Source organism: Rattus norvegicus, chromosome 1, assembly GCF_021556685.1.
Source record: "Rattus norvegicus strain SHRSP/BbbUtx chromosome 1, alternate assembly SHRSP_T2T, whole genome shotgun sequence".
NCBI classification, from domain to species: domain Eukaryota; kingdom Metazoa; phylum Chordata; class Mammalia; order Rodentia; family Muridae; genus Rattus; species Rattus norvegicus.
Window position 1 is genome coordinate 64951239 of NC_141534.1, and position 123244 is coordinate 65074482.

The window sequence follows — 123244 nt, forward strand, 5'->3', positions numbered from 1 at the left end:
TTTCTCAGGAAAGGTATGACTAATTGGTCACTTAAACGTGTCAACTAATTGGTTAGTTTTAGTGTACTGAAGTGATAGTTTGCATTTAATTTTGAAATTTGAATTCAAAAAGAAGTGATGTAAAAGCTCTTTGTGTTTACTCACCTTCACTATAACCCTAGTTCTTAGAGCACATGAATCTCATTTTGGGTTCACTCATAAGAATGTATATTAGTATAGAACATTTCATTAAATAATTATATAAATATGTACACATATACTTAGAGCTTGTAAAATCTTTAAATATCTTAATGTTTATGTTCTAGAATAGAATATATTTACCTGTTTTATAATTAATTCTCATAAGTGATGTGGACAGGACATAATCTTCTGAAAGTCTGGTTTATTTCCCCAAACAGCAACCAGGCTGAGGAACCTAAGCACAAGTATTCTGAACATAGACTCCTCTATGACAGTGAGCACTGTTTCTTTATATTTTCTTCCTAGGGCAGCAGAACTCATGACTACAACCAGTTCCATGGTTACACTGGAAGTTGCAAATCAAGGCATCCTCTCTCACTGCCTGTCCACCTGTCTTACCCAGCCATTGTCCTCCATGGTGCAGAGAGGTAAGAGCTAGTGACTCAAGCCAGGTTAGCCAACATATAGTAATCCTGTATTGAGATATGGCTCCTCCTAAAAGTTATCAAAATCTGGGGCTGGAAAGATGGTTCAGTATTTTACAACACCAGTGTTAGCTCACAACTGCCTAAAACTCTAATTTCAGGGGATTTGAAACCTTCTTTTAAGTTCTTTGGACACCAGTCAAGCATTCATGTGCACACATGCTGGGCAAACACTCATACACATAAATTATTTTTATAAAGTGAGACCCTAAAAGTCCCATGTAGTAGCTCCTACCACAGCTCTTGCTCAGCTTTTCAAGGAAGAAGTTAGTTGAGACTGAGTTCATGATGCTGAGAAATACTTCTGGATCATGATACAGATCAGATCTGATGGTACGGTTTACTAGATATATTCACAGTCTGTTAGGTGCAGTATTGTGAATCCTCTTCTGACCCTGACTCAGCTTTTATTTTTACTTTTTATTTTTTCAGTTTTATTTTTATTACGCTACTCAAGTAAATTAATACTAAATTAATGAATCTGGGAAAATGAGAATTAGTTTAAATGAGTAAATAAAATGTGAAATGTTTTTTATTGAAAGCATAGTGTCAAAATTATAGTTTTTAGCAGGGCATTTAAAATACATGCTTTTTAGAAAACCATTTATTTATTTCCTTTACAATCCTGTCTTCCCAGTAACCCACCATACAAATCTTCCCTCCATCACACTTTTCCTGAAATGGCAAAGCTTGTTTCGGGGTGTCAACGCCCATGAATGCTTTTTAAAAGATTGTAAAACAGATACCTGAGGAAAAAGTACGACTTTTGTGCAGTTTTAAGCATCTGATGGTATACTTCTTTACATTTCACAAGAACAGACCCCTCTACCTAGACCTGAAGTTAGGAGCTAAATTTCAGGAGTGACAATGCCACAAACAGCATGCATCAGTGTATAGAAAAATCTTTTTATTCCTTTGTAGACACAGGAACAGCTGGCTACTTGGCGAGTGAGCCATAAAGCAGTGTCAGGTCTGGTTATATAACCATTCCCCAGTTTTTGTTACCTCCTCTGTGAGGAAGAAACATGCATGAAATTTTGCTAATATCTCTGGTGAGTCCCTGAAGTAGTATAGCTTCCTCTTTTCTTTGCTCAGCCTCTTACCCCTTCCAAGGAAGAGCTTCAGGAAGTTTTACCTACTTGAGCTCCACTGAGTAGAGGCTGGCAAGGGTCTCTAATGTGACAGTGATATGTGGATCCATAGGTCCTCAGTGGAATCTAGCACATGCAGCCAGGAGCACCTGAACCCTTCCTCCAAGTCAGTTGCCCCTGCTTCCACTCTGACCAAGAGTGATCCTGGCCATTGGGAAACCCCAGCAGAGGTGCTGCCCACCCCTGTGACTGTCTCCCAGCCCATATGAACAGACCTCCCTCCACCACCTCCTCTACCACATGTCCACTACACCAGATATTAGTGGCATTTCAGTGGATTTGCCACTCCCCCCTCCTTCTGCAAACAAGGCAGCATCCCAGTCTGCACAGGTGGCTGGGAAAAAAGAGTGAGGAGCAGCAGTGGTGGTCTGAGATATAGAAGGCCTGTCTGGACAGGGAAGCAGAGAGGAAGCACAGGGAGCAGGAGAGGAAAGGGCGACAGATGCACTCTCATTCCCTGAACTTGCTTCCTTCTCATCTTTGACCACACCGACCAAACCAGGAAAACCTTCCACACTGCAGAGGCCCCAAGAAACAGTCATTCTGGTGTTGTAGTCCCTGCAGCAGCCCCCCACTATTGAGCACAGGGATCTGCAGTTCATAACTATCAGAAAAGAGGTGCTGTCCTCTGGGGAGTCTGTCTCCAGACCCATAAAAATAAGATGTCAGGAAGAAGCTGGAGAAGCAACAGCAAATGCACCTTGTGGATATGCTAAGCAAGGAGATCCATGAGTTGCAAAACAAGGGGGACGGTAGTGCAGAGGAGACTGACTGCCTGTGGAAGAATATGCTGGAGTGGCAGTTCCAGAAGAGACTTCAGGCCATATTTCTTGCGTTTCTCCCAGGTTCATTTCATAAAACTGTTCAAGAAGCACAACATTTGATGTTTCCATAGTAGAAATTTATAACAACAATGTTTTTGCCCTTCTGGCCTTAGACAGTTCTACAGTGGTGTCTATGGTTAAGTGCCAGGCAGTGAGAACCCAGGAGTGACATTCAGAGGTACACAGGATGACCAGCAGGTGAGGTGCTCCTGGAGCCCAGTGTCCTGAGTGCAGGTCCTCAACCTTACAGCTGCCCACTCCAGCTGTGCCTGGGATGGAGCCAGTGCTACCAACTTAGGAGGCATCTCAGGGAGTGTGCTTAGTATGTGTCCCATTGCTTCAGTGCATGACAAGGTTAATCTGCAGGAGTAGCAAGGATTTTAGCCAGCTCGCGTTCTGTATCTGAGGAAGAACATGTCTTTAAGAACATCAAGATGCTCACCTCTAGCACATATCAGCTTTATATATCAAAGATATCATAATAAAGCTGTTTAAAACATAAAAAGTTATAAGGTAGCTCAAGGGTAGTATTACTGACCCTGAGTATTATATCTCATTAAACACACACACACACATACACACACACACACATACACACACACACACACACACAGAAAGAGCTACAAAAGTTGGAAAAATAAACGAATCTTAAAAATATATAAATAAATGTATAATTATTAAAATCTATATGAGAGTCAATGTTTATCACCCAGCATTGAGGAAGGGGCTTAGAGAAATGAATTATCCCCCTCCAACCTCAAAAAACATACGCACACACACAATCAATGACATGTGTAATTATACCAGGAAATACCCGTATTTTATAGAATGCCATAATCGAAAGTAAGAACCATCTTTTTTGTTAAGGGTTGCCAATACATTCTTTTTCCAAGGTGTGTGCAGCTGTGCCAGTCTTGTTCACTATGGGATGGAAGAGGTCCCTGACCTGTGAGCCTAGAGGTGAGCAGGGGATCTTTGCTCCATTCTGAGACTGAGAAAGGCAGGATGCCCACTCAAGGGTCCATAGCAGGGAAGGTTTTCAAGCTATGACAGTGCTGGAAAAGCCTATACAAGGCACACAGTTAGCAGTGATGTGTTTGCAGGGAGTCCAAGGAACCAGCTTTGTACTGATGCAGGTGGGCAAGCATTTATCATCCACCTCCCACTATGACAGCAATGAGAGTATTGCTTAAGTTTTATTTCATAGATTTGATCCCTGACCAAAATACCAAAAACTGCACCCTTAATGATGTAGCAAATAGAATAGTGGATGCTAGGCCAGGAACCTATGATGCTTCTAATACCATTGTGTATTTCCGAGCAAGGAAGGAGAGGTATCAATGGACAGCAGTCTGTTTCCCCACGAGTACTCTACCACTGAGTTAGTAGCCTTAGCCCTCCTCACCTCTAGAAAAAGGGTGTCACTAAGTTGTCCAAGCTGATCTTAAACTCATGATGTGGACCAGGCTAGCCTTGAAGTTCTGATCCCCCTACCTACTGTGTGTCTTGAGTGTCTGGTATTACAGGCCCGTTTATCTATGGATTAGTAGCCCATGGAAGAGTCCATGATCCCATGACCCTCTAGTTCTCACCCTGTGGAGATATTGGCCTAAGGGGGAGATGGAGTCCATCTGAAGGGATGGGTCAACAAGACAACTCTGTAGAGTGGGGAACTCATCATTCATATTGGGTCCCTGCTGGGAAGAGGAGAAATCAAGAGGAGGGAGGAGATTGGTGTTGGGGAATCCTCCTCTTCCTCATCTTTCTCCTCCTCCTCCTCCTTCTGCTGCTAATGCTGCTGGTGCTATTGCTGTTTCTCCTGTTGGTGCTGTAGCTTCTGCTGGTGTCTTTTCCTTGGCCATGTGTCTGAAATCACCTCCTGTTTATACTCAGGACATGACAGAATTTCAAGATGGCACTGTGAGAGAAAAAAAGTCAATTTATTCTAAGCAAAAATCTTATGCGGTAGAATACTTAGATTACCATTTGGAGCTTTGATTGCCTTATTATTTTATCAAATCTTCTCTTCTACTTCTCAGTTAAGATTTTTGAAAGAAATCATTTAGAAATGTTACATATATATATATATATATATATATATATATATCAATTGCTAGGTCTTAGGAATGAAAAAATCAGTATGCAAAACAATATGCATGCATGCAGGATTCTGAGCATCAACAATAACCAACAAACTAGGTTGTTGATACTTATTCAGTGACAAACCTTGTTATTAATTTTAAGGCTTAAAGGAGTGGGATGTTACATTTGAAAACATAAGACTCTGTTCTGCAGCACTTGTGATTGATGACCACATGTGCTAGAACCAGTAGCCCATGGATGAGTCCATGAGCCCATGAATCTCTAGTCCTCACCCTGTGGGAGCTATTGGCCTAAGGGGGAGCTGGAGTCCATCTGAAGGGATGGGTCAACAAGAAAACTCTGTAGAGTGGGGAATTCATATTGAGTCCCTGCTGGGAAGAGGAGAAATCAAGAAGAGGGAGAAGGCTTGGTGTTGGGGAAACCTCATAAAAGAACTTAGAGAAGATACAAGGTAAGAATTGTGGGGAAAATGGAAACCAGAGACAGAGGAAGGACCAGCATAGAACAAACTAGAAAGGACAAAGCACGAAGGTACCTGGGCTGTGCCTGCTGCTTGTTATCTGGACTCTCCCTGTGGCTCATTTCTGGGGTGAGATTCTGTTCTGCCCCAGGCGAGGTTTCTTTCTCCTTGGCAAGCAGCAACAAAGCTTTATCAGGGCATTTGCTATATTCCTGGTCCACCCCTTAAAACCTCTGTGCCGGACCCTGCTGGAGATGGGCTTATCCTCTAATGGGGCTCTGTGGGAGAGTAGATTATCTTCTTTTATTTCCTTGTTGCTACTCTTCTCACTGAAGATGCTTGTTGTTTGAATGTATGGGACACTCATGGCACATTTGTGATAGTGGTCCTGTGTAGGTGTCATCGGTAGTGGCCTGAGACGACCAGCCACAGTGGACCTTCTTCCTCCTTTTGTATGAACCTTCTGGCCATAATGAGATACGTGACCTTGGGAGAATGACACCTGCAAGGTGTCAAGGACTGGCAGGCTTCCACTCCTCTTTCTTTGTAATCTAAAAGCAGCAGCAGGATCAAGGCTAGGAAATGGGGCTGCAATGGGACTCACTTGCTGTGCCTGGGCTGTGCAGCCATACCCCGGGAGAGCCTGCTGTTGTAGGAAGCAATAAGTTGCCATTTCCTCATTATATTTTCTTTTTATTAGGGAGTATTTTATTACAGAGGCTTGAAATCCCATGCATTTCATCGCACCCAAAATTTCAGGGTCTGGCCTGAGGGGAAGCAGTTCTTCACAGCGAACTGTGAACCTCTTCCCGTGTTCTTTGAACCAGGCGTGTTTCATCACCTCGCTGGCTGTTGGTCTATACATTGGATTTACTGTTAGTAATTGACTAAGGAGGTTCTCCAGTTCTTCTGAAACCCCACAGGGGGCAGGATACCCCCCTGCAACAACTTGTTTTTGTAATTCTTGGATGATCACAGAATCAAATGGGAGCTTTCCCACTACCATATAATACAAGACCACTCCTATTGTCCACATATCATTCTTTATCCCGTCATACAGAAGTCCAAGGAAGCGTTCCGGGAAACCAAAAGAATACGCACCGCAGTGCTGGTTTAGCATTTGTCCAGGTTGTGTTTCGGTGCTAAGCCCAAAGTCGATGACTTTGACCTTTTTGTTTTTATCAATCATTATATTGTCCACTTTCAGGTCTCGGTGAACAATCCCCTTTCCATGGCAGTAGCTCACTGCTGATAATATCTGTTCAAATATTTGCCGGGCCTCATCCTCCTCTATGTGCCCTGACTCTCTGATGTACTGGTAGAGTTGTTGGCCTTCCACCAGCTCCATTATGAGGTATATTCTAGTTTTGTTTTCAATGACTTGTAAGAGAGAAACAATGTTGGGGTGGTTGATCTTTCTCATTATGTTTGCTTCTGTCATGGCTGGCCGGAACCACTGCTTGTTCTTTCGGAGAACTTTGACCGCCACTGGGGTTCCTGTGAGCCGGCGGTGGGCCAGGAGGACCTTGGCATGGCTTCCTTTTCCAATAGTCTTCAGTACTTTATATTGGGAATGAAAGGTTCCCTCCTGAGAGATACTGGGATCGGGACTAGAAGGTGGTAACTCTTCCTCAGTCTCTGTAGGCATTTTATCAGTACTAATGCTACCTAAAAATAACAAACAAATGGAATCAAATAATGAAAAAGATGGAGCAATTCAGGAACTAAAATTACACATGTGGAACCTAAAAGAAACAAATGAAACAAAAAGAAAAAAATAATAACAAAGAAAAGACTAGACTAGAAAAATAGAGTAAAATTATGAACAGGGGGAAGTATGAAGAATCATAAGTAAAAGCCACCCAAATAACCATCCCCAAAAGAGAAAGCCAAGAGCACACAAATACTAAATGTAATGATGAAAATAAAAATCGTTATACTACAATAGGATTGGGCGGCCAAAGCTGATCAATACTGTGAATGGATGTAGTTTGAAGAAAAAGGTCAGATGAAAGAAACGAGAGGAGAAAGAATTAGTATAAGACAAAACAAACAAATGTAAAAAGCCAACACTTAAGGGAAAACTCCATTGAATTTCAGGACCTAGTGATCCACAAAAATCCACAACTCTCCAGAGCAAAATACTGAAAATTAAAATTAACCAACCACAAGGAATGAGGCAGTTAAATATCAGTGAATAGTTAACCTTAAACAAAGGCCGAAGAGTCAAAGTGTCACAAAGGGCAAATTTGTATCAAGTCTAAGCCAATGATTGCTTGTACTCAATAAATGGAGAAACAGGAATAATGTAAAAGGATGAAACCGCAGGGCATTGAAAATGGAGATAGAGTTAATCATCCGACTGCAGAACCGTAAATAATCAAAGCAGTAATATAGCATGTGAGAACATAAAAACCACCACCAAAATGAATCCAGCAATCCATAATAAATAAATAAATAAATAAATAAATAAATAAATAAATAAATAAATAAATAAAATAAAACCACAATAAGGAAGTAGCCAGTGGTCTTGAGAATATATGGCCTAATTCTATCTCTTAAACACATAGAAAAAAAAATCAATCCATAAATAAGCAGCCAGCAGTCTACGTAGGCCTTTAATCTGATATTATTGGGTTGGCATATCAAATTCCTGGGAGCCACTGGAGAGCCAAGACAGGTACTTGGGCAGCTGCAGGCCAGTGAGAGAGCCTGTCTTGAAAATGAGGTTGAGGACCTGCCTCAGGAACAGGAGCCAGGGTGACTTCTAGCCTCTACACTCTTTTGCACTGAGGTGCAGGTAATATAGATACAAGGGGCAAAAGGGGATGGGCACGTGCGTGCACACACAAACACACACACACACACACACACACACACACACAGGCACACACACAGACAAACACCCAGATTCATACAAAACACACTCACGTAGGAACAGGCACACACATACTTACACACAAGTAAACCTGGAAAAATGCACATCACAGACACACACACACACACACACAGGGACACACACACACACAAAAGAAGTGGTACACACATACAAACATACACACAAACAAACCTGTAAACTCACACACTCCTACATATACTGACAAACACACAAGCGAAAGTGTACACACACTCACACACAGGCAAATCTGTCAGCACACACTCTCTTACACACACTGATACATACACATATACACAGTACAGTAAAATCCAATACAACCACACACAGCTCACAAGATACAACCAAGTCGCAGAGGGCTCCACTCCACACCTCCTCTCAAAGCACTCAAAGAAATCCAGGCCTGGCAACAGCTTAACATCTGTTGGCTGGGACGCCTCACAGTCGCTCCTCATGAGGTCACAATAGGACCTGTCATGACATGGTTGGGAAGGGCTTCAAGGCTCTGGCTTCTGTGGGCTATGGAGAGATTTAAGGCTTTTAGAAATCAAAGCCTGTAAGATGTTTACCTCTCCTCGGTTCTCTGTTTTGAATGTTTTCTATGCCTCCTGCTTCAAAGTCATCATGTCTACACTCAGGGTGTCACTTTTTCATTGAATTCTGAATGATTAGCCTCAAAATGATGGTACACTGTTAAAAAAAATTAAAAAAAACAAAGCTGTGTTTCTAAACTGACCCATCAAGATGACACTGATTTCATAAATCCTCAGAAAGGCTCTAGGTTATCATCAAACACCTGAGACAAAGCTGCAGGGATAGGCAGAGCACTTGCCTCCCAAGGGTAAGGAATTGAGTTTCAATCCCCAAAACCCCCATCAATGTTGGATGCATCAGCAAAGCCCACAAGCTCAGCATCTGTGGAGTGGGGAGGGGTTGGGGCTTGAAGACAGGTGGTCTGACATGCAGGCGTGAGGACCTGTCAGAGGATGGCCTCTGACAGGACATGGGGTAGTGGTATGCATGGACACCTAGGCACATAAGGGGGTATGCATACACAGGCAGACACTTCCTATCACACAGAGGTTGGCATGATGTATAGAAAACCAAGTCCATCCTGAGTGTAGGGCTCACTTTAAATATTAAGGTCCAGTGATGGAAGAGGCATGTATGAGGACAAGGAGCCCTGTGCAACCTGGGGCCAGAAGGAACAGAGTGGCTATGCTGACACAGTTGAAATGAATTCTCAATCACAGTCTGTGACAGCCAGGTCACAGGACCCAGTCTGCTGTGTTATTTGTGAGCAGCCAGTGCAGCCAGAAGCTAACTATTGAGCACTGACTGGCCCAAGCCCAGAAAGGGTCTCTGTTTCTCAGATTGCTGGGGGCAGTGCAGTGTGTAGCGCTTTCCTTCTGAAGACTCTTCTGGGGTTTGGAATCCCCTGTAGAGGACTCTCATGGCTGCAGACACTAAGCCTGGGAGGAAAGATCCTCATCTGTAGAGTTCACTGAAAGGCCTGAGAGCAGAAAAGGAAAGAAACAGCAAAATGTGCCACCTCTGCTCACTGTGGTTCAGCTTCTGCCTTTGCAGCTGAGCTCAGGTGCCCTGGAGTCCTCCCTAGCCTGAGTCAGTGATCTCAAGTTTAAGTCCCTACACCCTGGTTTGTAGTATCAAACAAAGCACAGTTTCAGGCAAGAAAAGCTGTGAACACCATCTAGACATTGTTGTCTACATTTGAGGGGGACTGTTGAGCCCCAAAGGGAGCAAGGGTTACAAGGTCAGGTATTATAGGAATGGCCAGGGTTGGAATCCAAGTTCCAATCTCCCTTTGCTCTGGGCAGAGGGTAGGCCTGGCAATTGGTTCCTGCTGTGTACATGGGGAGAATCAAAGGGTCTTATGGGATCGCTGGCACAGACCTGCCCAAGCATGGCTTAGGGAGCCTCACACCAACTCAATATTTGATGTGTTCCCAGTTTTGTCTACCACCCTCAGCTGTGTGCCATTTTCCCTGCCTCCTGCAAGGGACCCTAAATATCTTCCTATAAAAGGCGATCAAGGAGGAGTTGCACAAGGACAGGTGGGGCTCTGTGGGGAGGTTCACATGGGCTAACACATTAGAGGGCCACAGTCCCTGGATTGATGCTGGATGGACACCCTCCTCTGACATCCAACAGAGAGATCTTCACAGAGATCAAGAGAAGGCTTCTCTGAATAGCTGTGCAGAGCACCTCCGATTCATGGACTTAGGACTGACACCCATAGGATGCTTTTGAGGAGCCGATTGTGATTCAAGGGCTCATCTGCCTGGGTCCATGTGCCTCTAGAGATGAGCCCAGGACTTGGCTGTGGCTGGTTATGGGGTCAGATCAGAGGATTGGAGGGGGCTTGTCCTTGGCTCCTGGGAGTAGAGCAATTTTTCTTTCCCTGCCCCTACTTTTTTTGCTTTTCTTTCCTTGGCATAAGGAGGGACTGGAAGAAGTCTGTCTATGGGGAGTGAGGCTGGCTGGGAAACTGCTCGCTGTTCTACATTGTCATGCAGCTGGGGGCTTGGGGTTGTTGGCAGGATAACCTCTGCACCATTCCAGTCTGCTTCTCTCCACTTTATCCATGCATCCCTGTCCCAGGGCTGGGAGACCTGGATACAAAAGTCCCACCTGTGGCTTCCAGTCCAGGGATGGAGTCCCTCAGTGAATGGATTCCAGATGGTTCTGTGTAAAGCTGCATCGAACAGGGTAGTTACTGAACATGTGGGTACATGGAGGAGGATACTGCACTGCACCCACCCACATTTCATATAAAACCAATCCTCATGCTCTGGTACTAATTGGTTCTTTTTATACCTTTCACCATTTTTGCTATTCACTGTACTGTTAAGGGTGGATTTTCATTGTTTCACTTCTGCAAAAAGACAGAGTTTAGCATTGGAGACTCCCTACAGCCTGGCTGGAAGGGAGGCCTACACCCATGTTTCCTTCTAGGAAAAAGCTCTTTCATAGGATGCCTCCCTGAGTCCCAGGATGTGTGGAGGGCTCTGTGCCCTACCCAGGGTTGACCTCAGTATATTAACGGAAGCAGAGGCTTCTCTCTGATAGAACAGTACCACCCTCCTGCAAGATGTCTATGATGGTTTGTATATGCTTAGCTCAGGGAGTGGCAATATTAGGAGGCGTGGTCTTGTTAAAGTAGGTGTGTCACTGTGGGCATGGGCTTTAAAACCCTTTTCCTATCCACATGCAAGCCAATCTTCCCCAAGAAGCCTTCAGATGAATATGTAGACCTCTCACTTACTCTGGCACCATGACTGCCTGGATGCTGCCATGCTCCCAGCTTGATGATACTGGACTGAGTCTCTGAACCTGCAATCCTGTGTCCATTAATGTTGTCCTCATAAGAGCTGCATTGGTCATGGTGTGTCTGTTCTCAGCAGTAAACCCCTAACTGAGACAATGTCAATGTTCCCTGCTCCAGCTTCCTGGCTATAGAAGCTTCACACATGAGCGGCATTCTCTTGGGATATGGGCTTAATAGGCTCTAGGCTGTCTGCTTGATCTGAGAGTGTTAGGACATCCTGCTCCTAAGGGCATTGTTACTGTTCCCATGCAATACTGTGAAAACATCAGCAGGCTCATGCTTTCTTACCCCCCTGAACACAATGCTGCCTTTTCCAGGAGTGGATCCAACAGCTCTCAGAACCTCCTCAGGAACTATGTGTTACCCAAGGATTACCTGCACTTGCTTACACACCCCTATTCTGTGTCCTGAAAACTTTTCAAAGCCCATTCATCTGAGACTGGTGAGTTCAGGACAGTAGTCCGAAGTGTCTTGTCCTACGCTGACAGTTCATTCTCATGAGGCATCACTTACCCTTGACAGAGGATTTTTCCAAGGGGCATTGGATGTGCAGGAGAATTGTGTGTGCTGACTCCTGTCAGATCAGCACAGGATACCATCAAGGCCCCATTTGCTCTTGATTTTGGAACTCATGGTCTTGGCACTGTCTTGTTGTTATTTAGGTCCCTGTCAGTCCCTAATTGAATTTTAGCATGGGAACCCAGGGCAGTTGTCTTCAAAGATATTCCTAGTATGGGCCACATCTTCACCTTGCCAGACATAAAGCACAACAAAACACCAGGCAGGCAGAGAACCCTCAGGGGCTGGAACTGGCATGTGCAAACACTCTGGCTTGACCTTGGCCAGCACAGATTCAGAGAACATCTTCTATGTAGGAAGATCTCCTTCCTCCTCTCAGAGTTTAGGACATCTAGAGGTAGGCTAAGGTGCTGGCACAATGTGAGCAGAGGCAGCACTTTGGGCTTGTTCAGTGTCAAAGCCTCCCTGCCACCCCTGTATCACAGTCACAGCAGCCCATCTCATGAGAATTCTAGGGCTGCTGATATCCTGGATGAATAATCCATGTTCTGCTGCTAGTTTCTTTGCTTCCACATGGACAACTGAGAGAAGGGATTGATTAAGTGTAGGTGAGGAAGCCCTGCAAATATCTACTTGGTGTTAATAAAGACAATGGGTTCTGACTGGCAAGATCTTTGAATTAGATTTTGAAAAATGCCACCTAGGAACAGTTAGTAGGTACTCTCAGGAAGGTGCAGCATGGTGGGCACAATGGGACAGGATCCCTGAGGCTGGTGCAGTGGGACAGGGTCGTTGGGGCAGGTAAAACTGAGTAGGAAACGTGAGCCAGGAACAACCGGGCAGGGACCCTGGTTCAGTTACAACAGAGCAGGAATCCTGGGGGAGATGCAAGGGGGCATGATTCCTGGGGAAGGGATCTTGTAGTTGTGGCCCTGTGGCATGTGCAACTGGCAGGGACCCTGGGGCAGGTGCACTGTGACGTGCACCCAAGCTGGAATGTTCAGACAGGTGTGTGTTTGCTTCATGCAGCTGCTGTCTGAAGTAGAGAACACTGGCAACTGCCCCAGAGGGGATTTTGGGAACTCCTTCCAAGAATCCCTTAGCTCCTAACTGAGAAGCTATACATTCCACAGATGGACCTTTATTGAGATGAGCAGATTCTAAGGGAGCTGCCTTGAATGAACAGCCAAAGAAAGCAGAAATGAAGAACAAGCAATTGCAGCAGACATGTTCAGTGTGTTTTCGACCAGAAAAGTAGGACTGGAAGAAACTGATTAAGTCAAATCACTTCACTGTCTATCCATCCATCCATCCATCCATCCATCCATCCATCCAACCACCCACCCATCCATCCATCCATCCATCCATCCATCCATCCATCCATCCATCCATCCATCCATTTCCCTGAGGGAAGTCAGCTTTTCTTTCTGAGAAGGTCAAAGCGGCGCTCCCTTGTGGTGACAATGAGGATTGCAGGCAGTGAGATAAGTGGGTATGTATGTATTTATTTATTTATTTATTTATTTATTTATTTATTTATTTATTTATTTATTTATTTCATGATCTGCGATAGACTGCCACTTGTGGCCAGTCCCCATCTGCATCAGCTGTACCATAAACCCAGTCTCAGTGTGACACAGAAAAGGCCTAATTGGAAAGTATGTCCTCTCTCTAAGCGACACTGTATAATAACATACTCTGGACTGCAGGTCAGTCAAGGCCTGTGTTTAGGAGACTTGTGGACAGATGAATGTCTGTGAGTCTGGACTTAGACTCTGTGGAGGGCTCAGGTCACCTGACTGTCCTGAAGCTTCCCACTGTGATTTATTTCCCTCCTACAGAGCCAGCCACCTCAGCAACTGCATTTCCTGGTTATCCCCTAATCCACTTACACTGTGTAGAGTGTTCAATCTCAGGGAGGGCCTGGGAATCTGAGAGACACCACTGAGCCCCCTGGGCCTGGCTGACTCAACCTGAGGCTACTCTGTGTGTCTTCATTTTGCTCACCCTCCAGAGACCTCAAAAGTCAGCAGTGAGCTTGCTGAGAGGTCAGGAACCTCCATATTGGCCCAAGAGCAACTGTCCTCTTTTACAGGTTCATCCACAGAGCTTGTAATTCTGATTGGTGCAACAGTCAGGAAGAGTGAAAGATGTCATCTCCCAAGGACAAGTGCTGTGCTAGTGGACACTGAGGAACTTCAGGGATCAAACCCTTCCCCATTCTTCTCCAGCCTCTCTTGTTCTTCGTTGAGATGTTTCCTGCAGATCTAAAAGATATAGGCAATCCATGACATGGGTTTGAACATAATCTCGACATTTTATTCATTGCCTGATAACTAAGACTAGGTAAAATTTATTTATTTATTCATTCATTCATTCATTTGTTAAACATACGTACAGGGTAGCTGTATTTAGAAAGACCAGAGAGGGCATCAGATGACATTAGAGACATTTCTGAGCCTCCATGTGTTTGCTGGGATTTGAACTCAGGACCTCTGGAAGAGCATTCACTGCTCTTAGTCACTTACCAATCTTTCCATTTTCCAGGCTAAATTTTTACTTCCAATAATGTCCTCTTTATTCAGGTTACATCCTGATCCCAGTCACTCTCCCTCTTCTCTTCCCAGTCCCACCTTACAAATCCTTTCTACCATAATGCTCTCCCTTCTCTTTGGACAAGGGGAGAGTCCCTGGGTACCACACCACCCTGGGACATCTAGTCCCAGGTGGCCCGAGCACATTCTGCCCCACAGATTTACAATCAGGCAGTCCGGGTATGGGGAACAGATCCAATGGCAGGCAACACAGACTGAGACAGCCCTGGATCTACTTGTCAGATGACCCACATGGAGACCAACTGCAGATAGCTAACCCGGCTCTGGGGTTGGTTGCACAGGCTCTAGCATACTCCATGGTCCAAGGTATCTGACTGTCGGGGACTTCTTGTAGTGTTTTAACCCAACCAGTTTGCTTGGCACTCTCCCCCACTCTTCCACAAGACTTCCCGAGCTCTATCTGAGGATTGGCTGTGGCTTTCAGCTGCTGAGTGAAGCCTCTGGAGACATGTGTGCTACTTTTCTGTCTGCAAGTAAATCAGAAAGAATATCATAAATAGTGTCAGAGGTTGTGTCTGTCACATGAGACAGATCTCACTTTGTGTCAGTCATTGACTGGTTGGTCCCTCAATATCTGCTTTACCTTTATCCCTGCACACTTATTGGCAAGACAGACTTCGAGTTGAAGGTTTTGTGAATGTATTGATGTCTCCTTCCTCTTCTAGAAGTGTTTCTTGTTACAGGAGGTGGCCATTTCGTTTTCATGCTCTGGTAAGCCTGCAAGGGAGGCTTTGTGTTGGGTCCAGTAGTTAAAAGCAAGACCTGGGAAGAGGAACGGCAGAGTTGTGATCTAGGACTTCCTGCAGCAGCCAGCTCTGGGTCCTGGGAGCCTAGGCAGGCTTTGCAGTCATAGAGCTCCATCCACTGCCCAAGTCCCATCCTGACACTTTCTCCATCTCTATTACAGACCATTGTAATTCTGGCATAGTCGCTCTGTCCTGGGCCCGATAGGCCATCCTACCCTGGAAGAACAGAGAGTTCAAGGACGGCCAAATTTCACTTAAGCAAACTTGTTCTCAGACTGTGTGGTTGCTCTGTCTTAGCTCTCATAACACACTTTCCTCTACGTTGCCTTAGGCTGTATCCTCCAAGCATCCCACCATGCATCAGCTCCATATCCTGACGAACCTACCCTAGGGTCCCTGATAATTCCAGATACTTTAATGTTCTCCCAGGATAGACTGGGGCCTCCGGTGTGGCTCACATTGATCCTAGAAGTTCTTGGGAGCCTCCATGCCATGGCATAGGATGTCTCTGAATCCGCACTGGCCTGAGGGATTCCATCTGGCACAGGATTCTCTCCCTATTGTTGAATTTTGGCTCTTACGTTTTTCAGGAATGGCTCTGCATGTGGTCAACACACACTACCCTGGAAGACCAGAGAGTTCAAGGACGGCCAACTTTCACTTAAGCAAACTTTTTCACAGAGTGTGTGGGTCCCATCAGCAGAGAGTAGCCTCCACATTGCAATGATGTGCAAACTTCTGCCTTTCAGCCATGATGGAGGGTAGCCTGAGGACCCTCCACAAGCCACAGGTGGGTGATTGTGTAAAATGTGTGATGTTATTGGGTCAGGTCTTCAGTGCAGTGCCTTAAGCTGACAGCCTTTTGGGAGGGCATATGCTTCTCTATTAAATGAACTGGTTCCACTGTTGGCCTGGACTCTGCTGTGTCTGCCGCTCATGCTCTCCTCCAAGTCTCTAACTGTCCCTAACTCTCCTTGACTGGCTGGTCAATCAGTCTTCATACCAGTCTAGAGCCGTTCTATAAACACAGAGCCCAGACTGTCCTCTGCCGACGTTTAACAGGGCTGCTGGTTTAGTGTCCTGGGTTCCCTATGGGGGTTCAAACTCAAGTTTCTTAGGTCCCTATGTGTCTGACAAAAAGCCTTTAGAACAAGGTAGATGTGAAGAAATCAGGAAATAAACTCCTGCAGTACTTCATGTCTACCACTGGAGGGCTCTACACTTTTCTGGTCCTGGTGTGCTACTCAGCAAACCCTCTCACTGGAAGGCCCTGTGCCTGAAGCAGAGAACCTCTGCTAAACACAATGTTACCAAGAAACTGGCTGTATCTTCATGGCAGCCTGTAGAAGATTCTCCACGACCCTGAGGACCCAATTGGGAAACCTTAGGTAGGCAGGGTGTGGGAGCCACCAGGGCTGTATGGAGACCTTACCCAGAATTTAATCTCCAGCTGTGCATTCCGATTAACATGACCCACACTCCTATGAAGGTCTCTGGGTGGCTCCTGATATGAGTTGGGGGAAGGGGGAGGACAAGGAAGCTGGGTCAAGACAGAAGCACTGTCCTTACTCACTGCGTCTGGGCTTGTTCCTGCCCTAACTGGGAAGCAGGAACCAAACACCCCCTCCTCATGGGACTGTCCGTGATGAGGCCAGCTGAGGATCTGAACTGTCAGCAAGAAAGACAGGAGCTGTATGTGCCACAGACCAGAGCACAGTGTCCCGCATAAGCCCATCTCTCAAATGATGCCATCTCCTCCCCAGAGTGGCTCCAGTCTGGGTTAGGAGTGGGTCATGTATTCCGAGCTCTCTGCTACTCCTGCAAACACAGCAATGGTGCCTTCTCATGCTCATCTATACTGAGCCTAGGGAGCAGCCAGAGGTCATACTCATGGGAATTCAGACTCAGTTCAATCTGCTATCCTGTAGCCCATGAGTCTGGACTCAACTTTACTGGTCAAGGCCAGTGGTTTATTTCCTGGACAAGACTTTGAGAATGTTAGTGACACATTGTATGCCCTTGGCTGGCCTTCACTCTAATAGCCCTGAGTGACCATTCCAGCCTTCCCTCAGGGATTCAGATCATCATTGGCCAGATCAGGCTCTTTGCTACCTGGTCCTATAGCTCACCTCCACTGTAGTTCATGTGTCCTGACTGCTGCAGCTGCTCCAGAAGCTACCAGATGTCTTCCCACAGAATCCTGTAGTCCCTGTGGGCTCATCCACAGACATCTCACACTCTCCCTGCTGGGAGTTAGGTTGGATGCCTGCTGTGTGGGAGCTGCCTTGGCTTGTGGAGCAGAGTCAGAAGCAGTGGAGGAGATGTTGTCTGCTGCTCTTAATGTCCTCAGTGCCCAGGGCTTGCCTGTGGTGTGGTTGTGGTCCAGCTCCAGTTAATCACTGATATAAATTCAGCCCGTAGAAGCTGCGTACCCCATGAGGCACAGGGAGGACCATGACTGAGAGGGAACCATGCAATCCAGGACCCTGTTGGGATCAGGGAATATTCCAGGTCCCCTCTCACGCAGGATGCAAGGCTAGGAGCTCTGTGTGCCCTGACACAGGGGCATGGGACCGTGACTCCCATGAAATGCTCCTTCATACCTATTACATCATCAGCTTTGAGAAGGTCTTCCTCAGTAAGTACATTCCACACTGCTTGCCTCTGCCATCTGGCTCTCTTTTCCAGGGCTGCATGCCATCAGGAACATTGACATGTCTTCTATGAAAATTAATATTCTGTTAAATCATTTTGATAAACAGTTCTCAGCATGATATCTGTGCCCAGAAGTAGTCATCAGCAATTCTCACGGGGACAGGGAATCAAAATCTTCCCCCTGCTCTTCATCCTCCTCTTTCTCCTCCTCTTCCTTCTCTTCCTCCTCCTCCTCTTCTTTCTCCTCTCTTCATCTTCCTCCTCCTCCTCCTCCTCCTCCTCCTACACTCCTCCTTCTCCTCCTCCTGCTGCTGCTGTGCCTAATGCTGCTTCTGCTATTGTTGCTACTCCTGTTGCTGCTGTAGTTTCTGCTGGTGTCTTTTCCATTGCCATGTGTCTGAAATCACCTACTGTTTATACTGAGGACATGAAAGAATTTCCAGATGACACTGTGAAATAGACAAGACAATTTATTCCAAGCAAAAAAGACAGTGAGGTAGAATTCTTAGCTTACCATTTGGGGCTTTGATTTGCCTTACTATATTATAACATCCTTTTTCTACTTCTCAGTTGAGGTCTTTGAAAGAAACCATTTAGACCTATTACCTATAAAATTCAATAGATCACTAGGTCTTAGGAACAAAAAAAAACAGTATGTAAAACAATATGCATGCATGCAGGATTCTGACCATCAACTATAACCCACAAACTAGGTTGTTGATACTTATTCAATGACAAACCTTGTTAATTAGTTTTGAGGCTTAATGGAATGGGATGTTACATTTGAAAACATAAGACTCTGTTCTGCAGCACTTGTGATTGATGACCACATGTGAAAAGATCAGTAGCCCCTGGAGGAGTCCATGAGCCCATGAACCTCTTGTCCACACCCTGTGGGAGCTATTGGCCTAAGGGGGAGCTGGAGTCCATCTGAAGGGATGTGCCAACTAGAAAACTCTGTAGAGTGTGGAACTCATCAATCCTATTGGGTCCCTGCTGGGAAGAGGAGAAATCAAGAAGAGGGAGAAGGCTTGGTGTTGGGGAAACCTCATAAAGAACTTAGAGCAGATACAAGGTAAGAATTGTGGGGAAAATGGAAACCAGAGACAGAGGAAGGACCAGCATAGAGCAAACTGAAAAGGACAAAGCACAAAGGTACCTGGGCTATGCCTGCTGCTTGTTCTCTGGACTCTCCCTGTGGCTCATTTCTGGGGGGAGATTCTGTTCTGCCCCAGGCGAGGTTTCTTTCTCCTTGGCATGCAGCAACACAGCTTTATCAGGGCATTTGCTATATTCCTGGTCCACCCCTTAAAACCTCTGTGCCGGACCCTGCTGGGGATGGGCTTATCCTCTAATGGGGCTCTGTGGGAGAGTGGGTTGTCTTCTTTGATTTCCTTATTGCTACTCTTCTCAGTGAAGATGCTTGTTGTTTGAATGCATGGGACACTCACGGCACATTTGTGATAGTGGTCCTGTGTAGGTGTCATCGGTAGAGGCCTGAGACGACCAGCCACAGTGGATCTTTTGCCTCCTTTTGGATGAGCATTCTGGCCATAGTGAGATACGTGACCATGGGAGGATGACACCCGCAAGGTGCCAAGGACTGGCAGGCTTCCACTCCTCTTTGGTTCTAATCTAAAAGCAGCAGCAGGATCAAGGCTAGGGAATGGTGCTGCAACGGGACTCATTTGCTGTGCCTGGGCTGTGCAGCCATCCCCCTGGAGAGCCTGCTTTTGTAGAAAGAAATAAGTTGCCATTTCCTCATTATATTTTCTTTGTTTTAAAGAGTGTTTTACTACAGAGGCTTGGAATCCAATGCTTTTCATGGCATCCAAAATGGCCGGGTCTGGTGTGAGGGGAAGCATTTCTTCATAGGGACCTATCAATCCGTTCCAGTGTTCTTTGAACCAAGGGTGTTTCATCGCCTTTCTTGCTGTTGGTCTAAAGTTGGGATTTACCCTCAGTAATTTACTAAGGAGGTCCTCCAGTTCTTTTGAAACCCCACAGGGAGCAGGATATACCCCTGCCACTACTTGTCTTTGCAGTTCTTGGATGATCACTGAATCAAATGGGAGCTTTCCCACTACCATACAGTACAAGACCACTACTATAATCCACATATCATTCTTCGGCCCGTTATACTGATGGCCAAGGAGGAGTTCAGGGGAACCAAAAGAGTACGTGCCACAGTGGTGGTTTAGCAGTTTTCCAGGTTGAAATTGGGTGCTAAGCCCAAAGTCGATGACTTTGACCTTTTTGTTTTTATCAATCATTATATTGTCCAGTTTGAGGTCTCGGTGAACAATCCCCTTTCCATGGCAGTAGCTCACTGCTGACAATATCTGTTCAAATATTTGCCGGGCCTCATCCTCCTCTATGTGCCCTGACTCTCTGATGTACTGGTAGAGTTCTTGGCCTTCCACCAGCTCCATTATGAGGTATATTCTCGTTTCCTTTTCAATAACTTGTATGAGAGACACTATGTTGGGGTGGTTGATCTTTCTCATTATGTTTGCTTCCATCATGGCTGGCTGGAACCACTGCTTGTCCTTTCGCAGAACTTTGACAGCCACCGGGGTTCCTGTGAGCCGGTGGTGGGCCAGGAGGACTTTGGCGTTGCCCCCTTGCCCAATTGTCCCCAATACTTGGTATTGGGAATGGAAGTTGCCCTCCTCAGAGATACTGGGCTCGGGTGTAGGGGTTGGTAACTCCTCCTCAGTCTCTGTAGGCATTTTATCAGTACTAATGCTACCTAAAAATAACAAAAATGGAATCAAATAATGAAAAAGATGGAGCAATATAGGAGCTAAAATTACACTTGTGGTACCTAAAAGAAACAAACAAAAGAAAAAAAAAAAAACAAACAAAGACAAAGTAAAAACTAGACTAGAAAAATAGAGCAAAATTATGAAAAAGTTAAGGGGAAAATATGAAGAGTCATAAGTAAAAGCCACCCAAATAACCAACCCCAAAAGAGAAAGCCAAGAGCACACACATACTAAATGCAATGATGAAAATAAAAATCGTCATACTACAATAGGATTGGGCGGCCAAAGATGGTCAATACTATGAATAGATGTTCATTGAAGAAAAAAAAAACAGATGAAAGAAACGAGAGGAGAAAGAATTAGTATAAGACAAAACAAACAAATATAAAAAGCCAACACTTAAGGGAAAACTCCATTGAATTTCAGGACCTAGTGATCCACAAAAATCCACAACTCTCCAGAGAAAAATACTGAAAATTAAAATTAACCAACCACAAGGAATAAGGCAGTTAATTATCAGTGAACAGTAAACCTTAAACAAAGGCCGAAGAGTCAAAGTGTCACAAAGGGCAAATTTGTATCAAGTCTAAGCCAATGATTGCTTGTACTCAATAAATAGAGAAACAGGAATAATGTAAAAGGATGAAACCGCAGGACATTGAAAATGGAGATAGAGTTAATCATCCGACTGCAGAACCGTAAATAATCAAAGCAGTAATATAGCATGTGAGAACATAAAAACCACTAAAAAATGAAACCAGCAATCCATAAAAAATAAATAAATAAATAAAACAAAAAACAAAACCCCAATAAGGAAATAGCCAGTGGCGTGGCAATATGTGACCTAATTCTTTCTCTTGAAGTCATCCAAAAATCAATCAATCAAGAAATAGGCAGCCAGCCATCTACATAGGCCTTTAAACTGATATTATGGGGTTGGCATACCAAATGCCTGGGAGCGACTGGTCAGCCAACCCAGATACTTGGGCAGCTGCAGGCCAGTGAGAGAGCCTGTCTTGAAAATAAGGTTGAGAACCTACCTCAGGAACAGCAGCCGGGGTGACTTCTGGCCTCTACACTCTCTTGCACTGAGGTGCAGGTAATATAGATACAAGGGGCAAAAGGGGATGGGCACGTGCACACACAGACACACACAGACACACACACACACACACACGCACACACACACACACAGGCACTCACACAGGCACAGGCACACACACAGGAACACACACAGAAATACACAGAAGTGAACTTATACTCACACAAACTCTTACAAACACCCAGATTCACACAAAGCACGCATACTTACACACAAGCAAAGCTGAAAAAACACACGTCAGACACATACACACATACACACAGGGATACACATACGCACAAGAAGACATACACACATACAAACACATACACACATAAAAACCTGTAAACTCACACACTCCTACATATACTGACAAACACACAGGCAAAAGTGTACACGCACTCACACACAGGCCAATCTGTCAACACACACTCTCTTACACACACTGATACATACACATATACACAGTACAGTAAAATTCGATACAACCACACACAGCTCACTAGATACAACCAAGTCGCAGAGGGCTCCACTCCACACCTCCTCTCAAAGCACTCAAAGAATTCCAGGCCTGGCAACAGCTTAATATGTGTTTGCTGGGCCACCTCACAATCACTCCTCATGAGGTCACAATAGGACCTGTCATGACATGGTTGGGAAGGACTCTGAGACCGTGGCTTCTATGGGCTATGGAAAGACTTTAGGCTGTTAGAAATAAAACCCTGTAAGATGTTTAGCTGTCCATAGTTCTCTGTTTTGAATGCTTACTCTGCATCCTGCTAAAAAGTCCTCATGTTTACACTCAGGGTGTCACGTTATCTTTGAATTCTGAAGGATTAGCCTCAAACTGATGGTATAGTTTTCTTTTTTTAAAGACAAAGCTGTTTCTAAACTGACCCATCAAGAGGACACTGTTCTCATAAGTCCTCAGAAAGGCTCTAGGTTATCATCAAACACCTGAGACAAAGCTGCAGGACTAGTCAGAGACTTGAGTTTGAATCCCCCAAACGCCTAATGGATGCATCAGCAAAGCTCATAAGCTTTCTCTGTGGAGAAGTTAACATGGACCAACAGATTAGAGGGCCAGAGCCCCAACCCATGCTGGGTGGACACTCTCCTCTGACATCCAACACAGAGATCTTTGTACAGAGATCAGGAGAAGGCTTCTCTGAATAGCTGTGCAGAGCACCTCAGGCTCAGGGACTCAGGACTGACACCCATAGAATGCTGTAGTGGAACCCTTTGTGATTCAAGGGCTCATCTGCCTGGGTCCCTGAGCCTCTAGAGATGATCCCAGGACTGGGCTGTGGCTGCTTATGGGCTCAGACAGGGAGGTGCCAGGGGGTTTGCCCTTGGCTCCTGGGAGTAGAGCAGTTTTTCTTTCCCTGTCCCTGCTTTTTGAACTTTTCTTTCCTTGGGAAAATGGAAGGACTGGAAGAAGTCTGGCTATGGAGAGTGAGGCTGGCTGGGAAACTGCTCGCTGTTCTCCATTGTCATCCTGCTGGGGGTTTGGAGTTGTTGGCAGGTTAGCCTCTCCACCATTCCAATCTGCTTCTCTCCATTTAATCCATGCATCTCTGTCTCTTCGCTTCGTGACATGGTTGCACAAGTCCTACCTGTAGCTGCCACTCCAGGGCATAAGTCCCTCAGTGAGTGAATTCCAGATGGTTCTGTCTAGAGAGAAATTGTACAGGGTCGTTGCTCAGTATGTAGGTACATGGAAGAGGATACTGCACGGCATCCAAACACATTTCATATAACATCAATCCACATACTCTGGTACTCATCAGTTCTATTTACACCTTTCGCGATTACTGCTATTCACTGTACTGTGAAGTGTGAATTTTTATTATGTTTCACTTCTTCAAAGGAAGAGACAGTGTTTAGCACTGGAGATTCCAAAGGCCTAGCTGGAAGGGAGGCCTTGACACACATGTGTGCTCCTGGGAAAGAGCTCTTTCATAAAACACCCCGTTGAATCCCATCATGTATGGATTGCTCTATGCCCTATCTAGGGTTGACCTCAGTGTATATATATATATATATATATATATATATATATATATATATGTATGTATATATATGTATATATATATATATATGTATATTGACTTGAGTAATTTTTATATACATTTCCAGTATTCCCTTTCCCAGTTTCCGTGCAAACATCCCCTTCCCTCCTCCCCATCCTGCCCCCCTTGTCGCCCTCCTCCCAACAATCTAGTTCACTGGGGGTTCAGTCTTAGCAGGACCCAGGGCTTCCCCTTCCAATGGTGATCTTACTAGGATATTAATTCTCCATGTTCCCTTCCCCAGCTTCCAGACTTTAGATGACTGGATGCCCTGACTGATTTTTACACAGGATAAAAGTTGGCTACATTTGTGTTTGATTATTAACAGTGCCTCTGGAACTAAACTCAGATCATCAGCTATTCCTTTCACCTCTGAACCATCTCAAAAGCTCACACTATATATTCTGTTCTGTCCTCAGTGTACCATGTATTGCTATAATCACCAGCATTGTTAAAGCAAGCCAAAGGAGATTTATAAAATCTTCAGATTTTGAAATTTACATTCACACATAGCTTGTGCTACACATCATTAATCCCCCTTTCATGAGAGAGAAGGTCTCTATACTGTCCAAACCACCCTTGTGTACAGGGTGAGTTTTAGGACAGCTTCAGTTTGTGGTAACACTCTGTCTCAAATTAAGCACACAACAGCAACAACCCAACCACACTCACACAGAAACACATGCATGGAACATACACACACACACACACACACGCACGCACACGCACACACACACACACACACACACACACACAGAGCACTTTCCAGTTTCTACCCTTCTGATTCGTCAAGTGAGCAATTAGTGTAACTGTACTTTAATCTCACCTACCTCAGTCCTTCCAGTCTGTAGGCTTCTCTTAAACCCTCAGGAATTGGCAACTGACATCAGGCCGGTTTCTGCTTGCTGGTGGGGAAATTGGGTTGTGTTGCTTTGTTAATCTGCACTCCCTCAGCCAACCTCCACAGGCCCTGAGAAGATTCCATTAACCTCCTTCAGAGTACTTTAGTGTTTTAAAGTCATACTCAACAATGTAAGAAACCATTTGGTTTGATTGCAGCATTTAGGATTGTGTTGAGTAGGCACCAGCAGAATGTACACTGTTTATGAAGTAGGTCTGTGAGTAAGGGCTAGGTGTAATTTTATCTGCTGAGTGAGTGAGCGTTTGCTCCATATCGTTACCCATTTTGGCTTCTGTGGTATTTTTATTCCTATAGACTAAACGGTTTGAGTTTGTGTTGGCTTCTTCTGTGATTTCAGTATCCAGCACCTCTGGACTTATCCTATAAGTATGACCAGATTAACAGGGCTGTTGATTTTCCATGGAGATGCTTGTTTACATTTTTACTTAATCCACATCTTATGTTCAAGAGGAGGGAGAGCAGCTTGCTGGCTTTGCAGCAACACACATTGACCCAGAGTGAAGGTTCTCTCTGTTACTGATTCGAATTCCTGAATCATCATGACATTTTGCATGAGCTATCCTCCACTGTCTCGGGCATTTGAGTACTCCTTTCCCAGTTGCTGACTCTGTTTGGGAAGACTCAGGAGGTGTGCCCTTGCTGGAGAAAGAATGCCAGTGGGGCTGGGCTTTGAGGTTTTAGTGCTCTGCACCACTCCCTGTGCACTCTCTGCTTTGTACTTGTGATTCCAGATGTGAGTCCTCTGCTTCCTGCTCCTTCCACCGTTTAGGTGTAACAGGTGGTCTGTGAAATAGGATCACTAATCGCCTACATGTTTTATAGTTTGCTGTGCTCATGGCATTTCTGTCACAGAAATACAAATGTAACTAATGCAGAAGGGGATGTGATAGAGCGGACTCTTGCTCCGTGATACCTGACCATGCCAGTTTGTGCTTGTTACTTGTTTTGGAAAATATGCAAGAATTCAGAACTTTGAACTAGAAGTGGCCCAGTGCCACTTCTAGTTTAATGGGGTATACTGGCAGGAGCTTGGGAGTCAGGAGTGCCAAGACCTATCCAGAATGTGGAAGCACAGGACAAGGAGATTCAGAAGGCAATAATATTTGTAACTGGCCTGGGATAATTTGTATGATGCTTTTACAAAAATGTGGCTTCCTTCAGCCCACATCGTAAAAACCTACCTGAGGCTAAATTAAAAAGTAATAAACAAATTTCTTCGATGAAAATTTGAAGAGAGCCCAGTATGGCCTCTGTTATACTGAGGTTATAGGACTTCAATGAAAAAGAGCAAATGGGGCAAATAGAAATGCAAAATGTATAGTTTACAGAGAAAAGGACACTGGGAAGATTAATATTTTAGCCAATGCCTAGGCCAGAAGAGAGCCTGCAATTACTTAGGAGATTAGAACCTTAATAAGAGGCCATGTCTCCTCAGGTGAAGACATCACTCAATTAACCTCGTAATCTGTGGTAGAAAGTGACTTACTTAGGGTTTACCTGCTATTAACAGACACCATGACCAATGCAAATCTTATAAGAAGAACACTGCTTTGGGTTTGGTTTACAAGTTCAGCAGTTTGGTTCATTATCATCAAGGTGGGAGCATGGCAGCATCTAGGCAGATATGGTACAGGAGGAGCTGAGTGTTCTACATCATCATCTGAACGCTGCTACTAGAAAACTGATTTTCATGCAGCTAGGACAAGGAACATAAGGGTCACATCTACAGTGACACACTTCCTCAATCAAGGCTACACCTATCCAATGAGGGCTCATCTGCAAATAGTCCCACTCCCTGGGCTGAGCATATTCAAATCAACACAGGAACATTAGGCATTTTCAGTTCCTGAAATCACCTGTGATCAGAAGCTGCTGCTACTGTGGGTCATGGGGCCCAGGGCTTTCCAGAACTCAGGCATCTTCTCATGTACTCTCATCAGTCACTGGGAGTAAGGAAGCTCAGCAAAGGACTGCTGTGTGGGCTGAGAAAACTGAGAAAGTCTGCTTGGGAAGGTGTGTCAATCTTCATCTCCACATGGAGATAGCATGGGGGTTAACTGACCTTACCTGACCAGTTTCCATGTTTGGTACCCCTGGACCATATTCATTGTCAGGTAGGAAAGTGTTATTTGGCACCCAATGTCATGTTGTGCTTATCATGTACCCAAAGTTGATAGATGACTTAAGAATGTAGGCTTGAAAGGTATCCAGTTTCTATTCTGGGAAGGAGACCAGCAGGCCTGAGAGGAACAGGCCTCATGTGCAGAGGGATGTACCATCTGTACATGGTTGGGAGAAGCTCAGAGAAGGTTAGTCAAAGCTGTCTATCCAGTAGAGGTTAGTTAACTGTGAAACTATCACTAACAGTAAAGGTAACTTGAACTCTGAGGAAGAGAAGGTTTGTTGCCATTGTTTGTGGACCATGCTTCAGAGGTGATGAGACACAGAGAAACTGTGCCTTGGGTTCATGCCACGAAGCTTGCTAGCTGAGCACTTCACATCTTAAGTTGTGTATGTCGTCAGGGCCCTTACACAAAGGTGATCTAGTGACAGTGTCTTGCTTTATTTGTAGCAATCACATGAATTTAAATTTCCTACTTGTTCTTGTTCTTAAAAACTCACTGATTAGTTTTAGCTGAGACTCCTGGGACACTTTTCTCTCACATGCTGTAAGTTTCAAAGATTTGGTGATTAACATAAATAACTATTCATAGGTGAACACAGGGCCCACACTGACCTCACCTTGCTATCTGGAACTGTTATTCCTGAGCCAAGGGTCTCAAGGGTCTCTGCCTCAGAAAGAAATGTGGAAAAGTGATCTCATAATCTATTCACATTCCTTGTGTCATCCAGAATATCTGCTAGAATGAGAGGATCCTTCCCTTCTCAGGACAATGTAGAAAATGATTCCCCAGGAGGAAAGAAAGGGCCACTACCCGCCTCTGTGGCGCAGTCCCTGGTGTTCACTGTAATGTCACCCAACAGTCCCACCTTGAATCTCCTGTTCCACTTAAGCATGGAGCCTCCCTTTTATTCTGGGAGATAAACAGGAATCTCCAGCTAGGAACAGTGGTCCAAACATGAGGTTAGGTGAAGGCAGTGAGAATGGGGTATATACATTAAGGGTCTCTGATTGAATGATTCTGAACTTAATGTACTTCCTACTAGAGTCATCTGTAAGTGATATGTAAGCTTTGTATTAAAATGTACCTTTACGTCCAAGATTTCATGGTAGGTCAATGCCCTACACTCTCTTAAAGATCATTTAAGAACTGCATGAAGAAGAGAAAATACTGATCAGAAAATATTCCTCGGTGTACAAGACTGGTTTACATGTGCAAGTCTCTGTGCTCAACTCAAAGAGCACACAATATGCATTAGAAAGTAGATGATAAGAACTCTCTTTCTCTCTCTCTCTCTCTCTCTCTCTCTCTCTCTCTCTACCTCACTTTCGATCTATCACTCTCTCATGGGTGTGTGTGTCTCTGTGTGTGTGTGCATGTGTTTGTGAATCTTTGTCTGTGTGTCTGTCTGTCTGTCTGTCTGTCACTCTCTCTCTCCTGTGTGTGTGTGTGTGTGTGTGTGTGTGTGTGTGTGTGTGTGTGTGTGAGAGAGAGAGAGAGAGAGAAGGTGAGCTGAGGGTCTGCATGCCGAGTTGGAACAAGGATCCCATGTTGATTGACTCCCACCTTGACAAGTATCATGTTGTTGGGATGACCAGCATGTGACTATTGGGACAAGATAGAAGTGTTTACAAAGCCAACAGTTTTGACCGATTTATGCAAATTAGGGCAGATTTGAGAGTACACTTAGGAGTTTTAAACTTTGTTTGAAAAAACAAAAAACAGTGATCTTGGAATAGTTTCTTTGGAGTATGCCGCCAAAGGCCAAATTTTATCTGATTGTTGGTGAGCACCTGTAGGTTTTTGTGTTCCTCATGTAGTATCCCTTAGGTTTGGGTCAGACAATGTAAACCTTATCATTTCCACTGTTTTTAACATCTCAAATGATGTCCCACGTTCTAGGTGCCAATCCACAAATGCCCACTCCTACATCTCCTCCCTCCTCCCTCCATTGTGCCACTATGATGCTGCTCCTCAACTCACCCAACTTTTCGAAACCCACCACCCCAGCCTCCTCCTACGTTCGAGCATCACATCTCCACAGGACCAAGGGCCTTCCACCCCTTTGGTTTCAAATAATGCCATCCTCTGATATATATTGGTTGGTGGTCTATTTTCTGGAAGCTCTGGGTCATCAGCCAGCATATATTGTTCTTCCTCTATTGCAGGACCTCCTCTGTCACAGGACATCCACTGTTTAAGCACCACCACTACCTCAGGAAGTCCACTGTCTGTGTGTCAACTCCACTGTTACAGGACCACAAGTGTCTCAACACTTCAACTATCACAGCACTTCTACTGTTCAGGAGCTCAAGAGTCTCAGCATCTCAAGTGTCACAGGACCTCCTTTGTCCAAGAACTGGACTGTCCAAGCAACACTACTATTGCGGGACCTCCACTGTCACAGGACTTCCACTGTAGGAGCACTACAACTGTCTCAGGACACCCACTGTCCTATCACCTCCACTATCCCAGGAATTCCACTGTCGTAGCACCACCCATAGCAACTACAGTGTTTCAGGACATCAACTGAAGCAAGATCTCCCATGATGCTGCAACTTCACTGCCACAGGATCTCTACAGTGACAGGAATACCCCTGTATCAGCAATTCCAATTTTGCAGGACCTCCACTGTAGCAGAACCTTCAATTGTGCAGCAGCTCCCCTGTAGGTAGATTGACCTCCACGATCTCAGTGCCTCCACTTTCAAAGGACCTTCACTGTCACAGAACCGGCGCCATTTCAGTGTCTCCACTGTTGCAGGACCTACCTCTTCACAGGATCTGCACTGTTGCAGCAACTGTAATTTCAATTTTTCAAAGTCATTGCTGGTTATTATATTTGAGGCTGAATGAAATGTGATGCTACTTTTGAAAGCATAAGAATTTGTTCTATAGCTCTTGTGATAAATGCCGTGTGTGCTAGGACCACTAACCTATGGAAGATTTCATGAGCTCATACCACTCTCCACCTCACTTTGTGGAAGCTGGTGTTTTTAGAGTGTGATAAACTTCAGGTGAATGGATGCATTCAGCTGCACCACGCTCTAGAGTGGGCTACACAGCAGTCATATTGAGTCCTTGCTGGGAAGAGAAGAAATCCAGAAGAGGGAGAAGGCTTGGGTTGGGGGAAGAATCATAAAATACTTAGAGGATATAAGAAGGTAAGAATTATGGGGAACAGGAAAACAGAGCCAGAGGAAGAATGAGCACAGAGCAAACTGGGAAGGACAAAGTACAAAGGCACGTGGGTTTTGCCATCTGCGTGTTCTCTGGACAATCTCCCTTGGCCTCATTTCTGGGAGAAAACTCTTCCTCCACCCCCTTGTAAGGTTTTATTCTTGAAGGAAAGCAGCCACACAACTTCATCAGTGAATTTCCCCATTGTAATTGGTTCATCCTTTAATGCCTCTGGGAAATCCCCAGCTGGGGAATGTCCTGCTCTCTGCTGAGAGACAGCAGGAAAGTAGGTTGTCTTCTGTTTTCTCGTTGCTACAGCTCTTCTAAGTGTGGCTAATGGTTGAGTGAAGACACAGGACACTTCTGGTGTGTATGTATGCTTTGTTCACTGTGGGTGTTGTCGGGAGTGTCCTGAAAAGAAGAAGGGCATGCCCAATGGCTCTTTGCTTCCTCTTTGACTAGCCTTATGATCATAGGGAGACACTAGGCCATTGGAAGATGAGGAGAACAATGTGTCTATGTTGTGTTCACTTCTGTTCCTATTTAGTCCTAGAGGGAAATCAGCAAGGGTAGAGAATGGGACCGTAACTGGACAAAGCTGCTGAGCCTGTGTTGTGAAGCAATTCCTGTGTATAACTTGCTGTTACATTAAGCAATAGGATGCCATATTCTGGTTATACCTTTTTTGATGCAATGAATCTATAAAATTTTACCTCAAACCTCAATATATTACGTTTCTTCCTCTTTTGGAGTATCTGGCATGAGAGGGATCACTTCTTCATAAGGATTTGTGAACCTCTTCCAGTTTTCATTGACCAGGGGTACATCATCACCTCTGTGACTGTCAGCCCATAGTTCGGATTGACTTTTATTAAGAGGCTAAGCTGCCTCTTCTGACACCCCACAGTGAACAGGGTACACACCTGCTACAACCTGTCTTCTGAACTGTTGTATGACAACAGAGTCAAATACAACAGTGAAATATAAGCCTACTCCTAAGATCCATACGTTGTTTTTTTTTTTTTTTTGCACCATCATAAAGTTGTCCTAGGAAGAGATCAGGTGCATCAATAGGGTAAGCAACATGCTGCCAGTTCAGCATTTGCCCAGGTTTGTCTTGAGTTGAAGGCCAAAGTCGATGCTTTTGACTTTTCTGTTCTTCTCTAACAAAATATAATCTGGTTTAAGGTCACTGTGAACTTATACAGTGCCCATAGCCATAGATAAAGCCTGCTAATATTTGCCTAAATATTTCCTTGGCTCCTTCCTCCTCTCGGTGGAAAGACTTTCAGATGTATTTGTAAAGCTTTAAAATTTCAACCAGTTTCACGATAAGTTATTAGAATTGTCTCAGACTCAATTGGAGAAGCAAGATGATGTTGGGGTGGATGAAAAACTTCATTATATTTGCCATGGTCATGTTTGGCTGGCACCATTGCTTCTTCTTTGCATGCACTTTGATAACCCCTGTAGCAGAACTCCCACTGTCCCAGCACCTGAACTATCCCAAGACCTCCACAGTCAAAGGACCAATATTGTGGTAGGGCGTCTGTGGTCAGGCAACTCCTCTGTCTCAGACCCTCCAAATTGCAAGACCTTTATGGGCACTGGAAGTCACTGTCCCTAAACTTCCACTGTTGGAGTACCTCAACTATAACAAGGACCTCTACTATTGTACAACCCCCTTGTCATAGCACGTCTATTGTTACAAAGTAGTCCACTGTCAAAGGACCTCCAGGGTCTCAGCCTCTCCACTGTTACAGGATCTCTACTGTCTTAGGACCGCTGCTGTTGGAGGACCTCCTGTCTCTCAGCAACTTCAGTTTGTTGGAGCTCTCCTATCAGAGGACATTTACATTTTCTGTACTTCCAGTGTCACAGCTGTTATAAGAACCTCCGTTCTCACAGGACCTCCAGTGCGTCAGTACCTCCACTGTCCAAGGACTTTTATATTGTAGGACCTCTACTGTCCTACAGAATGTCCACTGTCGCTAGATTTCCACTGTCACAACACCGCAACCATTACAAGAACTGCAATTTTGGCATGACCTCCAGTGTTCCAGCCCCTCCAGTGTCATAGGACCTCCACTATCACAGGACGTCCACTGTCTCACCAAGGTCAATTTAAAGGACCTCTACTATAACAGGATATCCACTGTAGCTGGACTTACACTTTTGCAGTACCTCAACTGTTGCAGGACCAACAAGGTTGCAGGACATAGACCCTCTCAGCAGCTAGAATTTGCAGGACCTCTACTGGCACAAAAATTCCACAGTTGCTGGAGCTCCACTGTCACTGCAAATGCACTGTCTCATGATATTCACTGTTGCTGGACCAGTAGTGTGGCAGCACATCCATTTTTGCCAAGCCCCTCCACTGACGCAAGACTTCCACTTTTGTAGCACCTTCACGGTCCAAACAAACCAACTCCTGCAGGATCTCCATTGTCTCAGGGCATTCACTAATGCCAGCTCTCCAATGTTGTAGGATATCCACTTTCACAACAGCTAGAATCTTGCAGGACCTCTACTGGCAAAGACAGTCCACTGCTGCTGGCTCTCTACGGTCAGTGCCAATGCATCGATTCATGACCTCCATTGTCACAGGACCTCCACTTTTGTAGGACCTTCACTGTCCAGGCAAACTGCAGGATCTCCAGTGTCTCAGGACATTTACTGGTGCAGAGCCTCCCTTTATTCCAGACTTCAACTATTCCAAGGTCATCTACACTGTCTTAGGACCTCCAATATTGCAGGACCTCAAATGTCCCAGGACCTCAGGTGACATAGCACCTCCATTGTCCCAACACCCTTACTGTCTCAGAACCTCAATTTTCCCACGACCTGTTCAGTTGCATGACCTCCAAAGTTGGAAGAACTGCACGGTATGAGAGCCTCAACTGTTGCAGGACCTCCAATGTTGTAGGAACACAATATTCCTACACTGGACCTACACTGTCCATCACCTTCACTTTCCTAGCACCTCCACTCTCACAGGACCTACACTGTTGCAGGAACTCCATTGTCTGAGCACCTGCATGTCTCAGGACCTCGAATGATCCAGAACCTCTAATGGTGCAGGACCTCCACTGTCACCAGACTTCCACTGTCTCAGGACATCCACTCTATCACCAACTAGACTTTTGCAGAACTTCTACTGGAACAGGATCTCCATTGTGGCTGGTCTTACATTGTCTAAGGCCTCCACTATCACAGACTTTCAGATGAATTTGTAAAGCTGTAGAACTTCAAAGAGCTCCATGGGAAGGTAGACGTGTCTCAGACTCAATTCCTTGGTGAAGCAATATGAATTTGGGGTGGATTAATATCTTCATTATATTTGCCATGGTCTGGTCTGGGTGGCATCCTTGCTGCTTCTTTCCATGCATTTTGATAACCATTGTAGCAGTACTTCCACTGTCCCAGAACCTGCACTACCCTAAGAACTCCCTTGTCACAGGACATCCACTGTGGTAGTACCTCGGCTGTCAGGAAACTCCACAGACTCAGTACCTCCAAACTGCAAGATCTCTACTGGCACAGGAATTCTACTGTCCCTGAACATCCACTGTCACAGCACTTCAACTGTTTCAAGGACCTCTATTGTCGCAAGACCTCCTATATCATGGTTATAAGGACCTGCATTGTCAAAAGACCTCCATTGTCTCAGCCCTTCCACTTTCTCAGGACCTCCAAGCAGCAGGAACTCTACTGGCACAGGTTATCCATTGACACTGCTTTTCCACTGTTGCAGGACCTCAACTGTTATAAGGACCTCCACTGTGGCAGGACCTTCAGTGTCTCATCAACTTCACGGTGAGCAACACCAATGTGCAAGACCTCTACTAGCACAGGATATGCACAGTATCTATACTTAGACTGTTGCAGTACCTTAACTGTTGCAGGACCTCCAATTTAGAACATGCACTCTTTTAGCAGCCAGACTTTTGCAGGACCTCTACTGGCACAATAATTCCTCTGTTGTTGGACCTCCACCGTCAGTTCAATGGCACTGACTCATGACATCCACTGTTGCAGGACCTCCAATGTTGAAGGATGTTCACTGTTGCAGGGCATTCCCTGTCAAAGGACCTCTGTTGATGCAGGATCTCCACTTTCACTGTTCTAGCAAACCAACTATTGCAGAACCTACAGTGTTGGAACAACTGCATTGTATCAGGACATTTACTGTTGCATGACCTGTAGTGTGGAAACACCCCCATTTTTACCAGATCTCAGCTGTCCCAGGCCCATCTCCACTGACTGAGGACCTCCAATAATGCAGGACATCCAATATTTCAGGACCTCAAATGTGCCAGGACCTCAACTGATGAAGGATCTCCAATATCGCAGCACCAAAACAGTCACAGGACCTCCATTGTCCCATCACCTTTACTGTCCCAGCACCTCCACTCTCACATGACCTACAATGGTGCATAAACTCCAATGTCCGAGCAACTGCACTGTCTCAGGACCTCGATTGTTCCAGAACCTCCAATAGTGCAGGACCTCCACTGTCACCAGATCTCCACTGTCTTAGAACATCCACTCTATCACCAACTCGACTTGTGTAGAACCTCTCCTGGCACAGCATCTCCATTGTGCCTGGTCTGACATTGTCTCAAAACTTCAGCTATCACAGGAATTCCACTGTAGCAGGACCTCCTCTGTCTAAAGACAACCCCTATTGCAGGACCTTTACTGTGCAAGGAACTCCACTGTTGCAGGACATCCATTCTTGCAACACCTGCATTGTCTCAGGACCTCCACTGTACCAATCCCATCTCCAATGTCTCAGGACGCCCACTCTTTCAGGACCTCCACTGTTGCATGATCTTGAATGTAAAAGGACCTTCGCTATCTCAGTGCCTCCACTGTTGCACGAACTACAATGTCTCTCAGTGCCTCCACTGTTGAAGGACCTACAATGTCACGGGTGCTGCACTGCTTTATCAACACCACTATCACTTATTACAAGGCTTTGCTGGTTATTTTGAAGCTTAATGGAGAATGATGTTACTTTTGACAAAATAAGAATTTGTTCCAAATCGCTTGTGATTAATTGCCATATGTGCAAGGATCAGTTGCCCCTAGAAGATTGCATGAATCCATAGGCCTCTAGACCTCACCTTGTGGGAACCGTTTCCTTTTGGTGGTGATACCGTCCTGGTAAAGGCATGGGGTAACAGGACAACTCTGAAGTCTGGGGTACACATCAGTCATATTGAGTCCTTGTTCGGAAGAGGAGAAATCTAGAAGAGGGAGAAGAATTGGCGGAAGAATGATACAGTACTTAAAAAGTTAAGACAGAAACGATTTTGCAGAAATGGATACCAGAGACAGAGCTAAGCAACACAGAGCAAACTGGGTAGAACAAAGCACAAAGGTACCTGTCCTTGCCTGCCTGCCGCTTATTTTTTGGATGCTGTCTCCAGCCCTCATTTCTCAGGAGAGACACTGTCCTGCCCAGGAGAGTTTTCTTGCTTGATTGAGCACAGGAACACTGCTTCATTTGGATATTCCTAATTTCTTGGACCATCCCTTGAATCCTCTTAGCCAGCCACTGATGGGGACAGACTCGCCCTCTCCTCATGCACAGAGAGATAATAGGTTGTCTTCTGTGTTCTCATTGATGCTTCTGTTCAGCCTGAGGCTGCTTGTTGAATGAAGGAAGAAGACACTCTGGCATGTATGTTTTGTCCAGGTCATCTGTAGTGGCCTGTGAAGAAAGCCAGTCCCACTGGTTCTTCTGAAAGCTCTATGACTAGAATATAGACAAAGGCATAAATGAGGCCATGGGGTTGACAAGTCCAATGTGTCAATGGTGGGTTGGCTTCCACTCCTCTGCAGTCCAGTCCTAGAGGGACAGCAGCATAATCATTAAGGGTAGGGAATGGAGCCATTACTAGACTCACTGTCTGAGCCTGGGTATGAAGCCAGGCATCAGAATAGCCTGTCCTTCCAGTAAGCAGTTGGATGCCATGATCCGCTTAGACTTTCTTTGATGTAAAGAATCTTTATGTCTTGTGTTTTGAATGGAACATGTTGCACTACTTCCAAAATTCCAGGGTGTGGCCTGAGAGGTATCATTTCTTCATAGGGATTTGGGAAACGCTCCCAATCTTCTTTGAAGCAGGGGTGCATTATCATGTCTATGACTGATATTTCTGGGTTTGACTGTTATTAAATGCTAAGCAGGTCATCTAGCTCTCTTGACACCCCACAGTGGTCAAGATGCACACCTGCCACAACCTGTCTTTTCAGCTCTTATATGAAAACAGAGGTAAATTTTTCAGGTACCATAAAATGTAAGACTAACATTCATATGTGGTTCTTTGGACCATCATAAGTATAACCCAGGAAGAGTTCAGGGGCATCAAAAGTGTTAGCACCGTAGTACAGGTTCAGCATTTGCTCTGGTTTGTCTTGGGTACTAAGGCCAGTGTCGATGATTTTGACTTTATTGTTCTTATCCACCATTTTATTTGTTTTGAAGTCCTGTATTTATTCTGTGCCCCTGACAGTAGATCCAGGCTGCTAATATCTGCATAAGTATTTCCCATGCCTTGTCTTTCACTATGTAGCCATACTTTCAGATACATTTATGAAGACATTGAACCTCACACAGCTCCATGACAAGGTATCTACTTGTTTTCGTCTCAATTATTGAAGATGATGTTGGAGTGGTTAACCACAATTGTCATCATTGCCGTGGTCATTATTGGATGGCATAAGTGCTTCTTCCTCTTAAGGACTTGGAGGCCACTGTAGCAGGACATCCACTGTCTTAGCACCTGCTTTTTCCCCACACCTCCACTGTGCTGACTGTCCAAGCCTATTTTGTGCTGTCTTGCCTGTGAACTTCCTGCCTTTGCAGAAGGAAGTAGGATGCCATGGTCTGGTTATAATTTTGTTCAGTTGAAGTGTCCTTAGTTTCCAGCACTTGGAATCCTATATATTCCATTGCTCTTATACTTACAGGGTCTGGCCTGAGGGGGATCAGTTGCTCATAGGGATTTGGGAACTGCGTCTAGCCTTAGTTGAACTAGGGTTGCATCATGACCACAGTGACTTTTGGCCTATATCTAGGGTTGACTGTCATTAGGAGGCTAAGTAGGTCCTTCTGACACCACACCAGAGGCACCACACACTCCTGCTACAACCTGTCTTCTCAACTCTAGAATGAAGAGAGAGTCAAATGGAAACTTTCTGACTGCCATGAAATATAAAACTCCACCTAAGCGTCAAATTTAGTTCTTTGGAACGTCATAAAATTTGCCAAAGAAGAGTTCAGGAACACAAAAAGTATAAGTACTGCAGTGCTGGTTCATCATTTACCCTGATTGGAATGGGATACTAAGGCCAAAGTTGGTAATTTTGACTTTCCCATTGATGTACAACACAATATTCTTTGGCTTTAGGTGCCTGTGAAATATTGTGTGCCCATAGCAGTAGCTCATCACAGCTATTATTTACACAATATTTTGCTGGCCTTGCCTTGCTCTAGGTAGCCATACTTTTGGGTGTATTTGTAAAGCTGTTGCCCTTCAACCAGCTCCATGAATAGATGTATTGTTTTGGTCTAAATTACTTGAAGAATCGAGATGATGTTGGGGTGATCAACCATCATCATCACTTCCATGGTCATTGCTGGCTGGCATTATTTCTTCTCTAATACAAGGACTTTGTTGGACACTGTCACAGGAACACCAGTGTGGTAGAAACTCTGTTGTCAAATCAACTCCACATTCTCAGGGCCTCCAAATTGCAGGGCCTCTCCTGGCACAGGACATACACTTTCCCTGTACTTCTACTCTCACAGAGTCTCAACTTTTCAGGACCTGAACTATTGTAGGACCTTCACTGTTGCAGAAAATTGATTCTCTCAGCAACTAGTATGTTGCAGGACCTCAGCTAGCAGAGAAATTCCACTGCTGCAGGACCTGCGATGTCAATGTAAATCTAGAGTCTCAAGAACTCCACTGTTGCAGGAGCTCCAGTGTTGTAGGATGTCCAATTTTGCAGGGCCATCACTGTCAAAGGACCTCCTCTGTCACAGCCTAGACCTTCAGACTTAACTGTAAAACTAGTGGCATTCAAGTAGCACCATGACAAGGTATTATCTTGTCTCAGACTCAATTACTTGCGTAGTGAAATGAAGTTAGAGTGGTCAAAAATCATCATCGTTACAAGCACTTTGATGTGCACTGTAGCAGGACATCCACTGTTCCAGTGTGGCTTCTGTCCCAGTACCTCCACTATCACTGGACCTCCAGTGTCATAGGACCTTCTCACTAACAGCGGCTGCATTTTCAGGACCCTCAATTTTCAGGACATCTACTGTCACAGTATGTGTACTGTTACTGGACTTTCATTGTCACTGCACCTAAACTGTCACAAGGTCATCCAATGTCACAGAGCAGTGTCTCAGCACCTCTACTCTCCCAGGACCCCACAGTCACAGGACCTCCAATAACTCAGGAAATCCAAGTTCCATTACCTCAACTGGCACAGCGTGTCCACCCACTGATGTTGGACTTTCACTGTGGTAACACCTCAACTGTCACATGAAGCCCACTATTGAACGACCTCCACTTTTCAGGACATCTATTTCCTCTGAAACTAGAATTGGCAGGACCTCCTCTGTCACAGTACGTCTACTGTCGAAGCACTTCCACTATCACAGGACCTCTAGTGCTGCAAGGCTTTCACTATTATAGCATTTCTATTGTCGCCACACCTCTACTGGCTCTCCTACACCTGTACTGTCCCATCACCTCCTAGGTCAAAGATCCTGACTCGTGCATCAATTGAAGTTTTTCAAGACCTCCACTGTAGCAGCATATCCACTGTCCCAGCTGCTACTCCACTGTCAAAGGACCTGAAATGTCTTAGGAACTCCACTGTTACAGGACCTCAACTGATGAAGCACCTCAACTGTCACAGTACCTCCACTCTTGCAGTACCTCCAAAAACTCAGCCACTCCACTGTCACAAGTCTTCCAATTTGAAGGAACTCGACTGTTGCAGCACCTCCACAGTTGTCGAAGCACCATTGATATGGCACTTCCCCTGTCCTGGGACCTCCATAGCTTCTACTCTATATTCTGAGGAACTCAACTGTTGAAGCACATCCACTGTCCCAGGACCTCCATTGACAATGGACCTCATTGTGTCAGGAACACCACTTTTGCTTGGTCTGTCCCTATAACCTCTGGGCTGGCACTAGCTGAGGACAGACTTTCTCCCTACTGAGGCATACCAGGAGAGTAGATTGGCTTCTGTGTTCTTATTGCCATTGTTCTTCTCAGTGAGGCTGATTATTTAGTGTATTCAGGCGACACTGGAGGCATGGATGCATGTTTCTCCAGTGTGGGTGTCATCTGGAGTGGCCTGAAGAGAGAAGGGCAGCACCAGGGGCTCTTATGCCTAATCATGGACCAGTTTATGGCCGCAGGGAAACAGAAAGCCATTGGAGGATGATGAGACCAGTGTGCTTAGGGTGGGGTAGCTTCCACTTTTCCTTGAGCCCAAAGGGAATGAATCATTATCATCAAGGGTAGGGAATAACTGAACTCAATGTGTGAGCCTCTGTTGTTCAGCCTTGCACCTGGAGAACTTGCCAGGACAGTAAGCAACATGATCCCATGGGTTGATTATACATTGTAATATCTTAGGCTCTGGACTCAATGTGTTCCATGTCGTCCACAATTACAGGGTCCTGTGTGATGGAGCTCAGTCCTCATAGGGATTTGAGAAAGCCTTCCGGTCTTCCTTTAACCAGCGGTACATCATCACATCAGTGACTGTCATCCTATATTTCATGTTGAGTATCATTAAGAGGCTAAGCAGGTTATCCATCTCTTCTAACACCCAACAGGTGGCAGAATACAATTGCCACAACAAGTCTTTTCAAATCTAGTATGAATACAGAGTAAAGATCTTAACTTAATAAGTACCATGTAAAACTAAGGTCCAAATGTCATTTTGTGGACTATCATAAAGTTTGCTGGGCAAGAGTTGAGGAGTTCCAAAAGACAAAGCACCACAGTGCCAGTTCAGCATTGCCCTGGTTCAACTTGTGTTCTAATGCGAAAGAAAGTCTACGATTTTAACTTATCCATTTATGTCCAACATAATCTTATATGGTTTGAGTTCCCTGTGTACTATACCATGCTCATGGCATTAGCTCACAGTTGCTCTAATTTGCCTAAATATTTGCCTGACTTTATCCTCCTCTACCTTACCCCCATTTTCTGGTGTTTTCATAAAACTGTTGTCCTTCAATGAGCTCTTAATGGGGAAATAAGATGCTGTTCAGGTGGTCGACCATCATCATTGTCTCTGCCTTGGTCATGAGTGGCTGGCACCATTGCTTCTTTAGAAGCAGTTTGATGGTCATGGGGCTGCCAGGGAGCTGATGGTGTGGTATTGGGACCTTGGCGTTGCTCCTGTGTCCCATGGTCCTTAAGTCTTTGTATTGACAGTGGAAGTATACCTCCTCAGAGATTCTGCTCAGGTCTAGGGTGTTGTAACTCCTCCTTACTATGTGTAAGCATTGTAGTTAAAAACTACAAATATTCCCTATAAATAACTTAATAAGAATAGAATAAAAATGATGAAAAAGATGTAGTGAAATTACTATATGTGTTAACTCAAAATGAGCAAAATGTCTTGTGGATTGCTCTTTGTATTTTTGCTTTCCCAACAGGGTGGACCTGTAGTGCAATAGATCACATATTCAGATGATGTCAGGTGAAATAGTAATTAGCCAAATAAAGGTTACTTCCTCTGATTGGACAATGGAAGGAAAAGGTAGAGCAGAATGCATTGGAAAAGGGAGAGAAAGAAAAATAGAGATGGAGAATGTGGGCAAGAAGTAGATGGAGGAGGAAGAGGTTGAAAATGGAGCAGACCCCTGTGGCCTGGAGGAGCCACAAGTAGCTAGAGATTTCATAATGGGCAATAGAGTGGTGTAGAGGTGTATTTGTCCAATCTAATCGCACATTTTGTCGTTATATTATTGAGTTTTCTGTTCCTTGCATGGGCGTTTTTGGTTTGGAGATTTACCCATGTAAATCTGGTTAGTATAAACCTCTGGTATTTTCATTTCAAATGACTAAGGCAAGTCCTGTGAGAGGAACTTTACCCAGCCTTCTGCAGGCCAGCCAGAGGGTGTGGGTGGGATGAGAAATGCAACAGCACTCCAGGCACTTCAGTTAAAATTTGTTTGGTTAAAGTAGCAAACTAACAGCAGGAACCAAGACAAGATGGCTGCATAGAACTACCCATGTAGGGTGAACCTAACCACTGATACCAGAGCATAGAATGAATTAGCATGGGTTTAATTTAAAACTACATGCAATAGATGACGTCGAGTGTGGTAGTCATCAATCCACTAGGGAGTTAGGATTCTTGTCCTAGGGATGAGAGAATTAGATTCCTGAATGAGCAGAGATGAGTCAAGGGACTCCAGCACATGGGAATCTAAACACAGGGATAGACAGACCCAAATCAGGCTCTGAGTTCTCCTCCTGTAAAAAGAATCAGTATAATGAATGGCTCCAGGCAGAGAGGGAAAGTAAAGGGTGCCTGCTTTTAATAAAGTTTGGTTTAGTTGTTGCTAATTTGGTTTAATTGGATAGAAGAGGACACAATTTTGGCCTCAGTCACCTGGGGAATTCCTCCTGAGGTTCAGAGCTAACTCAGGGAAAATGGGCCCTGATTATCTGGGAGCTCCTGCTGTGCAGGGAGAAGCTGAGCTAACAGAAAAACTACAACCTGCAAAGCAGACAACAGAGATTGGATGAGGATAAAATCCTCTAGGAAAGTCTCAGTGTCTCACAGGATGCTCCTGTTCTCTCAAAAGTGGGTTCAATATCCTGGCCTGGCAGATTAGAAAAGGCCGGAAAGAAAGGTTTCTACTGTGCTTGTTTGGTTTAGTTACTTTGTTGAGAAGTTAATTTTCAAAATGTGTGTGATTTTGAATTTTCTGGTTATTTTACTATTTTTCTGGGAAAGATGTCAAGCTAAAAATCTTTCTGGTTACTGGCTAAAGGACATGCTAGTTTGGGAGAAAGACCTTATGTTTCTGCTTATAGGAAAAGTAATTAGGCCCTGGACTCCTTCCAGAGTTCTCTGGATCAGAAAGGGCAGAGGGAGCCACCCTGAAGAACTAGAAAATTCTAGAGAACCAAAAAAGAAAGGTAAAGATTCCTTATGCCATCCTTCACAAGGCATGAGCAAAGACTTAGGATTGGTTATTATTAAATTTGGCTCATAAAAAGACTATCTTTTCACATGCTCAAACAAAGAGCAATTTCATCTTGAGTAGTCAAGGTATTTTATGTTAAACTGGTTCACAATCGGCTTAGCAATCGAGCCTTAGGATGCAGAGTAACAAGTGCATAGAAGTAGCCATGCAGGCTGCGTGAAACTCTGATGCCTGTGTTTAGCCAGACTTAGTGCTGGGTTATTTTAATATTGCATGTAGCATAATGTGCTTGAAATGAACTAAAATCAAAGTTAGAAAAATAGAATATATATCATGGAAAGATATCAGGGAAAAGGCTAAAAACAAAAATCCCAAGTAAAATCCAAACAAATAACCAACTTTATAATCTGTTCAGCAGAGTCATGAAGCTCTCTAGAAGGAGACAAGAGAGGATGCAGCTGTTGGGCTATCTCAGGCAAACTCTGCACCAGAGCACCTGTTCAAAGAGATTAGGGCATCATTACTGTACCATGGATGTTTACTGGGAGAATTGAATGAATTAACAGCTGAGTTGTGGAATTCTATAGATCTATAAAATAATCCGCAGTGGATAATTCAAAGTTATGAAATATCTTCCAGCTTCTTAATCAGAACTATAAATTTTCAATGTAGCCCATGGATGCTGAGGGTAACTGTGATTTCAAGGTCATTTCCAATCATCTATGTTAAGTGTTTTGACTCAAGGAAAGTGGCATTGCCATAGATGAAATCAGTTAAAGGCATATTTATTTCTGCTTTGCCAAGTAACTGGACAAAAGTCAGTTCAAAAAGTTGCCATTATTGAGTGTACTTTTTTCCTCTCAGTTACTTCATGTATTTTCTCACTTATTTAAATTTCCATACATCTATACAGTAAAATATGGTCTTATCAACCCTAACTTCTCTCCTCCAAATTCTAAAAGATTCCTCTCAGAATCCCCCTTTTGACTCTATAGCCCTGGTTAGTCTGGGACTGGCTGTGTAAATCAGATTAGTCTAGAACTCACAGAGGTCCGCCTGAATCAGATCCTGGGTTAAAAGTCAGCACCACTAAACCACCCCTCTGTGTGTGTGTGTGTGTGTGTGTGTGTGTGTGTGTGTGTGTGTGTGTGTGTGTACAGAAATACACATAAACACATTTTTTTGTATCTCATTAAGCCCTGTTAGACCTGGTCAGGCTTGCATACTGTGTGTACAGCTGTTCACTGGGAGTCGTACCAATGGCCTTCCCCCAAGGAAGAATGAATTTCTATCAGCTGCTGTTAACTGCAGCTCCTCATTTGATGCAAGGGCTTATAATTTCTTCTCCCACCCATGCATGATGTGCAGACAAATGCCACATCTGTCACTTTACTCGGTTAACATATACTAATAAAATGTTGTGGTGTTTTCAAATTTATATGTATATATATATATATATGTATGTATATATATTGTGCATGTATAATGACACATCGTATATACTCGTAGTGGCTATTCCTGGTTGTGAACTTGACTATAAGTGGAATGAACTACAACCCAGAATTGTAAAGCTCACCTTTGATCCTGATGTTGAGGCTGGGAGATACAAGTTTCTGAACTGCATCTTGGCATGGAGATCATGAGGCAAAGTGGCTAGGAATCTCAGGAGCTTAAGGCAAGGAGGTCTCTGAGTTCAAGGTCACCTGGGACAAAGCAAGTCCCAGATCCAGCTGTGGTTGTATGCACCTTTAACCTGGGACACACCTTCTGCTGGGGATTTACATGAGGACATTGGAAGAAGGAAGAGTCTCTCTTTTTCACCTGCCTGTCTGCCTGCCTTGTGGGACTGAGCCACTGCTAGATCCTTGGACTCCCATTCATACCTGCTGCTGATCATGGTTGGGGAGTTGGACTACAGACTGCAAGTCATCAACAAATTGTCTCTCTGTACAGAGATTACCCATAAGTTCTGTGACTCTAAAGAACCCTATATAAGACAATTCTCTTTTATAATATATAATTTCTATTTATATACTAATGTACAATGTAATTTATTATTTTATTCATAATTTTATTACATACATACATATATATATATGTAAATAAAACACAGGTTGTATGCCTATGAAACAGTAACACACTGCATACTTGATGACTGCTGCCTTGTCCCTACTCCCTACTGCAGGGGAGAAAATGGACCAGTCTCACCAATGAAAAAGGTAAACTAAAATGTTAACTACTGGGTGGAAATACAGATGGTGTGCATATAAAATAACATCTTCTTGATTCCTTCTTTAGAAATTTTTCTTCATTTCTTGAAGTCACTTTTTATGATACATTATTATATGATATACTATCTCACAGTTATTATGGTAAGTTATTTTTATTGTTAGTACAAAAGTATACACATAATGTTGTGCTAATTCCAGTAATGTCCGGGTAAGGCTTCATGCACATGACTGCATTGTATAATATTTCCCTATGTGATCCAAAACTCTTTTGTTGTTATATTATGATCTCTAAGCAGAATATTGATGATCCTGAAATTATATACCATACCTAAGATTTTTCTCAAACATTTCATTAGCTTTCCATAGAATGCTATTGTAAGTGCATTTGACTGTTCAGTTCCAGGGTATGAATTCCAGTAGAGTACTTTCTGGATAATAGTTCCTTACAAAATGCTGTTAACTGCTTCCTCCAAGAAGTTAATTTCTTGTTTTAAAATTTATAAATTATGTTTAAATGGAAGATAGAGAAGGCAGATGCTGGATTATTTAGTACCAAGCTGGTTTTCTGTCCTGATGTGGGTAAGGGCTGGTCACTTGTTATGTTTCTCATTCCTTTAGATTTGTAGCTGTTTTAGACTTTATAAATAATCATTTTGAGTATTCCAAGTCCATAGGCATTTTCTGACCCAATTGTCCATTTTACAGGAGTATTTTTCTTAGAAGTTTGGAACCATAAAATAGAAATTTTCCTAACTAGTCAAGATTCCAGGGTATATGTGGGTAGGATTTTGCTCATTTCCTGCTGTGTGATTTCATTGTTCTGTTCTGACCTTGTTTTTGCATAGGGTGCTGGCCGGTATAAACTGGAAATGTATGTTAAGTCGTTGTCCAAGGCAGTGTTGCAGATGTGGCCAGTATTTGTTTTAAAGGAATCAGTGAAGGGCATTCTGCACTCGAGCTTTGTGAAAAAGTGTGCAGATGCTCATGGCTGTGGATGCTGTGTGGTGTGAAGAAAACTGCAGTTCATTGAATATGGTGTGAGGAATGCTGCTGTGCACTGACTGTGTGGTGTGAGGAATGCTGCTGTGCACTGACTGTGTGGTGTGAGGAATGCTGCTGTGCACTGACTGTGTGGTGTGAGGAATGCTGCTGTGCACTGACTGTGTGGTGTGAGGAATGCTGCTGTGCACTGACTGTGTGGTGTGAGGAATGCTGCTGTGTACTGACTGTGTGGTGTGAGGGATGCTGCTGTGCACTGACTGTGTGGTGTGAGGAATGCTGCTGTGCATTGATGCTGCCTTTTTTCCCCACTGCTTTTTTTTTATTAACTTGAGTATTTCTTATTTACATTTCGAGTGTTATTCCCTTTCCCGGTTTCCGGGCAAACATCCCCCTCCCTCCTCCCCTTCTTTATTGGTGTTCCCCTCCCCATCCTCCCCACATTGCCACCCTCCCCCCAACAATCTAGTTCACTGGGGGTTCAGTCTTAGCAGGACCCAGGGCTTCCCCTTCCACTGGTGCTCTTACTAGGATATTCATTGCTACCTATGAGGTCAGAGTCCAGGGTCAGTCCATGTATAGTATTTAGGTAGTGGCTTAGTCCCTGGAAGCTCTAGTTGCTTGGCATTGTTGTTCATATGGGGTCTAGAGCCACTTAAAGCTATTCCAATTCTTTCTCTGATTCCTTCAACGGGGGTCCTATACTCAGTTCAGTGGTTTGCTGCTGGCATTCGCCTCTGTGTTTGCTGTATTCTGGCTGTGTCTCTCAGGAGCGATCTACATCCGGCTCCTGTCAGTCTGCACTTCTTTGCTTCATCCATCTTGTCTAATTGGATGGCTGTATATGTATGGGCCACATGTGGGGCAGGCTCTGAATGGGTGTTCCTTCTGTGTCTGTTTTAATCTTTGTCTCTCTATTCCCTGTCAAGTGTATTCTTGTTCCCCTTTAAAGAAGGAGTGAAGCATTCACATTTTGATCATCTGTCTTGAGTTTCATTTGTTCTAGGCATCTAGGGTAATTCAAGCATTTGGGCTAATAGCCACTTATCAGTGAGTGCATACCATGTGTGTTTTTCTGTGATTGGGTTACCTCACTCAGGATGATATTTTCCAGTTCCACCCATTTGCCTACGAATTTCATAAAGTCGTTGTTTTTGATAGCTGAGTAATATTCCATTGTGTAGATGTACCACATTTTCTGTATCCATTCCTCTGTTGAAGGGCATCTGGGTTCTTTCCAGCTTCTGGCTATTATAAATAAAGGCTGCGATGAACATAGTGGAGCACGTGTCTTTTTTATATGTTGGGGCATTTTTGGGGTATATGCCCAAGAGAGGTATAGCTGGATCCTCAGGCAGTTCAATGTCCAATTTTCTGAGGATCCTCCAGACTGATTTCCAGAATGGTTTTACCAGTCTGCAATCCCACCAACAATGGAGGAGTGTTCCTCTTTCTCCACATCCTCGCCAGCATCTGCTGTCACCTGAGATTTTGATCTTAGCCATTCTCACTGGTGTGAGGTGAAATCTCGGGGTTGTTTTGATTTGCGTTTCCCTTATGACTAAAATGTTGAACATTTTTTAGGTGTTTCTCAGCCATTCGGCATTCCTCAACTGTGAATTCTTTGTTTAGCTCTGAACCCCATTTTTAATAGGGTTATTTGTCTCCCTGCGGTCTAATTTCTTGAGTTCTTTGTATATTTTGGATATAAGGCCTCTATCTGTTGTAGGATTGGTAAAGATCTTTTCCCAATCTGTTGGTTGCCGTTTTGTCCTAACCACAGTGTCCTTTGCCTTACAGAAGCTTTGCAGTTTTATGAGATCCCATTTGTCGATTCTTGATCTTAGAACATAAGCCATTGGTGTTTTGTTCAGGAAATTTTTTCCAGTGCCCATGTGTTCCAGATGCTTCCCTAGTTTTTCTTCTATTAGTTTGAGTGTATCTGGTTTGATATGGAGGTCCTTGATCCACTTGGACTTAAGCTTTGTACAGGGTGATAAGCATGGATCGATCTGCATTCTTCTACATGTTGACCTCCAGTTGAACCAGCACCATTTGCTGGAAATGCTATCTTTTTTCCATTTGACGGTTTTGGCTCCCTTGTCAAAAATCAAGTGCCCATAGGTGTGTGGGTTTTTTTCTGGGTCTTCAAATCTGTTCCATTGGTGTATCTGTCTGTCTCTGTACCAATACCATGCAGTTTTTATCACTATTGCTCTGTAATACTGCTTGAGTTCAGGGATAGTGATTCCCCCTGAAGTCCTTTTATTGTTGAGGATAGTTTTAGGTATCCTGCGTTTTTTGTTATTCCAGATGAATTTGAAAATTGTTCTGTCTAACTCTTTGAAGAATTGTATTGGTATTTTGATGGGGATTGCATTGAATCTGTAGATCGCTTTTGGTAAAATGGCAATTTTTACTATATTAATCCTGCCAATCCGTGAGCATGGGAGATCTTTCCATCTTCTGTGGTCTTCTTCAATTTCTTTCTTCAGAGTCTTGAAGTTCTTATTGTACAAATCTTTTACTTGCTTGGTTAAAGTCACACCGAGGTACTTTGGTATTTGGGTCTATTAAGAAGGGTGGTGTTTCCCTAATTTCTTTCTCAGCTTGTTTCTCTTTTGTGTAGAGGAAGGCTACTGATTTATTTGAGTTAATTTTATACCCAGCCACTTTGCTTAAATTTGTTTATCAGCTTTAGTAGTTCTCTGGTGGAACTTTTGGGATCACTTAAATATACTATCATATCATCTGCAAATAGTGATATTTTGACTTCTTCTTTTCCGACCTGTTTCCCCTTGACCTCCTTTTGTTGTCTGATTGCTCTGGCTAGAACTTCAAGAACTATATTGAATAAATAGGGAGAGAGTGGGCAGCCTTGTCTAGTCCCTGATTTTAGTGGGATTGCTTCAAGTTTCTCTCCATTTAGTTTAATGTTAGCAACTGGTTTGCTGTATATGGCTTTTACTATGTTTAGGTAGGGGACTTGAATTCCTACTCTTTCCAGGACTTTTATCATGAAGGGGTGTTGAATTTTGTCAAATGCTTTCTCAGCATCTAATGAAATGATCATGTGGTTTTGTTCTTTCAGTTTGTTTATATAATGGATCACGTTGATGGTTTTCCGTATATTAAACCATCCCTGCATGCCTGGGATGAAGCCTACTTGATCATGGTGGATGATTGTTTTAATGTGCTCTTGGATTCGGTTTGCCAGAATTTTATTGAGTATTTTTGCGTCGATATTCATAAGGGAAATTGGTCTGAAGTTCTCTTTCTTTGTTGGGACTTTGTGTGGTTTAGGTATAAGAGTAATTGTGGATTCATAGAAGGAATTCGGTAGTGATCCATCTGTTTCAATTTTGTGGAATAGTTTGGATAATATTGGTATGAGGTCTTCTATGAAGGTCTGATAGAATTCTGCACTAAACCCATCTGGACCTGGGCTCTTTTTGGTTGGGAGACCTTTAATGACTGCTTCTATTTCCTTAGGCGTTATGGGGTAGTTTAACTGGTTTATCTGTTCCTGATTTAACTTGGGTACCTTGTATCTGTCTAGGAAATTGTCCATTTCCTGCAGATTTTCAAGTTTTGTTGAATATAGGCTTTTATAATAAGATCTGATGATTTTTAGAATTTCCTCTGAATCTGTAGTTATGTCTCCCTTTTCATTTCTGATTTTGTTAATTTGGACACACTCTCTGTGTCCTCTCGTTAGTCTGGCTAAGGGTTTATCTATCTTGCTGATTTTCACAAAGAACCAACTTTTGGTTCTGTTGATTCTTTCTATGGTCCTTTTTGTTTCTATTTGGTTGATTTCAGCTCTGAGCTTGATTATTTCCTGCCTTCTACTCCTCCTGGGTGTTTTGCTTCTTTTTGTTCTAGAGCTTTTAGGTGTGCTGTCAAGCTGCTGACATATGCTCTTTCCTGTTTCTTTCTGCAGGCACTCAGCGCTACGAGTTTCCTCTATACCACAGCTTTCATTGTGTCCCATAAGTTTGGGTATGTTGTACCTTCATTTTCATTAAATTCTAAAAAGTCTTTAATTTCTTTCTTTATTTCTTCCTTGACCAGGTTATCATTGAGTAGAGCATTGTTCAATTTCCACGTATATGTGGGCATTCTTCCCTTATTGTTATTGAAGACCAGTTTTAGGCCGTGGTGGTCCGATAGCACGCATGGTATTATTTCTATCTTTCTGTACCTGTTGAGGCCCGTTTTTTGACCAATTATATGGTCAGTTTTGGAGGAAGTGCCATGAGGAGCTGAGAAGAAGGTATATCCTTTTGCTTTAGGATAGAATGTTCTATAAATATCTGTTAAGTCCATTTGGCTCATGACTTCTCTTAGTCTGTCTACGTCTCTGTTTAATTTCTGTTTCCATGATCTGTCCATTGATGAGAGTGGGGGTGTTGAAATCTCCTATTATTGTGTGAGGTGCAATGTGTGTTTTGAGCTTTAGTAAGGTTTCTTTTACGTATGTAGGTGCCCTTGTATTTGGGGCCCAGATATTTAGGATTGAGAGTTCATCTTGGTGGATTTTTCCTTTGATGAATATGAAGTGTACTTCCTTATCTTTTTTGATGACTTTTAGTTGAAAATTGATCGTATGTGATATTAGAATGGCTACGCCAGCTTGCTTCTTCCGACCATTTGCTTTGAAAGTTGTTTTCCAGCCTTTCACTCTGAGGTAGTGTCTGTCTTTGTCTCTGAGGTGTGTTTCCTGTAGGCAGCAGAATGCAAGGTCCTTGTTGCGTATCCAGTTTGTTAATCTATGCCTTTTTATTGGGGAGTTGAGGCCACTGATGTTGAGAGATATTAATGAATAGTGATTATCGCTTCCTGTTATATTTATATTTGGATATGAGGTTATGTTTTTGTGCTATTCTTCTCTTTGTTTTGTTGCCAAGACGATTAGTTTCTTGCTTCTTCTAGGGTATAGCTTGCCTCCTTACGTTGGGCTTTACCATTTCTTATCCTTTGTAGTGCTGGATTTGTAGAAAGATATTGTGTAAATTTGTTTTTGTCCTGGAATATCTTGGTTTCTCCATCTATGTTAAGTGGGAGTTTTGCAGGATACAGTAACCTGGGCTGACATTTGTGTTCTCTTAGGGTCTGTATGACATCTGTCCAGGATCTTCTGGCTTTCATAGTTTCTGGTGAAAAGTCTGGTGTGATTCTGATAGGTCTGCCTTTATATGTTACTTGACCTTTTTCCCTTACTGCTTTTAATATTCTTTCTTTATTTTGTGCGTTTGGTGTTTTGACTATTATGTGACGGGAGGTGTTTCTTTTCTGGTCCAATCCATTTGGAGTTCTGTAGGCTTCTTGTATGCCTATGGGTATCTCTTTGTTTAGGTTAGAGAAGTTTTCTTCTATGATTTTGTTGAAGATATTTACTTATTTACTGGTCCTTTGTGCTGGGAGTCTTCACTCTCTTCTATACCTATTGTCCTTAGGTTTGATCTTCTCATTGAGTCCTGGACCAATGTTTTGGACCAGTAGCTTTTTCCGCTTTACATTATCTTTGACAGTTGAGTCAATGATTTCTATGGAATCTTCTGGTCCTGAGATTCTCTCTTCCATCTCTTGTATTCTGTTGGTGAAGCTCGTATCTACAGCTCCTTGTCTCTTCTTTTGGTTTTCTATATCAAGGGTTGTTTCCATGTGTTGTTTCTTGATTGCGTCTATTTCCATTTTTAATTCCTTCAACTGATTGATTGTGTTTTCCTGGAATTCTTTCAGGGATTTTTGTGACTCCTCTCTATGGGTTTCTACTTGTTTATTTATGTTTTCCTGGAATTCTTTCAGGGATTTTTGCGATTCCTCTCTGTAGGCTTCTACTTGTTTATTAATGTTTTCCTGTGTTTCTCTAAGGGAGTTCTTCACGTCTTTCTTGAAGTCCTCCAGCATCATGATCAAATATGATTTTGAAACTAGATCTTGCTTTTCTGGTGTGTTTGGATATTCCATGTTTGTTTTGATGGGAGAATTGGGCTCAGATGGTGCCATGTAGTCTTGGTTTCTGTTGCTTGGGTTCCTGCACTTGCCTCTCGCCATCAGATTATCTCTAGTGTTACTTTGTTCTGCTATTTCTGACAGTGGCTAGACTGTCCTATAAGCCTGTGTGTCAGGAGTGCTGTAGACCTGTTTTCCTGTTTTCTTTCAGCCAGTTATGGGGACAGAGTGTTCTGCCTTCGGGCGTGTAGTTTTTCCTATCTATAGGTCTTCAGCTGTTCCTGTGGGCCTGTGTCTGGAGTTCACCAGGCAGGTACCTTGCAGCAGAAAAGTTGGTCTTACCTGTGGTCCTGGGGCTCAAGTTTGCTCGTGGGGTGTTGCTTATGAGCTCTCTGCGGCGGCAGCAACCAGGAAGATCTGCGCTGCCCTTTCCGGGAGCTTCCGTGCACCAGGGTTCCAGATGGAGTTTGGTGTTTTCCTCTGGCGTCAGAGATATGTGCAGAGTGCAGTCTCTTCTGGTTTCCCAGGAATGTCTGCCTCTCTGAAGGTTTAGCTCTCCCTCCCACGGGATTTGGGTGCAGAGAACTGTTTATCCCGTCTGTCCCTTCAGGTTCTGGTGGTGTCTCAGACGCAGCGGTCCTGCTGCACCTGGGCCCTCCTCTGCGGGAACCCAGAGGCCTTAAACAGTTTCCTATTGGGCCAGGGATGTGGGCAAGGGTGAGCAGTGTTGGTGGTCTCTTCTGCTCTGCAGCCTCAGGAGTGCCCACCTGACCAGGCAGTGAGGTCTCTCTCCCACGGGGTTTGGGAGCAGAGAGCTGCTGCGGGCCGGGATCCGCGGGTTTGGGACTCCCGGTAAACCCCGCAAGCGCCCAGTCCTAGAGGAATTTTTGCCTCTCTGTGTCCTGAGTTCACCAGGCAGGTCTCTTGCAGCAGAAAAGTTGGTCTTACCTGTGGTCCCGAGGCTCAAGTTTGCTCGTGTGGTGCTGCCTATGAGCTCTCCACGGTGGCAGCAACCAGGAAGATCTGCACCGCCCTTTCCGGGAGCTTCCGTGCACCAGGGTTACAGATGGTGTTTGGTGTTTTCCTCTGGCGTCAGAGATGTGTGCAGAGTGCAGTCTCTTCTGGTTTCCCAGGCGTGTCTGCCTCTCTGAAGGTTTAGCTCTCCCTCCCACGGGATTTGGGTGCAGAGAACTGTTTATCTGGTCTGTCCCTTAAGGTTCTGGCGGTGTCTCAGACGCAGCGGTCCTGCTGCTCCTGGGCCCTCCTCTGCAGGAACCCAGAGGCCTTATACAGTTTCCTCTTGGGCCAGGGATGTGGGCTGGGGTGGGCAGTGTTGGTGGTCTCCTCTGCTCTGCAGCCTCAGGAGTGCCCACCTGACCAGGTGGTGAGGTCTCTCTCCCACAGGGTTCGAGAGCAGAGAGCTGTTGCGTTTCAGGATCCGCGGGTTTGGGACTCTCGGTAAACCCCGGAAGTGCCTGGTCCTAGAGGATTTTTGCCTCTCTGTGTCCTGAGTTCACCAGGCAGATCTCTTGCAGCAGAAAAGTTGGTCTTACCTGTGGTCCCGAGGCTCAAGTTTGCTCGTGGGGTGCTGCCTATGAGCTCTCCGCAGCGGCAGCAACCAGTGACGCTGCCTTTTTTCTTTTCTCCCTACACCCTTCTGGTGGCTCAGGTTGGACAACTAGGTGCCCATGACCAACTCCTCATTGTGGATGAATTTACTCTGGTTGGACTTTCTCAGGAAAGGTATGACTAATTGGTCACTTAAACGTGTCAACTAATTGGTTAGTTTTAGTGTACTGAAGTGATAGTTTGCATTTAATTTTGAAATTTGAATTCGAAAAGAAGTGATGTAAAAGCTCTTTGTGTTTACTCACCTTCACTATAACCCTAGTTCTTAGAGCACATGAATCTCATTTTGGGTTCACTCATAAGAATGTATATTAGTATAGAACATTTCATTAAATAATTATATAAATATGTACACATATACTTAGAGCTTGTAAAATCTTTAAATATCTTAATGTTTATGTTCTAGAATAGAATATATTTACCTGTTTTATAATTAATTCTCATAAGTGATGTGGACAGGACATAATCTTCTGAAAGTCTGGTTTATTTCCCCAAACAGCAACCAGGCTGAGGAACCTAAGCACAAGTATTCTGAACATAGACTCCTCTATGACAGTGAGCACTGTTTCTTTATATTTTCTTCCTAGGGCAGCAGAACTCATGACTACAACCAGTTCCATGGTTACACTGGAAGTTGCAAATCAAGGCATCCTCTCTCACTGCCTGTCCACCTGTCTTACCCAGCCATTGTCCTCCATGGTGCAGAGAGGTAAGAGCTAGTGACTCAAGCCAGGTTAGCCAACATATAGTAATCCTGTATTGAGATATGGCTCCTCCTAAAAGTTATCAAAATCTGGGGCTGGAAAGATGGTTCAGTATTTTACAACACCAGTGTTAGCTCACAACTGCCTAAAACTCTAATTTCAGGGGATTTGAAACCTTCTTTTAAGTTCTTTGGACACCAGTCAAGCATTCATGTGCACACATGCTGGGCAAACACTCATACACATAAATTATTTTTATAAAGTGAGACCCTAAAAGTCCCATGTAGTAGCTCCTACCACAGCTCTTGCTCAGCTTTTCAAGGAAGAAGTTAGTTGAGACTGAGTGCATGATGCTGAGAAATACTTCTGGATCATGATACAGATCAGATCTGATGGTACGGTTTACTAGATATATTCACAGTCTGTTAGGTGCAGTATTGTGAATCCTCTTCTGAACCTGACTCAGCTTTTATTTTTACTTTTTATTTTTTCAGTTTTATTTTTATTACGCTACTCAAGTAAATTAATACTAAATTAATGAATCTGGGAAAATGAGAATTAGTTTAAATGAGTAAATAAAATGTGAAATGTTTTTTATTGAAAGCATAGTGTCAAAATTATAGTTTTTAGCAGGGCATTTAAAATACATGCTTTTTAGAAAACCATTTATTTATTTCCTTTACAATCCTGTCTTCCCAGTAACCCACCATACAAATCTTCCCTCCATCACACTTTTCCTGAAATGGCAAAGCTTGTTTCGGGGTGTCAACGCCCATGAATGCTTTTTAAAAGATTGTAAAACAGATACCTGAGGAAAAAGTACGACTTTTATGCAGTTTTAAGCATCTGATTGTATACTTCTTTACATTTCACAAGAACAGACCCCTCTACCTAGACCTGAAGTTAGGAGCTAAATTTCAGGAGTGACAATGCCACAAACAGCATGCATCAGTGTATAGAAAAATCTTTTTATTCCTTTGTAGACACAGGAACAGCTGGCTACTTGGCGAGTGAGCCATAAAGCAGTGTCAGGTCTGGTTATATAACCATTCCCCAGTTTTTGTTACCTCCTCTGTGAGGAAGAAACATGCATGAAATTTTGCTAATATCTCTGGTGAGTCCCTGAAGTAGTATAGCTTCCTCTTTTCTTTGCTCAGCCTCTTACCCCTTCCAAGGAAGAGCTTCAGGAAGTTTTACCTACTTGAGCTCCACTGAGTAGAGGCTGGCAAGGGTCTCTAATGTGACAGTGATATGTGGATCCATAGGTCCTCAGTGGAATCTAGCACATGCAGCCAGGAGCACCTGAACCCTTCCTCCAAGTCAGTTGCCCCTGCTTCCACTCTGACCAAGAGTGATCCTGGCCATTGGGAAACCCCAGCAGAGGTGCTGCCCACCCCTGTGACTGTCTCCCAGCCCATATGAACAGACCTCCCTCCACCACCTCCTCTACCACAGGTCCACTACACCAGATATTAGTGGCATTTCAGTGGATTTGCCACTCCCCCCTCCTTCTGCAAACAAGGCAGCATCCCAGTCTGCACAGGTGGCTGGGAAAAAAGAGTGAGGAGCAGCAGTGGTGGTCTGAGATATAGAAGGCCTGTCTGGACAGGGAAGCAGAGAGGAAGCACAGGGAGCAGGAGAGGAAAGGGCGACAGATGCACTCTCATTCCCTGAACTTGCTTCCTTCTCATCTTTGACCACACCGACCAAACCAGGAAAACCTTCCACACTGCAGAGGCCCCAAGAAACAGTCATTCTGGTGTTGTAGTCCCTGCAGCAGCCCCCCACTATTGAGCACAGGGATCTGCAGTTCATAACTATCAGAAAAGAGGTGCTGTCCTCTGGGGAGTCTGTCTCCAGACCCATAAAAATAAGATGTCAGGAAGAAGCTGGAGAAGCAACAGCAAATGCACCTTGTGGATATGCTAAGCAAGGAGATCCATGAGTTGCAAAACAAGGGGGACGGTAGTGCAGAGGAGACTGACTGCCTGTGGACGCTTATGCTGGAGTGGCAGTTCCAGAAGAGACTTCAGGCCATATTTCTTGCGTTTCTCCCAGGTTCATTTCATAAAACTGTTCAAGAAGCACAACATTTGATGTTTCCATAGTAGAAATTTATAACAACAATGTTTTTGCCCTTCTGGCCTTAGACAGTTCTACAGTGGTGTCTATGGTTAAGTGCCAGGCAGTGAGAACCCAGGAGTGACATTCAGAGGTACAAAGAATGACCAGCAGGTGAGGTGCTCCTGGAGCCCAGTGTCCTGAGTGCAGGTCCTCAACCTTACAGCTGCCCACTCCAGCTGTGCCTGGGATGGAGCCAGTGCTACCAACTTAGGAGGCATCTCAGGGAGTGTGCTTAGTATGTGTCCCATTGCTTCAGTGCATGACAAGGTTAATCTGCAGGAGTAGCAAGGATTTTAGCCAGCTCGCGTTCTGTATCTGAGGAAGAACATGTCTTTAAGAACATCAAGATGCTCACCTCTAGCACATATCAGCTTTATATATCAAAGATATCATAATAAAGCTGTTTAAAACATAAAAAGTTATAAGGTAGCTCAAGGGTAGTATTACTGACCCTGAGTATTATATCTCATTAAACACACACACACACATACACACACACACACATACACACACACACACACACAGAAAGAGCTACAAAAGTTGGAAAAATAAACGAATCTTAAAAATATATAAATAAATGTATAATTATTAAAATCTATATGAGAGTCAATGTTTATCACCCAGCATTGAGGAAGGGGCTTAGAGAAATGAATTATCCCCCTCCAACCTCAAAAAACATACGCACACACACAATCAATGACATGTGTAATTATACCAGGAAATACCCGTATTTTATAGAATGCCATAATCGAAAGTAAGAACCATCTTTTTTGTTAAGGGTTGCCAATACATTCTTTTTCCAAGGTGTGTGCAGCTGTGCCAGTCTTGTTCACTATGGGATGGAAGAGGTCCCTGACCTGTGAGCCTAGAGGTGAGCAGGGGATCTTTGCTCCATTCTGAGACTGAGAAAGGCAGGATGCCCACTCAAGGGTCCATAGCAGGGAAGGTTTTCAAGCTATGACAGTGCTGGAAAAGCCTATACAAGGCACACAGTTAGCAGTGATGTGTTTGCAGGGAGTCCAAGGAACCAGCTTTGTACTGATGCAGGTGGGCAAGCATTTATCATCCACCTCCCACTATGACAGCAATGAGAGTATTGCTTAAGTTTTATTTCATAGATTTGATCCCTGACCAAAATACCAAAAACTGCACCCTTAATGATGTAGCAAATAGAATAGTGGATGCTAGGCCAGGAACCTATGATGCTTCTAATACCATTGTGTATTTCCGAGCAAGGAAGGAGAGGTATCAATGGACAGCAGTCTGTTTCCCCACGAGTACTCTACCACTGAGTTAGTAGCCTTAGCCCTCCTCACCTCTAGAAAAAGGGTGTCACTAAGTTGTCCAAGCTGATCTTAAACTCATGATGTGGACCAGGCTAGCCTTGAAGTTCTGATCCCCCTACCTACTGTGTGTCTTGAGTGTCTGGTATTACAGGCCCGTTTATCTATGGATTAGTAGCCCATGGAAGAGTCCATGATCCCATGACCCTCTAGTTCTCACCCTGTGGAGATATTGGCCTAAGGGGGAGATGGAGTCCATCTGAAGGGATGGGTCAACAAGACAACTCTGTAGAGTGGGGAACTCATCATTCATATTGGGTCCCTGCTGGGAAGAGGAGAAATCAAGAGGAGGGAGGAGATTGGTGTTGGGGAATCCTCCTCTTCCTCATCTTTCTCCTCCTCCTCCTCCTTCTGCTGCTAATGCTGCTGGTGCTATTGCTGTTTCTCCTGTTGGTGCTGTAGCTTCTGCTGGTGTCTTTTCCTTGGCCATGTGTCTGAAATCACCTCCTGTTTATACTCAGGACATGACAGAATTTCAAGATGGCACTGTGAGAGAAAAAAAGTCAATTTATTCTAAGCAAAAATCTTATGCGGTAGAATACTTAGATTACCATTTGGAGCTTTGATTGCCTTATTATTTTATCAAATCTTCTCTTCTACTTCTCAGTTAAGATTTTTGAAAGAAATCATTTAGAAATGTTACATATATATATATATATATATATATATATATATATATATATCAATTGCTAGGTCTTAGGAATGAAAAAATCAGTATGCAAAACAATATGCATGCATGCAGGATTCTGAGCATCAACAATAACCAACAAACTAGGTTGTTGATACTTATTCAGTGACAAACCTTGTTATTAATTTTAAGGCTTAAAGGAGTGGGATGTTACATTTGAAAACATAAGACTCTGTTCTGCAGCACTTGTGATTGATGACCACATGTGCTAGAACCAGTAGCCCATGGATGAGTCCATGAGCCCATGAATCTCTAGTCCTCACCCTGTGGGAGCTATTGGCCTAAGGGGGAGCTGGAGTCCATCTGAAGGGATGGGTCAACAAGAAAACTCTGTAGAGTGGGGAATTCATATTGAGTCCCTGCTGGGAAGAGGAGAAATCAAGAAGAGGGAGAAGGCTTGGTGCTGGGGAAACCTCATAAAAGAACTTAGAGAAGATACAAGGTAAGAATTGTGGGGAAAATGGAAACCAGAGACAGAGGAAGGACCAGCATAGAACAAACTAGAAAGGACAAAGCACGAAGGTACCTGGGCTGTGCCTGCTGCTTGTTATCTGGACTCTCCCTGTGGCTCATTTCTGGGGTGAGATTCTGTTCTGCCCCAGGCGAGGTTTCTTTCTCCTTGGCAAGCAGCAACAAAGCTTTATCAGGGCATTTGCTATATTCCTGGTCCACCCCTTAAAACCTCTGTGCCGGACCCTGCTGGAGATGGGCTTATCCTCTAATGGGGCTCTGTGGGAGAGTAGATTATCTTCTTTTATTTCCTTGTTGCTACTCTTCTCACTGAAGATGCTTGTTGTTTGAATGTATGGGACACTCATGGCACATTTGTGATAGTGGTCCTGTGTAGGTGTCATCGGTAGTGGCCTGAGACGACCAGCCACAGTGGACCTTCTTCCTCCTTTTGTATGAACCTTCTGGCCATAATGAGATACGTGACCTTGGAAGAATGACACCTGCAAGGTGTCAAGGACTGGCAGGCTTCCACTCCTCTTTCTTTGTAATCTAAAAGCAGCAGCAGGATCAAGGCTAGGAAATGGGGCTGCAATGGGACTCACTTGCTGTGCCTGGGCTGTGCAGCCATACCCCGGGAGAGCCTGCTGTTGTAGGAAGCAATAAGTTGCCATTTCCTCATTATATTTTCTTTTTATTAGGGAGTATTTTATTACAGAGGCTTGAAATCCCATGCATTTCATCGCACCCAAAATTTCAGGGTCTGGCCTGAGGGGAAGCAGTTCTTCACAGCGAACTGTGAACCTCTTCCCGTGTTCTTTGAACCAGGCGTGTTTCATCACCTCGCTGGCTGTTGGTCTATACATTGGATTTACTGTTAGTAATTGACTAAGGAGGTTCTCCAGTTCTTCTGAAACCCCACAGGGGGCAGGATACCCCCCTGCAACAACTTGTTTTTGTAATTCTTGGATGATCACAGAATCAAATGGGAGCTTTCCCACTACCATATAATACAAGACCACTCCTATTGTCCACATATCATTCTTTATCCCGTCATACAGAAGTCCAAGGAAGCGTTCCGGGAAACCAAAAGAATACGCACCGCAGTGCTGGTTTAGCATTTGTCCAGGTTGTGTTTCGGTGCTAAGCCCAAAGTCGATGACTTTGACCTTTTTGTTTTTATCAATCATTATATTGTCCACTTTCAGGTCTCGGTGAACAATCCCCTTTCCATGGCAGTAGCTCACTGCTGATAATATCTGTTCAAATATTTGCCGGGCCTCATCCTCCTCTATGTGCCCTGACTCTCTGATGTACTGGTAGAGTTGTTGGCCTTCCACCAGCTCCATTATGAGGTATATTCTAGTTTTGTTTTCAATGACTTGTAAGAGAGAAACAATGTTGGGGTGGTTGATCTTTCTCATTATGTTTGCTTCTGTCATGGCTGGCCGGAACCACTGCTTGTTCTTTCGGAGAACTTTGACCGCCACTGGGGTTCCTGTGAGCCGGCGGTGGGCCAGGAGGACCTTGGCATGGCTTCCTTTTCCAATAGTCTTCAGTACTTTATATTGGGAATGAAAGGTTCCCTCCTGAGAGATACTGGGATCGGGACTAGAAGGTGGTAACTCTTCCTCAGTCTCTGTAGGCATTTTATCAGTACTAATGCTACCTAAAAATAACAAACAAATGGAATCAAATAATGAAAAAGATGGAGCAATTCAGGAACTAAAATTACACATGTGGAACCTAAAAGAAACAAATGAAACAAAAAGAAAAAAATAATAACAAAGAAAAGACTAGACTAGAAAAATAGAGTAAAATTATGAACAGGGGGAAATATGAAGAATCATAAGTAAAAGCCACCCAAATAACCATCCCCAAAAGAGAAAGCCAAGAGCACACAAATACTAAATGTAATGATGAAAATAAAAATCGTTATACTACAATAGGATTGGGCGGCCAAAGCTGATCAATACTGTGAATGGATGTAGTTTGAAGAAAAAGGTCAGATGAAAGAAACGAGAGGAGAAAGAATTAGTATAAGACAAAACAAACAAATGTAAAAAGCCAACACTTAAGGGAAAACTCCATTGAATTTCAGGACCTAGTGATCCACAAAAATCCACAACTCTCCAGAGCAAAATACTGAAAATTAAAATTAACCAACCACAAGGAATGAGGCAGTTAAATATCAGTGAATAGTAAACCTTAAACAAAGGCCGAAGAGTCAAAGTGTCACAAAGGGCAAATTTGTATCAAGTCTAAGCCAATGATTGCTTGTACTCAATAAATGGAGAAACAGGAATAATGTAAAAGGATGAAACCGCAGGGCATTGAAAATGGAGATAGAGTTAATCATCCGACTGCAGAACCGTAAATAATCAAAGCAGTAATATAGCATGTGAGAACATAAAAACCACCACCAAAATGAATCCAGCAATCCATAATAAATAAATAAATAAATAAATAAATAAATAAATAAATAAATAAATAAAACAAAACCACAATAAGGAAATAGCCAGTGGTCTTGAGAATATATGGCCTAATTCTATCTCTTAAACACATAGAAAAAAATCAATCCATAAATAAGCAGCCAGCAGTCTACGTAGGCCTTTAATCTGATATTATGGGGTTGGCATATCAAATTCCTGGGAGCCACTGGAGAGCCAAGACAGGTACTTGGGCAGCTGCAGGCCAGTGAGAGAGCCTGTCTTGAAAATGAGGTTGAGGACCTGCCTCAGGAACAGGAGCCAGGGTGACTTCTAGCCTCTACACTCTTTTGCACTGAGGTGCAGGTAATATAGATACAAGGGGCAAAAGGGGATGGGCACGTGCGTGCACACACAAACACACACACACACACACACACACACACAGGCACACACACAGACAAACACCCAGATTCATACAAAACACACTCACGTAGGAACAGGCACACACATACTTACACACAAGTAAACCTGGAAAAATGCACATCACAGACACACACACACACACACACACACACACACACAGGGACACACACACACACAAAAGAAGTGGTACACACATACAAACATACACACAAACAAACCTGTAAACTCACACACTCCTACATATACTGACAAACACACAAGCGAAAGTGTACACACACTCACACACAGGCAAATCTGTCAGCACACACTCTCTTACACACACTGATACATACACATATACACAGTACAGTAAAATCCAATACAACCACACACAGCTCACAAGATACAACCAAGTCGCAGAGGGCTCCACTCCACACCTCCTCTCAAAGCACTCAAAGAAATCCAGGCCTGGCAACAGCTTAACATCTGTTGGCTGGGACGCCTCACAGTCGCTCCTCATGAGGTCACAATAGGACCTGTCATGACATGGTTGGGAAGGGCTTCAAGGCTCTGGCTTCTGTGGGCTATGGAGAGATTTAAGGCTTTTAGAAATCAAAGCCTGTAAGATGTTTACCTCTCCTCGGTTCTCTGTTTTGAATGTTTTCTATGCCTCCTGCTTCAAAGTCATCATGTCTACACTCAGGGTGTCACTTTTTCATTGAATTCTGAATGATTAGCCTCAAAATGATGGTACACTGTTAAAAAAAATAAAAAAAAAAAACAAAGCTGTGTTTCTAAACTGACCCATCAAGATGACACTGATTTCATAAATCCTCAGAAAGGCTCTAGGTTATCATCAAACACCTGAGACAAAGCTGCAGGGATAGGCAGAGCACTTGCCTCCCAACGGTAAGGAATTGAGTTTCAATCCCCAAAACCCCCATCAATGTTGGATGCATCAGCAAAGCCCACAAGCTCAGCATCTGTGGAGTGGGGAGGGGTTGGGGCTTGAAGACAGGTGGTCTGACATGCAGGCGTGAGGACCTGTCAGAGGATGGCCTCTGACAGGACATGGGGTAGTGGTATGCATGGACACCTAGGCACATAAGGGGGTATGCATACACAGGCAGACACTTCCTATCACACAGAGGTTGGCATGATGTATAGAAAACCAAGTCCATCCTGAGTGTAGGGCTCACTTTAAATATTAAGGTCCAGTGATGGAAGAGGCATGTATGAGGACAAGGAGCCCTGTGCAACCTGGGGCCAGAAGGAACAGAGTGGCTATGCTGACACAGTTGAAATGAATTCTCAATCACAGTCTGTGACAGCCAGGTCACAGGACCCAGTCTGCTGTGTTATTTGTGAGCAGCCAGTGCAGCCAGAAGCTAACTATTGAGCACTGACTGGCCCAAGCCCAGAAAGGGTCTCTGTTTCTCAGATTGCTGGGGGCAGTGCAGTGTGTAGCGCTTTCCTTCTGAAGACTCTTCTGGGGTTTGGAGTCCCCTGTAGAGGACTCTCATGGCTGCAGACACTAAGCCTGGGAGGAAAGATCCTCATCTGTAGAGTTCACTGAAAGGCCTGAGAGCAGAAAAGGAAAGAAACAGCAAAATGTGCCACCTCTGCTCACTGTGGTTCAGCTTCTGCCTTTGCAGCTGAGCTCAGGTGCCCTGGAGTCCTCCCTAGCCTGAGTCAGTGATCTCAAGTTTAAGTCCCTACACCCTGGTTTGTAGTATCAAACAAAGCACAGTTTCAGGCAAGAAAAGCTGTGAACACCATCTAGACATTGTTGTCTACATTTGAGGGGGACTGTTGAGCCCCAAAGGGAGCAAGGGTTACAAGGTCAGGTATTATAGGAATGGCCAGGGTTGGAATCCAAGTTCCAATCTCCCTTTGCTCTGGGCAGAGGGTAGGCCTGGCAATTGGTTCCTGCTGTGTACATGGGGAGAATCAAAGGGTCTTATGGGATCGCTGGCACAGACCTGCCCAAGCATGGCTTAGGGAGCCTCACACCAACTCAATATTTGATGTGTTCCCAGTTTTGTCTACCACCCTCAGCTGTGTGCCATTTTCCCTGCCTCCTGCAAGGGACCCTAAATATCTTCCTATAAAAGGCGATCAAGGAGGAGTTGCACAAGGACAGGTGGGGCTCTGTGGGGAGGTTCACATGGGCTAACACATTAGAGGGCCACAGTCCCTGGATTGATGCTGGATGGACACCCTCCTCTGACATCCAACAGAGAGCTCTTCACAGAGATCAAGAGAAGGCTTCTCTGAATAGCTGTGCAGAGCACCTCCGATTCATGGACTTAGGACTGACACCCATAGGATGCTTTTGAGGAGCCGATTGTGATTCAAGGGCTCATCTGCCTGGGTCCATGTGCCTCTAGAGATGAGCCCAGGACTTGGCTGTGGCTGGTTATGGGGTCAGATCAGAGGATTGGAGGGGGCTTGTCCTTGGCTCCTGGGAGTAGAGCAATTTTTCTTTCCCTGCCCCTACTTTTTTTGCTTTTCTTTCCTTGGCATAAGGAGGGACTGGAAGAAGTCTGTCTATGGGGAGTGAGGCTGGCTGGGAAACTGCTCGCTGTTCTACATTGTCATGCAGCTGGGGGCTTGGGGTTGTTGGCAGGATAACCTCTGCACCATTCCAGTCTGCTTCTCTCCACTTTATCCATGCATCCCTGTCCCAGGGCTGGGAGACCTGGATACAAAAGTCCCACCTGTAGCTTCCAGTCCAGGGATGGAGTCCCTCAGTGAATGGATTCCAGATGGTTCTGTGTAAAGCTGCATCGAACAGGGTAGTTACTGAACATGTGGGTACATGGAGGAGGATACTGCACTGCACCCACCCACATTTCATATAAAACCAATCCTCATGCTCTGGTACTAATTGGTTCTTTTTATACCTTTCACCATTTTTGCTATTCACTGTACTGTTAAGGGTGGATTTTCATTGTTTCACTTCTGCAAAAAGACAGAGTTTAGCATTGGAGACTCCCTACAGCCTGGCTGGAAGGGAGGCCTACACCCATGTGTCCTTCTAGGAAAAAGCTCTTTCATAGGATGCCTCCCTGAGTCCCAGGATGTGTGGAGGGCTCTGTGCCCTACCCAGGGTTGACCTCAGTATATTAACGGAAGCAGAGGCTTCTCTCTGATAGAACAGTACCACCCTCCTGCAAGATGTCTATGATGGTTTGTATATGCTTAGCTCAGGGAGTGGCAATATTAGGAGGCGTGGTCTTGTTAAAGTAGGTGTGTCACTGTGGGCATGGGCTTTAAAACCCTTTTCCTATCCACATGCAAGCCAATCTTCCCCAAGAAGCCTTCAGATGAATATGTAGACCTCTCACTTACTCTGGCACCATGACTGCCTGGATGCTGCCATGCTCCCAGCTTGATGATACTGGACTGAGTCTCTGAACCTGCAATCCTGTGTCCATTAATGTTGTCCTCATAAGAGCTGCATTGGTCATGGTGTGTCTGTTCTCAGCAGTAAACCCCTAACTGAGACAATGTCAATGTTCCCTGCTCCAGCTTCCTGGCTATAGAAGCTTCACACATGAGCGGCATTCTCTTGGGATATGGGCTTAATAGGCTCTAGGCTGTCTGCTTGATCTGAGAGTGTTAGGACATCCTGCTCCTAAGGGCATTGTTACTGTTCCCATGCAATACTGTGAAAACATCAGCAGGCTCATGCTTTCTTACCCCCCTGAACACAATGCTGCCTTTTCCAGGAGTGGATCCAACAGCTCTCAGAACCTCCTCAGGAACTATGTGTTACCCAAGGATTACCTGCACTTGCTTACACACCCCTATTCTGTGTCCTGAAAACTTTTCAAAGCCCATTCATCTGAGACTGGTGAGTTCAGGACAGTAGTCCGAAGTGTCTTGTCCTACGCTGACAGTTCATTCTCATGAGGCATCACTTACCCTTGACAGAGGATTTTTCCAAGGGGCATTGGATGTGCAGGAGAATTGTGTGTGCTGACTCCTGTCAGATCAGCACAGGATACCATCAAGGCCCCATTTGCTCTTGATTTTGGAACTCATGGTCTTGGCACTGTCTTGTTGTTATTTAGGTCCCTGTCAGTCCCTAATTGAATTTTAGCATGGGAACCCAGGGCAGTTGTCTTCAAAGATATTCCTAGTATGGGCCACATCTTCACCTTGCCAGACATAAAGCACAACAAAACACCAGGCAGGCAGAGAACCCTCAGGGGCTGGAACTGGCATGTGCAAACACTCTGGCTTGACCTTGGCCAGCACAGATTCAGAGAACATCTTCTATGTAGGAAGATCTCCTTCCTCCTCTCAGAGTTTAGGACATCTAGAGGTAGGCTAAGGTGCTGTCACAATGTGAGCAGAGGCAGCACTCTAGGCTTGTTCAGTGTCAAAGCCTCCCTGCCACCCCTGTATCACAGTCACAGCAGCCCATCTCATGAGAATTCTAGGGCTGCTGATATCCTGGATGAATAATCCATGTTCTGCTGCTAGTTTCTTTGCTTCCACATGGACAACTGAGAGAAGGGATTGATTAAGTGTAGGTGAGGAAGCCCTGCAAATATCTACTTGGTGTTAATAAAGACAATGGGTTCTGACTGGCAAGATCTTTGAATTAGATTTTGAAAAATGCCACCTAGGAACAGTTAGTAGGTACTCTCAGGAAGGTGCAGCATGGTGGGCACAATGGGACAGGATCCCTGAGGCTGGTGCAGTGGGACAGGGTCGTTGGGGCAGGTAAAACTGAGTAGGAAACGTGAGCCAGGAACAACCGGGCAGGGACCCTGGTTCAGTTACAACAGAGCAGGAATCCTGGGGGAGATGCAAGGGGGCATGAGTCCTGGGGAAGGGATCTTGTAGTTGTGGCCCTGTGGCATGTGCAACTGGCAGGGACCCTGGGGCAGGTGCACTGTGACGTGCACCCAAGCTGGAATGTTCAGACAGGTGTGTGTTTGCTTCATGCAGCTGCTGTCTGAAGTAGAGAACACTGGCAACTGCCCCAGAGGGGATTTTGGGAACTCCTTCCAAGAATCCCTTAGCTCCTAACTGAGAAGCTATACATTCCACAGATGGACCTTTATTGAGATGAGCAGATTCTAAGGGAGCTGCCTTGAATGAACAGCCAAAGAAAGCAGAAATGAAGAACAAGCAATTGCAGCAGACATGTTCAGTGTGTTTTCGACCAGAAAAGTAGGACTGGAAGAAACTGATTAAGTCAAATCACTTCACTGTCTATCCATCCATCCATCCATCCATCCATCCATCCATCCACCCACCCACCCATCCATCCATCCATCCATCCATCCATCCATCCATCCATCCATCCATCCATCCATTTCCCTGAGGGAAGTCAGCTTTTCTTTCTGAGAAGGTCAAAGCGGCGCTCCCTTGTGGTGACAATGAGGATTGCAGGCAGTGAGATAAGTGGGTAGTTATTTATTTATTTATTTATTTATTTATTTATTTATTTATTTATTTCATGATCTGCGATAGACTGCCACTTGTGGCCAGTCCCCATCTGCATCAGCTGTACCATAAACCCAGTCTCAGTGTGACACAGAAAAGGCCTAATTGGAAAGTATGTCCTCTCTCTAAGTGACACTGTATAATAACATACTCTGGACTGCAGGTCAGTCAAGGCCTGTGTTTAGGAGACTTGTGGACAGATGAATGTCTGTGAGTCTGGACTTAGACTCTGTGGAGGGCTCAGGTCACCTGACTGTCCTGAAGCTTCCCACTGTGATTTATTTCCCTCCTACAGAGCCAGCCACCTCAGCAACTGCATTTCCTGGTTATCCCCTAATCCACTTACACTGTGTAGAGTGTTCAATCTCAGGGAGGGCCTGGGAATCTGAGAGACACCACTGAGCCCCCTGGGCCTGGCTGACTCAACCTGAGGCTACTCTGTGTGTCTTCATTTTGCTCACCCTCCAGAGACCTCAAAAGTCAGCAGTGAGCTTGCTGAGAGGTCAGGAACCTCCATATTGGCCCAAGAGCAACTGTCCTCTTTTACAGGTTCATCCACAGAGCTTGTAATTCTGATTGGTGCAACAGTCAGGAAGAGTGAAAGATGTCATCTCCCAAGGACAAGTGCTGTGCTAGTGGACACTGAGGAACTTCAGGGATCAAACCCTTCCCCATTCTTCTCCAGCCTCTCTTGTTCTTCGTTGAGATGTTTCCTGCAGATCTAAAAGATATAGGCAATCCATGACATGGGTTTGAACATAATCTCGACATTTTATTCATTGCCTGATAACTAAGACTAGGTAAAATTTATTTATTTATTCATTCATTCATTCATTTGTTAAACATACGTACAGGGTAGCTGTATTTAGAAAGACCAGAGAGGGCATCAGATGTCATTAGAGACATTTCTGAGCCTCCATGTGTTTGCTGGGATTTGAACTCAGGACCTCTGGAAGAGCATTCACTGCTCTTAGTCACTTACCAATCTTTCCATTTTCCAGGCTAAATTTTTACTTCCAATAATGTCTTCTTTATTCAGGTTACATCCTGATCCCAGTCACTCTCCCTCTTCCCTTCCCAGTCCCACCTTACAAATCCTTTCTACCATAATGCTCTCCCTTCTCTTTGGACAAGGGGAGAGTCCCTGGGTACCACACCACCCTGGGACATCTAGTCCCAGGTGGCCCGAGCACATTCTGCCCCACAGATTTACAATCAGGCAGTCCGGGTATGGGGAACAGATCCAATGGCAGGCAACACAGACTGAGACAGCCCTGGATCTACTTGTCAGATGACCCACATGGAGACCAACTGCAGATAGCTAACCCGGCTCTGGGGTTGGTTGCACAGGCTCTAGCATACTCCATGGTCCAAGGTATCTGACTGTCGGGGACTTCTTGTAGTGTTTTAACCCAACCAGTTTCCTTGTCACTCTCCCCCCACTCTTCCACAAGACTTCCCGAGCTCTATCTGAGGATTGGCTGTGGCTTTCAGCTGCTGAGTGAAGCCTCTGGAGACATGTGTGCTACTTTTCTGTCTGCAAGTAAATCAGAAAGAATATCATAAATAGTGTCAGAGGTTGTGTCTGTCACATGAGACAGATCTCACTTTGTGTCAGTCATTGACTGGTTGGTCCCTCAATATCTGCTTTACCTTTATCCCTGCACACTTATTGGCAAGACAGACTTCGAGTTGAAGGTTTTGTGAATGTATTGATGTCTCCTTCCTCTTCTAGAAGTGTTTCTTGTTACAGGAGGTGGCCATTTCGTTTTCATGCTCTGGTAAGCCTGCAAGGGAGGCTTTGTGTTGGGTCCAGTAGTTAAAAGCAAGACCTGGGAAGAGGAACGGCAGAGTTGTGATCTAGGACTTCCTGCAGCAGCCAGCTCTGGGTCCTGGGAGCCTAGGCAGGCTTTGCAGTCATAGAGCTCCATCCACTGCCCAAGTCCCATCCTGACACTTTCTCCATCTCTATTACAGACCATTGTAATTCTGGCATAGTCGCTCTGTCCTGGGCCCGATAGGCCATCCTACCCTGGAAGAACAGAGAGTTCAAGGACGGCCAAATTTCACTTAAGCAAACTTGTTCTCAGACTGTGTGGTTGCTCTGTCTTAGCTCTCATAACACACTTTCCTCTACGTTGCCTTAGGCTGTATCCTCCAAGCATCCCACCATGCATCAGCTCCATATCCTGACGAACCTACCCTAGGGTCCCTGATAATTCCAGATACTTTAATGTTCTCCCAGGATAGACTGTGGCCTCCGGTGTGGCTCACATTGATCCTAGAAGTTCTTGGGAGCCTCCATGCCATGGCATAGGATGTCTCTGAATCCGCACTGGCCTGAGGGATTCCATCTGGCACAGGATTCTCTCCCTATTGTTGAATTTTGGCTCTTACGTTTTTCAGGAATGGCTCTGCATGTGGTCAACACACACTACCCTGGAAGACCAGAGAGTTCAAGGACGGCCAACTTTCACTTAAGCAAACTTTTTCACAGACTGTGTGGGTCCCATCAGCAGAGAGTAGCCTCCACATTGCAATGATGTGCAAACTTCTGCCTTTCAGCCATGATGGAGGGTAGCCTGAGGACCCTCCACAAGCCACAGGTGGGTGATTGTGTAAAATGTGTGATGTTATTGGGTCAGGTCTTCAGTGCAGTGCCTTAAGCTGACAGCCTTTTGGGAGGGCATATGCTTCTCTATTAAATGAACTGGTTCCACTGTTGGCCTGGACTCTGCTGTGTCTGCCGCTCATGCTCTCCTCCAAGTCTCTAACTGTCCCTAACTCTCCTTGACTGGCTGGTCAATCAGTTTTCATACCAGTCTAGAGCCGTTCTATAAACACAGAGCCCAGACTGTCCTCTGCCGACGTTTAACAGGGCTGCTGGTTTAGTGTCCTGGGTTCCCTATGGGGGTGCAAACTCAAGTTTCTTAGGTCCCTATGTGTCTGACAAAAAGCCTTTAGAACAAGGTAGATGTGAAGAAATCAGGAAATAAACTCCTGCAGTACTTCATGTCTACCACTGGAGGGCTCTACACTTTTCTGGTCCTGGTGTGCTACTCAGCAAACCCTCTCACTGGAAGGCCCTGTGCCTGAAGCAGAGAACCTCTGCTAAACACAATGTTACCAAGAAACTGGCTGTATCTTCATGGCAGCCTGTAGAAGATTCTCCACGACCCTGAGGACCCAATTGGGAAACCTTAGGTAGGCAGGGTGTGGGAGCCACCAGGGCTGTATGGAGACCTTACCCAGAATTTAATCTCCAGCTGTGCATTCCGATTAACATGACCCACACTCCTATGAAGGTCTCTGGGTGGCTCCTGATATGAGTTGGGGGAGGGGGGAGGACAAGGAAGCTGGGTCAAGACAGAAGCACTGTCCTTACTCACTGCGTCTGGGCTTGTTCCTGCCCTAACTGGGAAGCAGGAACCAAACACCCCCTCCTCATGGGACTGTCCGTGATGAGGCCAGCTGAGGATCTGAACTGTCAGCAAGAAAGACAGGAGCTGTATGTGCCACAGACCAGAGCACAGTGTCCCGCATAAGCCCATCTCTCAAATGATGCCATCTCCTCCCCAGAGTGGCTCCAGTCTGGGTTAGGAGTGGGTCATGTATTCCGAACTCTCTGCTACTCCTGCAAACACAGCAATGGTGCCTTCTCATGCTCATCTATACTGAGCCTAGGGAGCAGCCAGAGGTCATACTCATGGGAATTCAGACTCAGTTCAATCTGCTATCCTGTAGCCCATGAGTCTGGACTCAACTTTACTGGTCAAGGCCAGTGGTTTATTTCCTGGACAAGACTTTGAGAATGTTAGTGACACATTGTATGCCCTTGGCTGGCCTTCACTCTAATAGCCCTGAGTGACCATTCCAGCCTTCCCTCAGGGATTCAGATCATCATTGGCCAGATCAGGCTCTTTGCTACCTGGTCCTATAGCTCACCTCCACTGTAGTTCATGTGTCCTGACTGCTGCAGCTGCTCCAGAAGCTACCAGATGTCTTCCCACAGAATCCTGTAGTCCCTGTGGGCTCATCCACAGACATCTCACACTCTCCCTGCTGGGAGTTAGGTTGGATGCCTGCTGTGTGGGAGCTGCCTTGGCTTGTGGAGCAGAGTCAGAAGCAGTGGAGGAGATGTTGTCTGCTGCTCTTAATGTCCTCAGTGCCCAGGGCTTGCCTGTGGTGTGGTTGTGGTCCAGCTCCAGTTAATCACTGATATAAATTCAGCCCGTAGAAGCTGCGTACCCCATGAGGCACAGGGAGGACCATGACTGAGAGGGAACCATGCAATCCAGGACCCTGTTGGGATCAGGGAATATTCCAGGTCCCCTCTCACGCAGGATGCAAGGCTAGGAGCTCTGTGTGCCCTGACACAGGGGCATGGGACCGTGACTCCCATGAAATGCTCCTTCATACCTATTACATCATCAGCTTTGAGAAGGTCTTCCTCAGTAAGAACATTCCACACTGCTTGCCTCTGCCATCTGGCTCTCTTTTCCAGGGCTGCATGCCCTCAGGAACATTGACATGTCTTCTATGAAAATTAATATTCTGTTAAATCATTTTGATAAACAGTTCTCAGCATGATATCTGTGCCCAGAAGTAGTCATCAGCAATTCTCACGGGGACAGGGAATCAAAATCTTCCCCCTGCTCTTCATCCTCCTCTTTCTCCTCCTCTTCCTTCTCTTCCTCCTCCTCCTCTTCTTTCTCCTCTCTTCATCTTCCTCCTCCTCCTCCTCCTCCTCCTACACTCCTCCTTCTCCTCCTCCTGCTGCTGCTGTGCCTAATGCTGCTTCTGCTATTGTTGCTACTCCTGTTGCTGCTGTAGTTTCTGCTGGTGTCTTTTCCATTGCCATGTGTCTGAAATCACCTACTGTTTATACTGAGGACATGAAAGAATTTCCAGATGACACTGTGAAATAGACAAGACAATTTATTCCAAGCAAAAAAGACAGTGAGGTAGAATTCTTAGCTTACCATTTGGGGCTTTGATTTGCCTTACTATATTATAACATCTTTTTTCTACTTCTCAGTTGAGGTCTTTGAAAGAAACCATTTAGACCTATTACCTATAAAATTCAATAGATCACTAGGTCTTAGGAACAAAAAAAAACAGTATGTAAAACAATATGCATGCATGCAGGATTCTGACCATCAACTATAACCCACAAACTAGGTTGTTGATACTTATTCAATGACAAACCTTGTTAATTAGTTTTGAGGCTTAATGGAATGGGATGTTACATTTGAAAACATAAGACACTGTTCTGCAGCACTTGTGATTGATGACCACATGTGAAAAGATCAGTAGCCCCTGGAGGAGTCCATGAGCCCATGAACCTCTTGTCCTCACCCTGTGGGAGCTATTGGCCTAAGGGGGAGCTGGAGTCCATCTGAAGGGATGGGCCAACTAGAAAACTCTGTAGAGTGTGGAACTCATCAATCCTATTGGGTCCCTGCTGGGAAGAGGAGAAATCAAGAAGAGGGAGAAGGCTTGGTGTTGGGGAAACCTCATAAAGAACTTAGAGCAGATACAAGGTAAGAATTGTGGGGAAAATGGAAACCAGAGACAGAGGAAGGACCAGCATAGAGCAAACTGAAAAGGACAAAGCACAAAGGTACCTGGGCTATGCCTGCTGCTTGTTCTCTGGACTCTCCCTGTGGCTCATTTCTGGGGGGAGATTCTGTTCTGCCCCAGGCGAGGTTTCTTTCTCCTTGGCATGCAGCAACACAGCTTTATCAGGGCATTTGCTATATTCCTGGTCCACCCCTTAAAACCTCTGTGCCGGACCCTGCTGGGGATGGGCTTATCCTCTAATGGGGCTCTGTGGGAGAGTGGGTTGTCTTCTTTGATTTCCTTATTGCTACTCTTCTCAGTGAAGATGCTTGTTGTTTGAATGCATGGGACACTCACGGCACATTTGTGATAGTGGTCCTGTGTAGGTGTCATCGGTAGAGGCCTGAGACGACCAGCCACAGTGGATCTTTTGCCTCCTTTTGGATGAGCATTCTGGCCATAGTGAGATACGTGACCATGGGAGGATGACACCCGCAAGGTGCCAAGGACTGGCAGGCTTCCACTCCTCTTTGGTTCTAATCTAAAAGCAGCAGCAGGATCAAGGCTAGGGAATGGTGCTGCAACGGGACTCATTTGCTGTGCCTGGGCTGTGCAGCCATCCCCCTGGAGAGCCTGCTTTTGTAGAAAGAAATAAGTTGCCATTTCCTCATTATATTTTCTTTGTTTTAAAGAGTGTTTTACTACAGAGGCTTGGAATCCAATGCTTTTCATGGCATCCAAAATGGCCGGGTCTGGTGTGAGGGGAAGCATTTCTTCATAGGGACCTATCAATCCGTTCCAGTGTTCTTTGAACCAAGGGTGTTTCATCGCCTTTCTTGCTGTTGGTCTAAAGTTGGGATTTACCCTCAGTAATTTACTAAGGAGGTCCTCCAGTTCTTTTGAAACCCCACAGGGAGCAGGATATACCCCTGCCACTACTTGTCTTTGCAGTTCTTGGATGATCACTGAATCAAATGGGAGCTTTCCCACTACCATACAGTACAAGACCACTCCTATAATCCACATATCATTCTTCGGCCCGTCATACCGATGGCCAAGGAGGAGTTCAGGGGAACCAAAAGAGTACGTGCCGCAGTGGTGGTTTAGCATTTTTCCAGGTTGAAATTGGGTGCTAAGCCCAAAGTCGATGACTTTGACCTTTTTGTTTTTATCAATCATTATATTGTCCAGTTTGAGGTCTCGGTGAACAATCCCCTTTCCATGGCAGTAGCTCACTGCTGACAATATCTGTTCAAATATTTGCCGGGCCTCATCCTCCTCTATGTGCCCTGACTCTCTGATGTACTGGTAGAGTTCTTGGCCTTCCACCAGCTCCATTATGAGGTATATTCTCGTTTCCTTTTCAATAACTTGTATGAGAGACACTATGTTGGGGTGGTTGATCTTTCTCATTATGTTTGCTTCCATCATGGCTGGCTGGAACCACTGCTTGTCCTTTCGCAGAACTTTGACAGCCACCGGGGTTCCTGTGAGCCGGTGGTGGGCCAGGAGGACTTTGGCGTTGCCCCCTTGCCCAATTGTCCCCAATACTTGGTATTGGGAATGGAAGTTGCCCTCCTCAGAGATACTGGGCTCGGGTGTAGGGGTTGGTAACTCCTCCTCAGTCTCTGTAGGCATTTTATCAGTACTAATGCTACCTAAAAATAACAAAAATGGAATCAAATAATGAAAAAGATGGAGCAATATAGGAGCTAAAATTACACTCGTGGTACCTAAAAGAAACAAACAAAAGAAAAAGAAAAAAAAACAAACAAAGACAAAGTAAAAACTAGACTAGAAAAATAGAGCAAAATTATGAAAAAGTTAAGGGGAAAATATGAAGAGTCATAAGTAAAAGCCACCCAAATAACCAACCCCAAAAGAGAAAGCCAAGAGCACACACATACTAAATGCAATGATGAAAATAAAAATCGTCATACTACAATAGGATTGGGCGGCCAAAGATGGTCAATACTATGAATAGATGTTCATTGAAGAAAAAAAAAACAGATGAAAGAAACGAGAGGAGAAAGAATTAGTATAAGACAAAACAAACAAATATAAAAAGCCAACACTTAAGGGAAAACTCCATTGAATTTCAGGACCTAGTGATCCACAAAAATCCACAACTCTCCAGAGAAAAATACTGAAAATTAAAATTAACCAACCACAAGGAATAAGGCAGTTAATTATCAGTGAACAGTAAACCTTAAACAAAGGCCGAAGAGTCAAAGTGTCACAAAGGGCAAATTTGTATCAAGTCTAAGCCAATGATTGCTTGTACTCAATAAATAGAGAAACAGGAATAATGTAAAAGGATGAAACCGCAGGACATTGAAAATGGAGATAGAGTTAATCATCCGACTGCAGAACCGTAAATAATCAAAGCAGTAATATAGCATGTGAGAACATAAAAACCACTAAAAAATGAAACCAGCAATCCATAAAAAATAAATAAATAAATAAAACAAAAAACAAAACCCCAATAAGGAAATAGCCAGTGGCGTGGCAATATGTGACCTAATTCTTTCTCTTGAAGTCATCCAAAAATCAATCAATCAAGAAATAGGCAGCCAGCCATCTACATAGGCCTTTAAACTGATATTATGGGGTTGGCATACCAAATGCCTGGGAGCGACTGGTCAGCCAGCCCAGATACTTGGGCAGCTGCAGGCCAGTGAGAGAGCCTGTCTTGAAAATAAGGTTGAGAACCTACCTCAGGAACAGCAGCCGGGGTGACTTCTGGCCTCTACACTCTCTTGCACTGAGGTGCAGGTAATATAGATACAAGGGGCAAAAGGGGATGGGCACGTGCACACACAGACACACACAGACACACACACACACACACACGCACACACACACACACAGGCACTCACACAGGCACAGGCACACACACAGGAACACACACAGAAATACACAGAAGTGAACTTATACTCACACAAACTCTTACAAACACCCAGATTCACACAAAGCACGCATACTTACACACAAGCAAAGCTGAAAAAACACACGTCAGACACATACACACATACACACAGGGATACACATACGCACAAGAAGACATACACACATACAAACACATACACACATAAAAACCTGTAAACTCACACACTCCTACATATACTGACAAACACACAGGCAAAAGTGTACACGCACTCACACACAGGCCAATCTGTCAACACACACTCTCTTACACACACTGATACATACACATATACACAGTACACTAAAATTCGATACAACCACACACAGCTCACTAGATACAACCAAGTCGCAGAGGGCTCCACTCCACACCTCCTCTCAAAGCACTCAAAGAATTCCAGGCCTGGCAACAGCTTAATATGTGTTTGCTGGGCCACCTCACAATCACTCCTCATGAGGTCACAATAGGACCTGTCATGACATGGTTGGGAAGGACTCTGAGACCGTGGCTTCTATGGGCTATGGAAAGACTTTAGGCTGTTAGAAATAAAACCCTGTAAGATGTTTAGCTGTCCATAGTTCTCTGTTTTGAATGCTTACTCTGCATCCTGCTAAAAAGTCCTCATGTTTACACTCAGGGTGTCACGTTATCTTTGAATTCTGAAGGATTAGCCTCAAACTGATGGTATAGTTTTCTTTTTTTAAAGACAAAGCTGTTTCTAAACTGACCCATCAAGAGGACACTGTTCTCATAAGTCCTCAGAAAGGCTCTAGGTTATCATCAAACACCTGAGACAAAGCTGCAGGACTAGTCAGAGACTTGAGTTTGAATCCCCCAAACGCCTAATGGATGCATCAGCAAAGCTCATAAGCTTTCTCTGTGGAGAAGTTAACATGGACCAACAGATTAGAGGGCCAGAGCCCCAACCCATGCTGGGTGGACACTCTCCTCTGACATCCAACACAGAGATCTTTGTACAGAGATCAGGAGAAGGCTTCTCTGAATAGCTGTGCAGAGCACCTCAGGCTCAGGGACTCAGGACTGACACCCATAGAATGCTGTAGTGGAACCCTTTGTGATTCAAGGGCTCATCTGCCTGGGTCCCTGAGCCTCTAGAGATGATCCAAGGACTGGGCTGTGGCTGCTTATGGGCTCAGACAGGGAGGTGCCAGGGGGTTTGCCCTTGGCTCCTGGGAGTAGAGCAGTTTTTCTTTCCCTGTCCCTGCTTTTTGAACTTTTCTTTCCTTGGGAAAATGGAAGGACTGGAAGAAGTCTGGCTATGGAGAGTGAGGCTGGCTGGGAAACTGCTCGCTGTTCTCCATTGTCATCCTGCTGGGGGTTTGGAGTTGTTGGCAGGTTAGCCTCTCCACCATTCCAATCTGCTTCTCTCCATTTAATCCATGCATCTCTGTCTCTTCGCTTCGTGACATGGTTGCACAAGTCCTACCTGTAGCTGCCACTCCAGGGCATAAGTCCCTCAGTGAGTGAATTCCAGATGGTTCTGTCTAGAGAGAAATTGTACAGGGTCGTTGCTCAGTATGTAGGTACATGGAAGAGGATACTGCACGGCATCCAAACACATTTCATATAACATCAATCCACATACTCTGGTACTCCTCAGTTCTATTTACACCTTTCGCGATTACTGCTATTCACTGTACTGTGAAGTGTGAATTTTTATTATGTTTCACTTCTTCAAAGGAAGAGACAGTGTTTAGCACTGGAGATTCCAAAGGCCTAGCTGGAAGGGAGGCCTTGACACACATGTGTGCTCCTGGGAAAGAGCTCTTTCATAAAACACCCCGTTGAATCCCATCATGTATGGATTGCTCTATGCCCTATCTAGGGTTGACCTCAGTGTATGTATATATATATATATATATATATATATATATATATATATATATATATATGTATATGTATGTATATATATATATGTATATTGACTTGAGTAATTTTTATATACATTTCCAGTATTCCCTTTCCCAGTTTCCGTGCAAACATCCCCTTCCCTCCTCCCCATCCTGCCCCCCTTGTCGCCCTCCTCCCAACAATCTAGTTCACTGGGGGTTCAGTCTTAGCAGGACCCAGGGCTTCCCCTTCCAATGGTGATCTTACTAGGATATTAATTCTCCATGTTCCCTTCCCCAGCTTCCAGACTTTAGATGACTGGATGCCCTGACTGATTTTTACACAGGATAAAAGTTGGCTACATTTGTGTTTGATTATTAACAGTGCCTCTGGAACTAAACTCAGATCATCAGCTATTCCTTTCACCTCTGAACCATCTCAAAAGCTCACACTATATATTCTGTTCTGTCCTCAGTGTACCATGTATTGCTATAATCACCAGCATTGTTAAAGCAAGCCAAAGGAGATTTATAAAATCTTCAGATTTTGAAATTTACATTCACACATAGCTTGTGCTACACATCATTAATCCCCCTTTCATGAGAGAGAAGGTCTCTATACTGTCCAAACCACCCTTGTGTACAGGGTGAGTTTTAGGACAGCTTCAGTTTGTGGTAACACTCTGTCTCAAATTAAGCACACAACAGCAACAACCCAACCACACTCACACAGAAACACATGCATGGAACATACACACACACACACACACACGCACGCACACGCACACACACACACACACACACACACACACACACACACACAGAGCACTTTCCAGTTTCTACCCTTCTGATTCGTCAAGTGAGCAATTAGTGTAACTGTACTTTAATCTCACCTACCTCAGTCCTTCCAGTCTGTAGGCTTCTCTTAAACCCTCAGGAATTGGCAACTGACATCAGGCCGGTTTCTGCTTGCTGGTGGGGAAATTGGGTTGTGTTGCTTTGTTAATCTGCACTCCCTCAGCCAACCTCCACAGGCCCTGAGAAGATTCCATTAACCTCCTTCAGAGTACTTTAGTGTTTTAAAGTCATACTCAACAATGTAAGAAACCATTTGGTTTGATTGCAGCATTTAGGATTGTGTTGAGTAGGCACCAGCAGAATGTACACTGTTTATGAAGTAGGTCTGTGAGTAAGGGCTAGGTGTAATTTTATCTGCTGAGTGAGTGAGCGTTTGCTCCATATCGTTACCCATTTTGGCTTCTGTGGTATTTTTATTCCTATAGACTAAACGGTTTGAGTTTGTGTTGGCTTCTTCTGTGATTTCAGTATCCAGCACCTCTGGACTTATCCTATAAGTATGACCAGATTAACAGGGCTGTTGATTTTCCATGGAGATGCTTGTTTACATTTTTATTTAATCCACATCTTATGTTCAAGAGGAGGGAGAGCAGCTTGCTGGCTTTGCAGCAACACACATTGACCCAGAGTGAAGGTTCTCTCTGTTACTGATTCGAATTCCTGAATCATCATGACATTTTGCATGAGCTATCCTCCACTGTCTCGGGCATTTGAGTACTCCTTTCCCAGTTGCTGACTCTGTTTGGGAAGACTCAGGAGGTGTGCCCTTGCTGGAGAAAGAATGCCAGTGGGGCTGGGCTTTGAGGTTTTAGTGCTCTGCACCACTCCCTGTGCACTCTCTGCTTTGTACTTGTGATTCCAGATGTGAGTCCTCTGCTTCCTGCTCCTTCCACCGTTTAGGTGTAACAGGTGGTCTGTGAAATAGGATCACTAATCGCCTACATGTTTTATAGTTTGCTGTGCTCATGGCATTTCTGTCACAGAAATACAAATGTAACTAATGCAGAAGGGGATGTGATAGAGCGGACTCTTGCTCCGTGATACCTGACCATGCCAGTTTGTGCTTGTTACTTGTTTTGGAAAATATGCAAGAATTCAGAACTTTGAACTAGAAGTGGCCCAGTGCCACTTCTAGTTTAATGGGGTATACTGGCAGGAGCTTGGGAGTCAGGAGTGCCAAGACCTATCCAGAATGTGGAAGCACAGGACAAGGAGATTCAGAAGGCAATAATATTTGTAACTGGCCTGGGATAATTTGTATGATGCTTTTACAAAAATGTGGCTTCCTTCAGCCCACATCGTAAAAACCTACCTGAGGCTAAATTAAAAAGTAATAAACAAATTTCTTCGATGAAAATTTGAAGAGAGCCCAGTATGGCCTCTGTTATACTGAGGTTATAGGACTTCAATGAAAAAGAGCAAATGGGGCAAATAGAAATGCAAAATGTATAGTTTACAGAGAAAAGGACACTGGGAAGATTAATATTTTAGCCAATGCCTAGGCCAGAAGAGAGCCTGCAATTACTTAGGAGATTAGAACCTTAATAAGAGGCCATGTCTCCTCAGGTGAAGACATCACTCAATTAACCTCGTAATCTGTGGTAGAAAGTGACTTACTTAGGGTTTACCTGCTATTAACAGACACCATGACCAATGCAAATCTTATAAGAAGAACACTGCTTTGGGTTTGGTTTACAAGTTCAGCAGTTTGGTTCATTATCATCAAGGTGGGAGCATGGCAGCATCTAGGCAGATATGGTACAGGAGGAGCTGAGTGTTCTACATCATCATCTGAACGCTGCTACTAGAAAACTGATTTTCATGCAGCTAGGACAAGGAACATAAGGGTCACATCTACAGTGACACACTTCCTCAATCAAGGCTACACCTATCCAATGAGGGCTCATCTGCAAATAGTCCCACTCCCTGGGCTGAGCATATTCAAATCAACACAGGAACATTAGGCATTTTCAGTTCCTGAAATCACCTGTGATCAGAAGCTGCTGCTACTGTGGGTCATGGGGCCCAGGGCTTTCCAGAACTCAGGCATCTTCTCATGTACTCTCATCAGTCACTGGGAGTAAGGAAGCTCAGCAAAGGACTGCTGTGTGGGCTGAGAAAACTGAGAAAGTCTGCTTGGGAAGGTGTGTCAATCTTCATCTCCACATGGAGATAGCATGGGGGTTAACTGACCTTACCTGACCAGTTTCCATGTTTGGTACCCCTGGACCATATTCATTGTCAGGTAGGAAAGTGTTATTTGGCACCCAATGTCATGTTGTGCTTATCATGTACCCAAAGTTGATAGATGACTTAAGAATGTAGGCTTGAAAGGTATCCAGTTGCTATTCTGGGAAGGAGACCAGCAGGCCTGAGAGGAACAGGCCTCATGTGCAGAGGGATGTACCATCTGTACATGGTTGGGAGAAGCTCAGAGAAGGTTAGTCAAAGCTGTCTATCCAGTAGAGGTTAGTTAACTGTGAAACTATCACTAACAGTAAAGGTAACTTGAACTCTGAGGAAGAGAAGGTTTGTTGCCATTGTTTGTGGACCATGCTTCAGAGGTGATGAGACACAGAGAAACTGTGTCTTGGGTTCATGCCACGAAGCTTGCTAGCTGAGCACTTCACATCTTAAGTTGTGTATGTCGTCAGGGCCCTTACACAAAGGTGATCTAGTGACAGTGTCTTGCTTTATTTGTAGCAATCACATGAATTTAAATTTCCTACTTGTTCTTGTTCTTAAAAACTCACTGATTAGTTTTAGCTGAGACTCCTGGGACACTTTTCTCTCACATGCTGTAAGTTTCAAAGATTTGGTGATTAACATAAATAACTATTCATAGGTGAACACAGGGCCCACACTGACCTCACCTTGCTATCTGGAACTGTTATTCCTGAGCCAAGGGTCTCAAGGGTCTCTGCCTCAGAAAGAAATGTGGAAAAGTGATCTCATAATCTATTCACATTCCTTGTGTCATCCAGAATATCTGCTAGAATGAGAGGATCCTTCCCTTCTCAGGACAATGTAGAAAATGATTCCCCAGGAGGAAAGAAAGGGCCACTACCCGCCTCTGTGGCGCAGTCCCTGGTGTTCACTGTAATGTCACCCAACAGTCCCACCTTGAATCTCCTGTTCCACTTAAGCATGGAGCCTCCCTTTTATTCTGGGAGATAAACAGGAATCTCCAGCTAGGAACAGTGGTCCAAACATGAGGTTAGGTGAAGGCAGTGAGAATGGGGTATATACATTAAGGGTCTCTGATTGAATGATTCTGAACTTAATGTACTTCCTACTAGAGTCATCTGTAAGTGATATGTAAGCTTTGTATTAAAATGTACCTTTACGTCCAAGATTTCATGGTAGGTCAATGCCCTACACTCTCTTAAAGATAATTTAAGAACTGCATGAAGAAGAGAAAATACTGATCAGAAAATATTCCTCGGTGTACAAGACTGGTTTACATGTGCAAGTCTCTGTGCTCAACTCAAAGAGCACACAATATGCATTAGAAAGTAGATGATAAGAACTCTCTTTCTCTCTCTCTCTCTCTCTCTCTCTCTCTCTCTCTCTCTACCTCACTTTCGATCTATCACTCTCTCATGGGTGTGTGTGTCTCTGTGTGTGTGTGCATGTGTTTGTGAATCTTTGTCTGTGTGTCTGTCTGTCTGTCTGTCTGTCACTCTCTCTCTCCTGTGTGTGTGTGTGTGTGTGTGTGTGTGTGTGTGTGTGTGTGTGTGAGAGAGAGAAGGTGAGCTGAGGGTCTGCATGCCGAGTTGGAACAAGGATCCCATGTTGATTGACTCCCACCTTGACAAGTATCATGTTGTTGGGATGACCAGCATGTGACTATTGGGACAAGATAGAAGTGTTTACAAAGCCAACAGTTTTGACCGATTTATGCAAATTAGGGCAGATTTGAGAGTACACTTAGGAGTTTTAAACTTTGTTTGAAAAAACAAAAAACGGTGATCTTGGAATAGTTTCTTTGGAGTATACCGCCAAAGGCCAAATTTTATCTGATTGTTGGTGAGCACCTGTAGGTTTTTGTGTTCCTCATGTAGTATCCCTTAGGTTTGGGTCAGACAATGTAAACCTTATCATTTCCACTGTTTTTAACATCTCAAATGATGTCCCACGTTCTAGGTGCCAATCCACAAATGCCCACTCCTACATCTCCTCCCTCCTCCCTCCATTGTGCCACTATGATGCTGCTCCTCAACTCACCCAACTTTTCAAAACCCACCACCCCAGCCTCCTCCTACGTTCGAGCATCACATCTCCACAGGACCAAGGGCCTTCCACCCCTTTGGTTTCAAATAATGCCATCCTCTGATATATATTGGTTGGTGGTCTATTTTCTGGAAGCTCTGGGTCATCAGCCAGCATATATTGTTCTTCCTCTATTGCAGGACCTCCTCTGTCACAGGACATCCACTGTTTAAGCACCACCACTACCTCAGGAAGTCCACTGTCTGTGTGTCAACTCCACTGTTACAGGACCACAAGTGTCTCAACACTTCAACTATCACAGCACTTCTACTGTTCAGGAGCTCAAGAGTCTCAGCATCTCAAGTGTCACAGGACCTCCTTTGTCCAAGAACTGGACTGTCCAAGCAACACTACTATTGCGGGACCTCCACTGTCACAGGACTTCCACTGTAGGAGCACTACAACTGTCTCAGGACACCCACTGTCCTATCACCTCCACTATCCCAGGAATTCCACTGTCGTAGCACCACCCATAGCAACTACAGTGTTTCAGGACATCAACTGAAGCAAGATCTCCCATGATGCTGCAACTTCACTGCCACAGGATCTCTACAGTGACAGGAATACCCCTGTATCAGCAATTCCAATTTTGCAGGACCTCCACTGTAGCAGAACCTTCAATTGTGCAGCAGCTCCCCTGTAGGTAGATTGACCTCCACGATCTCAGTGCCTCCACTTTCAAAGGACCTTCACTGTCACAGAACCGGCGCCATTTCAGTGTCTCCACTGTTGCAGGACCTACCTCTTCACAGGATCTGCACTGTTGCAGCAACTGTAATTTCAATTTTTCAAAGTCATTGCTGGTTATTATATTTGAGGCTGAATGAAATGTGATGCTACTTTTGAAAGCATAAGAATTTGTTCTATAGCTCTTGTGATAAATGCCGTGTGTGCTAGGACCACTAACCTATGGAAGATTTCATGAGCTCATACCACTCTCCACCTCACTTTGTGGAAGCTGGTGTTTTTAGAGTGTGATAAACTTCAGGTGAATGGATGCATTCAGCTGCACCACGCTCTAGAGTGGGCTACACAGCAGTCATATTGAGTCCTTGCTGGGAAGAGAAGAAATCCAGAAGAGGGAGAAGGCTTGGGTTGGGGGAAGAATCATAAAATACTTAGAGGATATAAGAAGGTGAGAATTATGGGGAACAGGAAAACAGAGCCAGAGGAAGAATGAGCACAGAGCAAACTGGGAAGGACAAAGTACAAAGGCACGTGGGTTTTGCCATCTGCGTGTTCTCTGGACAATCTCCCTTGGCCTCATTTCTGGGAGAAAACTCTTCCTCCACCCCCTTGTAAGGTTTTATTCTTGAAGGAAAGCAGCCACACAACTTCATCAGTGAATTTCCCCATTGTAATTGGTTCATCCTTTAATGCCTCTGGGAAATCCCCAGCTGGGGAATGTCCTGCTCTCTGCTGAGAGACAGCAGGAAAGTAGGTTGTCTTCTGTTTTCTCGTTGCTACAGCTCTTCTAAGTGTGGCTAATGGTTGAGTGAAGACACAGGACACTTCTGGTGTGTATGTATGCTTTGTTCACTGTGGGTGTTGTCGGGAGTGTCCTGAAAAGAAGAAGGGCATGCCCAATGGCTCTTTGCTTCCTCTTTGACTAGCCTTATGATCATAGGGAGACACTAGGCCATTGGAAGATGAGGAGAACAATGTGTCTATGTTGTGTTCACTTCTGTTCCTATTTAGTCCTAGAGGGAAATCAGCAAGGGTAGAGAATGGGACCGTAACTGGACAAAGCTGCTGAGCCTGTGTTGTGAAGCAATTCCTGTGTATAACTTGCTGTTACATTAAGCAATAGGATGCCATATTCTGGTTATACCTTTTTTGATGCAATGAATCTATAAAATTTTACCTCAAACCTCAATATATTACGTTTCTTCCTCTTTTGGAGTATCTGGCATGAGAGGGATCACTTCTTCATAAGGATTTGTGAACCTCTTCCAGTTTTCATTGACCAGGGGTACATCATCACCTCTGTGACTGTCAGCCCATAGTTCGGATTGACTTTTATTAAGAGGCTAAGCTGCCTCTTCTGACACCCCACAGTGAACAGGGTACACACCTGCTACAACCTGTCTTCTGAACTGTTGTATGACAACAGAGTCAAATACAACAGTGAAATATAAGCCTACTCCTAAGATCCATACGTTGTTTTTTTTTTTTTTGCACCATCATAAAGTTGTCCTAGGAAGAGATCAGGTGCATCAATAGGGTAAGCAACATGCTGCCAGTTCAGCATTTGCCCAGGTTTGTCTTGAGTTGAAGGCCAAAGTCGATGCTTTTGACTTTTCTGTTCTTCTCTAACAAAATATAATCTGGTTTAAGGTCACTGTGAACTTATACAGTGCCCATAGCCATAGATAAAGCCTGCTAATATTTGCCTAAATATTTCCTTGGCTCCTTCCTCCTCTCGGTGGAAAGACTTTCAGATGTATTTGTAAAGCTTTAAAATTTCAACCAGTTTCACGATAAGTTATTAGAATTGTCTCAGACTCAATTGGAGAAGCAAGATGATGTTGGGGTGGATGAAAAACTTCATTATATTTGCCATGGTCATGTTTGGCTGGCACCATTGCTTCTTCTTTGCATGCACTTTGATAACCCCTGTAGCAGAACTCCCACTGTCCCAGCACCTGAACTATCCCAAGACCTCCACAGTCAAAGGACCAATATTGTGGTAGGGCGTCTGTGGTCAGGCAACTCCTCTGTCTCAGACCCTCCAAATTGCAAGACCTTTATGGGCACTGGAAGTCACTGTCCCTAAACTTCCACTGTTGGAGTACCTCAACTATAACAAGGACCTCTACTATTGTACAACCCCCTTGTCATAGCACGTCTATTGTTACAAAGTAGTCCACTGTCAAAGGACCTCCAGGGTCTCAGCCTCTCCACTGTTACAGGATCTCTACTGTCTTAGGACCGCTGCTGTTGGAGGACCTCCTGTCTCTCAGCAACTTCAGTTTGTTGGAGCTCTCCTATCAGAGGACATTTACATTTTCTGTACTTCCAGTGTCACAGCTGTTATAAGAACCTCCGTTCTCACAGGACCTCCAGTGCGTCAGTACCTCCACTGTCCAAGGACTTTTATATTGTAGGACCTCTACTGTCCTACAGAATGTCCACTGTCGCTAGATTTCCACTGTCACAACACCGCAACCATTACAAGAACTGCAATTTTGGCATGACCTCCAGTGTTCCAGCCCCTCCAGTGTCATAGGACCTCCACTATCACAGGACGTCCACTGTCTCACCAAGGTCAATTTAAAGGACCTCTACTATAACAGGATATCCACTGTAGCTGGACTTACACTTTTGCAGTACCTCAACTGTTGCAGGACCAACAAGGTTGCAGGACATAGACCCTCTCAGCAGCTAGAATTTGCAGGACCTCTACTGGCACAAAAATTCCACAGTTGCTGGAGCTCCACTGTCACTGCAAATGCACTGTCTCATGATATTCACTGTTGCTGGACCAGTAGTGTGGCAGCACATCCATTTTGCCAAGCCCCTCCACTGACGCAAGACTTCCACTTTTGTAGCACCTTCACGGTCCAAACAAACCAACTCCTGCAGGATCTCCATTGTCCCAGGGCATTCACTAATGCCAGCTCTCCAATGTTGTAGGATATCCACTTTCACAACAGCTAGAATCTTGCAGGACCTCTACTGGCAAAGACAGTCCACTGCTGCTGGCTCTCTACGGTCAGTGCCAATGCATCGATTCATGACCTCCATTGTCACAGGACCTCCACTTTTGTAGGACCTTCACTGTCCAGGCAAACTGCAGGATCTCCAGTGTCTCAGGACATTTACTGGTGCAGAGCCTCCCTTTATTCCAGACTTCAACTATTCCAAGGTCATCTACACTGTCTTAGGACCTCCAATATTGCAGGACCTCAAATGTCCCAGGACCTCAGGTGACATAGCACCTCCATTGTCCCAACACCCTTACTGTCTCAGAACCTCAATTTTCCCACGACCTGTTCAGTTGCATGACCTCCAAAGTTGGAAGAACTGCACGGTATGAGAGCCTCAACTGTTGCAGGACCTCCAATGTTGTAGGAACACAATATTCCTACACTGGACCTACACTGTCCATCACCTTCACTTTCCTAGCACCTCCACTCTCACAGGACCTACACTGTTGCAGGAACTCCATTGTCTGAGCACCTGCATGTCTCAGGACCTCGAATGATCCAGAACCTCTAATGGTGCAGGACCTCCACTGTCACCAGACTTCCACTGTCTCAGGACATCCACTCTATCACCAACTAGACTTTTGCAGAACTTCTACTGGAACAGGATCTCCATTGTGGCTGGTCTTACATTGTCTAAGGCCTCCACTATCACAGACTTTCAGATGAATTTGTAAAGCTGTAGAACTTCAAAGAGCTCCATGAGAAGGTAGACGTGTCTCAGACTCAATTCCTTGGTGAAGCAATATGAATTTGGGGTGGATTAATATCTTCATTATATTTGCCATGGTCTGGTCTGGGTGGCATCCTTGCTGCTTCTTTCCATGCATTTTGATAACCATTGTAGCAGTACTTCCACTGTCCCAGAACCTGCACTACCCTAAGAACTCCCTTGTCACAGGACAGCCACTGTGGTAGTACCTCGGCTGTCAGGAAACTCCACAGACTCAGTACCTCCAAACTGCAAGATCTCTACTGGCACAGGAATTCTACTGTCCCTGAACATCCACTGTCACAGCACTTCAACTGTTTCAAGGACCTCTATTGTCGCAAGACCTCCTATATCATGGTTATAAGGACCTGCATTGTCAAAAGACCTCCATTGTCTCAGCCCTTCCACTTTCTCAGGACCTCCAAGCAGCAGGAACTCTACTGGCACAGGTTATCCATTGACACTGCTTTTCCACTGTTGCAGGACCTCAACTGTTATAAGGACCTCCACTGTGGCAGGACCTTCAGTGTCTCATCAACTTCACGGTGAGCAACACCAATGTGCAAGACCTCTACTAGCACAGGATATGCACAGTATCTATACTTAGACTGTTGCAGTACCTTAACTGTTGCAGGACCTCCAATTTAGAACATGCACTCTTTTAGCAGCCAGACTTTTGCAGGACCTCTACTGGCACAATAATTCCTCTGTTGTTGGACCTCCACCGTCAGTTCAATGGCACTGACTCATGACATCCACTGTTGCAGGACCTCCAATGTTGAAGGATGTTCACTGTTGCAGGGCATTCCCTGTCAAAGGACCTCTGTTGATGCAGGATCTCCACTTTCACTGTTCTAGCAAACCAACTATTGCAGAACCTACAGTGTTGGAACAACTGCATTGTATCAGGACATTTACTGTTGCATGACCTGTAGTGTGGAAACACCCCCATTTTTACCAGATCTCAGCTGTCCCAGGCCCATCTCCACTGACTGAGGACCTCCAATAATGCAGGACATCCAATATTTCAGGACCTCAAATGTGCCAGGACCTCAACTGATGAAGGATCTCCAATATCGCAGCACCAAAACAGTCACAGGACCTCCATTGTCCCATCACCTTTACTGTCCCAGCACCTCCACTCTCACATGACCTACAATGGTGCATAAACTCCAATGTCCGAGCAACTGCACTGTCTCAGGACCTCGATTGTTCCAGAACCTCCAATAGTGCAGGACCTCCACTGTCACCAGATCTCCACTGTCTTAGAACATCCACTCTATCACCAACTCGACTTGTGTAGAACCTCTCCTGGCACAGCATCTCCATTGTGCCTGGTCTGACATTGTCTCAAAACTTCAGCTATCACAGGAATTCCACTGTAGCAGGACCTCCTCTGTCTAAAGACAACCCCTATTGCAGGACCTTTACTGTGCAAGGAACTCCACTGTTGCAGGACATCCATTCTTGCAACACCTGCATTGTCTCAGGACCTCCACTGTACCAATCCCATCTCCAATGTCTCAGGACGCCCACTCTTTCAGGACCTCCACTGTTGCATGATCTTGAATGTAAAAGGACCTTCGCTATCTCAGTGCCTCCACTGTTGCACGAACTACAATGTCTCTCAGTGCCTCCACTGTTGAAGGACCTACAATGTCACGGGTGCTGCACTGCTTTATCAACACCACTATCACTTATTACAAGGCTTTGCTGGTTATTTTGAAGCTTAATGGAGAATGATGTTACTTTTGACAAAATAAGAATTTGTTCCAAATCGCTTGTGATTAATTGCCATATGTGCAAGGATCAGTTGCCCCTAGAAGATTGCATGAATCCATAGGCCTCTAGACCTCACCTTGTGGGAACCGTTTCCTTTTGGTGGTGATACCGTCCTGGTAAAGGCATGGGGTAACAGGACAACTCTGAAGTCTGGGGTACACATCAGTCATAATGAGTCCTTGTTCGGAAGAGGAGAAATCTAGAAGAGGGAGAAGAATTGGCGGAAGAATGATACAGTACTTAAAAAGTTAAGACAGAAACGATTTTGCAGAAATGGATACCAGAGACAGAGCTAAGCAACACAGAGCAAACTGGGTAGAACAAAGCACAAAGGTACCTGTCCTTGCCTGCCTGCCGCTTATTTTTTGGATGCTGTCTCCAGCCCTCATTTCTCAGGAGAGACACTGTCCTGCCCAGGAGAGTTTTCTTGCTTGATTGAGCACAGGAACACTGCTTCATTTGGATATTCCTAATTTCTTGGACCATCCCTTGAATCCTCTTAGCCAGCCACTGATGGGGACAGACTCGCCCTCTCCTCATGCACAGAGAGATAATAGGTTGTCTTCTGTGTTCTCATTGATGCTTCTGTTCGGCCTGAGGCTGCTTGTTGAATGAAGGAAGAAGACACTCTGGCATGTATGTTTTGTCCAGGTCATCTGTAGTGGCCTGTGAAGAAAGCCAGTCCCACTGGTTCTTCTGAAAGCTCTATGACTAGAATATAGACAAAGGCATAAATGAGGCCATGGGGTTGACAAGTCCAATGTGTCAATGGTGGGTTGGCTTCCACTCCTCTGCAGTCCAGTCCTAGAGGGACAGCAGCATAATCATTAAGGGTAGGGAATGGAGCCATTACTAGACTCACTGTCTGAGCCTGGGTATGAAGCCAGGCATCAGAATAGCCTGTCCTTCCAGTAAGCAGTTGGATGCCATGATCCGCTTAGACTTTCTTTGATGTAAAGAATCTTTATGTCTTGTGTTTTGAATGGAACATGTTGCACTACTTCCAAAATTCCAGGGTGTGGCCTGAGAGGTATCATTTCTTCATAGGGATTTGGGAAACGCTCCCAATCTTCTTTGAAGCAGGGGTGCATTATCATGTCTATGACTGATATTTCTGGGTTTGACTGTTATTAAATGCTAAGCAGGTCATCTAGCTCTCTTGACACCCCACAGTGGTCAAGATGCACACCTGCCACAACCTGTCTTTTCAGCTCTTATATGAAAACAGAGGTAAATTTTTCAGGTACCATAAAATGTAAGACTAACATTCATATGTGGTTCTTTGGACCATCATAAGTATAACCCAGGAAGAGTTCAGGGGCATCAAAAGTGTTAGCACCGTAGTACAGGTTCAGCATTTGCTCTGGTTTGTCTTGGGTACTAAGGCCAGTGTCGATGATTTTGACTTTATTGTTCTTATCCACCATTTTATTTGTTTTGAAGTCCTGTATTTATTCTGTGCCCCTGACAGTAGATCCAGGCTGCTAATATCTGCATAAGTATTTCCCATGCCTTGTCTTTCACTATGTAGCCATACTTTCAGATACATTAATGAAGACATTGAACCTCACACAGCTCCATGACAAGGTATCTACTTGTTTTCGTCTCAATTATTGAAGATGATGTTGGAGTGGTTAACCACAATTGTCATCATTGCCGTGGTCATTATTGGATGGCATAAGTGCTTCTTCCTCTTAAGGACTTGGAGGCCACTGTAGCAGGACATCCACTGTCTTAGCACCTGCTTTTTCCCCACACCTCCACTGTGCTGACTGTCCAAGCCTATTTTGTGCTGTCTTGCCTGTGAACTTCCTGCCTTTGCAGAAGGAAGTAGGATGCCATGGTCTGGTTATAATTTTGTTCAGTTGAAGTGTCCTTAGTTTCCAGCACTTGGAATCCTATATATTCCATTGCTCTTATACTTACAGAGTCTGGCCTGAGGGGGATCAGTTGCTCATAGGGATTTGGGAACTGCGTCTAGCCTTAGTTGAACTAGGGTTGCATCATGACCACAGTGACTTTTGGCCTATATCTAGGGTTGACTGTCATTAGGAGGCTAAGTAGGTCCTTCTGACACCACACCAGAGGCACCACACACTCCTGCTACAACCTGTCTTCTCAACTCTAGAATGAAGAGAGAGTCAAATGGAAACTTTCTGACTGCCATGAAATATAAAACTCCACCTAAGCGTCAAATTTAGTTCTTTGGAACGTCATAAAATTTGCCAAAGAAGAGTTCAGGAACACAAAAAGTATAAGTACTGCAGTGCTGGTTCATCATTTACCCTGATTGGAATGGGATACTAAGGCCAAAGTTGGTAATTTTGACTTTCCCATTGATGTACAACACAATATTCTTTGGCTTTAGGTGCCTGTGAAATATTGTGTGCCCATAGCAGTAGCTCATCACAGCTATTATTTACACAATATTTTGCTGGCCTTGCCTTGCTCTAGGTAGCCATACTTTTGGGTGTATTTGTAAAGCTGTTGCCCTTCAACCAGCTCCATGAAAAGATGTATTGTTTTGGTCTAAATTACTTGAAGAATCGAGATGATGTTGGGGTGATCAACCATCATCATCACTTCCATGGTCATTGCTGGCTGGCATTATTTCTTCTCTAATACAAGGACTTTGTTGGACACTGTCACAGGAACACCAGTGTGGTAGAAACTCTGTTGTCAAATCAACTCCACATTCTCAGGGCCTCCAAATTGCAGGGCCTCTCCTGGCACAGGACATACACTTTCCCTGTACTTCTACTCTCACAGAGTCTCAACTTTTCAGGACCTGAACTATTGTAGGACCTTCACTGTTGCAGAAAATTGATTCTCTCAGCAACTAGTATGTTGCAGGACCTCAGCTAGCAGAGAAATTCCACTGCTGCAGGACCTGCGATGTCAATGTAAATCTAGAGTCTCAAGAACTCCACTGTTGCAGGAGCTCCAGTGTTGTAGGATGTCCAATTTTGCAGGGCCATCACTGTCAAAGGACCTCCTCTGTCACAGCCTAGACCTTCAGACTTAACTGTAAAACTAGTGGCATTCAAGTAGCACCATGACAAGGTATTATCTTGTCTCAGACTCAATTACTTGCGTAGTGAAATGAAGTTAGAGTGGTCAAAAATCATCATCGTTACAAGCACTTTGATGTGCACTGTAGCAGGACATCCACTGTTCCAGTGTGGCTTCTGTCCCAGTACCTCCACTATCACTGGACCTCCAGTGTCATAGGACCTTCTCACTAACAGCGGCTGCATTTTCAGGACCCTCAATTTTCAGGACATCTACTGTCACAGTATGTGTACTGTTACTGGACTTTCATTGTCACTGCACCTAAACTGTCACAAGGTCATCCAATGTCACAGAGCAGTGTCTCAGCACCTCTACTCTCCCAGGACCCCACAGTCACAGGACCTCCAATAACTCAGGAAATCCAAGTTCCATTACCTCAACTGGCACAGCGTGTCCACCCACTGATGTTGGACTTTCACTGTGGTAACACCTCAACTGTCACATGAAGCCCACTATTGAACGACCTCCACTTTTCAGGACATCTATTTCCTCTGAAACTAGAATTGGCAGGACCTCCTCTGTCACAGTACGTCTACTGTCGAAGCACTTCCACTATCACAGGACCTCTAGTGCTGCAAGGCTTTCACTATTATAGCATTTCTATTGTCGCCACACCTCTACTGGCTCTCCTACACCTGTACTGTCCCATCACCTCCTAGGTCAAAGATCCTGACTCGTGCATCAATTGAAGTTTTTCAAGACCTCCACTGTAGCAGCATATCCACTGTCCCAGCTGCTACTCCACTGTCAAAGGACCTGAAATGTCTTAGGAACTCCACTGTTACAGGACCTCAACTGATGAAGCACCTCAACTGTCACAGTACCTCCACTCTTGCAGTACCTCCAAAAACTCAGCCACTCCACTGTCACAAGTCTTCCAATTTGAAGGAACTCGACTGTTGCAGCACCTCCACAGTTGTCGAAGCACCATTGATATGGCACTTCCCCTGTCCTGGGACCTCCATAGCTTCTACTCTATATTCTGAGGACCTCAACTGTTGAAGCACATCCACTGTCCCAGGACCTCCATTGACAATGGACCTCATTGTGTCAGGAACACCACTTTTGCTTGGTCTGTCCCTATAACCTCTGGGCTGGCACTAGCTGAGGACAGACTTTCTCCCTACTGAGGCATACCAGGAGAGTAGATTGGCTTCTGTGTTCTTATTGCCATTGTTCTTCTCAGTGAGGCTGATTATTTAGTGTATTCAGGCGACACTGGAGGCATGGATGCATGTTTCTCCAGTGTGGGTGTCATCTCGAGTGGCCTGAAGAGAGAAGGGCAGCACCAGGGGCTCTTATGCCTAATCATGGACCAGTTTATGGCCGCAGGGAAACAGAAAGCCATTGGAGGATGATGAGACCAGTGTGCTTAGGGTGGGGTAGCTTCCACTTTTCCTTGAGCCCAAAGGGAATGAATCATTATCATCAAGGGTAGGGAATAACTGAACTCAATGTGTGAGCCTCTGTTGTTCAGCCTTGCACCTGGAGAACTTGCCAGGACAGTAAGCAACATGATCCCATGGGTTGATTATACATTGTAATATCTTAGGCTCTGGACTCAATGTGTTCCATGTCGTCCACAATTACAGGGTCCTGTGTGATGGAGCTCAGTCCTCATAGGGATTTGAGAAAGCCTTCCGGTCTTCCTTTAACCAGCGGTACATCATCACATCAGTGACTGTCATCCTATATTTCATGTTGAGTATCATTAAGAGGCTAAGCAGGTTATCCATCTCTTCTAACACCCAACAGGTGGCAGAATACAATTGCCACAACAAGTCTTTTCAAATCTAGTATGAATACAGAGTAAAGATCTTAACTTAATAAGTACCATGTAAAACTAAGGTCCAAATGTCATTTTGTGGACTATCATAAAGTTTGCTGGGCAAGAGTTGAGGAGTTCCAAAAGACAAAGCACCACAGTGCCAGTTCAGCATTGCCCTGGTTCAACTTGTGTTCTAATGCGAAAGAAAGTCTACGATTTTAACTTATCCATTTATGTCCAACATAATCTTATATGGTTTGAGTTCCCTGTGTACTATACCATGCTCATGGCATTAGCTCACAGTTGCTCTAATTTGCCTAAATATTTGCCTGACTTTATCCTCCTCTACCTTACCCCCATTTTCTGGTGTTTTCATAAAACTGTTGTCCTTCAATGAGCTCTTAATGGGGAAATAAGATGCTGTTCAGGTGGTCGACCATCATCATTGTCTCTGCCTTGGTCATGAGTGGCTGGCACCATTGCTTCTTTAGAAGCAGTTTGATGGTCATGGGGCTGCCAGGGAGCTGATGGTGTGGTATTGGGACCTTGGCGTTGCTCCTGTGTCCCATGGTCCTTAAGTCTTTGTATTGACAGTGGAAGTATACCTCCTCAGAGATTCTGCTCAGGTCTAGGGTGTTGTAACTCCTCCTTACTATGTGTAAGCATTGTAGTTAAAAACTACAAATATTCCCTATAAATAACTTAATAAGAATAGAATAAAAATGATGAAAAAGATGTAGTGAAATTACTATATGTGTTAACTCAAAATGAGCAAAATGTCTTGTGGATTGCTCTTTGTATTTTTGCTTTCCCAACAGGGTGGACCTGTAGTGCAATAGATCACATATTCAGATGATGTCAGGTGAAATAGTAATTAGCCAAATAAAGGTTACTTCCTCTGATTGGACAATGGAAGGAAAAGGTAGAGCAGAATGCATTGGAAAAGGGAGAGAAAGAAAAATAGAGATGGAGGATGTGGGCAAGAAGTAGATGGAGGAGGAAGAGGTTGAAAAAGGAGCAGACCCCTGTGGCCTGGAGGAGCCACAAGTAGCTAGAGATTTCATAATGGGCAATAGAGTGGTGTAGAGGTGTATTTGTCCAATCTAATCGCACATTTTGTCGTTATATTATTGAGTTTTCTGTTCCTTGCATGGGCGTTTTTGGTTTGGAGATTTACCCATGTAAATCTGGTTAGTATAAACCTCTGGTATTTTCATTTCAAATGACTAAGGCAAGTCCTGTGAGAGGAACTTTACCCAGCCTTCTGCAGGCCAGCCAGAGGGTGTGGGTGGGATGAGAAATGCAACAGCACTCCAGGCACTTCAGTTAAAATTTGTTTGGTTAAAGTAGCAGACTAACAGCAGGAACCAAGACAAGATGGCTGCATAGAACTAGCCATGTAGGGTGAACCTAACCACTGATACCAGAGCATAGAATGAATTAGCATGGGTTTAATTTAAAACTACATGCAATAGATGACGTCGAGTGTGGTAGTCAACAATCCACTAGGGAGTTAGGATTCTTGTCCTAGGGATGAGAGAATTAGATTCCTGAATGAGCAGAGATGAGTCAAGGGACTCCAGCACATGGGAATCTAAACACAGGGATAGACAGACCCAAATCAGGCTCTGAGTTCTCCTCCTGTAAAAAGAATCAGTATAATGAATGGCTCCAGGCAGAGAGGGAAAGTAAAGGGTGCCTGCTTTTAATAAAGTTTGGTTTAGTTGTTGCTAATTTGGTTTAATTGGATAGAAGAGGACACAATTTTGGCCTCAGTCACCTGGGGAATTCCTCCTGAGGTTCAGAGCTAACTCAGGGAAAATGGGCCCAGATTATCTGGGAGCTCCTGCTGTGCAGGGAGAAGCTGAACTAACAGAAAAACTACAACCTGCAAAGCAGACAACAGAGATTGGATGAGGATAAAATCCTCTAGGAAAGTCTCAGTGTCTCACAGGATGCTCCTGTTCTCTCAAAAGTGGGTTCAATATCCTGGCCTGGCAGATTAGAAAAGGCCGGAAAGAAAGGTTTCTACTGTGCTTGTTTGGTTTAGTTACTTTGTTGAGAATTTAATTTTCAAAATGTGTGTGATTTTGAATTTTCTCGTTATTTTACTATTTTTCTGGGAAAGATGTCAAGCTAAAAATCTTTCTGGTTACTGGCTAAAGGACATGCTAGTTTGGGAGAAAGACCTTATGTTTCTGCTTATAGGAAAAGTAATTAGGCCCTGGACTCCTTCCAGAGTTCTCTGGATCAGAAAGGGCAGAGGGAGCCACCCTGAAGAACTAGAAAATTCTAGAGAACCAAACAAGAAAGGTAAAGATTCCTTATGCCATCCTTCACAAGGCATGAGCAAAGACTTAGGATTGGTTATTATTAAATTTGGCTCATAAAAAGACTATCTTTTCACATGCTCAAACAAAGAGCAATTTCATCTTGAGTAGTCAAGGTATTTTATGTTAAACTGGTTCACAATCGGCTTAGCAATCGAGCCTTAGGATGCAGAGTAACAAGTGCATAGAAGTAGCCATGCAGGCTGCGTGAAACTCTGATGCCTGTGTTTAGCCAGACTTAGTGCTGGGTTATTTTAAAATTGCATGTAGCATAATGTGCTTGAAATGAACTAAAATCAAAGTTAGAAAAATAGAATATATATCATGGAAAGATATCAGGGAAAAGGCTAAAAACAAAAATCCCAAGTAAAATCCAAACAAATAACCAACCTTAAATTCTGTTCAGCAGAGTCATGAAGCTCTCTAGAAGGAGACAAGAGAGGATGCAGCTGTTGGGCTATCTCAGGCAAACTCTGCACCAGAGCACCTGTTCAAAGAGATTAGGGCATCATTACTGTATCATGGATGTTTACTGGGAGAATTGAATGAATTAACAGCTGAGTTGTGGAATTCTATAGATCTATAAAATAATCCGCAGTGGATAATACAAAGTTATGAAATATCTTCCAGCTTCTTAATCAGAACTATAAATTTTCAATGTAGCCCATGGATGCTGAGGGTAACTGTGATTTCAAGGTCATTTCCAATCATCTATGTTAAGTGTTTTGACTCAAGGAAAGTGGCATTGCCATAGATGAAATCAGTTAAAGGCATATTTATTTCTGCTTTGCCAAGTAACTGGACAAAAGTCAGTTCAAAAAGTTGCCATTATTGAGTGTACTTTTTTCCTCTCAGTTACTTCATGTATTTTCTCACTTATTTAAATTTCCATACATCTATACAGTAAAATATGGTCTTATCAACCCTAACTTCTCTCCTCCAAATTCTAAAAGATTCCTCTCAGAATCCCCCTTTTGACTCTATAGCCCTGGTTAGTCTGGGACTGGCTGTGTAAATCAGATTAGTCTAGAACTCACAGAGGTCCACCTGAATCAGATCCTGGGTTAAAAGTCAGCACCACTAAACCACCCCTCTGTGTGTGTGTGTGTGTGTGTGTGTGTGTGTGTGTGTGTGTGTGTACAGAAATACACATAAACACATTTTTTGTATCTCATTAAGCCCTGTTAGACCTGGTCAGGCTTGCATACTGTGTGTACAGCTGTTCACTGGGAGTCGTACCAATGGCCTTCCCCCAAGGAAGAATGAATTTCTATCAGCTGCTGTTAACTGCAGCTCCTCATTTGATGCAAGGGCTTATAATTTCTTCTCCCACTCATGCATGATGTGCAGACAAATGCCACATCTGTCACTTTACTCGGTTAATATATACTAATAAAATGTTGTGGTGTTTTCAAATTTATATGTATATATATATATATATGTATATATATTGTGCATGTATAATGACACATCGTATATACTCGTAGTGGCTATTCCTGGTTGTGAACTTGACTATAAGTGGAATGAACTACAACCCAGAATTGTAAAGCTCACCTTTGATCCTGATGTTGAGGCTGGGAGATACAAGTTTCTGAACTGCATCTTGGCATGGAGATCATGAGGCAAAGTGGCTAGGAATCTCAGGAGCTTAAGGCAAGGAGGTCTCTGAGTTCAAGGTCACCTGGGACAAAGCAAGTCCCAGATCCAGCTGTGGTTGTATGCACCTTTAACCTGGGACACACCTTCTGCTGGGGATTTACATGAGGACATTGGAAGAAGGAAGAGTCTCTCTTTTTCACCTGCCTGTCTGCCTGCCTTGTGGGACTGAGCCACTGCTAGATCCTTGGACTCCCATTCATACCTGCTGCTGATCATGGTTGGGGAGTTGGACTACAGACTGCAAGTCATCAACAAATTGTCTCTCTGTACAGAGATTACCCATAAGTTCTGTGACTCTAAAGAACCCTATATAAGACAATTCTCTTTTATAATATATAATTTCTATTTATATAGTAATGTACAATGTAATTTATTATTTTATTCATAATTTTATTACATACATCCATATATATATATGTAAATAAAACACAGGTTGTATGCCTATGAAACAGTAACACACTGCATACTTGATGACTGCTGCCTTGTCCCTACTCCCTACTGCAGGGGAGAAAATGGACCAGTCTCACCAATGAAAAAGGTAAACTAAAATGTTAACTACTGGGTGGAAATACAGATGGTGTGCATATAAAATAACATCTTCTTGATTCCTTCTTTAGAAATTTTTCTTCATTTCTTGAAGTCACTTTTTATGATACATTATTATATGATATACTATCTCACAGTTATTATGGTAAGTTATTTTTATTGTTAGTACAAAAGTATACACATAATGTTGTGCTAATTCCAGTAATGTCCGGGTAAGGCTTCATGCACATGACTGCATTGTATAATATTTCCCTATGTGATCCAAAACTCTTTTGTTGTTATATTATGATCTCTAAGCAGAATATTGATGATCCTGAAATTATATACCATACCTAAGTTTTTTCTCAAACATTTCATTAGCTTTCCATAGAATGCTATTGTAAGTGCATTTGACTGTTCAGCTCCAGGGTATGAATTCCAGTAGAGTACTTTCTGGATAATAGTTCCTTACAAAATGCTGTTAACTGCTTCCTCCAAGAAGTTAATTTCTTGTTTTAAAATTTATAAATTATGTTTAAATGGAAGATAGAGAAGGCAGATGCTGGATTATTTAGTACCAAGCTGGTTTTCTGTCCTGATGTGGGTAAGGGCTGGTCACTTGTTATGTTTCTCATTCCTTTAGATTTGTAGCTGTTTTAGACTTTATAAATAATCATTTTGAGTATTCCAAGTCCATAGTCATTTTCTGACCCAATTGTCCATTTTACAGGAGTATTTTTCTTAGAAGTTTGGAACCATAAAATAGAAAATTTACTAACTAGTCAAGATTCCAGGGTATATGTGGGTAGGATTTTGCTCATTTCCTGCTGTGTGATTACATTGTGCTGTTCTGACCTTGTTTTTGCATAGGGTGCTGGCCGGTATAAACTGGAAATGTATGTTAAGTCGTTGTCCAAGGCAGTGTTGCAGATGTGGCCAGTATTTGATTTAAAGGAATCAGTGAAGGGCATTCTGCACTCGAGCTTTGTGAAAAAGTGTGCAGATGCTCATGGCTGTGGATGCTGTGTGGTGTGAAGAAAACTGCAGTTCATTGAATATGGTGTGAGGAATGCTGCTGTGCACTGACTGTGTGGTGTGAGGAATGCTGCTGTGCACTGACTGTGTGGTGTGAGGAATGCTGCTGTGCACTGACTGTGTGGTGTGAGGAATGCTGCTGTGCACTGACTGTGTGGTGTGAGGAATGCTGCTGTGCACTGACTGTGTGGTGTGAGGAATGCTGCTGTGTACTGACTGTGTGGTGTGAGGGATGCTGCTGTGCACTGACTGTGTGGTGTGAGGAATGCTGCTGTGCATTGGTGCTGCCTTTTTTCCCCACTGTTTTTTTATTTTATTAACTTGAGTATTCCTTATTTACATTTCGAGTGTTATTCCCTTTCCCGGTTTCCGGGCAAACATCCCCCTCCCTCCTCCCCTTCTTTATTGGTGTTCCCCTCCCCATCCTCCCCACATTGCCACCCTCCCCCAACAATCTACTTCACTGGGCGTTCAGTCTTAGCAGGACCCAGGGCTTCCCCTTCCACTGGTGCTCTTACTAGGATATTCATTGCTACCTATGAGGTCAGAGTCCAGGGTCAGTCCATGTATAGTATTTAGGTAGTGGCTTAGTCCCTGGAAGCTCTAGTTGCTTGGCATTGTTGTTCATATGGGGTCTAGAGCCACTTAAAGCTATTCCAATTCTTTCTCTGATTCCTTCAACGGGGGTCCTATACTCAGTTCAGTGGTTTGCTGCTGGCATTCGCCTCTGTGTTTGCTGTATTCTGGCTGTGTCTCTCAGGAGCGATCTACATCCGGCTCCTGTCAGCCTGCACTTCTTTGCTTCATCCATCTTGTCTAATTGGATGGCTGTATATGTATGGGCCACATGTGGGGCAGGCTCTGAATGGGTGTTCCTTCTGTGTCTGTTTTAATCTTTGTCTCTCTATTCCCTGTCAAGTGTATTCTTGTTCCCCTTTAAAGAAGGAGTGAAGCATTCACATTTTGATCATCTGTCTTGAGTTTCATTTGCTCTAGGCATCTAGGGTAATTCAAGCATTTGGGCTAATAGCCACTTATCAGTGAGTGCATACCATGTGTGTTTTTCTGTGATTGGGTTACCTCACTCAGGATGATATTTTCCAGTTCCACCCATTTGCCTACGAATTTCATAAAGTCATTGTTTTTGATAGCTGAGTGATATTCCATTGTGTAGATGTACCACATTTTCTGTATCCGTTCCTCTGTTGAAGGGCATCTGGGTTCTTTCCAGCTTCTGGCTATTATAAATAAAGGCTGCGATGAACATAGTGGAGCACGTGTCTTTTTTATATGTTGGGGCATTTTTGGGGTATATGCCCAAGAGAGGTATAGCTGGATCCTCAGGCAGTTCAATGTCCAATTTTCTGAGGAACCTCCAGACTGATTTCCAGAATGGTTTTACCAGTCTGCAATCCCACCAACAATGGAGGAGTGTTCCTCTTTCTCCACATCCTCGCCAGCATCTGCTGTCACCTGAGATTTTGATCTTAGCCATTCTCACTGGTGTGAGGTGAAATCTCGGGGTTGTTTTGATTTGCATTTCCCTTATGACTAAAATGTTGAACATTTCTTTAGGTGTTTCTCAGCCATTCGGCATTCCTCAACTGTGAATTCTTTGTTTAGCTCTGAACCCCATTTTTAATAGGGTTATTTGTCTCCCTGCGGTCTAATTTCTTGAGTTCTTTGTATATTTTGGATATAAGGCCTCTATCTGTTGTAGGAATGGTAAAGATCTTTTCCCAATCTGTTGGTTGCCGTTTTGTCCTAACCACAGTGTCCTTTGCCTTACAGAAGCTTTGCAGTTTTATGAGATCCCATTTGTCGATTCTTGATCTTAGAACATAAGCCATTGGTGTTTTGTTCAGGAAATTTTTTCCAGTGCCCATGTGTTCCAGATGCTTCCCTAGTTCTTCTTCTATTAGTTTGAGTGTATCTGGTTTGATATGGAGGTCCTTGATCCACTTGGACTTAAGCTTTGTACAGGGTGATACGCATGGATCGATCTGCATTCTTCTACATGTTGACCTCCAGTTGAACCAGCACCATTTGCTGGAAATGCTATCTTTTTTCCATTTGACGGTTTTGGCTCCCTTGTCAAAAATCAAGTGCCCATAGGTGTGTGGGTTTTTTTCTGGGTCTTCAAATCTGTTCCATTGGTGTATCTGTCTGTCTCTGTACCAATACCATGCAGTTTTTATCACTATTGCTCTGTAATACTGCTTGAGTTCAGGGATAGTGATTCCCCCTGAAGTCCTTTTATTGTTGAGGATAGCTTTAGCTATCCTGGGTTTTTTGTTATTCCAGATGAATTTGCAAATTGTTCTGTCTAACTCTTTGAAGAATTGTATTGGTATTTTGATGGGGTTTGCATTGAATCTGTAGATCGCTTTTGGTAAAATGGCAATTTTTACTATATTAATCCTGCCAATCCGTGAGCATGGGAGATCTTTCCATCTTCTGTGGTCTTCTTCAATTTCTTTCTTCAGAGTCTTGAAGTTCTTATTGTACAAATCTTTTACTTGCTTGGTTAAAGTCACACCGAGGTACTTTGTTATTTGGGTCTATTAAGAAGTGTGGTGTTTCCCTAATTTCTTTCTCAGCTTGTTTCTCTTTTGTGTAGAGGAAGGCTACTGATTTATTTGAGTTAATTTTATACCCAGCCACTTTGCTGAAGTTGTTTATCAGCTTTAGTAGTTCTCTGGTGGAACTTTTGGGATCACTTAAATATACTATCATATCATCTGCAAATAGTGATATTTTGACTTCTTCTTTTCCGACCTGTTTCCCCTTGACCTCCTTTTGTTGTCTGATTGCTCTGGCTAGAACTTCAAGAACTATATTGAATAAATAGGGAGAGAGTGGGCAGCCTTGTCTAGCCCCTGATTTTAGTGGGATTGCTTCAAGTTTCTCTCCATTTAGTTTAATGTTAGCAACTGGTTTGCTGTATATGGCTTTTACTATGTTTAGGTATGGGCCTTGAATTCCTACTCTTTCCAGGACTTTTATCATGAAGGGGTGTTGAATTTTGTCAAATGCTTTCTCAGCATCTAATGAAATGATCATGTGGTTTTGTTCTTTCAGTTTGTTTATATAATGGATCACGTTGATGGTTTTCCGTATATTAAACCATCCCTGCATGCCTGGGATGAAGCCTACTTGATCATGGTGGATGATTGTTTTAATGTGCTCTTGGATTCGGTTTGCCAGAATTTTATTGAGTATTTTTGCGTCGATATTCATAAGGGAAATTGGTCTGAAGTTCTCTTTCTTTGTTGGGACTTTGTGTGGTTTAGGTATAAGAGTAATTGTGGATTCATAGAAGGAATTCGGTAGTGATCCATCTGTTTCAATTTTGTGGAATAGTTTGGATAATATTGGTATGAGGTCTTCTATGAAAGTCTGATAGAATTCTGCACTAAACCCATCTGGACCTGGGCTCTTTTTGGTTGGGAGACCTTTAATGACTGCTTCTATTTCCTTAGGCGTTATGGGGTAGTTTAACTGGTTTATCTGTTCCTGATTTAACTTGGGTACCTTGTATCTGTCTAGGAAATTGTCCATTTCCTGCAGATTTTCAAGTTTTGTTGAATATAGGCTTTTATAATAAGATCTGATGATTTTTAGAATTTCCTCTGAATCTGTAGTTATGTCTCCCTTTTCATTTCTGATTTTGTTAATTTGGACACACTCTCTGTGTCCTCTCGTTAGTCTGGCTAAGGGTTTATCTATCTTGCTGATTTTCTCAAAGAACCAACTTTTGGTTCTGATGATTCTTTCTATGGTCCTTTTTGTTTCTATTTGGTTGATTTCAGCTCTGAGCTTGATTATTTCCTGCCTTCTACTCCTCCTGGGTGTATTTGCATCTTTTTGTTCTAGAGCTTTTAGGTGTGCTGTCAAGCTGCTGACATATGCTCTTTCCTGTTTCTTTCTGCAGGCACTCAGCACTATGAGTTTCCTCTATAGCACAGGTTTCATTGTGTCCCATAAGTTTGGGTATGTTGTACCTTCATTTTCATTAAATTCTAAAAAGTCTTTAATTTCTTTCTTTATTTCTTCCTTGACCAGGTTATCATTGAGTAGAACATTGTTCAATTTCCACGTATATGTGGGCATTCTTCCCTTATTGTTATTGAAGACCAGTTTTAGGCCGTGGTGGTCCGATAGCACGCATGGTATTATTTCTATCTTTCTGTACCTCTTGAGGCCCGTTTTTTGACCAATTATATGGTCAGTTTTGGAGGAAGTGCCATGAGGAGCTGAGAAGAAGGTATATCCTTTTGCTTTAGGATAGAATGTTCTATAAATATCTGTTAAGTCCATTTGGCTCATGACTTCTCTTAGTCTGTCTACGTCTCTGTTTAATTTCTGTTTCCATGATCTGTCCATTGATGAGAGTGGGGGTGTTGAAATCTCCTATTATTGTGTGAGGTGCAATGTGTGTTTTGAGCTTTAGTAAGGTTTCTTTTACGTATGTAGGTGCCCTTGTATTTGGGGCCCAGATATTTAGGATTGAGAGTTCATCTTGGTGGATTTTTCCTTTGATGAATATGAAGTGTACTTCCTTATCTTTTTTGATGACTTTTAGTTGAAAATTGATTGTATGTGATATTAGAATGGCTACGCCAGCTTGCTTCTTCTGACCATTTGCTTGGAAAGTTGTTTTCCAGCCTTTCACTCTGAGGTAGTGTCTGTCTTTGTCTCTGAGGTGTGTTTCCTGTAGGCAGCAGAATGCAAGGTCCTCGTTGCGTATCCAGTTTGTTAATCTATGCCTTTTTATTGGGGAGTTGAGGCCACTGATGTTGAGAGATATTAGTGACTAGTGATTATTGCTTCCTGTTATATTTATATTTGGATATGAGGTTATGTTTTTGTGCTAATCTTCTCTTTGTTTTGTTGCCAAGACGATTAGTTTCTTGCTTCTTCTAGGGTATAGCTTGCCTCCTTACATTGGGCTTTACCATTTCTTATCCTTTGTAGTGCTGGATTTGTAGAAAGATATTGTGTAAATTTGTTTTTGTCCTGGAATATCTTGGTTTCTCCATCTATGTTAAGTGGGAGTTTTGCAGGATACAGTAACCTGGGCTGACATTTGTGTTCTCTTAGGGTCTGTATGACATCTGTCCAGGATCTTCTGGCTTTCATAGTTTCTGGTGAAAAGTCTGGTGTGATTCTGATAGGTCTGCCTTTATATGTTACTTGACCTTTTTCCCTTACTGCTTTTAATATTCTTTCTATATTTTGTGCGTTTGGTGTTTTGACTATTATGTGACGGGAGGTGTTTCTTTTCTAGTCCAATCCATTTGGAGTTCTGTAGGCTTCTTGTATGCCTATGGGTATCTCTTTGTTTAGGTTAGGGAAGTTTTCTTCTATGATTTTGTTGAAGATATTTACTGGTCCTTTGTGCTGGGAGTCTTCACTCTCTTCTATACCTATTGTCCTTAGGTTTGATCTTCTCATTGAGTCCTGGCCCAATGTTTTGGACCAGTAGCTTTTTCCGCTTTACATTATCTTTGACAGTTGAGTCAATGATTTCTATGGAATCTTCTGGTCCTGAGATTCTCTCTTCCATCTCTTGTATTCTGTTGGTGAAGCTCGTATCTACAGCTCCTTGTCTCTTCTTTTGGTTTTCTATATCCAGGGTTGTTTCCATGTGTTGTTTCTTGATTGCGTCTATTTCCATTTTTAATTCCTTCAACTGATTGATTGTGTTTTCCTAGAATTCTTTCAGGGATTTTTGTGACTCCTCTCTATGGGTTTCTACTTGTTTATTTATGTTTTCCTGGAATTCTTTCAGGGATTTTTGCGATTCCTCTCTGTAGGCTTCTACTTGTTTATTAATGTTTTCCTGTGTTTCTCTAAGGGAGTTCTTCACGTCTTTCTTGAAGTCCTCCAGCATCATGATCAAATATGATTTTGAAACTAGATCTTGCTTTTCTGGTGTGTTTGGATATTCCATGTTTGTTTTGATGGGAGAATTGGGCTCCGATGGTGCCATGTAGTCTTGGTTTCTGTTGCTTGGGTTCCTGTGCTTGCCTCTCGCCATCAGATCATCTCTAGTGTTACTTTGTTCTGCTATTTCTGACAGTGGCTAGACTGTCCTATAAGCCTGTGTGTCAGGAGTGCTGTAGACCTGTTTTCCTGTTTTCTTTCAGCCAGTTATGGGGACAGAGTGTTCTGCCTTCGGGCGTGTAGTTTTTCCTATCTATAGGTCTTCAGCTGTTCCTGTGGGCCTCTGTCTGGAGTTCACCAGGCAGGTCACTTGCAGCAGAAAAGTTGGTTTTACCTGTGGTCCTTGGGCTCAAGTTTGCTCGTGGGGTGTTGCTTATGAGCTCTCTGCGGCGGCAGCAACCAGGAAGATCTGCGCTGCCCTTTCCGGGAGCTTCCGTGCACCACGGTTCCAGATGGAGTTTGGTGTTTTCCTCTGGCGTCAGAGATATGTGCAGAGTGCAGTCTCTTCTGGTTTCCCAGGAATGTCTGCCTCTATGAAGGTTTAGCTCTCCCTCCCACGGGATTTGGGTGCAGAGAACTGTTTATCCCGTCTGTCCCTTCAGGTTCTGGTCGTGTCTCAGACGCAGCGGTCGTGCTGCACCTGGGCCCTCCTCTGCGGGAACCCAGAGGCCTTAAACAGTTTCCTATTGGGCCAGGGATGTGGGCAAGGGTGAGCAGTGTTGGTGGTCTCTTCTGCTCTGCAGCCTCAGGTGTGCCCACCTGACCAGGCAGTGAGGTCTCTCTCCCACGGGGTTTGGGAGCAGAGAGCTGCTGCGGGCCGGGATCCGCGGGTTTGGGACTCCCGGTAAACCCCGGAAGTGCCCAGTCCTAGAGGAATTTTTGCCTCTCTGTGTCCTGAGTTCACCAGGCAGGTCTCTTGCAGCAGAAAAGTTGGTCTTACCTGTGGTCCCGAGGCTCAAGTTTGCTCGTGGGGTGCTGCCTATGAGCTCTCCGCAGCGGCAGCAACCAGTGACCCTGCCTTTTTTCTTTTCTCCCTACACCCTTCTGGTGGCTCAGGTTGGACAACTAGGTGCCCATGCCCAACTCCTCATTGTGGATGAATTTACTCTGGTTGGACTTTCTCAGGAAAGGTATGACTAATTGGTCACTTAAACGCGTCAACTAATTGGTTAGTTTTAGTGTACTGAAGTGATAGTTTGCATTTAATTTTGAAATTTGAATTCAAAAAGAAGTGATGTAAAAGCTCTTTGTGTTTACTCACATTCACTATAACCCTAGTTCTTAGAGCACATGAATCTCATTTTGGGTTCACTCATAAGAATGTATATTAGTATAGAACATTTCATTAAATAATTATATAAATATGTACACATATACTTAGAGCTTGTAAAATCTTTAAATATCTTAATGTTTATGTTATAGAATAGAATATATTTACCTGTTTTATAATTAATTATCATAAGTGATGTGGACAGGACATAATCTTCTGAAAGTCTGGTTTATTTCCCCAAACAGCAACCAGGCTGAGGAACCTAAGCACAAGTATTCTGAACATAGACTCCTCTATGACAGTGAGCACTGTTTCTTTATATTTTCTTCCTAGGGCAGCAGAACTCATGACTACAACCAGTTCCATGGTTACACTGGAAGTTGCAAATCAAGGCATCCTCTCTCACTGCCTGTCCACCTGTCTTACCCAGCCATTGTCCTCCATGGTGCAGAGAGGTAAGAGCTAGTGACTCAAGCCAGGTTAGCCAACATATAGTAATCCTGTATTGAGATATGGCTCCTCCTAAAAGTTATCAAAATCTGGGGCTGGAAAGATGGTTCAGTATTTTACAACACCAGTGTTAGCTCACAACTGCCTAAAACTCTAATTTCAGGGGATTTGAAACCTTCTTTTAAGTTCTTTGGACACCAGTCAAGCATTCATGTGCACACATGCTGGGCAAACACTCATACACATAAATTATTTTTATAAAGTGAGACCCTAAAAGTCCCATGTAGTAGCTCCTACCACAGCTCTTGCTCAGCTTTTCAAGGAAGAAGTTAGTTGAGACTGAGTGCATGATGCTGAGAAATACTTCTGGATCATGATACAGATCAGATCTGATGGTACGGTTTACTAGATATATTCACAGTCTGTTAGGTGCAGTATTGTGAATCCTCTTCTGACCCTGACTCAGCTTTTATTTTTACTTTTTATTTTTTCAGTTTTATTTTTATTACGCTACTCAAGTAAATTAATACTAAATTAATGAATCTGGGAAAATGAGAATTAGTTTAAATGAGTAAATAAAATGTGAAATGTTTTTTATTGAAAGCATAGTGTCAAAATTATAGTTTTTAGCAGGGCATTTAAAATACATGCTTTTTAGAAAACCATTTATTTATTTCCTTTACAATCCTGTCTTCCCAGTAACCCACCATACAAATCTTCCCTCCATCACACTTTTCCTGAAATGGCAAAGCTTGTTTCGAGGTGTCAACCCCCATGAATGCTTTTTAAAAGATTGTAAAACAGATACCTGAGGAAAAAGTACGCCTTTTATGCAGTTTTAAGCATCTGATTGTTTACTTCTTTACATTTCACAAGAACAGACCCCTCTACCTAGACCTGAAGTTAGGAGCTAAATTTCAGGAGTGACAATGCCACAAACAGCATGCATCAGTGTATAGAAAAAATCTTTTTATTCCTTTGTAGACACAGGAACAGCTGGCTACTTGGCCAGTGAGCCATAAAGCAGTGTCAGGTCTGGTTATATAACCATTCCCCAGTTTTTGTTACCTCTTCTGTGAGGAAGAAACATGCATGAAATTTTGCAAATATCTCTGGTGAGTCCCTGAAGTAGTACAGCTTCCTCTTTTCTTTTCTCAGCCTCTTACCCCTTCCAAGGAAGAGCTTCAGGAAGTTTTACCTACTTGAGCTCCACTGAGTAGAGGCTGGCAAGGGTCTCTAGTGTGACAGTGATATGTGGATCCATAGGTCCTCAGTGGAATCTAGCACATGCAGCCAGGAGCACCTGAACCCTTCCTCCAAGTCAGTTGCCCCTGCTTCCACTCTGACCAAGAGTGGTCCTGGCCATTGGGAAACCCCAGCAGAGGTGCTGCCCACCCCTGTGACTGTCTCCCAGCCCATATGAACAGACCTCCCTCCACCACCTCCTCTACCACAGGTCCACTACACCAGATATTGGTGGCATTTCAGTGGATTTGCCACTCCCCCCTCCTTCTGCAAACAAGGCAGCATCCCAGTCTGCACAGGTGGCTGGGTAAAAAGAGTGAGGAGCAGCAGTGGTGGTCTGAGATATAGAAGGCCTGTCTGGACAAGGAAGCAGAGAGGAAGCACAGGGACAAGGAGAGGAAAGGGCGACAGATGCACTCTCATTCCCTGAACTTGCTTCCTTCTCATCTTTGACCACACCGACCAAACCAGGAAAACCTTCCACACTGCAGAGGCCCCAAGAAACAGTCATTCTGGTGTTGTAGTCCCTGCAGCAGCCCCCCACTATTGAGCACAGGGATCTGCAGTTCATAACTATCAGAAAAGAGGTGCTGTCCTCTGGGGAGTCTGTCTCCAGACCCATAAAAATAAGATGTCAGGAAGAAGCTGGAGAAGCAACAGCAAATGCACCTTGTGGATATGCTAAGCAAGGAGATCCATGAGTTGCAAAACAAGGGGGACGGTAGTGCAGAGGAGACTGACTGCCTGTGGACGCTTATGCTGGAGTGGCAGTTGCAGAAGAGACTTCAGGCCATATTTCTTGTGTTTCTCCCAGGTTCATTTCATAAAACTGTTCAAGAAGCACAACATTTGATGTTTCCATAGTAGAAATTTATAACAACAATGTTTTTGCCCTTCTGGCCTTAGACAGTTCTACAGTGGTGTCTATGGTTAAGTGCCAGGCAGTGAGAACCCAGGAGTGACATTCAGAGGTACACAGGATGACCAGCAGGTGGGGTGCTCCTGGGGCCCAGTGTCCTGAGTGCAGGTCCTCAACCTTACAGCTGCCCACTCCAGCTGTGCCTGGGATGGAGCCAGTGCTACCAACTTAGGAAGCAGCTCAGGGAGTGTGCTTAGTATGTGCCCCATTGCTTCAGTGCATGACAAGGTTAATCTGCAGGAGTAGCAAGGATTTTAGCCAGCTCGCGTTCTGTATCTGAGGAAGAACATGTCTTTAAGAACATCAAGATGCTCACCTCTAGCACATATCAGCTTTATATATCAAAGATATCATAATAAAGCTGTTTAAAACATAAAAAGTTATAAGGTAGCTCAAGGGTAGGATTACTGACCCTGAGTATTATATCTAATTACACACACACACACACACACACACAAACACACACACACACACACACACACACACACAGAAAGAGCTACAAAAGTTGGAAAAATAAACGAATCTTAAAAATATATAAATAAATGTATAATTATTAAAATCTATATGAGAGTCAATGTTTATCACCCAGCATTGAGGAAGGGGCTTAGAGAAATGAATTATCCCCCTCCAACCTCAAAAAACATACGCACACACACAATCAATGACATGTGTAATTATACCAGGAAATACCCGTATTTTATAGAATGCCATAATCGAAAGTAAGAACCATCTTTTTTGTTAAGGGTTGCCAATACATTCTTTTTCCAAGGTGTGTGCAGCTGTGCCAGTCTTGTTCACTATGGGATGGAAGAGGTCCCTGACCTGTGAGCCTAGAGGTGAGCAGGGGATCTTTGCTCCATTCTGAGACTGAGAAAGGCAGGATGCCCACTCAAGGGTCCATAGCAGGGAAGGTTTTCAAGCTATGACAGTGCTGGAAAAGCCTATACAAGGCACACAGTTAGCAGTGATGTGTTTGCAGGGAGTCCAAGGAACCAGCTTTGTACTGATGCAGGTGGGCAAGCATTTATCATCCACCTCCCACTATGACAGCAATGAGAGTATTGCTTAAGTTTTATTTCATAGATTTGATCCCTGACCAAAATACCAAAAACTGCACCCTTAATGATGTAGCAAATAGAATAGTGGATGCTAGGCCAGGAACCTTTGACTCTTCTAATACCATTGTGTATTTCCGAGCAAGGAAGGAGAGGTATCAATGGACAGCAGTCTGTTTCCCCACGAGTACTCTACCACTGAGTTAGTAGCCTTAGCCCTCCTCACCTCTAGAAAAAGGGTGTCACTAAGTTGTCCAAGCTGATCTTAAACTCATGATGTAGACCAGGCTAGCCTTGAAGTTCTGATCCCCCTACCTACTGTGTGTCTTGAGTGTCTGGTATTACAGGCCCGTTTCTCTATGGATTAGTAGCCCAAGGAAGAGTCCATGATCCCATGACCCTCTAGTTCTCACCCTGTGGAGCTATTGGCCTAAGAGGGAGATGGAGTCCATCTGAAGGGATGGGTCAACAAGACAACTCTGTAGAGTGGGGAACTCATCATTCATATTGGGTCCCTGCTGGGAAGAGGAGAAATCAAGAGGAGGGAGGAGATTGGTGTTGGGGAATCCTCCTCTTCTTCCTCTTTCTCCTCCTCCTCCTCCTTCTGCTGCTAATGCTGCTGGTGCTATTGCTTTTTCTCCTGTTGGTGCTGTAGTTTCTGCTGGTGTCTTTTCCTTGGCCATGTGTCTGAAATCACCTCCTGTTTATACTCAGGACATGACAGAATTTCAAGATGGCACTGTGAGAGAAAAAAAGTCAATTTATTCTAAGCAAAAATCTTATGCGGTAGAATACTTAGATTACCATTTGGAGCTTTGATTGCCTTATTATTTTATCAAATCTTCTCTTCTACTTCTCAGTTAAGATTTTTGAAAGAAATCATTTAGAAATGTTACATATATATATATATATATATATATATATATATATATATATATATATATATATATCAATTGCTAGGTCTTAGGAATGAAAAAATCAGTATGCAAAACAATATGCATGCATGCAGGATTCTGACCATCAACAATAACCAACAAACTAGGTTGTTGATACTTATTCAGTGACAATCCTTGTTATTAATTTTAAGGCTTAATGGAGTGGGATGTTACATTTGAAAACATATGACTCTGTTCTGCAGCACTTGTGATTGATGACCACATGTGCTAGAACCAGTAGCCCATGGATGAGTCCATGAGCCCATGAATCTCTAGTCCTCACCCTGTGGGAGCTATTGGCCTAAGGGGGAGCTGGAGTCCATCTGAAGGGATGGGTCAACAAGAAAACTCTGTAGAGTGGGGAATTCATATTGAGTCCCTGCTGGGAAGAGGAGAAATCAAGAAGAGGGAGAAGGCTTGGTGTTGGGGAAACCTCATAAAAGAACTTAGAGAAGATACAAGGTAAGAATTGTGGGGAAAATGGAAACCAGAGACAGAGGAAGGACCAGCATAGAGCAAACTAGAAAGGACAAAGCACGAAGGTACCTGGGCTGTGCCTGCTGCTTGTTATCTGGACTCTCCCTGTGGCTCATTTCTGGGGTGAGATTCTGTTCTGCCCCAGGCGAGGTTTCTTTCTCCTTGGCAAGCAGCAACAAAGCTTTATCAGGGCATTTGCTATATTCCTGGTCCACCCCTTAAAACCTCTGTGCCGGACCCTGCTGGAGATGGGCTTATCCTCTAATGGGGCTCTGTGGGAGAGTAGATTATCTTCTTTTATTTCCTTGTTGCTACTCTTCTCACTGAAGATGCTTGTTGTTTGAATGTATGGGACACTCATGGCACATTTGTGATAGTGGTCCTGTGTAGGTGTTATTGGTAGTGGCCTGAGACGACCAGCCACAGTGGACCTTCTTCCTCCTTTTGTATGAACCTTCTGGCCATAATGAGATATGTGACCTTGGGAGAATGACACCTGCAAGGTGCCAAGGACTGGCAGGCTTCCACTCCTCTTTCTTTGTAATCTAAAAGCAGCAGCAGTATCAAGGCTAGGAAATGGGGCTGCAATGGGACGCACTTGCTGTGCCTGGGCTGTGCAGCCATACCCTGGGAGAGCCTGCTGTTGTAGGAAGCAATAAGTTGCCATTTCCTCATTATACTTTCTTTTTATTAGGGAGTATTTTATTACAGAGGCTTGAAATCCCATGCATTTCATCGCACCCAAAATTTCAGGGTCTGGCCTGAGGGGAAGCAGTTCTTCACAAGGAACTGTGAACCCCTTCCCATGTTCTTTGAACCAGGCGTGTTTCATCACCTCGCTGGCTGTTGGTCTATACATTGGATTTACTGTTAGTAATTGACTAAGGAGGTTCTCCAGTTCTTCTGAAACCCCACAGGGGGCAGGATACACCCCTGCAACAACTTGTTTTTGTAATTCTTGGATGATCACAGAATCAAATGGGAGCTTTCCCACTACCATATAATACAAGACCTCTCCTATTGTCCACATATCATTCTTCATCCCACCATACAGAAGTCCAAGGAAGCGTTCCGGGGAACCAAAAGAATACGCACCGCAGTGCTGGTTTAGCATTTGTCCAGGTTGTGTTTCGGTGCTAAGCCCAAAGTCGATGACTTTGACCTTTTTGTTTTTATCAATCATTATATTGTCCACTTTCAGGTCTCGGTGAACAATCCCCTTTCCATGGCAGTAGCTCACTGCTGACAATATCTGTTCAAATATTTGCCGGGCCTCATCCTCCTCTATGTGCCCTGACTCTCTGATGTACTGGTAGAGTTGTTGGCCTTCCACCAGCTCCATTATGAGGTATATTCTAGTTTTGTTTTCAATGACTTGTAAGAGAGAAACAATGTTGGGGTGGTTGATCTTTCTCATTATGTTTGCTTCTCTCATGGCTGGCCGGAACCACTGCTTGTTCTTTCGGAGAACTTTGACCGCCACTGGGGTTCCTGTGAGCTGGTGGTGGGCCAGGAGGACCTTGGCATGGCTTCCTTTTCCAATAGTCTTCAGTACTTTATATTGGGAATGAGAGGTTCCCTCCTGAGAGATACTGGGATCGGGACTAGAAGGTGGTAACTCCTCCTCAGTCTCTGTAGGCATTTTATCAGTACTAATGCTACCTAAAAATAACAAACAAATGGAATCAAATAATGAAAAAGATGGAGCAATTCAGGAACTAAAATTACACATGTGGTACCTAAAAGAAACAAATGAAACAAAAAGAAAAAATAATAACAAAGAAAAGACTAGACTAGAAAAATAGAGTAAAATTATGAACAGGGGGAAATATGAAGAATCATAAGTAAAAGCCACCCAAATAACCAACCCCAAAAGAGAAAGCCAAGAGCACACAAATACTAAACGTAATGATGAAAATAAAAATCGTCATACTACAATAGGATTGGGCAGCCAAAGCTGATCAATACTGTGAATGGATTGTTTGAAGAAAAAGGTCAGATGAAAGAAATGAGAGGAGAAAGACTGAGTATAAGACAAAACAAACAAATGTAAAAAGCCAACACTTAAGGGAAAACTCCATTGAATTTCAGGACCTAGTGATCCACAAAAATCCACAACTCTCCAGAGCAAAATACTGAAAATTAAAATTAACCAACCACAAGGAATAAGGCAGTTAAATATCAGTGAATAGTAAACCTTAAACAAAGGTCAAAGAGTCAAAGTGTCACAAAGGGCAAATTTGTATCAAGTCTAAGCCAATGATTGCTTGTACTCAAAATAGAGAAACAGGAATAATGAAAAAGGATGAAACCGCAGGGCATTGAAAATGGAGATAGAGTTAAACATCCGACTGCAGAACCGTAAATAATCAAAGCAGTAATATAGCATGTGAGAACATAAAAACCACCACCAAAATGAATCCAGCAATCCATAATAAACAAATAAATAAATAAATAAATAAATAAATAAATAAAACAAAACCACAATAAGGAAATAGCCAGTGGTCTTGAGAATATATGGCCTAATTCTATCTCTTAAACACATAGAAAAAAAATCAATCCATAAATAAGCAGCCAGCAGTCTACGTAGGCCTTTAATCTGATATTATTGGGTTGGCATATCAAATTCCTGGGAGCCACTGGAGAGCCAAGACAGGTACTTGGGCAGCTGCAGGCCAGTGAGAGAGCCTGTCTTGAAAATGAGGTTGAGGACCTGCCTCAGGAACAGGAGCCAGGGTGACTTCTAGCCTCTACACTCTTTTGCACTGAGGTGCAGGTAATATAGATACAAGGGGCAAAAGGGGATGGGCACGTGCGTGCACACACAAACACACACACACACACACACACACAGGCACACACACAGACAAACACCCAGATTCATACAAAACACACTCACGTAGGAACAGGCACACACATACTTACACACAAGTAAACCTGGAAAAATGCACATCACAGACACACACACACACACACACACACACAGGGACACACACACACACAAAAGAAGTGGTACACACATACAAACATACACACAAACAAACCTGTATACTCACACACTCCTACATATACTGACAAACACACAAGCAAAAGTGTACACACACTCACACACAGGCAAATCTGTCAGCACACACTCTCTTACACACACTGATACATACACATATACACAGTACAGTAAAATCCAATGCAACCACACACAGCTCACAAGATACAAACAAGTCACAGAGGGCTCCACTCCACACCTCCTCTCAAAGCACTCAAAGAAATCCAGGCCTGGCAACAGCTTAACATCTGTTAGCTGGGACGCCTCACAGTCGCTCCTCATTAGGTCACAATAGGACCTGTCATGACATGGTTGGGAAGGGCTTCAAGGCTCTGGCTTCTTGGGCTATGGAGAGATTTAAGGCTTTTAGAAATCAAAGCCTGTACGATGTTTACCTCTCCTCGGTTCTCTGTTTTGAATGTTTTCTATGCCTCCTGCATCAAAGTCGTCATGTCTACACTCAGGGTGTCACTTTTTCATTGTATTCTGAATGATTAGCCTCAAACTGATGGTACACTGTTAAAAAAAATAAAAAAAACAAAGCTGTGTTTCTTTTTTTTTTTTTTTATTAACTTGAGTATTTCTTATATACATTTCGAGTGTTATTCCCTTTCCCGGTTTCCGGGCAAACGTCCCCCTCCCCCCTCCCCTTCCTCATGGGTGTTCCCCTCCCAACCCTCCCCCCATTGCCGCCCTCCCCCCATAGACTAGTTCACTGGGGGTTCAGTCTTAGCAGGACCCAGGGCTTCCCCTTCCACTGGTGCTCTTACTAGGATATTCATTGCTACCTATGGGGTCAGAGTCCAGGGTCAGTCCATGTATAGTCTTTAGGTAGTGGCTTAGTCCCTGGAAGCTCTGATTGCTTGGCATTGTTGTACTTTTGGGGTCTCGAGCCCCTTCAAGCTCTTCCAGTTCTTTCTCTGATTCCTTCAATAGGGGACCTATTCTCAGTTCAGTGGTTTGCTGCTGGCATTCGCCTCTGTATTTGCTGTATTCTGGCTGTGTCTCTCAGGAGAGATCTACATCCGGCTCCTGTCGGTCTGCACTTCTTTGCCTGACCCATCAAGATTAAACTGATTTCATAAATCCTCAGAAAGGCTCTAGGTTATCATCAAACACCTGAGACAAAGCTGCAGGGATAGGCAGAGCACTTGCCTCCCAAGGTTAAGGAATTGAGTTTCAATCCCCAAAACCCCCATCAATGTTGGATGCATCAGCAAAGCCCATAAGCTCAGCATCTGTGCAGTGGGGAGGGGTTGGGGATTGAAGACAGGTGGTCTGACATGCAGGCGTGAGGACCTGTCCAGAGGATGGCCCCTGACAGGACATGGGGTAGTGGTATGCATGGACACCTAGGCACATAAAGGGGTAGGCATACACAGGCAGACACTTCCTCTAACACAGAGGTTGGCATGATGTATAGAAAACCAAGTCCATCCAGAGTGTAGGGCGCACTTTAAATATTAAGGTCCAGTGATGGAAGAGGCATGTATGAGGACAAGGAGCTCTGTGCAACCTCGGGCCAGAAGGAACAGAGTGGCTATGCTGACACAGTTGAAATGAATTCTCAATCACAGTCTGTGACAGCCAGGTCACAGGACCCAGTCTGCAGTGTTATTTGTGAGCAGCCAGTGCAGCCAGAAGCTAACTATTGAGCACTGACTGGCCCAAGCCCAAAAAGGGTCTCTGTTTCTCAGAGTGCTGGGGGCAGTGCAGTGTGTAGCGCTTTCCTTCTGAAGACTCTTCTGGGGTTTGGAGTCCCCTGTAGAGGACTCTCATGGCTGCAGACACTAAGCCTGGGAGGAAAGATCCTCATCTGTAGAGTTCACTGAAAGGCCTGAGAGCAGAAAAGGAAAGAAACAGCAAAATGTGCCACCTCTGCTCACTGTGGTTCAGCTTCAGCCTTTGCAGCTGAGCTCAGGTGCCCTGGAGTCCTCCCTAGCCTGAGTCAGTGATCTCAAGTTTAAGTCCCTACTTCCTGGTTTGTAGTATCAAACAAAGCACAGTTTCAGGCAAGAAAAGCTGTGAACACCATCTAGACATTGCTGTCTACATTTGAGGGGGACTGTTGAGCCCCAAAGGGAGCAAGGGTTACAAGGTCAGGTATTATAGGAATGGCCAGGGTTGGAATCCAAGTTCCAATCTCCCTTTGCTCTGGGCAGAGGGTAGGCCTGGCAATTGGTTCCTGCTGTGTACATGGGGAGAATCAAAGGGTCTTATGGGATCGCTGGCACAGACCTGCCCAAGCATGGCTTAGGGAGCCTCACACCAACTCAATATTTGATGAGTTCCCAGCTTTGTCTACCACCCTCAGCTGTGTGCTATTTTCCCTGCCTCCTGCAAGGGACCCTAAATATCTTCCTATAAAAGGCGATCAAGGAGGAGTTGCACAAGGACAGGTGGGGAGGTTCACATGGGCTAACACATTAGAGGGCCACAGTCCCTGGATTGATGCTGGATGGACACCCTCCTCTGACATCCAACAGAGAGATCTTCACAGAGATCAAGAGAAGGCTTCTCTGAATAGCTGTGCAGAGCACCTCCGATTCATGGACTTAGGACTGACACCCATAGGATGCTTTTGAGGAGCCGATTGTGATTCAAGGGCTCATCTGCCTGGGTCCATGTGCCTCTAGAGATGAGCCCAGGACTTGGCTGTGGCTGGTTATGGGGTCAGATAAGAGGATGGGAGGGGGCTTGTCCTTGGCTCCTGGGAGTAGAGCAATTTTTCTTTCCCTGCCCCTACTTTTTTTGCTTTTCTTTCCTTGGCATAAGGAGGGACTGGAAGAAGTCTGTCAATGGGGAGTGAGGCTGGCTGGGAAACTGCTCGCTGTTCTACATTGTCATGCAGCTGGGGGCTTGGGGTTGTTGGCAGGATAACCTCTGCACCATTCCAGTCTGCTTCTCTCCACTTTATCCATGCATCCCTGTCCCAGGGCTGGGAGACCTGGATACAAAAGTCCCACCTGTAGCTTCCAGTCCAGGGATGGAGTCCCTCAGTGAATGGATTCCAGATGGTTCTGTGTAAAGCTGCATCGAACAGGGTAGTTACTGAACATGTGGGTACATGGAGGAGGATACTGCACTGCACCCACCCACATTTCATATAAAACCAATCCTCATGCTCTGGTACTAATTGGTTCTTTTTATACCTTTCACCATTTTTGCTATTCACTGTACTGTTAAGGGTGAATTTTCATTGTTTCACTTCTGCAAAAAGACAGAGTTTAGCATTGGAGACTCCCTACAGCCTGGCTGGAAGGGAGGCCTACACCCATGTTTCCTTCTAGGAAAAAGCTCTTTCATAGGATGCCTCCCTGAGTCCCAGGATGTGTGGAGGGCTCTGTGCCCTACCCAGGGTTGACCTCAGTATATTAACGGGAACAGAGGCTTCTCTCTGATAGAACAGTACCACCCTCCTGCAAGATGTCTATGATGGTTTGTATATGCTTAGCTCAGGGAGTGGCAATATTAGGAGTCGTGGTCTTGTTAAAGTAGGTGTGTCACTGTGGGCATGGGCTTTGAAACCATTTTCCTATCCACATGCAAGCCAATCTTCCTCAAGCAGCCTTCAGATGAATATGTAGACCTCCCACTTACTCTGGCACCATGACTGCCTGGATGCTGCCATGCTCCCAGCTTGATGATACTGGACTGAGTCTCTGAACCTGCAATCCTGTGTCCATTAATGTTGTCCTCATAAGAGCTGCATTGGTCATGGTGTGTCTGTTCTCAGCAGTAAACCCCTAACTGAGACAATGCCAATGTTCCCTGTTCCAGCTTCCTGGCTATAGAAGCTTCACACATGACCGGTATTCTCTTGGGATATGGGCCTAATAGGCTCTAGGCTGTCTGCTTGATCTGAGAGTGTTAGGACATCCTGCTCCTAAGGGCATTGTTACTGTTCCCATGCAATACTGTGAAAACATCAGCAGGCTCATGCTTTCTTACCCCCCTGAACACAATGCTGCCTTTTCCAGGAGTGGATCCAACAGCTCTCAGAACCTCCTCAGGAACTATGTGTTACCCAAGGATTACCTGCACTTGCTTACACACCCCTATTCTGTGTCCTGAAAACTTTTCAAAGCCCATTCATCTGAGACTGGTGAATTCAGGACAGTAGTCCCAAGTGTCTTGTCCTACGCCGACAGTTCATTCTCATGAGGCATCACTTACCCTTGACAGAGGATTTTTCCAAGGGGCATTGGATGTGCAGGAGAATTGTGTGTGCTGACTCCTGTCAGATCAGCACAGGATACCATCAAGGCCCCATTTGCTCTTGATTTTGGAACTCATGGTCTTGGCACTGTCTTGTTGTTATTTAGGTCCCTGTCAGTCCCTAATTGAATTTTAGCATGGGAACCCAGGGCAGTTGTCTTCAAAGATATTCCTAGTATGGGCCACATCTTCACCTTGCCAGACATAAAGCACAACAAAACACCAGGCAGGCAGAGAACCCTCAGGGGCTGGAACTGGCATGTGCAAACACTCTGGCTTGACCTGGGCCAGCACAGATTCAGAGAACATCTTCTATGTAGGAAGATCTCCTTCCTCCTCTCAGAGTTTAGGACATCTAGAGGTAGGCTAAGGTGCTGGCACAATGTGAGCAGAGGCAGCACTCTGGGCTTGTTCAGTGTCAAAGCCTCCCTTCCACCCCTGTATCACAGTCACAGCAGCCCATCTCATGAGAATTCTAGGGCTGCTGATATCCTGGATGAATAATCCATGTTCTGCTGCTAGTTTCTTTGCTTCCACATGGACAACTGAGAGAAGGGATTGATTAAGTGTAGGTGAGGAAGCCCTGCAAATATCTACTTGGTGTTAATAAAGACAATGGGTTCTGACTGGCAAGATCTTTGAATTAGATTTTGAAAAATGCCACCTAGGAACAGTTAGTAGGTACTCTCAGGAAGGTGCAGCATAGTGGGCACAATGGGACAGGATCCCTGAGGCTGGTGCAGTGGGACAGGGTCGTTGGGGCAGGTAAAACTGAGTAGGAAACGTGAGCCAGGAACAACCGGGCAGGGACCCTGGTTCAGTTACAACAGAGCAGGAATCCTGGGGGAGATGCAAGGGGGCATGATTCCTGGGGAAGGGATCTTGTAGTTGTGGCCCTGTGGCATGTGCAACTGGCAAGGACCCTGGGGCAGGTGCACTGTGACGTGCACCCAAGCTGGAATGTTCAGACAGGTGTGTGTTTGCTTCATGCAGCTGCTGTCTGAAGTAGAGAACACTGGCAACTGCCCCAGAGGGGATTTTGGGAACTCCTTCCAAGAATCCCTTAGCTCCTAACTGAGAAGCTATACATTCCACAGATGGACCTTTATTGAGATGAGCAGATTCTAAGGGAGCTGCCTTGAATGAACAGCCAAAGAAAGCAGAAATGAAGAACAAGCAATTGCAGCAGACATGTTCAGTGTGTTTTCGACCAGAAAAGTAGGAAAGGAAGAAACTGATTAAGTCAAATCACTTCTCTGTCTATCCATCCATCCATCCATCCATCCATCCACCCACCCACCCACCCACCCATCCATCCATCCATCCATCCATCCATCCATCCGTCCATCCATTTCCCTGAGGGAAGTCAGCTTTTATTTCTGAGAAGGTCAAAGCAGCGCTCCCTTATGGTGACAATGAGGATTGCAGGCAGTGAGATAAGTGGGTATTTATTTATTTATTTATTTATTTATTTATTTATTTATTTCATGATCTGCGATAGACTGCCACTTGTGGCCAGTCCCCATCTGCATCAGCTGTACCATAAACCCAGTCTCAGTGTGACACAGAAAAGGCCTAATTGGAAAGTATGTCCTCTCTCTAAGCGACACTGTATAATAACATACTCTGGACTGCAGGTCAGTCAAGGCCTGTGTTTAGGAGACTTGTGGACAGATGAATGTCTGTGAGTCTGGACTTAGACTCTGTGGAGGGCTCAGGTCACCTGACTGTCCTGAAGCTTCCCACTGTGATTTATTTCCCTCCTACAGAGCCAGACACCTGAGCAACTGCATTTCCTGGTTATCCCCTAATCCTCTTACACTGTGTAGTGTGTTCAATCTCAGGGAGGGCCTGGGAATCTGAGAGACACCACTGAGCCCCCTGGCCCTGGCTGACTCAACCTGAGGCTACTCTGTGTGTCTTCATTTTGCTCACCCTCCAGAGACCTCAAAAGTCAGCAGTGAGCTTGCTGAGAGGTCAGGAACCTCCATATTGGCCCAAGAGCAACTGTCCTCTTTTACAGGTTCATCCACAGAGCTTGTAATTCTGATTGGTGCAACAGTCAGGAAGAGTGAAAGACGTCATCTCCCAAGGACAAGTGCTGTGCTAGTGGACACTGAGGAACTTCAGGGATCAAACCCTTCCCCATTCTTCTCCAGCCTCTCTTGTTCTTCGTTGAGATGTTTCCTGAAGATCTAAAAGATCCAGGCAATCCATGACATGGGTTTGAACATAATTTCAACATTTTATTCATTGCCTGATAACTAAGACTAGGTAAAATTTATTTATTTATTTATTCATTCATTCATTCATTCATTCATTCATTCAATCAATCATTCGTTATGCATACGTACAGGGTAGCTGTATTTAGAAAGACCAGAGAGGGCATCAGATGTCATTAGAGACATTTGTGAGCCTCCATGTGTTTGCTGGGATTTGAACTCAGGACCTCTGGAAGAGCATTCAGTGCTCTTAGCCACTTATCAATCTTTCCATTTTCCAGGCTAACTTTTTTACTTCCAATAATGTCTTCTTTATTCAGGTTACATCCTGATCCCAGTCACTCTCCCTCTTCCCTTCCCAGTCCCACCTTACAAATCCTTTCTACCATAATGCTCTCCCTTCTCTTTGGACAAGGGGAGAGTCCCTGGGTACCACACCACCCTGGGACATCTAGTCCCAGGTGGCCCGAGCACATTCTGCCCCACAGATTTACAATCAGGCAGTCCGGGTATGGGGAACAGATCCAATGGCAGGCAACACAGACTGAGACAGTCCTGGATCTACTTGTCAGATGACCCACATGGAGACCAACTGCAGATAGCTAACCTGGCTCTGGGGTTGGTTGCACAGACTCTAGCATACTCCATGGTCCAAGGTATCTGACAGTAGGGGACTTCTTGTAGTGTTTTATCCCAACCAGTTTCCTTGTCACTCTCCCCCCACTCTTCCACAAGACTTCCCGAGCTCTATCTGAGGATTGGCTGTGGCTTTCAGCTGCTAAGTGAAGCCTCTGGAGACAGGTGTGCTACTTTTCTGTCTGCAAGTAAATCAGAAAGAATATCATAAATAGCGTCAGAGGTTGTGTCTGTCACATGAGACAGATCTCACTTTGTGTCAGTCATTGACTGGTTGGTCCCTCAATATCTGCTTTACCTTTATCCCTGCACACTTATTGGCAAGACAGAATTCGAGTTGAAAGTTTTGTGAATGTATTGATGTCTCCTTCCTCTTCTAGAAGTGTTTCTTGTTACAGGAGGTGGCCATTTCGTTTTCATGCTCTGGTAAGCCTGCAAGGGAGGCTTTGTGTTGGGTCCAGTAGTTAAAAGCAAGACCTGGGAAGAGGAACGGCAGAGTTGTGATCTAGGACTTCCTGCAGCAGCCAGCTCTGGGTCCTGGGAGCCTAGGCAGGCTTTGCAGTCATAGAGCTCCATCCACTGCCCAAGTCCCATCCTGACACCTTCTCCATCTCTATTACAGACCATTGTAATTCTGGCATAGTCGCTCTGTCCTGGGCCCGATAGGCCATCCTACCCTGGAAGAACAGAGAGTTCAAGGACGGCCAAATTTCACTTAAGCAAACTTGTTCTCAGACTGTGTGGTTGCTCTGTCTTAGCTCTCATAACACACTTTCCTCTACGTTGCCTTAGGCTGTATCCTCCAAGCATCCCACCATGCATCAGCTCCATATCCTGACGAACCTACCTTAGGGTCCCTGATAATTCCAGATACTTTAATGTTCTCCCAGGATGGACTGTGGCCCCTGTGTGGCTCACATTGATCCTAGAAGTTCTTGGGAGCCTCCATGCCATGGCATAGGATGTCTCTGAATCCGCACTGGCCTGAGGGATTCCATCTGGCACAGGATTCTCTCCCTATTGTTGAATTTTGGCTCTTACGTTTTTCAGGAATGGCTCTGCATGTGGTCAACACACACTACCCTGGAAGACCAGAGAGTTCAAGGACGGCCAACTTTCACTTAAGCAAACTTTTTCACAGACTGTGTGGGTCCCATCAGCAGAGAGTAGCCTCCACATTGCAATGATGTGCAAACTTCTGCCTTTCAGCCATGATGGACTTTAGGATCTACACTGAGGACCCTCCACAAGCCACAGGTGGGTGATGTGTAAATTGGGCATGTTATTGGGTCAGGTCTTCAGTGCAGTGCCTTAAGCTGACAGCCTTTTGGGAGGGCATATGCTTCTCTATTAAATGAACTGGTTCCACTGTTGGCCTGGACTCTGCTGTGTCTGCCGCTCATGCTCTCCTCCAAGTCTCTAACTGTCCCTAACTCTCCTTGACTGGCTGGTCAATCAGTCTTCATACCAGTCTAGAGCCGTTCTATAAACACAGAGCCCAGACTGTCCTCTGCCGACGTTTAACAGGGCTGCTGGTTTAGTGTCCTGGGTTCCCTATTGGGGTTGCAAACTCAAGTTTCTTAGGTCCCTATGTGTCTGACAAAAAGCCTTTAGAACAAGGTAGATGTGAAGAAATCAGGAAATAAACTCCTGCAGTACTTCATGTCTACCACTGGAGGGCTCTACACTTTTCTGGTCCTGGTGTGCTACTCAGCAAACCCTCTCACTGAAGCAGAGAACCTCTGCTAAACACAATGTTACCAAGAAACTGGCTGTATCTTCATGGCAGCCTGTAGAAGATTCTCCACGACCCTGAGGACCCAATTGGGAAACCTTAGGTAGGCAGGGTGTGGGAGCCACCAGGGCTGTATGGAGACCTTACCCAGAATTTAATCTCCAGCTGTGCATTCCGATTAACATGACCCACACTCCTATGAAGGTCTCTGGGTGGCTCCTGATGAGTTGGGGGAGGGGGGAGGACAAGGAAGCTGGGTCAAGA

General features: G+C 44.3%; 5 pseudogenes across 4 annotated transcripts; all 5 read right to left on the minus strand.

The window, feature by feature from the left end:
* Positions 1-3438: 3438 nt before the first annotated feature.
* LOC148007153 (sperm motility kinase Y pseudogene) lies at positions 3439-6950 on the minus strand (annotated as a pseudogene). Its single transcript, XR_015646222.1, has 2 exons — positions 5279-6950; positions 3439-4558 (listed from the first exon to the last, which is right to left on the minus strand). The product of XR_015646222.1 is annotated as a sperm motility kinase Y pseudogene (transcript).
* A 12235-nt stretch (positions 6951-19185) lies between these two features.
* On the minus strand, positions 19186-36608 carry LOC148007154 (sperm motility kinase Y pseudogene; annotated as a pseudogene).
* A 19949-nt stretch (positions 36609-56557) lies between these two features.
* On the minus strand, positions 56558-61744 carry LOC148007155 (sperm motility kinase Y pseudogene; annotated as a pseudogene). Its single transcript, XR_015646223.1, has 2 exons — positions 58545-61744; positions 56558-57816 (listed from the first exon to the last, which is right to left on the minus strand). The product of XR_015646223.1 is annotated as a sperm motility kinase Y pseudogene (transcript).
* A 10655-nt stretch (positions 61745-72399) lies between these two features.
* LOC148007156 (sperm motility kinase Y pseudogene) lies at positions 72400-75510 on the minus strand (annotated as a pseudogene). The gene is made up of 2 exons (XR_015654571.1): positions 75047-75510; positions 72400-73988 (listed from the first exon to the last, which is right to left on the minus strand). The product of XR_015654571.1 is annotated as a sperm motility kinase Y pseudogene (transcript).
* Positions 75511-109334: 33824 nt separating this feature from the next.
* Positions 109335-114385, minus strand: LOC148007157 (sperm motility kinase Y pseudogene; annotated as a pseudogene). Its single transcript, XR_015654573.1, has 2 exons — positions 111196-114385; positions 109335-110453 (listed from the first exon to the last, which is right to left on the minus strand). The product of XR_015654573.1 is annotated as a sperm motility kinase Y pseudogene (transcript).
* Between the last annotated feature and the right edge of the window lie 8859 nt (positions 114386-123244).